This window comes from Gopherus flavomarginatus, chromosome 18 (genome assembly GCF_025201925.1).
Source record: "Gopherus flavomarginatus isolate rGopFla2 chromosome 18, rGopFla2.mat.asm, whole genome shotgun sequence".
Classification (NCBI taxonomy): domain Eukaryota; kingdom Metazoa; phylum Chordata; order Testudines; family Testudinidae; genus Gopherus; species Gopherus flavomarginatus.
The window spans coordinates 626,913-757,240 of NC_066634.1; the positions used below are offsets into that span (position 1 = coordinate 626,913).

The 130,328-nt window shown below is 66.3% G+C and overlaps 9 protein-coding genes, 1 long non-coding RNA gene, 2 other non-coding genes and 1 pseudogene across 29 annotated transcripts; 3 read left to right on the forward strand and 10 right to left on the reverse strand.

Moving 5' to 3' along the window:
* Positions 1–3,423: 3,423 nt before the first annotated feature.
* Positions 3,424–8,179, reverse strand: LOC127036996 (protein FAM50A). 4 transcript variants are annotated; one of them, XM_050928296.1, is made up of 14 exons: positions 8,111–8,179; positions 7,547–7,738; positions 7,265–7,349; positions 6,514–6,613; positions 6,030–6,175; positions 5,699–5,775; positions 5,334–5,400; positions 5,045–5,106; positions 4,894–4,970; positions 4,644–4,698; positions 4,022–4,070; positions 3,854–3,924; positions 3,635–3,765; positions 3,424–3,604 (listed from the first exon to the last, which is right to left on the reverse strand). In XM_050928296.1, exons 2-14 carry the CDS (start codon positions 7,655–7,657, stop codon positions 3,553–3,555), a joined length of 1,083 nt encoding a protein of 360 aa, XP_050784253.1. In that variant the 5' UTR covers positions 7,658–7,738; positions 8,111–8,179; the 3' UTR covers positions 3,424–3,552. The 4 variants fall into 4 exon arrangements, with proteins under 4 accessions (XP_050784253.1, XP_050784254.1, XP_050784255.1 ...); XM_050928297.1 differs by lacking the exon at positions 8,111–8,179 and having other exon boundaries at positions 3,424–3,588; positions 3,625–3,765; positions 7,547–7,842; XM_050928298.1 differs by lacking the exon at positions 8,111–8,179 and having other exon boundaries at positions 3,424–3,532; positions 3,655–3,765; positions 7,547–7,841.
* A 3,238-nt stretch (positions 8,180–11,417) lies between these two features.
* Positions 11,418–24,261, reverse strand: LOC127036994 (rab GDP dissociation inhibitor alpha-like). Its single transcript, XM_050928294.1, has 11 exons — positions 24,118–24,261; positions 20,882–20,989; positions 20,503–20,602; positions 20,238–20,372; positions 19,845–20,043; positions 19,285–19,416; positions 17,592–17,691; positions 17,018–17,189; positions 16,162–16,306; positions 15,680–15,734; positions 11,418–11,573 (listed from the first exon to the last, which is right to left on the reverse strand). Exons 1-11 carry the CDS (start codon positions 24,160–24,162, stop codon positions 11,421–11,423), a joined length of 1,344 nt encoding a protein of 447 aa, XP_050784251.1. The 5' UTR covers positions 24,163–24,261; the 3' UTR covers positions 11,418–11,420.
* A 539-nt stretch (positions 24,262–24,800) lies between these two features.
* LOC127036866 (V-type proton ATPase subunit S1-like) lies at positions 24,801–31,028 on the reverse strand. Its single transcript, XM_050928139.1, has 10 exons — positions 30,931–31,028; positions 30,607–30,733; positions 29,411–29,485; positions 28,973–29,166; positions 28,450–28,490; positions 28,044–28,129; positions 27,631–27,878; positions 26,333–26,380; positions 25,728–25,968; positions 24,801–25,558 (listed from the first exon to the last, which is right to left on the reverse strand). The coding sequence occupies exons 1-10, from the start codon at positions 31,026–31,028 to the stop codon at positions 25,349–25,351; spliced, it is 1,368 nt and encodes a 455-aa protein (XP_050784096.1). The 3' UTR covers positions 24,801–25,348.
* Positions 31,029–32,483: 1,455 nt separating this feature from the next.
* Positions 32,484–37,153, reverse strand: LOC127036356 (tafazzin-like). Of its 3 annotated transcripts, none has more exons than XM_050927145.1 (10): positions 37,000–37,153; positions 35,646–35,774; positions 35,341–35,386; positions 35,058–35,143; positions 33,824–33,904; positions 33,537–33,578; positions 33,399–33,461; positions 33,069–33,121; positions 32,771–32,848; positions 32,484–32,595 (listed from the first exon to the last, which is right to left on the reverse strand). In XM_050927145.1, the coding sequence occupies exons 1-10, from the start codon at positions 37,106–37,108 to the stop codon at positions 32,494–32,496; spliced, it is 789 nt and encodes a 262-aa protein (XP_050783102.1). In that variant the 5' UTR covers positions 37,109–37,153; the 3' UTR covers positions 32,484–32,493. The 3 variants fall into 3 exon arrangements, with proteins under 3 accessions (XP_050783102.1, XP_050783104.1, XP_050783103.1); XM_050927146.1 differs by having other exon boundaries at positions 32,485–32,595; positions 33,007–33,121; XM_050927147.1 differs by lacking the exon at positions 35,646–35,774.
* A 569-nt stretch (positions 37,154–37,722) lies between these two features.
* Positions 37,723–45,020, forward strand: DNASE1L1 (deoxyribonuclease 1 like 1). 4 transcript variants are annotated; one of them, XM_050927359.1, is made up of 9 exons: positions 37,723–37,801; positions 39,828–40,000; positions 40,201–40,289; positions 40,378–40,464; positions 41,050–41,162; positions 43,328–43,440; positions 43,570–43,727; positions 43,800–43,896; positions 44,346–45,020. In XM_050927359.1, exons 2-9 carry the CDS (start codon positions 39,860–39,862, stop codon positions 44,478–44,480), a joined length of 933 nt encoding a protein of 310 aa, XP_050783316.1. In that variant the 5' UTR covers positions 37,723–37,801; positions 39,828–39,859; the 3' UTR covers positions 44,481–45,020. The 4 variants fall into 4 exon arrangements, with proteins under 4 accessions (XP_050783316.1, XP_050783314.1, XP_050783317.1 ...); XM_050927357.1 differs by lacking the exon at positions 40,201–40,289 and having other exon boundaries at positions 37,729–37,801; XM_050927358.1 differs by lacking the exon at positions 37,723–37,801 and having other exon boundaries at positions 39,510–40,000.
* On the forward strand, positions 44,593–50,107 carry LOC127036461 (deoxyribonuclease gamma-like). Its single transcript, XM_050927407.1, has 7 exons — positions 44,593–44,681; positions 47,244–47,332; positions 47,475–47,561; positions 48,001–48,113; positions 49,242–49,399; positions 49,662–49,758; positions 49,934–50,107. The coding sequence occupies exons 3-7, from the start codon at positions 47,477–47,479 to the stop codon at positions 50,006–50,008; spliced, it is 528 nt and encodes a 175-aa protein (XP_050783364.1). The 5' UTR covers positions 44,593–44,681; positions 47,244–47,332; positions 47,475–47,476; the 3' UTR covers positions 50,009–50,107.
* A 67-nt stretch (positions 50,108–50,174) lies between these two features.
* Positions 50,175–52,297, reverse strand: RPL10 (ribosomal protein L10). 2 transcript variants are annotated; one of them, XM_050927402.1, is made up of 6 exons: positions 52,223–52,297; positions 52,065–52,123; positions 51,529–51,636; positions 51,275–51,413; positions 50,784–50,946; positions 50,175–50,389 (listed from the first exon to the last, which is right to left on the reverse strand). In XM_050927402.1, exons 1-6 carry the CDS (start codon positions 52,243–52,245, stop codon positions 50,234–50,236), a joined length of 648 nt encoding a protein of 215 aa, XP_050783359.1. In that variant the 5' UTR covers positions 52,246–52,297; the 3' UTR covers positions 50,175–50,233. The 2 variants fall into 2 exon arrangements, with proteins under 2 accessions (XP_050783359.1, XP_050783360.1); XM_050927403.1 differs by lacking the exon at positions 52,065–52,123 and having other exon boundaries at positions 52,223–52,286.
* Positions 50,502–50,628, reverse strand: LOC127037198 (small nucleolar RNA SNORA70). Its single transcript, XR_007770311.1, has one exon. It is a non-coding gene; the product is annotated as a small nucleolar RNA SNORA70 (small nucleolar RNA).
* On the reverse strand, positions 51,112–51,244 carry LOC127037197 (small nucleolar RNA SNORA70). The gene has a single exon (XR_007770310.1). It is a non-coding gene; the product is annotated as a small nucleolar RNA SNORA70 (small nucleolar RNA).
* An 8,454-nt stretch (positions 52,298–60,751) lies between the features above and the next one.
* Positions 60,752–100,243, reverse strand: FLNA (filamin A). Of its 2 annotated transcripts, XM_050927416.1 has the most exons (46): positions 99,868–100,243; positions 93,305–93,553; positions 92,751–92,848; positions 92,334–92,481; positions 91,944–92,062; positions 90,878–90,955; positions 90,483–90,645; positions 90,026–90,226; positions 89,163–89,300; positions 88,699–88,822; positions 88,305–88,441; positions 87,679–87,872; positions 87,310–87,423; positions 86,775–86,918; positions 84,292–84,415; positions 83,820–83,980; positions 82,773–82,863; positions 82,429–82,598; positions 81,780–81,897; positions 80,438–80,700; positions 78,933–79,530; positions 78,340–78,513; positions 78,092–78,254; positions 77,433–77,593; positions 76,991–77,161; positions 76,780–76,903; positions 76,347–76,503; positions 75,863–76,052; positions 75,655–75,678; positions 72,447–72,694; positions 72,040–72,142; positions 70,335–70,475; positions 70,105–70,233; positions 69,638–69,811; positions 69,348–69,509; positions 69,027–69,230; positions 66,935–67,087; positions 66,607–66,729; positions 66,257–66,523; positions 66,039–66,176; positions 65,797–65,912; positions 63,222–63,354; positions 62,544–62,720; positions 61,961–62,179; positions 61,576–61,779; positions 60,752–61,152 (listed from the first exon to the last, which is right to left on the reverse strand). In XM_050927416.1, the coding sequence occupies exons 1-46, from the start codon at positions 100,226–100,228 to the stop codon at positions 60,965–60,967; spliced, it is 7,836 nt and encodes a 2,611-aa protein (XP_050783373.1). In that variant the 5' UTR covers positions 100,229–100,243; the 3' UTR covers positions 60,752–60,964. The 2 variants fall into 2 exon arrangements, with proteins under 2 accessions (XP_050783373.1, XP_050783374.1); XM_050927417.1 differs by lacking the exon at positions 75,655–75,678.
* A 15,421-nt stretch (positions 100,244–115,664) lies between these two features.
* LOC127036435 (HAUS augmin-like complex subunit 7) lies at positions 115,665–122,451 on the reverse strand. 6 transcript variants are annotated; one of them, XM_050927363.1, is made up of 9 exons: positions 122,173–122,451; positions 121,503–121,618; positions 119,459–119,520; positions 118,767–118,876; positions 117,909–118,067; positions 116,923–117,098; positions 116,270–116,488; positions 115,940–116,042; positions 115,665–115,849 (listed from the first exon to the last, which is right to left on the reverse strand). In XM_050927363.1, the coding sequence occupies exons 3-9, from the start codon at positions 119,516–119,518 to the stop codon at positions 115,687–115,689; spliced, it is 990 nt and encodes a 329-aa protein (XP_050783320.1). In that variant the 5' UTR covers positions 119,519–119,520; positions 121,503–121,618; positions 122,173–122,451; the 3' UTR covers positions 115,665–115,686. The 6 variants fall into 6 exon arrangements, 5 of the variants coding, with proteins under 5 accessions (XP_050783320.1, XP_050783319.1, XP_050783321.1 ...); XR_007770095.1 differs by lacking the exons at positions 121,503–121,618; positions 122,173–122,451 and adding an exon at positions 120,264–120,323 and having other exon boundaries at positions 115,940–116,052; XM_050927362.1 differs by lacking the exons at positions 121,503–121,618; positions 122,173–122,451 and adding an exon at positions 120,264–120,323 and having other exon boundaries at positions 117,909–118,064.
* Positions 122,452–123,315: 864 nt separating this feature from the next.
* LOC127036492 (uncharacterized) lies at positions 123,316–124,161 on the forward strand. 3 transcript variants are annotated; one of them, XR_007770150.1, is made up of 3 exons: positions 123,316–123,477; positions 123,604–123,664; positions 124,045–124,161. It is a non-coding gene; the product is annotated as an uncharacterized LOC127036492 (long non-coding RNA). The 3 variants fall into 3 exon arrangements; XR_007770151.1 differs by lacking the exon at positions 124,045–124,161 and adding an exon at positions 123,744–123,915; XR_007770152.1 differs by lacking the exon at positions 124,045–124,161 and adding an exon at positions 123,787–123,915.
* Positions 124,162–127,299: 3,138 nt separating this feature from the next.
* Positions 127,300–130,328, reverse strand: part of LOC127036419 (dual specificity protein phosphatase 9-like) — a 9,839-nt pseudogene continuing 6,810 nt past the window's right edge.

Below are 130,328 nucleotides of genomic sequence, written 5' to 3' on the forward strand. Positions count from 1 at the left end.
TTTAAGCAATTGACCCTGTATTTGTCACCTTAATACAGAGAGACCATTTGTATGTATTTTTCTTTCTTTTTATATAAAGCTTTCTTTTAAGACCTGTTGGAGTTTTTCTTTAGTGAGGAACTCCAGGGAATTGGGTCTGCAGCTCACCAGGGAATTGGTGGGAGGAAGAAGTCAGGGGAAAACCTGTGTGTGTTAGATGTACTAGCCTGACTTTGCATTCACTCTGGGTGAGGGGGGAAGAGAGATTGACTCTTGGTAATTGTTCTCCAGGCTGGGAACGGGGAGGGTGGACTCCCTCTGTTTAGATTCACGGAGTTTGCTTCTATGTCTCTCTCCAGGAACACCTGGAGGGGGGAAGGGAAAAGGTTTATTCCCCTTTGTTGTGAGACTCAAGGGATTTGGGTCTTGGGGTCCCCAGGGAAGGTTTTTTGGGGGGGACCAGAGTGCCCCAAAACACTCTAATTTTTTGGGTGGTGGCAGCAGTACCAGGTCCAAGCTGGTAACTAAGCTTGGAGGTTTTCATGCTAACCCCCATATTTTGGACGCTAAGGTCCAAATCTGGGACTAGGTTACTGACACACGCACAGTTCACTATTGCCTCCCCCGGACAATAGCGTGTTGGGTGATAAGGGGGGGACACGCACAGTTCACTATTGCCTCCCCCAGACAATAGCGTGTTGGGTGATAAGGGGGGCACACGCTCAGTTCACTATTGCCCCCCCTGGACAATAGCGTGTTGGGTGATAAGGGGGGGACATGCACAGTTCACTGTTGCCCCCCCGGACAATAGCGTGTTGGGTGATTGGGGGGGGGAGACGCACAGTTCACTATTGCCCCCCCCGGACAATAGCGTGTTGGGTGATGGGGGGGGACACGCACAGTTCACTGTTGCTCCCCCCCCCCCCCCCCGCTTGGCCTCATGCTGGTTTCAGTGGACTCTAAGGGCAGTGCTGGGGGGGGGGTGTTCCTGACCTGACCCCCCCCCCCAGGAATTACGCTGCTGCAGAGACATGGGGGGCGGGGCCAGACCTGCCCCCCCCCCATCAGAGTGAACCTACCTAAGCCCCACCCCCCTTGCCACCTGGGGGGGGTCTCTGCACGAGGCTGCCCGAGCCGCGCATGCGCAGTGGGGAGCAGCACGGGGCGCTCCCATTGGCCGGCGCTGGGTGGGCGGGGCCGGGAGGCGGCCAATGGCGCGGCGCGGCGGGGGGATAAAGCCGAGGGCGGCCCCCGCGCGGGGAGCGGCGGCGGCTGCTGCCTCCGGAGCAGGGAGGAGGGGGCGGGGCTGCCGGGGCCCCAGGCGTCCGGGGCCGGAGTCCGGCGGGGCCGCTTCGCCGCCGCCTCTCGGGGGCAGCGCTGGAGGAGCGCGGTGTGATTGCAATGGGGGCAGCGCGGTGTATGGGGGGGGCAGGTTGAGGCAGCGCGGTGTATGGGGGGATTGCAATGGGGCAGCGCGGTGTATGGGGGGGAGGATTGGGGCAAAGCAGTGTATGGGGGCGGGCGGGCTGAGGCAGCGCGGTGTGTGCGGTGTATGGGGGGATTGCAATGGGGCAGCGTGGTGTATGGGGGGTGGGATTGCAATGGGGGGCAGGAGCGCAGTATTGTCAGGGCTGGTGCTACCATTTAGGCAGCCTAGGCAAATGGCCCTGTGCATGGGGGGGCGCCCGCAGGAATTGCAATGGGGTGTGACAGGAAATCAGGTTTTACTGCAGGGCACAGGCAAGTGATCACAGCCTGGCTTCAGCAAGGGCGAGTAGTGATCAATGGCTCCATGATGACATACCAGGTCAGAGCAAAGGTCCCTTTTATTTACTTATTCCCATAATACCTTTTCCTTATCCACTTTCTCCCCATCACTTAATCATCAGATTCTGACCAGAAGACAAGATACTTTTAAATTCAGGTGGAGGGAAGCTTGGGTTTGAGTTCTTTGGGCTTCTCTCAGACCCACTCAGAGAAGACCAGACATTACTAGAGGCTCTTTAATTGTTTTACTCTATTTGCATGTGTGGATCTGGGTACGGGGGGGGGGGGGTCTCTTTTTGGTGTCTGGTCTGTAAGCTATAAAACCCTGTAATAGTTACAGAGATAATTCTTTTAAAAAAAAAATATATTAATCTCTGTTTGCCTCTTTGTGGAAGAGAAGGGAAATGCTTTATTTCTCCTTGTTTTAAGAACCCAAATTATTCAAGGCAGGGGAAAATTGAAGCCAAATGGATGAAAGCAGATTTAAAAAAAAAAATGCTATGACAACTACACATCACTTCTGACATACATATGGAGGTGCAACCCCCTACCTAGAATCATAATCCAAGATCAATTGCCCAAATTAAACTATCCTATCATAAAAGTCTTTTGCCCCCACTACTTCCCTCTTCCATTCCTCGGATCATCCTAGTAGCATGTCTCTGGACCTTGAGTTCATCGTTCTTGAACATGGGACACCAGAACTGCAATTGGCGGCTCATAGTCATCCTGCTATTATTTATTAATCCCTAAGTGCATGACCTTGCACCTGTCCTCCACAAACTTTATTAGCACATTCTTTCACGTGCCAGTTCCTTTAAATGCCTAGGTTGTCCTTAACCTCCATTCCAGAACCTTTTACTATTGGTTTTGATTCCCTTAGCAAGGTCCAGTTCAATGTGGCTTTTAGCCTTCCTCACTTTATCCCTACATGTTCTGACCTCACCAAGCTGCTTTCTCCTAATCCCCTCTCTGAGTTGCTTGCTCATCCAGGTTGGCCTACAACTCCTGCCTATGGTTTTCGAGAAATCGAAAACCATAATCTGAGATCTACATTTGTTTATCCTTCCACTTCCATCTAGTTTGAACTGAATCAGCTCATGATCACTCAAACCAAGGTTATCCCCTACCACCATTTCTTCTACGAGGTCCTCACTGCTCACGAAAACCAAATCTATAAATGGCATCCCCTCTCATAGGTACTTCATATCCATATCCCAGTCAGATCCCAGCGGTCTGTAGCACACTCCAAGCACTATCTCAGGGGAAGCTCTAGTTGCTTTTTTACCCAGACAGACTCTGTCTTATCCATTCCATCGCTTCTTATTTCATTACAGTTAATCTCATCGTTGATGTACAAGGCTACTCCACCACCTTTGCCTTTCTTCCTGTCTTTTCTAAACAGCACATAGCCTTCAGTACCTGTACTCCAGTCATGACTACTATTCCACCAGGTTTCTGTTATCCCTATAATATCCGGTTTCACTTCCTGCTCCAGTTCCTCCATCTTGTGTTACCTAGGCTCCTTGCATTAGTGTACAGACATTTCTACTCCACTATTCCTCCTTGGATCAATTCTTTGGTCCACAAGCATATCCCCTCTCACTTTGTTTACTTCCCAAACGCATCACAATGGGCTCAAACATTCCCCCCAACACAAGACAATCACAGACAGGGTGAGCAGAGGAGAGTTTATTTCACCAGCAGGCTGAGAGATTTGTGGGGAGGAGGGGAGATTTGATGACCATCGGGTGCTCCACAGGCAGGAATCCATCTCTCATCGGATCTGGGAAGACAGAGAGAGAATTATGAGGGGAGCAGGCAGCACTGCTGGAGCTGGAGCTGGAGCCGCCGCTTCCTCCCATCTTCGCCAGGCACTAACCCACACTCAGCAGTTCCCCCACTCACTGTGTACTTGTCCCACTTCTTCTCAGGGTCGTAGGGCTCCCAGCGGCTGGCCGGGAAGATGTGCTTGTTCTTCTCGTACCAGCTGCGCAGGACGACCTTTCCAGCATGGGACTGGGGGGAGAGAGAGCTCAGTGGGGCCAGCCCTCCCCCACAGCACTGAGGACACAGGGCCTGGTCCCTCGCAGGGACACACACTCACCTCATCCTTCTCCACTGTGGCATCACTCAGGAGTCTCACGTCCTCATGAACATCAAAGTTGAAGAGCGGCCCTGGGGAGTTGGGGGGAGGTTAGTTCTGGCCAAATGTGACTAGACCCGCCCCGCCAGGAGTGAGGTTGGAGGCCATGGGGGAGGGGGTGTCACTCACCACTTTTGCCTCTTGCTTTAGTCACGATGAAGTCGTAGAAGCTGTGATGCTGGCAGAGGGGGAGGGGAAAAATTAAAATTCCACATCCCTTGCATGTTTGCTCTCACTACTCTGTGTGTGCCTCAGTTTCCCCAAGTGTTACTCAGCACAGTGACCACCCCCCCCCCCCCCGGCAGGCGTGACACTGACGGACCAGCTGTGCCAGCCAACACTCCGGAGCCTGGCCCCTGCAATGGGGTGGGGGTGGGGGGGAAATGTCAGTCTCCTGGTTTGGGGCTCAGGAGGGGGAGCCCTGGATTTCCCTCCTCTCCTCTCCCCTCCCCATTTCTGTGCTAACAAGCTAATAACCCCATCTGCCACACTCCAGCTGGGAGGGGAGAGGAACAGGCTCCCCGGGGTCCCCCCTTTTTTAACCCCCCACCCACTGCAGGGAGCTGACCATGCCAAGGGTGGACCCGGGAGGCACCAGAGCTGAGCAGGCTCCATTGAGCTGGGAGAGAGACTGACCCTTGGTGTCATGGCCACTGCACAGCTCCTGGGACGGGGAGTGGGGGATGCTGGGATACTGGGGTGGGGGTGGGACATGAGCGGGGGATGCTGGGAGCCCACGCCAGCCACTTACGTGGGGGATGATCAGATCCTCCTTGATGTACATGAGCTGCTCCACCCCTGCTGACCTGGGGGGGAGGGGGCAGTTCTTAGAATGGGGGGGAGAGAGACCCCGCCCCCGCCCCCATCCCCAGCTCCTTTGCCACGTCCCTGCCCCCAAGGCCAGCCTCAACCCACCTCCCCAGTATGCACCCCCGGCCCTGGCCCCCACCTCCCCAGTATGCACCCCCGGCCCTGGCCCTGGCCCTGGCCCCGGCCCCCACCTGAGTTCGCTGAAGTCCTTCCGCAGGATCTCGAGGGCTTTCTGCAGGAACTGCTGTATGGTGTTTCCCTTCTTCATCTGGGGAGAGGGGACCGTCAGGCTGGGCCGTCGCTCCCCCCACCCCCGAGCCTCCTCCACCCCCACACACTCACCTTGACCGTGCGCCGGTGGCCGGAGCCATCCCAGTAGCTGAAGGTGATTTCAATCTCCTCACCTGGCAGGGACGGGAGGCAGGCATGGGTCAATGGGGGAAGGGGACACCCCCCCAGATCCTGTCCAACCCCTTTGGCTACAACCTCCCTCCCCAATACCCCCTGACAGCTGGAATCCTCCCCCCTCGAACCCACTAATGGCTCCAACTCCCATCCCATCTCCCCACCAAGCCCAGCTGCTGGCATCCCCCCCAGGACCCAGTGGCAGGCAGTTCCCCAGGCCACGTACTCTTGATCTTCTCCTGCTTGGCCTCCCACTCCTGGCGCAGCTCCTCACGCAGGCGGTTCTCCTCCTCCTGTGGGTGGGGGGGGGGGGGAAACACGACACACACACACAGCTGAGTCGGGGAGGGCCTGACTCCCGGGTTACCTGGGGTCCCGGCTTGGGGGGAGGGCCCTTCCTTGCAATCCCGGCTGCGGGAGGGGAGGGGAGGGGAGGGGAGGGCAGGGCAGGGCAGGGGGATAGAGATCAGTCTATGATGTTCACCTCATGGTCCCAGCTGGGGGCAGGGAGGGGGCCGTACCTCGCAGTCTGAGAGGGGGCAGGGCAGTACCCCATGATCCCGGCTGGGGGGGAGGGAAGGGGGCGTGTACCTCGCGGTCCCGATCCGGCAGGAAGCTGGTGTCCACATCTGGATTCTTCCCCAGTTTGCGCTTCTTGGGGGGCAGCTCTGTGGGAAGAATGGGAATGAGAGACACCCTCCATCCAGTCCCCGCATGGACCCACTCCCAGGCTTCCCCAGCCCCACACTGCCCCTACTATTGACTGGCCCCTGCCCAAGGGCACCCCCGCCCCCCAGCTCCCTCACGGGCAACATCCCCGCCCCCCCCAATACACATCCCACCACCAGCCTGGCCCCACAGCTCCCCTACAGCCCAGCCTCCCCACCCCACCCTGGGCTCCTCCGCCAGCTCCCCCACTCACCCTCTTTCTCCAGCTCCGGCTCTTCCTCCTCCAGCTGCTCTTCATCCTCCTCCTCATCCTCCTCCTCGTCCAAGGTGAAGGACAGGCTGGAGATCTTCCGTTTCTGCTCCTGCTTACGCTCCCGCTCCCGCAGCCGTTCCAGCTTCCTGTGGAGGGCAGGCCCCACCGGGGGGGGGGAGGGGGGGTCACACTCGGCAGGGTGGTGGGATAGCACCCAGTGTGTGTGTGTGTGTGTGTGTGTGGGGGATCAGCATCCAATGACAGGGGTCAGTGCCCCACACACAGAGGGATCAGCCCCCCAACAGGGCCCCCAGACATGGGGACCCCACCTTGGAGAGAGGAGCAGAAGCCTGAGGAGCCACGTCCCCAGGAAATACCCCCTAAAAAGGGCCCCCTCCATCTAAGACGACACACAATGATACCCCCTGCAGATCCCCTCCCCAGGGGAGCCCGGCAGTCAGAGACACCCCCAAACCCCACTCACAGCTGCAGCTCCTTGGACTGCTCCTTCTTGGCCAGCTGCTTCTCCCGCTCCTTCACCAGCGCCTCCTGCTTGGCCTTCATGTCATTCAGGGTCACCAGACCTGGGGAAGAGGGGTGTGTCAGGACGCCTGGGTTCTCTCCCAGCACCGGAAAGGGAGCAGGAACTAGTGGCTGGAGCAAGAGGCGCTGGGAGCCAGGAGTTCTGGGTTCTCCCCCAGCTCTGGGAGGGGAGTGGGGGCTGGTGGGTGAGAGCAGGGGGGGCTGGGAGCCAGGACTCCTGGGTTCTCCCCCAGGTCTGGGAGGGGAGTGGGGGCTGCTGGGTGAGAGCAGGGGGGGCTGGGAGCCAGGACTCCTGGGTTCTCTCCCGGCTCTGGGAGGGGAGTGGGGGCTGGTGGGTTAGAGCAGGGGGGGCTGGGAGCCAGGACTCCTGGGTTCTCTCCCGGCTCTGGGAGGGGAGTGGGGGCTGGTGGGTTAGAGCAGGGGGGGCTGGGAGCCAGGACTCCTGGGTTCTCTCCCGGCTCTGGGAGGGGACTGGGGGCTGGTGGATTAGAGCAGGGGGGGCTGGGAGCCAGGACTCCTGGGTTCTCCCCCGGCTCCGGGAGGGGACTGGGGGCTGGTGGATTAGAGCAGGGGGGGCTGGGAGCCAGGACTCCTGAGTTCTCCCCCAGCTCCGGGAGGGGAGGGAGGATCTAGTTTTTTTTTGAGGGCAGGGGAGAGGAGCCCAGACTCCTGGGCCCCCTGCCCACACTCACCCACGGTGCTGGATTTCAGTTCTGCTTCCACTGCGTCGTAATGAGCTGAGAACTTCTTATCGATGTTCGACTTCATGATGTTCTCCTGCCGGGGGACTTGGGCGTGAGGAACTGAGGGGCCGCTCTGCCCAACCTGTCCTGCCTCCTCCCCCAGGACTCTGCATTTCCCCCGTCCTGCCCCCAGCTGCAGCCCCCCAGAGGATCTGTCCCCCCCCCCCCCCGCCTCAGCACTGCCCCGGTAGCTCTGCATGCTGCCGCCCCCAGCAACCCCGAGACCCCCACCTCCGCGATGCGCTGCCTCATCTGCTCCATGTGCTCCCGCTGCCGCTCCCGCTTCTTCATCAGCTGCAGGGCCCGACCGGCCTCGCTGGCCGCCCCCTTGTACTGCGCCATGGTCGGGGGCTGGGGGGGACCCTAGGAAGGGTCAGTGCAGGGGATCTCAGGGGAGTCAGGGGCCCTCTGCCTGGCTGGGCCCTGGATATGGGGAGCAAGGCAGGGGGGTCACTGGGGGTCCCAGGCGCTGGGGGGCGTCCGGGGGGTGGAGCTGGGGGGCAGAGCTGGGGGGTCCTGGGAGCAGAGTTCAGGGGGGTCTCCTGGGGGGGGAGTTCGGGGGGTCCCGGGGTGGAGCTGGGGGGTCCTGGGAGCAGAGCTGGGGGGGTCCCGGGGGTTCCAGGAGCTGGGGGGGGTCCCGGGAGCAGAGCTGGGGGGGGTTCCGGGCGCTGGGCGGGTCCCGGGGGGTTCCAGGAGCTGGGGGGTCGGGGAAGCCCTAGCGGGTGACGCGGGGCCCGACGGGGGTCCTGGGCGCTGGGGGTCACGTGGGGGTCCCAGCGACGTTCGCAGTCGAACCCGCAGACGCTCCGCAGCAACCAGCTGACGTGACGTCACCCACACGCGCCGTCCGCCGAGTGACGCGACGCAGCCGCTGCCTCGCCCCGCCCCGTTATGCAAATGAATGCGTGCGGGGCCGGAGCGAGCCGCAGAGGCTGCCGGGAGCGAGCGGTCACCGCAAGGCGGGGGCGGGGCTCCGCCAGGCTCCGCCCCTTTCAGACAGAAAATCAGGGCTGGAGGGGGTCACTACTCTCACCTAGCCCCCCCGTGAGCGAGCCTAGAACCCCCCGAGTCTAGAACCCCCCTTCTGAGCCAGCCTAGAACCCCTCCCCAGGAGCCAGCCCAGCCCCTCCCTGAGTCTAGAACCCCTCCCCCCACCTGAGCCACCCTAGAGCCCCCCCCCAGGAGCCAGCTTAGACCCCCCCTTATAAGCCAGCCCAGACCCTCCCTGAGTGAGTCTAGAACCCCCCTCCTGAGCCAGCCTAGACCCTCCCTGAGTCTAGAACCCCTCCCCCCACCTGAGCCACCCTAGAGCCCCCCCCCAGGAGCCAGCTTAGACCCCCCCTTGTAAGCCAGCCCAGACCCTCCCTGAGTGAGTCTAGAACCCCCCTCCTGAGCCAGCCTAGACCCTCCCCCACTGCAACTTGAGACCATTGCTCCTTGTTCTGTCATCTGCCACCGCTGAGAACAGCCGAGCTCCATCCTCTTTGGAACCCCCCTTCAGGTAGTTGAAAGCAGCTATCAAATCCCCCCTCGTTCTTCTCTTCCGCAGACTTAAACAATCCCGGTTCCCTCAGCCTCTCCTCAGAAGCCATGTGCTCCAGCCCCCTCATCATGTTTGTTGCCCTCCACTGGACTCTTTCCAATTTGTCCACATCCTTGTAGTGTGGGGTCCAAAACTGGACACAGTCTCCAGATGAGGCCTCACCAATGCTGAATAGAGGGGAATGATCACGTCCCTCGATCTGCTGGCAATGCCCCTACTTATACAGCCCAAAATGCCTAAGCCTTCTTGGCAACAAGGGCACACTGCTGACTCATATCCAGCTTCTCGTCCACTGTAACCCCCAGGTCCTTTTCTGCAGATCTGCTGCATAGCCACTCGGTCCCCAGCCTGTAGCGGTGCAGGGGATTCTTCCATCCTAAGTGCAGGACTCTGCACTTGTCCTTGTTGAACCTCGTCAGGTTTCTTTTGGCCCAGTCTTCTAATTTGTCTAGGTCCCTCTAGACCCTACCCCTACCCTCCAGCATATCTACCTCTCCCCCCATCTTAGTGTCATCTGTGAACTTGCTGAGGGTGCAGCCCACACCATCCTCCAGATCATTAATGAAGATGTTGAACAAACCCAGGCCCAGGACCGACCCTTGGGGCTCTCCGCTTGATACCGGTTGCCAACTGGACATGGAGCCGTTCATCACTGCCCGCTGAGCCCGATGATCTAGCCAGCTTTCTATCCACCTTATAGCCCATTCATCCAGCCCAGACTTCTTTAACTCGCCGGCAATACTGTGAGAGACCATATCAAAAGCTTTGCTAAAGTCAAGGAATAACACATCCACTGCTTTCCCCTCACCCACAGACCCAGTTATCTCCTCATAGAAGGCAGTTAGGTTAGTCAAGCACTTGTCCTTGGTGAATCCATGCTGACTATTCCTGATCACTTTCCTCTCCTCTAAGTGCTTCAGAATGGATTGAAGTGCCCCTGCCGCCCCAGCAACCTGGCGGAGAGTAATGGGGCTGTGGGTCCTGCCCCCCCTCCAGTTGCTCCCCCGTAGGTTACTGTCCACCCTGTGCCAGATATCAGCCCCCCGCCATGTACCAGCATCGCCCTCCTGAGCCAGGACCCCCACCCGATGCCAGGTATCAGCCATTCTCCCCATGTGCTAAGCCCCTCCGACCCAGATACACCCCCCCTCACGTGCCAGGTACCCCCCCATGTGCCACATCACCCCCCTGACCCAGGTATCCCCCCATGTGCCAGCATCACCCCTCCAACCCACATACACTCCCCCCCACGTGCCAGGTATCAGCCATTCCCCTCATGTGCCAGCATCACTCCCCCAACCCAGATACACCCTCCCCCACGTGCCAGGTATCAGCCATTCCCCCCATGTGCTACACCCCCCCCCCACGTGCCAGGTATCAGCCATTCCTCCCATGTGCCAGCATCACCCCCCCAACCCAGATACCCCCCCCCCACGTGCCAGGTGTCAGCCATTCCTCCCATGTGCCAGCATCACCCCCTCAACCCAGATACCCCCCCCACGTGCCAGGTATCAGCCATTCCCCCCATGTGCCAGCATCACCCCCCCAACCCAGATACCCCCCACATGCCAGGTATCAGCCATTGCCCCCATGTGCCAGCATCACCCCCCCAACCCAGATACACCCCCACCACGTGAAAAGTATCAGCCATTGCCCCCATGTGCCAGCATCACCCCCCCAACCCAGATACACCCCCACCACGTGCCAGGTAACCCCCATGTGCCATCACCCCCCCAACCCAGATACCCCCCCCCCCCACATGCCAGGTATCAGCCATTCTCCCCTTGTGCTACGCCTCTCCGACCCAGATACACACCCCCCTCACATGCCAGGTACCCCCCATGTGCTGAGTATCAGCCATTCCCCCCACGTGCCAGCATCACCCCCTCAACCCAAATACACCCCCCCCTCAACATGCCAGGTATCAGCCATCCCCCCCAGGAGGCAGGAGCATGGTTGACTAAAGTAACTTTATTGCCTGGACACAATTGAGCGGGGGGAGAGGGGGACATTGTTAAACAGTGACAGCATGGGGTCCAGGGGGGCACACCCCAGCCAGAGCCCCCTCCCAAACAGGGGCTGCAGTACCCCCCCAGCTCTTCTCCCCCTCTTGGCCCTGATCCAGTATTAATAACTTAAAATAAATTACAGTGAGCAGCAGGTGCTGGGGGGGAGAACTGCCCCCCCATGACATACACAAACCTGCCCCCCTACATGGCTAATGTGGGGGGCGGACATGGGACAGGGGAAACTGACCAGCTTTGGGGGAGTGGGGTGACCCCCCACCCATCTCCCCCGCCCCTCCCCGATGTGGGGGGGAAGTCTCCCAGGCCTTAGAAATGCCCTACAGAGCTTCCCCCGGGGGGGGGGGGTTGGGGTTGGGGTAGTGCCAGGCTTGGTCCCTGCTTGGGGCAGCAGCTGTGGGGTGGGGGGATTTGGGGGTGATGGGTCACAGCTGTTCCTGGTACTTTGGGAGGTACTGGATTGGTGCGTGTGTGTAGGGGGGGTTGGTCCCAGAGGATGGGGGGAAGAGTCACAGCTGGGCCAGGGGGAGGGGGGGTGTCACTGCTCATCCTCCCCGAAGACGTGGCTCTGGTGCCGTTTCATGCTCTCAAAGTCGAAGGCGGCGCCGACCATGCGCCGGTAAATGTCCTTGATGTCGTCACAGGTCGTCTCGAAGTGGGTGGTGGCGTCATACGACCGGGAGCAGAAAATCTGGGGTGGGGGAGAGGAGATGAACATGGTGTCGCCTGGGGTGGTGATGAGTTTGCACTCGCTCCCTTCCCTGCTCCCCCTGCCATCAGCTCCATGATACCCCCAGCCCATGGGACACCCCAGTGCAGCATGACAACCACCAGGTTGGGTCAAACCCAGGGTCCGTCCAGTCCAGTGTCCTGTCTGCTGACAGCGGCCAATGCCAGGTGCCCCAGAGGGAGTGAACCCAACAGGGAATCACCAAGTGACCCATTCCCAGCTCCTGGCGCACACAGGCTCGGGACACCATCCCTGCGTGCCCTGGCTAATAGCCACTGATGGGCCTGTCCTCCATGAACTTAGCTAGGTCCATTTTGAACCTGTTTCGGTCTTGGCCTTCACAACGTCCCCTGGCAGGGAGTTCCACAGGTTGGCTGTGCATTGCGAAAAATACTTCCTTGTGTTTGTGTTAAACCTGCTGCCTATTCATGTCATTTGGTGACCCCTAGTTCCTGTGTTAGGAGAGGTAGTAAACAACACTTATTTACTTTCTCCACACAGTCCTGATTTTATAGACCTCTGTCATATCCCCCCTTACTCCCCCCTTTTCCCATCTGAAGAGTCCCAGGTTTATTAATCTCCTTATACGGAAGCCATTCCAGACCCCGAACCATTTTGGATGCCCTTTTCTGAACCTTTCCAATGCCAGTATCTCTTTTCTGAGATGGGGTGACCACGTCTGCCTGCAGTATCAAGGTGTGGGTGGACCAGGGATTTAGACAGAGGCAACATGATACCTTCTGTCCTATTGTCTCTCCCTCTCCTAATCATTCCCAACACTCTGTTCACTTTTTTGGCTGCTGCTGCACATTGAGTGGACGTGTTCAGAGAACTCTCCACCGTGACCCCCTCCAGTAAAGCTAATTTAGCCCCCACCATTTTATATGTATAATTGGCATGGTGTTTTCCAACGTGCATCACTTTGCATTTACCAACATTGAATTTCATCTGCCATTTTGTTGCCCAATCACCCAGTTTTGTGAAGTATCAGAGGGTAGCCGTGTTAGTCTGGATCTGTAAAAGCAGCAAAGAATCCTGTGGCACCTTATAGACTAACAGAGGTTTTGGAGCATGAGCTTTCGTGGGTGAATACCCACTTCCTCAGATGCATGTAATGGAAATATCCAGGGGCAGGTATATATATGTGTGCTAGCAAGCAAGCTAGAGATAACGAGGTCAGTTCAATCAGGGAGGATGAGGCCCTGTTCTAGCAGTTGAGGTGTGAAAACCAAGAGAGGAGAAACTGGTTCTGTAATTGGCAAGCCATTCATAGTCTTTGTTCAATCCTGAGCTGATGGTGTCAAATTTGCAGATGAACTGAAGCTCAGCAGTTTCTCTTTGAAGTCTGCTCCTGAAGTTTTTTTGCTGCAGGATGGCCACCTTAAGGTCTGCTATAGTGTGGCCAGGGAGGTTGAAGTGCTCTCCTACAGGTTTTTGTATATTGCCATTCCTAATGTCTGATTTGTGTCCATTTATCCTTTTCCGTAGAGACTGTCCAGTTTGGCCGACGTACATAGCAGAGGGGCATTGCTGGCATATGATGGCGTATATTACATTGGTGGATGTGCAGGTGAATGAACCAGTGATGGTGTGGCTGATCTGGTTAGGTCCTGTGATGGTGTCGCTGGTGTAGATATGTGGGCAGAGCTGGCATCGAGGTTTGTTGCATGGATTGGTTCCTGAGCTAGAGTTATTATGGTGCGGTGTGCAGTTACTGGTGAGAATATGTTTCAGGTTGGCAGGTTGTGTGTGGGCGAGGACTGGCCTGCCACCCAAGGCCTGTGAAAGTGTGGGATCATTGTCCAGGATGGGTTGTAGATCCTTGATGATGCGTTGGAGGGGTTTTAGCTGGGGGCTGTATGTGATGGCCAGTGGAGTCCTGTTGGTTTCTCTCTTGGGTTTGTCTTGCAGTAGGAGGCTTCTGGGTACACGTCTGGCTCTGTTGATCTGTGTCCTTATTTCCTCGTGCGGGTATTGTATTCTACAGGCCACTTCCCTCAGATCCCACTGAGGAATACACTAAGAAACTGCAACATCTACTCAGGACACTCCCTACACTAACACTGGAACAAATCAACATACCCCTAGAGCCCCGACCAGGGTTATTCTATCTACTACCCAAGATCACAAACCCGGAAATCCTGGACGCCCCATCATCTCGGGCATTGGCACTCTCACTGAAGGACTGTCTGGATATGTGGACTCTCTGCTCAGACCCTATGCCACCAGCACTCCCAGCTATCTCCGTGACACCACTGATTTCCTGAGGAAACTACAATGCATTGGTGACCTCCCAGAAAACACCATCCTAGCCACCATGGATGTAGAGGCTCTCTACACAAACATCCCACACACAGATGGAATACAAGCTGTCAGGAACACTATCCCTGATGATGCCACAGCACAACTGGCTGCTGAGCTCTGTGCCTTTATACTTACACACAACTATTTCAAATTTGATGACAATATATATCTCCAGATCAGTGGCACTGCTATGGGCACCCGCATGGCCCCACAATATGCCAATATCTTCATGGCCGACCTGGAACAACGCTTCCTCAGCTCTCGTCCACTCACACCCCTTCTCTATCTACGCTACATTGATGACATCTTCATCATCTGGACCCATGGGAAGGAGACTCTGGAAAAATTCCACCATGATTTCAACAGCTTCCACCCCACCATCAACCTCAGCCTGGATCAATCTACACGGGAGGTCCACTTTCTTGACACCACGGTGCAAATAAGTGATGGTCACATTAACACCACCCTATATCGAAAACCCACCGACCGCTATGCCTACCTTCATGCCTCCAGCTTCCATCCCGGGCACATCACACGATCCATTGTCTACAGCCAAGCACTGAGGTACAACCGCATCTGCTCTGACCCCTCAGACAGAGACCAACACCTACAAAATCTCCACCAAGCATTCTCAAAACTACAATACCCACACGAGGAAATAAGGACACAGATCAACAGAGCCAGACGTGTACCCAGAAGCCTCCTACTGCAAGACAAACCCAAGAGAGAAACCAACAGGACTCCACTGGCCATCACATACAGCCCCCAGCTAAAACCCCTCCAACGCATCATCAAGGATCTACAACCCATCCTGGACAATGATCCCACACTTTCACAGGCCTTGGGTGGCAGGCCAATCCTTGCCCACAGACAACCTGCCAACCTGAAACATATTCTCACCAGTAACTGCACACCACACCATAATAACTCTAGCTCAGGAACCAATCCATGCAACAAACCTCGATGCCAGCTCTGCCCACATATCTACACCAGCGACACCATCACAGGACCTAACCAGATCAGCCACACCATCACTGGTTCATTCACCTGCACATCCACCAATGTAATATACGCCATCATATGCCAGCAATGCCCCTCTGCTATGTACATCGGCCAAACTGGACAGTCTCTACGGAAAAGGATAAATGGACACAAATCAGACATTAGGAATGGCAATATACAAAAACCTGTAGGAGAGCACTTCAACCTCCCTGGCCACACTATAGCAGACCTTAAGGTGGCCATCCTGCAGCAAAAAAACTTCAGGACCAGACTTCAAAGAGAAACTGCTGAGCTTCAGTTCATCTGCAAATTTGACACCATCAGCTCAGGATTGAACATAGACTGTGAATGGCTTGCCAATTACAGAACCAGTTTCTCCTCTCTTGGTTTTCACACCTCAACTGCTAGAACAGGGCCTCATCCTCCCTGATTGAACTGACCTCGTTATCTCTAGCTTGCTTGCTAGCACACATATATATACCTGCCCCTGGATATTTCCATTACATGCATCTGAGGAAGTGGGTATTCACCCACGAAAGCTCATGCTCCAAAACCTCTGTTAGTCTATAAGGTGCCACAGGATTCTTTCCAGTTTTGTGAGATCCCCTTGTAGCTCTTCGCCGTCGGAGTTTTGTATCATCTGCAAATTTTGCCACTCTCCCCTGCTGCCCCCCCCCAACAGCTCCTAGCAAGGGGGGAGGGAGATGGGACATCCCACAAGGGAGGGGGAGGGGACGGGAATTCCCTGCAGGGGCACTCACCTGGCTTTCTGTGCCATCATCCATGGGCTCGTACAAGTCACTGATGGCCACAAACCTGCCGGGAAAGAGGGGAGAGGGGGAGTCACAGCTCATCCCCCCCCCAGCTCCTCCCTCCCCCACTTTCCAGCTCACCTCGCAAAGCCGAATTTCCCTATCCCCCGCCTGGGGGCTCTGCACCTCAGGGAGCACCCTGGGCCCTCCTCAATCACCAATCGTGTGTTTGGTACAAAGCCGTGGGGCGGCGTGGGGCGAGTCCAGGTCTCCTGGGCGTTATCGTCCCGTGGGCCTGCACAGGGCCGTGACAGGGGCTGGGAGATGCCCACAGACACCTTTCCTGGCTGGCCCAGGGTGTGGGTTTGGGGGGCTGCACCCCAGGGACCCCGTCAGAACCCCAGAGGTTCCAGGCTCCCGAATTCCCTCCTTCCCCTATTCCCCCGCCAATTCCCAGCCCTTCATCCGGTTCCCTATCCCCCTGGCCTCACTTCTGGTCGATGGGCTCCAGAAGCTGCAGTGCCGGCTCCACCTCCCGCTCCGGCTCCGACGTCTCCACCGTGGTGCTGACAATGGCAATGAACTTCCTGGGCGCAGCCACGTTGTGGGCCCAGGAAACCAGACAGACGTAGATATCTGGGGTGTGTGTGGGGGAGGGAACGGGTGGTGAGGCTTCGTAGAAATCGTGGGTGTGCCTCAGTTTCCCCCAGAGGCTGCCCAGTTAACGAGGGACCAGGGAGATGAGGAAATGCAGTCAGGCGACATCCCCGCTGTTACCGAGTCACATGTACACACCTGTGGGGCCCTCAGTGTGCTGACCGGGCCCCCCCGCCAGCACTGTGTCCCACCCCTGTGGCTCAGCCCGCCCGTCCCAGCTCTGCCCCGCGTGATGCTTCAGGGGGTGGGAGGCTCCCAGGGACAGACCCAACCCCCCCCCGGCTCTGCCCCATGTGATGTCACAGGGGGTGGGAGACTCCCAGGGACAGACCCAACCCTGCCCCCCCAGCTCTGCCCCATGTGATGCCACAGGGGGTAGGAGGCTCCCAGGGACAGACCCAAACCCCCCCCCACCAGCTCTGCCCCGTGTGGTGCCACACGGGGTGGGGGGCTCCCAGGGACAGACCCAACCAACCCCCCCCCCCCCCGCTCTGCCCCATGTGATGCCACAGGGGGTAGGAGGCTCCCAGGGACAGACCCAGCCCTGCCCCCCCAGCTCTGCCCCGTGTGGTGCCACACGGGGTGGGGGGCTCCCAAGGACAGACCCAACCAACCCCCCCCCCCCCGCTCTGCCCCATGTGATGCCGCGGGGGGGGCTCCCAGGGACAGACCCCGCCCCCCGGCGCTGACCCGACTTGCGGCCCAGCTGGTTCTGGGGCAGGATGATCTGGCAGGAGCCGGCCTCGCTGGTCCCACGGATCGGGTGGCTCAGGATGCAGATGACACGGACGACGCGGCCGGCCCCGCGAACTCGCTCGGGCACGTAGCTGGGGTCGCAGATCAGCTGTTTGCACCGCGCCACCTGGGGGGACAGGAATTCAGCCCCCGCCCCAGGCCTGGGCCGAGAGAGAGCTGGGAACCCCCAGCCCAGCTCCCCCTCCACCCCGGGTATAGCGATCCCCCCCCAAGGGGTTCCCCAAAGCAGAGCCAGGAACCGGGCCAGGAGGGGACAGGCAACCCCTCCCCCCAGGGAGGAGAACTGGGGGCAGCCACTGGGGGTTGGGCTTGAGCCCCCATCCCCAGGGAAGAGGCGCCCCAAACCCAGCCCCTATGGGGCAAGCCAGGCCCCCGGTATCCCAGGCAGGGGACACTGATGGAGACCACAAGTCCCCCTTCAGATTTAACGGGGGACCTAGTGGGGAACCCCCCAAAATCAGTGTTTGTGTTGGGCCGGGGGTGTCTCCCCCCTGCCCCTCCCACTCACCTCCCCCTCCGATCTGACCCCCACGACCCGCCCGTTCTCCATGACAATCTCGTCCACGGGCTTGTTCAGCATGTAGGTGCCTCCATAAATCGCGCTGAGCCTGGGGGGCAGAGACCTTGGAGACCAGGTGCCGCCCCCCAATGGGTCCCGCCCGACGCCCCCCGAGCTCTCTGCCCCCCCACACCCCCCCATCGGGTCCTGCCCGGTATGCCCCCGAACTCTCTGCCCCCTCCATGCCCCCCCATTGGGTCCCGCCAGGCGCCCCCCGAGCTCTCTGCCCCCCCCACACCCGCACCAGGTCCCGCCAGACGCCCCTCGAGCTCTCTGCCTCCCCCCACGCCCCCACTGGGTCCTGCCAGACGCCCCCGAGCTCTCTGCCCCCCCACACCCCCCCATCGGGTCCCGCCAGACGCCCCCCGAGCTCTCTGCCCCCCCCACACCCCCCCACTGGGTCCCGCCCGACGCCCCCCGAACTCTCTGCCCCCTCCATGCCCCCCCACCGGGTCCCGCCAGGCACCACCCGAGCTCTCTGCCCCCCCCACACCCGCACCAGGTCCCGCCAGACGCCCCCCGAGCTCTCTGCCCCCCCACACCCCCCCATCGGGTCCTGCCCGGTATGCCCCTGAACTCTCTGCCCCCTCCATGCCCCCCCATCGGGTCCCGCCAGGCGCCCCCCGAGCTCTCTGCCCCCCCCACGCCCCCACCAGGTCCCGCCAGACGCCCCTCGAGCTCTCTGCCTCCCCCCACGCCCCCACTGGGTCCTGCCAGACGCCCCCCGAGCTCTCTGCCCCCCCCACGCCCCCACCAGGTCCCGCCAGAGGCCCCCCGAGCTCTGTGCCTCCCCCCACGCCCCCACCGGGTCCTGCCCGGTATGCCCCCGAACTCTCTGCCCCCTCCATGCCCCCCTCATCGGGTCCCGCCAGACGCCCCCCGAGCTCTCTGCCCCCACACAACCCCCATCGGGTCCCGCCCGGCACCCCCCCAAACTCTCTGCCTCCCCCACAACCATCGGGTCCCGCCAGACGCCCCCCGAGCTCTCTGCCCCCCCACAACCCCCATCGGGTCCCGCCAGACGCCCCTCGAGCTCTCTGCCCCCCCCCCACGCCCCCCATCGGGTCCCGCACGACGCCTCCCGAGCTCTCTGCCCCCCCCCACGCCCCCCATCGGGTCCCGCTCGACGCCCCCCGAGCTCTCTGCCCCCCCCACACCCCCCATCGGGTCCCGCTCGACGCCCCCCGAGCTCTCTGCCCCCCCACCAGGTCCTGCCAAACACCCCCGAGCTCTCTGCCCCCCCCACACCCCCCATCGGGTCCCGCTCGACGCCCCCCGAGCTATCTGCCCCCCCCACGCCCCCCATCGGGTCCCACCCGACGCCCCCGAGCTCTCTGCCCCCCCCACGCCCCCCATCGGGTCCAGCCCGACGCCCCCCGAGCTCTCTGCCCCCCCATGCCCCCCACCGGGTCCCGCCCGACGCCCCCCGAGCTCTCTGCCCCCACCACGCCACCCATCGGATCCCGCCCGACGCCCCCCGAGCTCTCTGCCCCCCCCACGCCCCCCACTGGGTCCCGCCCGACACCCCCCGAGCTCTCTGCCCCCACCACGCCACCCATCGGGTCCCGCCCGACGCCCCCCAAGCTCTCTGCCCCCCCCATGTCCCGCCCGACGCCCCCGAGCTCTCTGCCCCCCAACTCACCTGGCGAACCCCTGGGGCAGCTCCCCCAGCCCATAGAGCGGGTAGAGGTAGGGGCTCTTCCCATAGCGAGCGAGTGACGCGCTGTACAGTTTGATTCGGTTAATGGTCTCTAGGCAGGGCTGGTCCAGGTAACTGTGGGGAGAGACGAGCTGAGGGGGCCCAGGGCTGGGGCTGCGGGTCGGGAGTGAGGGGCACCAGCAGAGCTGGGGGGTGGGGGGAGTCTGGGGCAGGGCAAGAGGTTTCATATTCATATGAACAGTGCGATTGCCTCAGTTTCCCCACAAGCTGCATGGCTAACTAGGCGGGGTGGGGGGGTTGATCTTTGCAGAGACCCAGAGGTGCCCGACTGGCAAGGGCTGGGCCCCCCAGGAGACAATGGCCACGCCCCTTGCGTGGACGTTTGGGGCAACCCCTGGGGACCCGCTGGGGGTCAAAGCGCCGGGCGGAGCTTTAGAGCCAGGGCGAGGGGGGCATCCCCCTGCCCTGGGACTCGCTGCAGGTCCGTCACGCGGGGGGGGCTGGGCATGGCCCCCCAGGAGTGGCTCCGGAGCACGACTCACTCGTCGGTGCGGTGCAGGGCCAGCGCGTGGCCCGTGAAGTCCATCACGTCCTGCCCCAGCTCGAAGTGCTCGTACACGTCCCGCATGGGGGTCCCATGGGGGTCGACCCCCTCCAGCGTCTGGGGCTCGTTCTCGTCAAAATTGGCCACGAAGACGAGGAACTTCCAGAACTGGCGCTTCTCGAACGTTCCCATGAGATCTGCGGGGGGGAGGGGGGGCTCACTCCTCTCCTGGTGGATGGGGCCACGGGGGGGTCAGAGAGCAGGATCCCCTTGCAAGGGGGCACTAACTCAGCCCAGTCCTGGAGGGATGGACAGAAGGGGGTCCCCAGAGCAGTGGGGGGGTTCCCTTGCGGGGAGGGGCCCCTTGGGGGGGTAGTGGGGGGTCACTCACTGGACGCCAGGGCCTCGGTCTCGGTGGAGGGCACCTTGTGTACCTGCCCCCCCCTGTAGACGAAGCTCCCCTCCACCACCTTGAAGTCCAGGTACCGAGTCACCTCCGTGTACAGCAGCATCTTCACCAGCTGGCCTGGAGGCAGGGGGACCACGGTGAGGGGGGGGTAGAGCGACACCTCACCCCTCCCCCGGCCCCGCACGAGCTCCCCAGAACCCCAACTCCCCTCCCATCCGAGGCCCCCGCTCCCCTAGCCCCCCCTTACCGTTGGCCATGAGGAATTTGGGGATCAGGTCGACGTTCCAGTCCCGGCCGCGCCCCATGGACTCAGGGGGCCCCTCGGGGAGCCCGAAGCGTTTATACAGCTGGGAGGGAGGGGAGGGAGAGAGTTAGAGCCACCTGTCCCAGCCGCCTGCCCCCCACATCCTCCCCCTGGGGAACTCTCCCCCAGGCTCCTTCCTGATGAGTCCCCTGCACCCCCAAACCAGCCCCCACCTCAAAGCCCCCATGCCCCCCCAAAATAGACCCCATCTTGAACCAGTCCCCCATCAAACCCTCTTCCGCTGGGGCCCATCCCCCCAAATCAGCCCCCCTGAGACCCACTCCCCTCTGCCCCCCCATCACCCCAAGGCCCAGCCCCTCACCTCCTCCAGGGGGGTGATGGAGGAGCTCTCCCCGCCATAGTAGGGGTTCCGGTCCATGTGCAGAACCTTCTTCCCGTTCACCGACATGATCCCCGACAGGATGCATTCCTGGGGGGCAGGGGAGGGGTCAGTGCCAGAGCCGCCGGGGACCCCCACCTGGCCGGGGCGGTGGGGGGGAGCAGGGAATGGGGCTCTGGGCCTTTCCCTCTAGGGGGCAGGAGGCTGTGTGGGGCTGGAGGGAGTTGATGCAGCGGCAGGAGCTGGGATGTTGGAGGGGGACAAGGGTTACAGTTGGGGTGCAATGGCAGGAGTGGGACAGCCCAGCTGTAGCGGGTGCGCGGGGGGGGGGGGGGGTTAGTGACTGTCGAGGAAGCAGCTTTGGGGTGCAAAGGGAAGAGGCCTCCAGCTGCCAAGACCTGGGTGGGGGTGGTAAGGGGAGACTTCATGGCCCCGTTGGCCGGTGCAAGGGGCCAGCACATGGGGGGGGGGGGCTGCACCCTACTGTGCACTGCAGGGAAGGTGGGGGCTCTGTGATCCTGGAAGGGCTGACGCAGGGGGAGCTGGGGTGGGTCACTTCCCACCCCTCCCTTGGCAAAGATGCAGTGTGGGGATAAATGGAGGGAGTACCCCATTTGCAGGGTGTTGGGGGTCAGGGTGCACTGGGGGACAGGTGGGGGCTGAAGGATCGGTGATGGGTTAGGGAGGGAGAAGGGGGGGTGCACGGAGCAGGGAGCACAATGGGGGAGGTTCTGATAAGAATCTAGTGGGGTGCCTCGGCTGGGGTGCCTAGGGGAGCATAAGGAGGAGACGCAAAGGGGGACAGGGAGGTACTACCGTGGGGGGCTGAGGGACACTGGAGGGAGGGAGGAGGGAGCCACGGGGGGGAGCAGAGGTTGCAATGGGGGGGGTCTAGCAGGGTGCCTGGAGATGGGTGCAGCAGGGGAGCTGCAGTGGGGTACATTAGGGACTGCAATGGGGGGCTGTGCCAGAGCTGCCAAGGGGGATGTACAGGGCACACAGGAGGTTCAGTGGGGGGCTGCATTGGGGGGGTACAATAGGGTGGCTGCAGGGGGGGTCCTACTCCCCAGGGTGAAGGGGAGGTTGCATTGGGGGGCCGCAGAGGGGTCCCGCATCCCGGGGTGCAATGGGGGGTTGCACTGGGGGGGCCGCAAGGGGGTCCCACACCGCAGGGTGCAATGGGGGCTTGCAGTGGTGGGCCACAGGGGGGTCCCACACCCTGGGGTGCAAGGGGTGTGTGCACTGGTGGGTTGCATTGGGGGGGCCCCTCACCCCAGGGTGAAAGGGAGGGTGCATTGGGGGTCCCCTGCACCCTGGGGTGCATTGGGGGTGCACTGGGGGGCCACAGGGGGGGTCCCACACCCTGGGGTGCAAGGGGGGCACATTGGGGGGTTGCATCGGGAGGCCGCAGGGGAGTCCAGCATCCCAAGGTGCAATGGGGGGTTGCAATGGGAGTCCCACACCCCAGGGTGCAATGAGGGGATGCATCGGGGGGCCGCAGGGGGGCCCCACACCCCAGGGTGCAATGGGGGGTTGCAGGGCGGTCTGACATCCCGGGGTGCAATATGGGGGTTGCATTAGGGGGCTGCAGGGGGGTCCCGCACCCCAGGATCCAATGGGGGGTTGCAATGGTGGTCCCGCATCCCGGGGTGCAAGGCGGGGTTGCATTGGTGGGCTGCAGGGGGATCCCAAACCCCAGGGTGCAAGGGGGGGTTGCATTGAGGGGCTGCAGGGGGTACTGCACGCTGTGGTGCAATGGGAGGTTGCACTGGGGGTCCCCCACACCCCGGGGTGCAAGGGGGTGCATTGGGGGGTCGCGAGGGGTCCCATACCCGGGGTGTAATGGGGGGTTGCATTGGGAGTCCCCTGCACCCCGGGGTGGAAGGGGGGTGCATTGGGGGCTGCAGGGGGGTCCTGCACCCCAGGGTAGAAGGGGGTTGCAATGGGGGGTTGCATTGAGGGGCTACAGGGTAGTCCCACACCCCGGGGTGCAAGGGAGGGTTGCAATGGGGGGCCGCAAGGTGGTCCCGCAACCCAGGTTGCAAGGAAGGGTTGCAATGGGGTCCTGCCCCCCGGGTGCAAGGGGGTGTTGCAATGGGGGTCCTGCACCCTGGGGTGCAAGGGGGGCTTGCATTGGTGGGCTGCAGGGGGGTCCCACACCCTGGGGTGCAAGGGGGTGTATTGAGGGGCCACAGGGAGGTCTCATACCCCAGGGTGCAATGGGGGGGTTGGACTGGGAGTCCCCTATTTTGGAGTGGAAGGGGGTTCCAATGGGGGGGTTGCATTGGGGGGCCGCAGGGCGGTCCCGCACCCTGGGGTGTAAGGGGGGTTGCAAGGGGGTTTGCAATGGGGGTCCTGCCCCCCAGGGTGCAAGGGGGGGTTGCAATACGGGGGTTGCAAGGGGGGGTCCTGTAACCCAGGGTGCAAGGGGGGGTTGCAATGGCAGGGTTGCAATACGGGGGTTGCAATGGGGGTCCTGTCCCACGGGTGCAAGGGGGGGTTGCAATAAGGAGGTTGCAAGGGGGGGTCCTGCACCCCATGGTGCAAGGGGGGTTGCAATGGGGGAGTTGCAAGGAGGGGTCCTCCACCCCAGGGTGCAAGGGGGGGTTGCAATGGGGGTCCTGCCCCCCGCGTGCAAGGGGGGGGTTGCAATGGGGCGGTTGCAATGGGGGGGTCCTGCCCCCCGGGTGTAAGGGGGGGTTGCAATGGGGGTCCTGCCCCCCGTGTGCAAGGGGGGGTTGCAATGGGGCAATTGTAAGGGGGGGTCCTCCACCCCAGGGTGCAAGGGGGGGTTGCAATGGGGCGGTTGCAATGGGGGGGGTCCTGCCCCCCGGGTGTAAGGGGGGGGTTGCAATGGGGTCCTGTACCCAGGGTTCAAGGGGGGTTGCAATGGGGGTCCTGTACCCCGCGTGCAAGGGGGGGTTGCAATGGGGCGGTTGCAATGGGGGGGTCCTGCCCCCCAGGTGTAAGGGGGGGTTGCAATGGGAGGTCCTGTACCCCAGGGTCCAAGGGGGGGTTGCAATGGGGGGTCCTGTACCCCAGGGTCCAAGGGGGGGTTGCAATGGGGGGTCCTGTACCCCGCGTGCAAGGGCGGTTGCAATGGGGGGGTCCTGCCCCCCCGGTGTAAGGGGGGGTTGCAATGGGGGTCCTGTACCCCAGGGTGCAAGGAGCGGTTGCATTGCGGGGCCGCAGGGCCCCGCAGGGCCCCCCCGACTCACGCTCAGTCCGGTGCCCAGCACGATCACGTCGTAGGCCTCGTCCATGGCGGCAGGTCCGGAGCCGCCCGCCCCTCCCCCGACCCGCGCGGAGCCAGGCAGGGTCGCAGCGCCACCCGCACCCTATCCCTCCGCCTGGAAACGAGTTCCGGCACAGGCACTCGACACGCCCCGCCCCCCACCGGCGGGCAAGGCCCGGTCAGGGCTGTTCACCGCCACAGGTCGGAACCCTCCGCCCCGGAACAGAGCCGACATCCCAACCAAAGCGCCGTATCCCTCCGCCGGACAAAGCTGAGCCCGGCTCCACGGTGAAGCGAGCCCCCTGCCGCAGATCCTTCCGCCAGATAAATGAGTTCCCATCCTGCGCGAGGGCCCCGCCCCGAGCGCGTCTCCCTCCGCCACAGAATTAAGTAGCAGCTTCGTTTCCCTCCCAGGTCCCTCCGCCAGAGAAAGGAGTCCCAGAGCCCAGACAGAGGGACGGACACAGCAGCTGGGCCAGACACGATTTATTCAAGGGGGGGCCGGGGGCCCAATAAATAAGGGAGCAGCCCCCAGTGGGGGGGCGCCTGGGCAGGGAGCAGCAGGGTGGGCAGGTGGTGGGGGAGGGGATTCTGGACTCCCTCCCCCCAGCTGTGTGCCCCCCCCCCCCCCGCACTCTGCTCCGAGCAGCCCAAGGGGGGCGGAGGGGGCAGCCAGGCCCAGGGCTGGGTGTCAGCAGAGGGGGAAGAGAAGGGGGTACAGAGCCTGGGGGATCCCCGGCAGGAGGGGGGCAGCCAGGCCCAGGGCTGGGTGTCAGCGCAGGGGGAAGAGAAGGGGGTACAGAGCCTGGGGGATCCCTGCCGGGGGGGGGGGGCAGCCGGGCCCAGGGCTGGGTGTCAGCGGAGGGGGAAGAGAAGGGGGTACAGAGCCTGGGGGATCCCCGGCAGGAGGGGGGCAGCAGGGCCCAGGGCTGGGTATCGGGGGGAAGAGAAGGGGGTACAGAGCCTTGGGGATCCCCACCAGAGGGGGGCAGCCGGGCCCAGGGCTGGGTGTCAGCGCAGGGGGAAGAGAAGGGGGTACACAGCCTTGGGGATCCCCGGCAGGAGGGGGGCAGCAGGGCCCAGGGCTGGGTGTCGGAGGGGGAAGAGAAGGGGGTACAGAGCCTGGGGGATCCCCGCCAGAGGGGGCACAGCTGAGGCCCCAGTGCAGACCCAGGGTTTCCCAGCTGCAGGGGGGGGCAGGGCCCAGCCCCGCCCTACTCGCCCTGGGGCACAGCGATGGTGGCCCCCTTGGGGTCGTCGAACCGGTCCATGGTCTTGAGGGCCAGCAGCACGTGGAGGCCGCAGGCGAAGATGGCGCCGAGCAGCAGGGCCGTGAGCAGCCCCATCCAGGTGCCCGGTGCGAAGAACCCGGCGCAGTCGCTGGCGTAGGAGAACTGCAGGCCCAGCACATTGAACCCCTGCAGCTGGGGGGGGCAGGGGGTTAGATAAAGCTAGGGTCGCAGCCCCCCTCCCCACCCCTGGGCTCCCAGCCCCTTCCCCTGCTCCCGCCCCAGCCCCCCTCCCCATGGGCTCCCAAATCCCCTCCACCCAGCCCCCCTCAGTGCTCCCAGCCCCCTCCACCCCAGCCAGTACCTGCACATCCTGGAGCAGCACCCCCCAGCTGGGGCTGGGGCCGGGGCCGTGGGGCAGGAGGCCAGCCCCGAAGCCCGGCAGGCTGCTGAGGTAGGCGCAGCGCCAGGAGTAGTTGCTGGGGGCCGTCACCTGCGAGGCGTTGAACACAGTGGGGCTGGCCGAGGGGGTCACCAGCTCCAGGCGGCTCAGCTGGAACCAGTCCCGGCCGGAGACAGGAAACCGCCAGCTGGTCATGTGGAAGCTGGAGGGGTGGAGAGGGGAACAGCTCATCCAGACATGCCCCAGCCAGGCCCCCCAAAGCCACCTGAGGGCCAGACAGACCCCCCCAAACCCCCAAGGGCCAGCATAAGAACAAGCCACCCTGAGTCAGCCCAAAGGTCTGACAGTGGCCCACGCCGGGGGCCCCAGAGGGAATGAACAGAACCCACAATCACCAAATGATCCCCCCACCCCAGACACCATCAGCCTCCCCCCACTTACCCCCCTCCCCAGCCTCGGCCCCTTGCATGTCACCTCCCGACATATCCCAGCACCCCCCGACCCCCCAGGAGACACCACGTCTTTCCCAGGCCAAGCCAGCCCCCCCCCCCCCCCCAACAACTCACGTGGCTGTCAGAGGGGACCCCAGAACGTTGGCATACTTCAGCACCAGCCTGCATAGGGGGACAGAGACAGTGACCCCAGTGGTGCCCCACACTCCCGACCCCCAGCCCCCTGCCCCCCAGCCCTGCCGGCACCCCTCACTCCCGACCCCCAGCCCCTGCCCCCCAGCCCTGCCGGCGCCCCTCACTCCCGACCCCCAGCCCCTGCCCCCCAGCCCTGCCGGCGCCCCTCACTCCCGACCCCCAGCCCCTGCCCCCCAGCCCTGCCGGCGCCCCTCACTCCCGCCCCCCAGCCCCTGCCCCCCAGCCCTGCCGGCGCCCCTCACTCCCGACCCCCAGCCCCTGCCCCCAGCCCTGCCGGCGCCCCTCACTCCCATCCCCCAGCCCCTGCTCGCCCAGCCCCTCACTCCCATCCCCCAGCCCCTGCTCGCCCAGCCCCTCACTCCCGCCAGCCCAGCCCTGCCGGCGCCCCTCACTCCCGGCCCGCAGCCCCCGCCAGCCCAGCCCAGCCCTGCCGGCGCCCCTCACTCCCGGCCCGCAGCCCCCGCCAGCCCAGCCCAGCCCTGCCGGCGCCCCTCACTCCCGGCCCGCAGCCCCCGCCAGCCCAGCCCAGCCCTGCCGGCGCCCCTCACTCCCGGCCCGCAGCCCCCGCCAGCCCAGCCCAGCCCTGCCGGCGCCCCTCACTCCCGGCCCGCAGCCCCCGCCAGCCCAGCCCAGCCCTGCCGGCGCCCCTCACTTCCCGGCCCGCAGCCCCCGCCAGCCCAGCCCAGCCCTGCCGGCGCCCCTCACTCCCGGCCCGCAGGCCCCCGCCAGCCCAGCCCAGCCCTGCCGGCGCCCCTCACTCCCGGCCCGCAGCCCCCGCCAGCCCAGCCCAGCCCTGCCGGCGCCCCTCACTCCCGGCCCGCAGCCCCCGCCAGCCCAGCCCAGCCCTGCCGGCGCCCCTCACTCCCGGCCCGCAGCCCCCGCCAGCCCAGCCCTGCCGGCGCCCCTCACTCCCGGCCCGCAGCCCCCGCCAGCCCAGCCCTGCCGGCGCCCCTCACTCCCGGCCCGCAGCCCCCGCCAGCCCAGCCCTGCCGGCGCCCCTCACTCCCGGCCCGCAGCCCCCACCAGCCCAGCCCTGCCGGCGCCCCTCACTCCCGACCCCCAGCCCCCGCCAGCCCAGCCCTGCCGGCGCCCCTCACTCCCGACCCGCCCCCAGCCCTGCCAGTGCCCCTCATTCCCAACCCCTCCCCCAACTAGCCCACGCCTAGGCCCCCCCACCACTGCAGTGCCCCTCACTCCGAACACAGCCCCACTCTCACCGAGACTCGTTGGAGCTCCAGAACGAGCCGCTCACATCAACGGAGGCCTCGGCCCCAAATGTCTGGGGCGTCAGGTCGACCCACTTGCTGCCCTGGACCACAGAAAAGTTCTGGGCCCAGAAGAGGATCTGGGGCTCGCCCGTCAGGGGGTACCGCACCGGGGGGTGCTGCGCTGGTGCTGGGGTCGGCTTCTGCAGCAGCTGGCGGCCCACTCGCCCGGGGGCCACCCCAGAGACGTCCCGGAGAACCTGAGGAGAGAGCTGGGTGAGAATTGGGGGAACCCAGGGGGGTACCAGAGTATGACGCTGGGGGTCTGGTCAGTGTGGATGGGACATACCCTGGGAGGGGGATCAGCGGGGGGATGTTTCCATGAGGGGCACCTTGGCCGGGGGGGGCAGGGGGAAGAGACATACCCGTGAGGGGGCTCCAGCCGTCAGCAGCGCCGTGTACGGCACATCCTCCTCCTTCAGGGCGCTGAGCACCTGCCCGATGATCTCATCTGGGACAGACATGTCGGGGTTAACAGCCCAGCCCCACTGTGCCCCCCAGCTAACAAGCACTGACCCACCCTACCCCAGGGGCTGTGGAGGGGATGCTCTCCACACCAATCGGGGCACTTCGGGGGGAAATGGGGAGGACCCAGCACTGGGGGGAGGGGCCCTGGGTATGCAGGGAAGCTGGGAGATCCAGCCCATGGGGGGCAGGGGGACAGATCCAGCCCATGGGGGGCACCCTGGGTGCGAGGGGGGAGACCCAGCCATGGAGGGCAGAGGACCCAGGATCTGGGGGAGGGAAGGGGCCCTGGGGAGCCAGACTCACCATTGCTCATCAGCACCTCCTTGGGGGCCATGAGGCTGGAACTGAGATGAAAAGCAGCACATCAGGGGGTGAACCCGGAGCTGCGGCCACAGACCTGGGCAGCGCAGGGCAGCAGGCCAGGCCGGCGGGGGGGGGGGGGGGGGGGGGAGGAGAGGAGAACATGGGGCACGTACACAGCAGCGTGGGGCAGGTACACCAGCAGCAGGGCCGGCTGGGGGGGCACACGCGTGGAGCACATACCCAGCAGTGGGGGGCAGGCAGGGGGGCCACACGGGGGGCACATACCCGGCAGCAAGGCCAGCTGGGGGGGCGTGCGGGGGGCACGTACCCGGCAGTGGGGGGCAGGCGCACCAGCAGCAGGGCCGGCTGGGGGGGCACGTGGGGCGTGGGGCAGGCGGGGGGCTCGTACCCGGCGGTGGGGGGCAGGCGCAGCAGCAGCAGGGCTGGCTGGGGGGGCATGCGGGCTGGGGGGCAGGCGGGGGGCAGGCGCACCAGCAGCAGGGCTGGCTGCGGGGGCACGTACCCGGCAGCGGGGGGCAGGCGCACCAGCAGCAGGGCCGGCTGGCTGGCGTTGAGGCCCAGCTCCCGCAAGGCGCCCGGCTCCACGTTCAGGGGGCTCAGCCCCAGCGTCTCCTCCAGCAGCCCCAGGACCCCGGCAGCCGCCGCCCCCTGCACCGCCGGGAGCACCAGGGTTGAGGGGGCCCCCGCCAGGGCGCGCTGTGGGGGGAGAAGAGTTGGGACAGACACTCAACCCACAGCCCCCCCAGGGCCCCTCACCCCCGACCCCCTCAGAGCCAACCCACTACTGACCCACAGCCCCACCAGGGCTCCTTACCCCACCATGCAGATCCAGCCACCCCTCCACCTACAGCCCCCCCCGAGATCCCCTCACTTCTGACCCATGGCCCCTGCCACCTAGCCCCCTCCCAGCCCCACCAGGGCCCCCAGCCCCCTTGCTCACCTCCAGGCTGGGGAAGGCGCTGTCAGGCTTGTTGCCAAAGACCCCCCCATACGCTGTGAAATCCTCCAGGCTGAGCTGGGGGGGGCACAAGAGGGAGTTAAGGGGGGTTATTTGAGGCTCCCCCCCAGGCCCAGCTCCCTCCCCATAGGGTGGGGGCACACACAGAAGCTGCAATCTCAAAGGGAGCTCAGTCACTGATCACATGACGGGGGGGCTGGACTCACTTCCCCTTACAGAGCCCCCTGCCCCCCCCCCCCCAGTGACAGCTGAGTTCAGGGGCTGCCCCCTGCCAAGGCAATTGCCCCCATAGCCCCCAGGAAGCTGGGGACTCCAGACACCCCAGCAGTTGGTGGGCTCCCCCACAGCCCGCCAGCAACAGGTGGACGTACCCCAGCTGCTGCTTGGGGCCAGAACCCCCAGGCTGAGCCCCATGAGCACAGCGGGGTAAGGACATTGTGGGGGGACAGTGGTGTTCTGGGTTCACTGGGACAGGGAGACAGGAATCTTTGGGGGCCCAGAGGCCAGGCAGAAGGACCCCCCAGAGGCCAGAAGGGGGGGCGCCCTGGGACCATGTGGGGCTCAGTGTATTTCAGGGGGCCAGGTAAGGGGACCCCCAGAGTGGGACAGACTCGTAGGACTGGAAAGGACCTCGAGGGGCCGTCTAGGACTGAGTCTCACTAGCCCATCCCTGACAGGGAGACCCCCCCAGCGCTTTGCCCCCCCGAACAGGAACGTCCCCCAGTGCCACCCCCAGGCCTCTCTTCTCCCACTGAACAAGCTGGGGTCTGTTTCCTAGCCCTGGCTGAGCTCTCTGCTCCCCCCGTGGGGCCAGCCCTGCCGCCCAGGCAGAATTACAGCCCAGAACCAGGCCGGCTCCCCCTGCCCCCCCAGCGGAGCCTTGACTCCTCGTATTTCGCTTGGGATCCGCTGCCACCCACAAATCCTTTCCACAGGGCCGCGGGCCTGGGCCGGGGGGGGAGCCCGGCCGGCAGGGCCCCTCCAAGGGGGAGCCCGGCCGGCAGGGCCCCTCCAAGGGGGAGCCCGGCCGGCAGGGCCCCTCCAAGGGGGAGCCCGGCCGGCAGGGCCCCTCCAAGGGGGAGCCCGGCCGGCAGGGCCCCTCCAAGGACGGGGGGGGGGATCCAGAGGCTGGACGGCAGCAAGAGGGTGGGATGGGGGGGGCAGTCCCGGGGTCTCACCTGCTCCTGCAGGAAGAGCAGGACGTTGCGGGGGCCCCGATCCAGGGCGGGGCCGAGGAGCGACCTCAGCTGGGCCGCGCCGACCACGTGTCCCTCGAAGCTGTCGGCCAGGGGGGGCCAGAGCGCGCTGGGGGGCACAGGGGGATCAGAGGTGACAGCACCGCCCGGCCCGAGACCCCCGCCCCGGCCGCGCCCGAGACCCCCCCACTCCCCCCCCTCTATCCCCGCCACGGCCGTGACCCCCCCGCCCCGGCCGCGCCCGAGACCCCCCCGCTCTATCCCCGGCCCGAGACCCTCCCAGCTCCCCCCCGGCCCCGCCCCCACCTGTGGCCGGACCAGCCCAGCAGCGGGACCCGCCCGGCGCGCGCCGCCCCCAGCACCAGCCCCACCAGGACCAGCCGCGCCGCCGCCGCCGCCGCCATCTTGGGTTCTGTCCCCACTCGCGTCCGCCGCCAGGCCTTGGTCGCTACCGCTCCGCCAATCAGAGCGCGGGCCGCTCTGCCCCGCCAATCACAGAGTCGCCCCGCCCCTTCACCCCGCTCCGGCAACCACAGCGCCGGCCGCCCTGCTCCCCGCTCCGCCAATCACAGCGCCGGCCGCCCAGCCCCGCCAATCACAGCTCCCTTCGCCCTGCCCCCCCCCCCGCTCCACCAATCACAGAGCCGGCCGCCCAGCCCCGCCAATCACAGCTCCGTTCGCCCTGCCCCCCGCCCCGCCAATCACAGCGCGGGAACGGGGAGAGCCAGCCAATGGGGCGTGTTAGGGTTAGTTGGGGGTCAGGACCCAGCTCCCCCGTCGCAGGGGGACGAACTCCTGCCCACCCGGCGGGTGCCACACGCCGGGGCCGGGGCCAGCTCGCAGTCCCCAGCCCTGCTCCGGCCAGCACAGTGCCCAGCAGCTCTGCCGGCTTCTCCTCCTGCCCCGCCCCAGGGCGAGTGGCGGCCCCCCCGCGGCACCCCACCACCAGTGCCCGTCCCTGGATCAGCCTCCAAGCACTCACCAGAGCCAGGTCTCACCCCCAGCCTGGGAAGGGGCAGGAGGCCCGAGTCCCTCCCCATTAAGCCGGACAACGAGCTCCCCCACCCTCCAGCCCCCCCTGCACCCCCCAGCCCTGGGACAATCTCCACTCTGACATCAGGGTTAAAATCCTTTATTGGAAAAGTCCAGAGTAAAAAAAATTGGGGAGAAGGGCCTGGGTGCCAGGGACTGCAGGGAGTAGAAGGAGGGTGCTGGGGGGCCCCTATCCTGACTCATGTAAGTCACTCACTTTCTGCATGATTTAGGGGAGTTGAGCCAGCAGCCCACTTTGAACCCCATACATGTCAGGGGGAAGGGTTATTTTTCCCCCCAGGAGGAAACACCCCTTCCAATCCAGCCTGACCCAGCAGGACCCCCACAGCTTGGATGGGGTGTGGCCAGCAGCCCCTCAGGGGCTGACCCCCTTTGTAAGGCCTTCACCAGTAGGGTCCGGGGTGGCACAGGAAGAGTCCAGGGGGACAGGAGGCTCCAATGGTTTCCAGGGGTCCCCACATGTGGGCTGCTCAGCCAGACCCTGCCCCATGGCGGGTGAGGGGCAGCTGCAGCAATGGGGCAATCTCCTATCACAGGGGGCGGGGATGGACCGGTTGGCCAGCGAGGGGGGCAGGGAATGGGCCAGCCAGCTGGCACGTGAGGCAGAGATGTCAGGCAGGGATGTGCCGCCCTGACAGCGAGTGGGGCCGAGGTGGGGGGGAGGGAAATGGGCCATCCAGCTGGCATGTGGGGCAGAGGGGTCAGGCAGGGAGGTGCCAGCCTGACACGAGTGAGGAAGAGGGGAGCGACCGGCATGCATGTGGGGCGGAGCTGTGGGGCAGGGAGGCCAGCGCAGCGCCTCCCCCGGCCCCCAGGCTATCTCTGCCACTGGAATGTCTGATGCAGCCGCTCAGCCTGGCCCTTCAGCACCTGGATCTCGCCCTGGATGAAATCCGTCAGCACCTTGCGCATCTCCACCTGGGGGAGAACGGGGGGGGGGGGGTCAGGGCTCCCAGACACACCCCCACCCTGCCCCCCAGACACGCCTCCCACCCCCAAGACACTGCCCCCCAGACTCATCGGGTCTCCCCCAGCTGGTCACTGCCCCCTCCCCATGGGTCACTCCCTGCACCCCCATGGCCCCCCAGCTCACCGCTGACTTGTTCTCAGCCTGGAGACGCTCCAGCACGGGCCGGACGCTGAAGGGTTTCCCGATGAGAACGGTGATCCGCTGGGGGGAACACGAGGGTGAGTGGGGACTCTGCTGCTGCCCCTGCCTCCTCCCCCCAAACGCACCCCCCCAGCATGAAGAGCCACCCGACCCATGGCAGGGAGCCCCCAACCTCCAACACCCCCCACCCTGCCAGCTGATGTTTACATAGGGCCTACCCAGTGCAACGGACGGAAGGGCTCCACTCCGCACCCCCCCCAGCAGGCCGCCAAATACCCACCTGGCCGACACGGGGCACATATGGGGGGGTGTTGGGCAGCACATCATTCAGACCTGGGGGGTAGAATGTTAGAGATGTTAGGGGGACTCCAATACCCCCCACTCCTCCTGCAGGTTATCGACCCCCCCCCAGCCGCACGCTCCCCATGCCTCCCTCCCCCAGCTAACCACTGCTCCTCCCAGGCCCCCCATCCCCAACCAGCCACCACCCCTCTCAGCCCCACTCCCAGCTAACCGCCACCCGCAGCTAATGACCCCACCCTATCTCCCCTGCTAGCAGCCCCCTTCCCCTTGGCTGACAGGAGACTTGGGGGGCCCAGCAAAGCCTTACCAACGTGCCAGAGGGGCAGGATGACAGGGTGCTGCCGGCACTCGGCCAGGAGTCGCCCGATCCCTGGGGGGCAGAGAGAGGAGGGGTTAGAGAGGGCAGCCCCCCAGCCTTCCACCCCCCTTTCCCCCACGCACTCACCCCACTTGAAGCGCATGAATTCCTGGCTCATATTCACCTTGCCTGGGAGTGAGAAGAGAGAGGTGGGTTGGGGGACCCAAGGAGACCCCCTGATGGCCCCCCCCGTGTCTGGGCCCCTCTCAGGGCTCCTCCACCCCCCCATGACTGGCTGGGCCTGCTACTGTGCAGTGCCCCTTGCCCCTCCCCGGTACAGCAAAGTCCTCCCCCTCGCCCCCCACTACCTCCCATGCTGCTTCCCCCAAGGGGCTGTGCCCAGCTCCTCCCCCACGGCCCCTGCCCAGAGTTACCTTCGGGGAAGATGTGCACCCAGTCTCCGCGGTTCAGCTTCTCCAGGATGAAATCCATCCCCCTCTGATAGACGCCATCCCCTGGGGGGCAGTGCCATTAGCCCCTGGCCCTCAGGTCCCCCCAGCCGGCCCCCGCACCGGCCCCTGGGGGGCAGTGCCCTTAGCCCCTGGCCCTCAGGTCCCCCACAGCCGGCCCCCGCACCGGCCCCTGGGGGACAGTGCCATTAGCCCCTGGCCCTCAGGTCCACCTCAGCTGCCCCCTCAGCCAGTCCGCACACCCTGCGCCGGCCCCTGCCACAGCCTCCCCCTGTGTCCCTCCCAGCCGCTCCCCCTACCCTGCACCCCACAGCCCCCTCCCCCTGTGTCCCTCCCAGCCGCTCCCCCCACCCTGCGCCGGCCCCTGCCACAACCTCCCCCCGTCCCCCCCCAGCCGCTCCCCCCACCCTGCGCCAGCCCCTGCCACAGCCTCCCCCTGTGTCTCTCCCAGCCGCTCCCCCTACCCTGCACCCCACAGCCCCCTCCTCCCGTGTCCCTCCCAGCCGCTCCCCAAACCTTGCACCGGCCCCTGCCACAACCTCCCCCCTATCCCCCCCAGCCGCTCCCCCCACCCTGCGCCAGCCCCTGCCACAGCCTCCCCCCGTGTCCCCCCCAGCCACTCCCCCCACCCTGCGCCGGCCCCTGCCACAGCCCCCTCCCCGCGTCCCTCCCAGGCACTCCCCCCCCGTGCCCCACAGCCCCCTTCCCCTGTGTCCCTCCCAGCCGCTCACCCCCCGTGCCCCACAGCCCCCTTCCCCTGTGTCCCTCCCAGCCACTCCCCCCATGCCCCACAGCCCCCTTCCTGTGTCCCCCCCAGCCGCTCCCCCCACCCTGCGCCAGCCCCTGCCACAGCCTCCCCCCGTGTCCCTCCCAGCCGTTCCCCCCCGTGCCCCACAGCCCCCTCCCCGTGTCCTCCCCAGCCGCTCCCCCCACCCTGCGCCGGTCCCTGCCACAGCCCCCTCACCCCTGCATTTTCCCTCCAGCCTCTTCCCCTCCAACTCCTGCCCCTGGGTGCCTCAGTGTCCCATGTGACTCCAGTCCCCCCCAGCCCAGCCACCCCACCCGTATCCCCCTCTCCTCCCAGCCCAGTCCCCTTGTCTCCATGCTCCCCCACCCCCCTCTCCCACATCTATCTCCCAACTCCCCTGGCCTGGCCCCATGTGCCCCCCAGGCTAGCCCCCCCGCTTGCCAGCCTCACCTCGGCACACGGGGACGCACTGGCCCAGGCTGAAGAACCGTGAGTGCAGCTCTCGGGTGAAGCAGATGTCAGCGGCCGTGGGGGTCCTGAGAGGGGAGCAGATACCACACAAACTGCGGGGGACCACAATCCCCCCGCAGCACTGCTGGCCCCTCCCCCACTCCCAGAGGGCAGCAGGGTGGGAAACCCCTGTAGGCCCCGATGTAGTGGGGGAGGGCCCCTGCAGGGAGGTGATGGGGACGAATAAGGGGGAGGGGTTCCGCACATACAGACCCCCACTCACCAGCGCATCCTCTTCACGTTCCAGACGTGCCGAAGCTTCAATATACCTGGAAATTGGGGGCGAGGAGAACAATTACTGGGGGAATTTCAGCCAGACCCCCCCCAGGGAGATAACTGATGTGGGGGAGGGGTCTGTTCTCTCCCGGGGCTGCTCCAAGGGGAGCAGGAATAACACTGGGAACCTGCCCCCCTCCCCTGACAAAAGGGGCTCTGCCCCCCCCCATGCCTAACATGCAAAATCCCCCTCCCAGCCACTCTCCCCAGGGGCTCCCCCCAGAGATGGGGCCCCCTGCACCCAGCGCCTACCCCAGAGGTGGGGGTCATCCATGCAGGACTGGTGGTTGGACACGGTGATGAGGGGGGTGCCGGGCTGGCGCCGCTCCACCAGATCGTACAGAACCTCCTTGTTATGGACCCGCAGCTGGTTCATGTGCCCTGCGGGCAGTGGGGCAACTTAGATGTGGGGGGAGCAGCCAGGGGAGGCCTGTGCTGGGCTCCCCCACATCCCAGTGGCCTGGGTGCCTGGGGCACAGAAGCAGGACATTCGAGGGCAGAGGGGGAGCTCAGGGTGGGGGGGGCAGGGTGGGGGTGTGGTGAGAGGTGCAGGGCAGGGGGGACAGTGTGTGGGTCCAGGGGAGCCTGAGGTGGGGGGGGTGCGTGGTAGGGGGGAGCTCATGGTGGGGGGACAGTGCGTGGGTCGTGGGGGCAAGGGGGGGTGTGGTGAGAGGTGCAGGGCAGGGGGGACAGTGTGTGGGTCCAGGGGAGCCTGAGGTGGGGGGGTGTGTGGTAGGGGGGAGCTCAGGGTGGGGGGATAGTGCGTGGGTCGGGGGGGCAGGGTGGGGGTGTGGTGAGAGGTGCAGGGCAGGGGGGACAGTGTGTAGGTCCAGGGGAGCCTGAGGTGGGGGGGTGCGTGGTAGGGGGGAGCTCAGGGCAGGGAGGCTGCAGGACAGGGGTGGGGCAGGGGGTGCAAGGCAGGGGGGCCTGAGGTGGAGGAGGTGCAGGACAGAGAGGGGAGCTCAGGATGGGGGGTCAGTGTGTGGGTTATGGGGAGCCTGGGGTGGGAGGGTGCAGGATAGGGGGGAGCTTGGGGGGGGATTCGGAGGGTTAGTGTGTGGGTCTAGGGGGGTCAGTGTGCGGGTCAGGTGGGCTCGGGGGGCTTGGTGTGTGGGTCGGGGGGCTCGGTGTGTGGGTCTGGGAGGGCTCAGGGGGGTCACTGTGCGATTCTAGAGGGCTCGGGGAGGTCAGCATGCAGGTCCGGGGGGCGCTTGGGGGGCTCGTTGGCGTGCGGTTTGGAGGGGGCTCGGGGAGGTTGCTGTGCGGGTTGGGAGGGGCTCGGGGGGGTCAGTGTGTGGGTCCGGGGGGTCGGTGTGCGGTTCAGGGGGCTTGGGGGGGTTGCTGTGTGGGTTGGGAGGGGCTGGGGGGGTCGGTGTGGGTCGGAGGGGTCAGTGTGTGGGTCCGGGGGGTCGGTGTGCGGCTCAGGGGGGTGGTCAGCGTGCGGGTGGGGAGGGTCGGTGTGGGTCGGAGGGGTCAGTGTGTGGGTCCAGGGGGTCGGTGTGTGGTTCGGGGGGGTGGTCAGCGTGTGGGCTGGGAGGGTCGGAGGGGTCAGTGTGTGGGTCCGGGGGAGTCGCTGTGCGGGTCCGGGGGGGGGCCCGGGACTCACTTGTCCAGAAGCAGCTGTAGGTGCCCACCAGGCCGGTGACCAGGTGACTGGCCAGGGTCCAGGGCAGCCGTGGGGCCGGTGGGAAGGGCCAAGGTACCTCCAGGGGCATCGTCCCCCCCCTGCGGGGACACGCTGGGTCACAAGGGGACTGCCCCGCCCCGCCCCCATCGCCCCGCCCCCTTTCACCGCCCCGCCCCCTTCCACCGCATCGCCCCTCCCCCTGACCGCATCGCCCCGCCCCTTCCACCGCATCACCCCTCCCCATCGCCCCGCCCCTTCCACCGCATCACCCCTCCCCATCGCCCCTCCCCCTGACCGCATCACCCCTCCCCATCGCCCCGCCCCCTGACCGCATCACCCCTCCCCATCGCCCCGCCCCCTTTACCACATCGCCTCCATCGCCCCGCCCCCTGACCACATCGCCCCTCCCCATCGCCCCGCCCCCTTTACCACATCGCCTCCATCGCCCCGCCCCCTGACCACATCGCCCCTCCCCCGACCGCATCACCCCTCCCCATCGCCCCGCCCCCTTTACCACATCACCCTCATCGCCCCGCCCCCTGACCGCATCACCCCTACCCATCGCCCCGCCCCCTTTCACCGCATCGCCCCCTGCCCCCGCCTGCCCCTCCCCCATCGCCCGCGGCTGCGAAGCGCCCCCGCCTCCTCCCTGCTTTCGCGAACACAGCCGGCCACGGGCGGCCCTTCCGGCCGTAAAGCGCGCCCGGCCCGGCCGCAAATGCAGGTGTCGCACAGCGCCGCGACGAGGCTCGGAGGATTCGGAGCATACGAGATGCGATGGGTAGAGCGGCCAAGTTCCGGGTTCGGGACACAGAGCGGCAGCACGGCCTGGAGGACACATGTCCCTTAGCATGTCAGCCTGTGCTGGTGTTACCGTGTTACCCCCTAGAGCAGCGCATGTTTGACACATGTCCCTTAGCATGTCAGCCTGTGCTGGTGTTACCGTGTTACCCCCTAGAGCAGCGCATGTTTGACACATGTCCCTTAGCATGTCAGCACGTGTGCTGGTGTTACCGTGTTACCCCATAGAGCAGCGCATGTTTGACACATGTCCCTTAGCATGTCAGCACGTGTGCTGGTGTTACCGTGTTACCCCCTAGAGCAGCGCATGTTTGACACATGTCCTATAGCATGTCAGCACGTGTGCTGGTGTTACCGTGTTACCCCCTAGAGCAGCGCATGTTTGACACATGTCCTATAGCATGTCAGCCTGTGCTGGTATTACCGTGTTACCCCCTAGAGCAGCGCATGTTTGACACATGTCCTATAGCATGTCAGCACGTGTGCTGGTGTTACCGTGTTACCCCATAGAGCAGCGCATGTTTGACACATGTCCCTTAGCATGTCAGCCTGTGCTGGTGTTACCTCGTAGAGCAGCGCATGTTTGACACATGTCCCTTAGCATGTCAGCCTGTGCTGGTGTTACCGTGTTACCCCGTAGAGCAGCGCATGTTTGACACATGTCCTATAGCATGTCAGCCTGTGCTGGTATTACCGTGTTACCCCATAGAGCAGCGCATGTTTGACACATGTCCCTTAGCATGTCAGCGCGTGTGCAGGGACATGGGAGTGCCTGTCTGTCAGCCTGTGCTGGTGTTACCGTGTTACCCCATAGAGCAGCGCATGTTTGACACATGTCCTATAGCATGTCAGCCTGTGCTGGTGTTACCGTGTTACCCCATAGAGCAGCGCTTGTTTGACACATGTCCCTTAGCATGTCAGCGGGTGTTTGACACATGTCCCTTAGCGTGTCAGCCTGTGCTGGTGTTACTGTGTTACCCCATAGAGCAGCGCAGGGGGCTCTGTGCCGGCGAGGCCCTACAGGCCCGTCCTGTGGGTACCTGCAGCGGGGCAGGGACCTCGACACCTACTCTCCCCTGCGGGGTGGGGGCTGGCGAGGAGGGGGAAGTGAAACCCTGGGAGAGCTGGGGCCCATGGGCGGAGCAGCCAGTGGAGCCAGAGGAGGGTGAGGCTGGGCTCCCTGGCTGGGATGGGGGTCAGATCTGGGCCCCGCTCTGCTGGGCTGGTGGCAGGGGGTGGGATTTGGTCCTCTGCAGAGCTCGCCTCAGGTTGCTGCCTGGGCAGGGTGCCAAATTGCAAAGCCACCGCCCCCCGTCCTGGGTCTCCCAGGCTCTCCCCACTTCCTGCCCCAGGCTCCCGCACACACTTCCTGTCCCATCACCCTCCCTGGCTCCTTTTCCCTGCCCCAGGCCCCCCAGGCTCTCCCCCCTGACCTGAGGAGGGGGAGAATCAGCTGGGGAAGGGCTGGGACAGATGGGGGGGTTGGCATAGGCAGGACTGACCAATGGGAACCAGAGTTTTCATGTCTCCCTTCAGCTCTGCACGGGGCGGGGGGAGGGAATCTTGGGCTCACACTGACCTGGGCGGGGAGCAGAGCTCTCTGGGGGAGGGGGAAGACAAGAGGGGAGATTTTAGGGGGAGCCTCTCGGGGTGGAGCACGGTGGGCAGGGAGGGGAGCTGTCTGGTGTGGGGGGCTCTCTGGAGAGGGGTGACAGGGAGCAGGGGGACTCGGGAAGCAGAGGGTTGTGTGGGGCTCTGTGGGGTGGGAGCGGGGACAGGGCTTTGGGCACAGGGTGAGGGGTTGTGATGGACAGAGCCAGATGCAGCCCGTGGGTGGTGGTGGGTTTTTTTTTGCTATATTTAGCCCCCCAGGAAGCCCCATCTAGATTTAATGCCAACCGGGGAGTGCCCACCGCCGCCCCACCCCCCACCCCCACCCCGTTCCATCTGTCTGTCCCCACAACCTTCCACCTGGCTATGTCCGTCCATCTGTCCCTCTCTTGCAGGGTTTGCCCAGGACTGAGCCGCTCCCCCCACCATGGGGCTGCCCCTCCGCACCCTGCTGCTCCTGCTCCTCCTGTGCCCGGCGGGTGCCCCCTTCCGGATCTGCGCCTTCAACCTGCAGCGCTTCGCCAGCCCCAAAGCCGCCACAGCCGCCGTCATGGACACGCTGGTCAAGGTGAGTCGGGGAGCAAGGCGGGAGTGGGGAGTCAGAGGGGTGCACAGGGAGGTTGGGGGGAGCCGCTGACAGGCACATGGAGGAGTGGGGGGAGGGGGAGAGACAGGGAGGCCACCAGGGATAGGGACAGAGGAGAGGCAGGTGGTGGTGGGGTGTGATTTGCATATGGAGATGTATGCTAATGATCCCCACCTGCACAGATTGTCTCTCGCTGTGACATTGCGGTGCTGCAAGAGGTGATGGATGCCAAGGGCCAGGCCGTGCCTGCGCTGATCAGCGCCCTGCACAGGTGGGTTAGGTGGGGGCAGGGGCATAGGTGGGGCTGGATGGAGAGTCACCGCTGGGATCCCCCTCACCCTGTCCCCTCCTGCCCCCAGGTCTGCAGGCCCTGACTCCTACACAGCCCTGGGCAGCCCGCTGCTGGGAGCCAGGAATTACCAGGAGCGCTACGTCTTCGTGTACCGGTGAGTGCGGCCTGGGGCAATGTGACGCCCTCAGCCTGGCCTGTCACCAGCCGAATGCACTTAGCTCAGACGTGGCGCCAGCGAGCTGCCGTTCGACAGGCTGCCAGGGCCTGGCCCACGGCACGTTGGGGTTACGCTGCCTTGTTTCACCGCGTTCAGCTGGGTTCCTGTCCCACAGATGCCCGGAAGGCTGGTCTGGGATTCAGACCACGGGCTGAGAGGGCGTGGGGGGCACAGGCCGGGGGAGCAGAATCGCTCCGGTCCCCCCATGACCTGCGGCCACCGTGGAACAAAGCCGGGCACATCACTTCGTGAGAAGCCGTTTTCCTTCCAGCTCCTGCAGGTTTCAGGGCATTGGGTTCACTGGCTGAATCGGAGAGGCTGCCCGTGCGGTCCGACTCCAGCCCCTACCACACGCAGCGTGATCAAAGCACAGGTGAAAGGACACGAACCGGCGACTTGGAACCGCGCTGCGGCCAACGTCTGCCGTAGAAAAATCAATGAGTAAAATCAAGCCGCCGGGGTGGAGGGATCCAGCACACGCTCCCCCGCAGCCCCCGGCTCTAACCCTGCCCTTACCTGCAGGTCCGGCCGCACCCAGGTCCTCGACTCCTACGTGTACCTGGACGAGAACCCCGACAGACCGGATGCCTTCGCCCGCGAACCCTTTGTTGTGCACTTCAGCCTGCCCAGCAAAGGTGAGTGTGTGCCAGGACACCTGGGTTCTGCTGGGAGGAGAGTGGGGTCCGGAGGCAGGGGCTGGGAGCCAGGACACCTGGGTTCTGCTGGGAGGGGAGTGGGGTCCGGGGAGAGGGGCTGGGAGCCAGGACACCTGGGTTCTGCTGGGAGGGGAGTGGGGTCCAGGGGCAGGGGCTGGGAGCCAGGACACCTGGGTTCTGCTGGGAGGGGAGTGAGGTCCGGGGAGAGGGGCTGGGAGCCAGGACACCTGGGTTCCGCTGGGAGGGGAGTGGGGTCCAGGGGCAGGGGCTGGGAGCCAGGACACCTGGGTTCCGCTGGGAGGGGAGTGCGGTCCGGGGAGAGGGGCTGGGAGCCAGGACACCTGGGTTCTGCTGGGAGTGGAGTGGGGTCCAGGGGCAGGGGCTGGGAGCCAGGACACCTGGGTTCCGCTGGGAGGGGAGTGGGGTCCAGGTGCCGGGAGCCAGGTGTGACGAACTGGGAATGTTCTTATTGTTTTCTTTGAATGCTGAGTGGGGAGTGTTGGGCTGGGAAGGTTGCAGGGGAGTTTGGCTGGGACTGGCTGCATTGGGGATGGGAGGCTGGAGGGAGTTTCAGTTTGGAGCTGGCTGGAAGAATGGAGGGGAGCCCAGATGGGGCCCTGGCCTCCCTTTCCCCCACCCCCCCAAGATGGACCTAACTGAGGGGGGTCCTGTTGTCTGTACCTGCAAGACCTGTCTTGGACTGTGTTCCTGTCATCTAATAAACCTTCTGCGTCACCGGCTGGCTGAGAGTCCCAGTGAATTGCCGGGAGCCGGGGGTGCAGGGCCCGGACTCCCCCACACTCCGTGACACCCGGTGAATCGCAGGAATGGGGGTGCAGGGCCCTGACTCCCCCACACTCCGTGACACCCGGTGAATCGCAGGTAGTGGGGGTGCAGGGCCCTGACTCCCCCACACTCCCTGACACCCGGTGAATGGCAGGAAGTGGGGGTGCAGGGCCCTGACTCCCCCACGCTCCGTGACACCCGGTGAATCGCAGGAAGTGGGGGTGCAGGGCCCTGACTCCCCCACGCTCCGTGACACCCGGTGAATCGCAGGAATGGGGGTGCAGGGCCCTGACTCCCCCACACTCCGTGACACCCGGTGAATGGCAGGAATGGGGGGTGCAGGGCCCTGACTCCCCCACACTCCGTGACACCCGGTGAATCGCAGGTAGTGGGGGTGCAGGGCCCCGACTCCCCCACACTCCGTGACACCCGGTGAATCGCAGGAAGTGGGGGTGCAGGGCCCTGACTCCCCCACACTCCGTGGCACCCGGTGAATTGCAGGGAGCCGGGGGTGCAGGGCCCCGACTCCCCCACACTCCGTGACACCCGGTGAATGGCAGGAAGTGGGGGTGCAGGGCCCTGACTCCCCCACACTCCATGACACCCGGTGAATGGCAGGAATGGGGGTGCAGGGCCCTGACTCCCCCACACTCCGTGACACCCGGTGAATCGCAGGAATGGGGGTGCAGGGCCCTGACTCCCCCACACTTCGTGACACCCGGTGAATCGCAGGAATGGGGGGTGCAGGGCCCTGACTCCCCCACACTCCGTGACACCCGGTGAATGGCAGGAATGGGGGGTGCAGGGCCCTGACTCCCCCACACTCCGTGACACCCGGTGAATCGCAGGTAGTGGGGGTGCAGGGCCCCGACTCCCCCACACTCCGTGACACCCGGTGAATCGCAGGAAGTGGGGGTGCAGGGCCCTGACTCCCCCACACTCCGTGGCACCCGGTGAATCGCAGGGAGCCGGGGGTGCAGGGCCCCGACTCCCCCACACTCCGTGACACCCGGTGAATGGCAGGAAGTGGGGGTGCAGGGCCCTGACTCCCCCACACTCCGTGACACCCGGTGAATCGCAGGAATGGGGGTGCAGGGCCCTGACTCCCCCACACTCCATGACACCCGGTGAATCGCAGGAATGGGGGTGCAGGGCCCCGACTCCCCCACACTCCGTGATACCCGGTGAATCGCCGGGAGCCGGGGGTGCAGGGCCCCGACTCCCCCACACTCGGTGACACCAGGTCCCCTGGGTTCTGCTGGGAGAGGAGTGGGGTCTAGGGGGAGGGGCTGGGAGCCAGGATACCTGAGTTCTCTACCCTGTAGTTACTCTTCTTTCTCTGTATCCCCCCCCCCCAGTCCTCCCCACCCTGGTGCTTGTCCCCCAGCACACCGTGCCCAAGAAGGCCGAGGCGGAGATCGATGCACTCTACGATGTCTTCCTGGATGTCCAGGCCCGTTGGGGGACGGAGGTGAGGAGGGGGCCAGTCTGGGGCACTGGCAATACCGTGAGATTGGAACCCAGGAGTCCTGGGGCTCCAAGCCCCCACCACCCCCATAGAACCCAGGTGTCCTGATGCTTTCTCCCCCCATCCCCCCAGGACATCATGTTCCTGGGGGACTTTAACGCCGACTGCGGTTACGTGGCCAAGAAGCGCTGGGGCCAGATCCAGCTGCGGCGCGAGCCTGGCTTCCACTGGCTAATCGGAGACACCGCCGACACCACTGTGCGGAACAGCACACGCTGCGCCTATGACAGGTGGGCCCGGGGTGGCGGGGGCTGCTCTAGAGATGCCGGGAGCTGTAACCTCCTTCCCTCCTTCCCCTGCAGGATTGTGGTGCATGGGGAGCGCTGCCTGGGGCTGGTGGTGCCCGGCTCAGCCCAGCCCTTTGACTTCCCTGCCATGTTCGGGCTCACGAAGACCGAGGTAATGCCCGCAGCTCCTGTCTGCGCAGGGACCCAGTCGAGGCGCAGGGTGGGGGTCAGAGCAGAGCTGTGAGAAAACCTGCCCTGGCGTGAGACGCACCCACTCACCCCCGGCTGGCAGTGCAGATGGGGGGGGGGTGTCTCTGCTGTGCGGGGGGCAGACGGGATGAGCCCCCAGGTCCCTTTGTCTGACAGCACAAAGCTCATGGCAAAGCTGTCCGGCGTGTGGCGGCCGGGCTGGGCTGGGCTGGGCTGGGCTGGGCTGGCAGGTGAGTCAGACTCAGTCTGTGACCCGGCCCCCCAGGCCAGCCGGCTGGAGGGGAACCGTGGGCAGGTGGGGCAGTGGCCTGGGGGGAATGCCAGCAGCACGGTGTAGATAGAGCCAGGGATCTCTAGCAAACCCTGCAGACTCCCTGCACCCCCGACACGTCTCCTTGTCCCCTGCCCCAGGCGCTGAAGGTCAGTGACCATTACCCGGTGGAGGTGCTGCTGGAACTGAACGCAGCCCCGAGGGGGCACTGCCCAGCCGGCCCAGCACTGCTGCCCCTGGCCATGCTGCTGGCCAGGCTGGGGGGCTGGCTCTGACCTCCCTGCTCAGCGCTGCCGGGTGCACAGACCGAGGGGGACGCTTGACCGAGGGGCTGGAGTCTAAACCCACCTGCAGGACTCTCCGATCAGCAAAGGCCTTTACTCAGATGCCTGGGTTCCCCCCGGAAGATACAGAAACCTCTCATCTCACACCTGACAAACTCACTGCAGCAAATACAGGGCTGGCAGCCTTCCCAGGTGCGAGGCCAGGGGAGGTTACGGACCAGCTGGAGTCCATCCCCCCAGGTCCTGGGCCTGGCTGCCTGGAGTGTTCGGCTGGAGGGGGCTGGCCTACACACCCCTGGGTGGGGGGCAGGTTCAAACCCTGCCGGAGGGGGTGGGTTGTTTTTTTTAAGTGACAGAGCAACTAAGCTCCTCCATAAAAACAAGGAGGAGTCCAGTGGCACCTTAAAGACTAACATTTATCTGGGCATCAGCTTTTGTGGGTAAAAACCCCACTTCTTCAGAGGCATCGTTGTTTTTGTGGCTACACACTGACACCGCTACCCCGATACTAAACCCCTCCATGAACTTCCAGACGTCCTGTGGTTCCTGTTTAAACGGGGGGGGGGGGTGTGTTGTGTTCCTGGTGCTGCTGCTGCCCCATGGGGGTGGGGAGCCAGGACAGAAATGAAGCACATGCCGGGGGGCGAGGGGAGACGCCTGCAGGGAGACAAGACGGGTCAGTCTGCGTGTCCCACCCCCAGCATTGCCCCTCGGACGGGGGGAGGCCACCCCGGACTGATCCTGACCCACACCTGCCTTTATACCCCACTGTCCTGTGCCATTGGCTGCCACCCGCCCCACACACCCAGTGCTGGCCAATGGGGGCCTCTGCCCTGTGCCCCACTGGGTATGTGCCACTCCATGCAGAGGCCACCAGGTAGCAGCAGGGAGCTATTAGGGGTGGGGCTGAGCTGGAACCACTCTGCCCTGCCCCCTCAGAGCTGAGAGGCGGAGCCTGGACTGGACAGAACCCAGGCGTCCGGGCTCCCAGCCCTCTCCTCCCTTGCATGCTGACACCCTCCCCCCAGGTGCTCACTTCCTGCCCAGACACCCCGGTGATGGGCTCCATCCAGACCCGGCCCAACTCCCGCCAGCTCCAGAGCAGGACACATGGCAGATGCTCCATCCCCCGGCTCAGAGACACCCCAAGAAGGGGGCTGGTCCTGGCTCTGGCCCCACCCAGCTCACAGCTGCCAGGGACTTACCGAACCTGTTACACTTCTGGCCTCCACCACATGCAGTGGCAGCGAGTTCCACAGGTTAACTGTGTGGCGGGGAAGAAAATCCACCCACCGGTTTGTCTGAAGCCTCCTGCGCGCTCATACCATTGGCTTAGCCCCCGTGCTCGTTACGGGAAGGGCTGTGTAACACGTCCCTAGTCACTGTCTTCCCCCCCCCCCTCCGCATGGCTGTACGCCCGCTAGCCTAGGTCCCCGTCCCCACTCACCCCTTTTCCTCGCTGACCAGACCCAGCCTTTTGCCTCACTCCTGCTGGCCTATCCCCCCGCTCTGCCCACGCACCTGGTTTGGTGTAAGCATGGGGATTCCTGCCGGCTCAGTGCCAGGAGTCACTGCACCCAATGCTGCGACGACGGTTATTTGGGTGCATCGTGGCAGGCCCCCAGCAGCACCAAGTGCTGCCCAAATCCAGAACACAGCACTGGGGCTGCCAGCCTGAGGGGGAGCGAGCCAGCATCAATTCATTAACACAGGTTCCAGGTGAGCGACAAGCGCACCCCAGGAGAACCCCCCAGGCATCCGTGGATCCCTCACGCGTGCTGAGAAGCAGCCACCTCTGGAGTGGGGGAGGGGGCAGGGGCCAGGTATATAGGGGATCCCCCCCCCCCCAGCTGGTGCCGTTTAACCCTTTGGTGCCTGCCTGGCCAGCAGGTTTCCTGTCACTTTCGCCCTCAGGGCAGAACAAACAAAACCCCATGGCCCACTCGCCCTTCCGGGTTTTGTCCTGTTGGCACCACCCCAAGGCCAGGGGTGGGTGGGGGGCTGGCTAGGGCTGAGGGCACCTTGTAGCAAGCAGCTAGCAAGACCCAGGGCCAACTGGGGCCTAGTCAGAGGGGGCTGGAGAACCCCAGCCCAGCCAGCTGGCAGCGGGTCCTCCCCTCACCCCACAAAGCACCTGGGGGACAGCCCAGGTCCGCCTCCCTCCCAGGCTTGGGAAGGGGGCAGGGCCAGGCAACAGGACTCCTGGGTTCTCTCCCCAGCTCTAGGAGGTTAGTGGTGGCTCGTGGGTCAGAGCAGGGGGGCTGGAAGCCAGGACTCCTGGGTTCTCTCCCCATCTCTGGGAGGTTACAGCAGCGAGCTGGGGGAGTGGGTGGGGGGGGTCAGGAGCCAGGACTCCTGGGTTCTGTGTGGGGCCCAGCCCAGGCTGTTCTCTCCCCTGCACGTGCTGGGCTCAGCCGGACAAAGGGCCCCGTGCCCCAGCTGCTGACTCAGCAGCGTGCGAGCAGCCATGGGCAGGGCCACCCCAGCCTGGGCACAGACCCACCAGGCCTCATCCCCACCTGGCTGCTGCTCCCTGTGGCCCCACAATGCGCCCCCTGGCCCTGCTGCTGCTCGGGCTACGCCTGGCAGGCGCCAGCTTCAAGATCTGCGCCTTCAACACGCACGGCTTCGGGGAGGCCAAGTCGGGTGACGCCCGGGTGATGGGCGCAGTGGTGCAGGTAACCGGCTCAGGGAGCGTGGGGGGCAGCTGGGATGGCACCCAGCTGTCCCCACTGAGTGGGCATCTCTTGGCAGATCCTGGTGCGCTGTGACATTGCTGCCTTGCAGGAGGTGCGGGATGCAACGGGGAACGCTGTGCAGGCCCTGCTGTGGGAGCTGAACAGGTACTGGGCCAGCCAGGACCCCTGGGTTCCTGCCCCACAGGTGGGAGGGGAGGGGGTTTGGGAACCAGGACTCCTGGGTTCCATCCCCCCCAGGAGAGGGCAGCATGAACACCCTGATGTTCCCCACTCTCTCCCGGGGCAGGTATGACCCATCCCACAGCTACGCCCAGCTGGGCAGCCGGAGACTCGGCCGTGGGACCTACAAAGAGCAGATCGTCTTCGTGTATCGGTAACTCTGCCCCCCACGAAGCCAGTCAGTCCCCCCCTGTGGGGCCAGATCCAAGCCAGTGCCCCTTAGGGGGGAAAGCCCCATGCCTCATTCCCCACCCTGGGGCCGCCCTGACCCCACTGTGCTCTCCCACAGGGCGGACCTGGTGACGGTCACAGACTGGTACCAGTTTGGGGAGGCTGGACACTTTGCCCGGGGGCCCTTTGCCGCCCGCTTCCATGCGCCCAGCACAGGTGGGTCCCCTCCTCCCTGACACCATCCACCTGTTCCTCCCCACATCCCCATTTCCCTCTCCAGCTTTGTAATGCCCCTGTGACCCCCCGGCAGCACCCCTCTTCCCCTGTGCTGAGCTGGGGGACAGTGCCCCCTGGCTGGGGCAGCACCGGCAGCGGCCCTGAGGGAGGGTACCCCTCACTTACAGCTCCCCACCCACCCCCAGCCATCAGGGACTTTGTGCTGCTCTCGCATCATGCCAGCCCCCGGAACGCACCCCACGAGATCCATCAGCTCCACCGGGTCTGCCAGGAACTGAGCCAGCGCTGGGGAACCCAGGTATGGGGGAAACAACAGAACCCAGGCAGAAGGGAAGGAGAGAGAGAGAGAATGGGGGTGGCGGCAGCACCATGGGGAGGGAAGGGGACCCAGGCATCCAGGACAGTCCCCTTGCGCGCCCCAGACCATGGGGGGGAGGGGGTGAATGGGATCAGGACCCAGGTGCCCAGGAGGGAAGGAGAGAACGGGGGTGGTGGCAGCACCATGGGGAGGGAAGGGGACCCAGGCATCCAGGACAGTCCCCTTGCAGGCCCCAGACCATGGCGGGGAGGGGGTGAATGGGATCAGGACCCAGGTGCCCAGGAGGGAAGGAGAGAACGGGGGTGGTGGCAGCACCATGGGGAGGGAAGGGGACCCAGGTGTCCGGGACCATTCAGTTACAGGCCCTAGCCCCCTGGGGGGTGGGGGTGAAGGGGGATCAGGACCCACGTGACCAGGAGGGAAGGAGAGAACGGGGGTGGTGGCAGCACCATGGGGAGGGAAGGGGACCCAGGTGTCCGGGACCATTCAGTTACAGGCCCTAGCCCCCTGGGGGGTGGGGGTGAAGGGGGATCAGGACCCAGGTGCCCAGGAGGGAAGGAGAGAACAGGGGTGGTGGCAGCACCATGGGGAGGGAAGGGGACCCAGGTGTCCGGGACCATTCAGTTACAGGCCCTAGCCCCCTGGGGGGTGGGGGTGAAGGGGGATCAGGACCCAGGTGCCCAGGAGGGAAGGAGAGAACAGGGGTGGTGGCAGCACCATGGGGAGGGAAGGGGACCCAGGTGTCCGGGACCATTCACTTACAGGCCCTAGCCCCCTGGGGGGTGGGGGTGAAGGGGGATCAGGACCCAGGTGCCCAGGAGGGAAGGAGAGAACGAGGGTGGTGGCAGCACCATGGGGAGGGAAGGGGACCCAGGTGTCCGGGACCATTCAGTTACAGGCCCTAGCCCCCTGGGGGGTGGGGGTGAAGGGGGATCAGGACCCAGGTGACCAGGAGGGAAGGAGAGAACGGGGGTGGTGGCAGCACCATGGGGTGGGAAGGGGACCCAGGCATCCAGGACAGTCCCCTTGTATCACCCAGACCCGGGGGGGGGGTGAAGGTGAACAGGACTCAGGTGAGCGGGTGCCATCTTGCTCTGTCCCCACCAGAACGTGATGGTGCTGGGGGACTTAAACGCAGGGGGGTCCTATGTTCCCCCCAGCACTTGGGGGTCCATCCAGCTGCGCTGGGATCCCCGCTTCCACTGGCTGATTGGGGATGGTGTCGATACCACAGTGCGAGCCCGGACCCACTGTGCCTATGACAGGTACCGGGTGCAGCCCAGGGGTGTGGGGGGGGACTAGCTGCCCCAAGCAGATGGGGTCCCTGCTTGGCAGGGAGGAAACAGAAACCCCCCAGCAGAGATTATCAGTTATCCCCTGGGGGAAAGGAGCAGGGGTGGAGGGAGGCTGCCTCTCTCCCCCTGCAGCCCCCAGCCTTGGGGCTGCTCTGACAGGTGGGAGCTACAGAGCTGGGGGAAGGGGCAGGTTAAGGGACCACTCCCCCCTCACCCCCTCTCTGCCCCCCAGGATCGTGGTTCAGGGGGACGAGCTGCTCAGAGCCGTGGTGCCCGGCTCGGCCAAAGCGTACAACTTCGCCAGGAGCCTGGGGCTGTCAGAAGAGGAGGTGAGGGGGACCCTGCTGCCCCGGCCACAGGGGGGAGGAAGGGAGCAGAACTGGGGAACCCCCTCCCCGGGGGTGTCACGCTCCCTCCGAGAGCAGCCAGAACCCAGACAAATGGGTAGGCCCAGGACTCCTCGGTTCTCTTCCAGCTCGGTGCAATGTAACCCTCCCCTCACAGGCCCTGCAGGTCAGCGACCATTACCCCGTGGAGGTGAACCTGCGCCTGGCCAGCCGGACCCCACAGGAGCTGTGAGAGGACCTGCCTCCAGCCCCATCCAGCGGGGGGCTCAAGCTGCCCCCCAGAAGCCCCCAAGCCGTAGCATCAGAGTTCAGTTACTCAGCCTCCCCCCCAGGGAAGTGGGGGGGCTGTGGCTCTGGGATCCCCCCAGCTCTGACCCACAGCACACACAGGCGAGCACTGGAGGCCAATGCTTTATTCGTGCAGCAGGGCGGCGGGGATGGGGGGCAGCTGGGGGGCTCAGGCAGCATGCAATGCTCGCCACTTGTCCAGGGGCCCCCGGCTGGGGATGTATTTTACACCACAGCCGTCCGGCAGCAGCCGCTTCTCAGCCACCATGTCCTCGAACTCGTCCGCGTTGAACTTGGTGAAGCCCCATTTCTTGGAGATGTGGATCTGGGGGGGGTGGGGACAGCGGTTAGGGGGGTGCTGGCTACACAGGAGATCTTCCCCAGACACTGGCTGTGTCCCCGCGGTCCCTTAGGGTGTCACCCCCCACCTCTGATGCCCATGTCCCCGCGGTCCCTTAGGGTGCTCTATACTGAGCACGTACACAACCGGGGGGGGGTGCTGTGCGCAGCCATTGCACACCAGGCCCCCACGGCAGGCAGGCCAGTCGGCTTAACTGGCTGCGCCCCCCTCCCCATCACCCCCGAACCAGCCAGTCCCTGCCCCGGGGCCAATCTGAGCTAGTACCCAGGGGAGGGGAAAGGCCCCAGCTCTGTTCCTGCCCCCGCAGCCTCTAAAGGAAGCACAACCCCCATGATTGGGGGAGCCCCCCCCCCGTTACCTTCTGGCGCCCAGGGAACTTGAACTTGGCCCTGCGCAGGGCCTCCACCACATGCTCCTTGTTCTGGGCCTTGGTGCGGATGGACATGATGACCTGGCCGATGTGCACCCGAGCCACGGTGCCCTGGGGCTTGCCGAAGGCGCCACGCATTCCCGTCTGCAGCCTGCCAGGACCCATGGGACATGAGCCAGGGTCCATGATGGGCATCACCCCCACTTCCCCTGCCTTCCGCCATGCCCCAAACACCCCCTGTGCCCACAGGGCATCACACTCTGCTCCACACGCCCATGTCCCAGCCCCCCAGGGGGTCACCCCCCACATCCACTGCCCATGTCCCCGCGGTCCCTTAGGGCACTCCGTACACGACACGGAGCACGTACACAACCAGGGGGGGTGCTGTGCGCAGCCATTGCACACCGGGCCCCCACGGCAGGCGGGCCGGTCGGCTTAGTGGGCTGCGGGGACCCTGCCTACCCCCCAGGACCCCCCACCTGTCAGCGCCGGCGCAGGACAGCATCTTGTTGATGCGGATGACGTGGAAGGGGTGCAGGCGCACGCGGATGTGGAAGCCGTCCTTCCCACAGCTCTTCACCATGTACTTGTTGGCACAGATCCGGGCGGCCTCCAGTGCTGCGGGGTGGGGGGCGACACAGTGAGCTCGGGGCGGGAATAAGGACCCCCCCCCCAGGCAAACACAGCCCCGAACAAGCCCCCAGCTCCCGGCCAAGGCCCCAGCCCCCCTGACCTTCGGAGGAGAGCTGCTCATATTCATCCGACACCATGTGGCCGCAGAGGGGGAACTCGTCCACCTTGGCCTTCTTCCGGCCCAGGTCGAAGATGCGGATTTTGGCATCTGGGGGGTGAGATGGGTGGGAGGTGGCCCCCCATGAGCCAGAGCAGACCCTGGGGTCTCACCCCCGGCCCTTCCTGGACCTGGCCTGGCCCCTTCCCTGGGGGAGCAGGGAGGGGGTGTCCAAGCTGGCAGAGAGCCCCCAACCCACAGTAAGGGGGCCCTACAGGACCCCCAGATCTTTACTGCAACAATTTCCTGTAGGACCTGCACAGCCCCCAGCCCCTGCCCCCCACGGCCCCCCCCAACCTCCGCACAGCCCCCAGCCCCCGCCCCCCACGGCCCCCCCCAACCCCCGCACAGCCCCCAGCCCCCGCCCCCCCCGGGCCCCGCACAGCCCCCAGCCCCCACGGCCCCCCACAACCCCCGCCCCCCAGGGCCCCGCCCCTGGCCCCTGGCCCCGCCCCCCCACGCCCCGCGGGGAGACTCACCCGGGACGCCCCTGCAGAAGCGGGACTTGGGGTAGGGTTTGTTCTTGCAGTACCGGTAGCTGGGGGGAGACAGGGCGGTGAGAGGGGCCCAGACCCCCGCAGCCCCCCCGGGACACCCCCCGCCTGGGGGCCGAACCCCCCCAGCCCCCCCCACTCACCAGCGCGCGGGGCGGCGGCCCATGGCGGCTCCGGGGCAGGATCTGGAGAGACGCAGAGACCGGATCAGAGACCGCCGGGGGAGGGGGGGAGCCGGGCTCGGGGCCGCGCCGCCCGGGGGGGAGGGGGGGAGCCGGGCTCGGGGCCGCGCCGCCCGGGGGGGGAGGGGGAGGGGGGGAGCCGGGCTCGGGGCCGCGCCGCCCGGGGGGGAGGGGGGGTGCCGGGCTCGGGGCCGCGCCGCCGGGGGGGGGAGGGGGCCCCACTAGCAGGTCCCGGCCCAGCCGCGCGCTCACCTCGCCGTGCGGCAAAGAGAGCGGAGTCGCGCCTGCGCGCAGCATTTGTACCCCGGCCCCGACCGCCGCTCTAGCCCCGCTTCCGGCGTAGAGCGGCGGCGCCGGCCAATGGCCGCGGGCACTCGCCCTCCAGCGCATGCGCCTTCTTGCCCGGCCCCGGCTCCGCTCTAGCAATAGCTTCCGGCATAGAGAGGCTAGCGCATGCGCATCCCGGACACCTGGCTTCACCGTGCGTGTCGGCGCGCACGCGCACTGTTCCCACGCCGCCGCCATTTTAGAGACCTACTAGGCGGGCCTACGGTTGCTGAGCATGCGTATTGAGGACGAGGCGTGTCCATCGAGGCCCCGCTAGCCCGTCCTATAGCCCCGCCCACTTCCCCTGTTATGTAAATATCTCGACGCTGATAGGACATAACGGCGGTGCCACGTGCAGACGAGCAATACGTACAATTGTCTCTAATTTGCCTCTATCTAATTTGAATATAATTGTAGTGTGAGGCTAATTTGCATAACTAAGTAATATGCATATTTTATTGCATTGCTGGAGCTGGTTTGCAGAGCGCCCTGGAATTTGCATATTTGCAGGAAGCGTCCCCCTAAACTGTATCACTGCAGCTAATTTGCATGTCGTTAATCGGCCTCATTTGCATAGTGGCAACTAAGCTTTTGTAAACTGCGAGTGTCACTGCCTGGCTTCACCTTATTTGCATGTATAATTAATTCATCCCGATTAACAGTTGGCCTGTTTGCAACTTATTTGCATATCTAAATATTTGCATATTAGCAATCCCCACCCCAACCCCTGCGCCGACCCCGCCCGGGTAGTCCCCAACCTGCTCCCTGGGGCTGGCCAGGGAGTCCCCAGCCCCCCAACCAGGGGGCTGCCTTGAGGGTCCCCAACCCCCATCCCGGGGGCTGCCTTGAGGGTCCCCAACCCGCATCCCGGGGGCTGCCCAGGGGGTCCCCAGCTGAGCCCCCCGGAGACTTTCACGCACTCACAGTGGGTCTGTGTATCTATGTAGGGGACCCCACTCTGCCTGGGCCCCTCCTGCTGCTCTGATCCCCCCGCTGCCCATATCCCTCCGCCTGCCCCACCAGCTCCCTAAGGGCCCCTGTGGGGTGGGGGGCTGGGTTCAGGACAGGGCACGGTACCCTGGTGCCAAACGCAGTGGCTGCCCAGTGCCCATGGGGTGAAGAGCCCAGGAACTGGAAATGGCCACCCTGAGCCCCCCCTCTCCAGCCCTGAGCCCCCCTGCTTCCCAGCTGGGCGTCTGCTACCCCTGACCCCAACCCTGCCTCTGTCCATTGGCTTCTCTCAGGGTAACTGGGGTGTGGAGGGGTGGGGGGAGGGACATGAGGCGGGGGAACATGGGGTGTGGGGGGGCAGGGAGAGGGACACAGATGGGGGGAACATGGGGTGTGGGGGGGCAGGGGGAGGGACACGGAGCAGGGGTAACACGAGATGTGTGTGGGGTAGGGGGAGGGACATGAGGCGGGGGAACACAGTATGTGGGGCAGAGTGGGGGAACATGGGGTGTGGGCGGGGCAGGGATACAGGGAGGGGGAGCAGGGGGTGTGGGCAGGGCAGAGGGGGGAGAACATGAGGTGTGTGGGACAGAAGGGAGGGGGGAACATGGGGTGTGTGGGGCAGAGGGGGGAACATAAGGTGGGGGGCAGGGGGAGGGACACAGGGCAGGGGGAACACAGGGTGTGGGGGCAGGGGAGGGACATGAGGTGGGGGGAACATGGTCTGTGTGTGTGTGGGACACGGGTGGGGGGAACATGGGGAGTGGGGGTGGAGGGGAGGGAGGAACACGGGGTGTGTATGAGGTGGGGGGTGATGAAGTGGGGGGGTCTCTGGGTTCAGTCACTGGGTTGTAGGCAGGGGGGATGAGACTCCATGTCCCTGGGGGTTGCTGGTTTAATGAGGGGAGAGGGAAGCTGGGAGCCCGGCTGGCTGGCAGCAGGGGGGGTCGGGACTGGACAGGGGGAGCAGGCAGAGCCCCCCTGGCTGCAGGGGGACTGGGATGTGCTGGGCTGACGGAGGACAGGCCGAGGGCCAGAGAGTTTCCTGGGCTGGATAAACCCTCCTGTGTTACACTGGCTGAGAGTCGCTCCAGGCTAGTGAACACGGGGGGGTGGGGAGGCCCCCGGGGCCCAGAGCAAGGGGACTCCCTGGGGGGACCCACAGCAGAGACAGATGTGCTGAGGCTCAGAGAGGTGCAGCTCCAGGCGGTAGAGGGGCCTGATCCCCAAGAAGGGCTGGTACTCTGAAGGGGATTCCCCCCATGGGGCCAGGAGTGGGCCCCACCTGGGCGTCCGTGACAGGGGGAACATGAGGTGTGTGGGGCGGAGGGGAGGGGGAACACAGAGTGTGTGTGGGGCAGGGGGAGGGACACAGGGCGGGGGAAACACGGTGTGTGTGGGGCAGAGAGGGGGAACATGGGGTGTGTGGGAGGGGCAGGGGGAGGGACATGGGGCGGGGGTAACAGGGTGTGTGAGGCAGAGGGGGGAACATGGGGTGTGGGGGGCAGGGGGAACACAGGGTGTGTGGGGCAGAGAGGGGGAACATGGGGTGTGTGGGAGGGGCAAGGGGAGGGACATGGGGCGGGGGAACACAGGGTGTGGGCGGGCCAGGGACACAGGAAGGGGGGAACAGGGGGTGTGGGAACACAGGGTGTGTGGGGCAGAGTGGGGAGAACATGAGGTGAGGGGCAGGGGGAGGGACATGGGGCGGGGGAACACAGGGTGTGTGGGGCAGAGAGGGGGAACATGGGGTGTGTGGGAGGGGCAGGGGGAGGGACATGGGGCGGGGGTAACAGGGTGTGTGAGGCAGAGGGGGGAACATGGGGTGTGGGGGGCAGGGGGAACACAGGGTGTGTGGGGCAGAGAGGGGGAACATGGGGTGTGTGGGAGGGGCAGGGGGAGGGACATGGGGCGGGGGAACACAGGGTATGGGTGGGGCAGTGACACAGGAAGGGGGGAACAGGTGGTGTGGGAACACAGGGGGTGTGGGGCAGAGTGGGGAGAACACGAGGTGTGGGGGGGCAGGGGGAGGGACGTGGGGCGGGGGTAACAGGGTGTGGGGGGGCAGGGGGAACACAGGGTGTGTGAGGCAGAGAGGGTGTCATAAACAGATAGCTAAGGGTTAATGTCTCTTTCACCTGAAGCACCTGACCAGAGGACCAATCAGGAAACCGGATTTTTTCAACTTTGGGTGGAGGGAATTGAGTGTCTAAGGTCTTTGTTTTCTGGCTGCCTGCTTTCTCTGAGCTTTGGAGAAGTAGTTTCTTTTTTCTAGTCTTCTGTTTCCAAGTGTAAGGACAAAGAGATCAGATAGTAAGTTATATGGTTTCTTTTCTTTGGTATTTGCATGAATATAAGTGCTGGAGTGCTTAGATTTGTATTCTTTTTGAATAAGGCTGTTTATTCAATATTCTTTTAAGCAATTGACCCTGTGTTGTATCATCTAATACAGAGAGAACATTTGTACTTATTTTTCTTTCTTTTTATATAAAGCTTTCTTTTAAGACCTGTTGGAGTTTTTCTTTACTTCAGGGAAATTGAGTCTGTACTCACCAGGGAATTGGTGGGAGGAAGAAATCAAGGGGAGATTTGTGTGTTGGATCGCTAGCCTGATTTTGCATTCCCTCTGGGGGAATAGGAAAGTACTTTTTGTTTCCAGGATTGGGAACAGAGAGGGAGATTCACTCTGTTTGGGTTCACAGAGCTTGTGTCTGTGTATCTCTCCAGGAGCACCTGGAGGGGGGAAGGGAAAAAGGATTATTTCCCTTGGTTGTGAGACTCAAGGGATTTGGGTCTTGGGGTCCCCAGGGAAGGTTTTTCAGGGGGACCAGAGTGCCCCAAAACACTCTAATTTTTTGGGTGGTGGCAGCAAGTACCAGGTCCAAGCTGGTAACTAAGCTTGGAGGTTTTCATGCTAACCCCCATATCTTGGACGCTAAGGTCCAAATCTGGGACTAAGGTTGTGGGGGGGCAGGGGGAACACAGGGTGTGTGAGGCAGAGAGGGGAACATGGGGTGTGTGGGAGGGGCAGGGGGAGGGACATGGGGCGGGGGAACACAGGGTGTGGGCGGGCCAGGGACACAGGAAGGGGGGAACAGGGGGTGTGGGAACACAGGGGGTGTGGGGCAGAGTGGGGAGAACATGAGGTGAGGGGCAGGGGGAGGGACATGGGGCGGGGGAACACAGGGTGTGTGGGGCAGAGAGGGGGAACATGGGGTGTGTGGGAGGGACATGGGGCGGGGGAACACAGGGTATGGGTGGGGCAGGGACACAGGAAGGGGGGAACAGGGGGTGTGGGAACACAGGGTGTGTGGGGCAGAGTGGGGAGAACACGAGGTGTGGGGGGGCAGGGGGAGGGACATGGGGCGGGGGAACACAGGGTGTGTGGGGCAGAGGGGGAACATGGGGTGTGTGGGAGGGGGAGGGACATGGGGCGGGGGAACACAGGGTGTGGGCGGGGCAGGGACACAGGAAGGGGGGAACAGGTGGTGTGGGAACACAGGGGGTGTGGGGCAGAGTGGGGAGAACACGAGGTGTGGGGGGCAGGGGGAGGGACGTGGGGCGGGGGTAACAGGGTGTGGGGGGGCAGGGGGAACACAGGGTGTGTGGGGCAGAGAGGGGGAACATGGGGTGTGTGGGAGGGGCAGGGGGAGGGACATGGGGTGGGGGAACACAGGGTGTGGGTGGGGCAGGGACACAGGAAGGGGGGAACAGGTGGTGTGGGAACACAGGGGGTGTGGGGCAGAGTGGGGAGAACACGAGGTGTGAGGGGGCAGGGGGAGGGACGTGGGGCGGGGGTAACAGGGTGTGAGGGGGCAGGGGGAACACAGGGTGTGTGAGGCAGAGAGGGGAACAGGGGGTGTGGGAACACAGGGGGTGTGGGGCAGAGTGGGGAGAACACGAGGTGTGGGGGGGCAGGGGGAGGGACGTGGGGCGGGGGAATACAGGAAGGGGGGAACAGGGGGTGTGGGAACACAGGGGGTGTGGGGCAGAGTGGGGAGAACACGAGGTGTGGGGGGGCAGGGGGAGGGACGTGGGGCGGGGGAACACAGGGTGTGTGAGGCAGAGGGGGGAACATGGGGTGTGGGGGGCAGGGGGAACACAGGGTGTGTGGGGCAGAGAGGGGGAACATGGGGTGTGTGGGAGGGGCAGGGGGAGGGACGTGGGGCGGGGGAACACAGGGTGTGTGAGGCAGAGGGGGGAATATGGGGTGTGGGGGGCAGGGGGAACACAGGGTGTGTGGGGCAGAGTGGGGAGAACACGAGGTGTGGGGGGTCCTGGGGAGGGACATGGGGCAGGGGAACACAGGGTGTGTGGGGCAGAGAGGGGGAACATGGGGTGTGTGGGAGGGGCAGGGGGAGGGACATGGGGCGGGGGAACACAGGGTGTGGGCGGGGCAGGGACACAGGAAGGGGGAACAGGGGGCAGGGGGAACACAGGGGGTGTGGGGCAGAGTGGGGAGAACACGAGGTGTGGGGGGGCAGGGGGAGGGACATGGGGCGGGGGAACACAGGGTGTGTGGGGCAGAGGGGGAACATGGGGTGTGTGGGAGGGGCAGGGGGAGGGACATGGGGTGTGGGAACACAGAGGGTGTGGGGCAGAGTGGGGAGAACACAAGGTGTGGGGGGGCAGGGGGAGGGACGTGGGAACACAGGGTGTGTGGGGCAGAGGGGGGAACATGGGGTGTGTGGGAGGGGGCAGAATATGACAAAGCTCCTGGGCCTAGGCTGGCAACAACTGCCCAGCTCAGCAGCAGCCGCACCCCCCACCCTGTGTGCCCAGCTGGTCCCCGTCCCCCCCGCCCCCGAGTGCTCAGAGCCAGGGTGGGGCCGGGCAAGCCCCCCCCCCATTCTGCCACCAAACCGGGGCCATCAGGGAGTTGGGACGTTTAAGCCACCAGCAGCTTCCCCTCACCCCCATCTCAAAGCCCCCCATTCTCAGGACCCCCAGCCGGAGCAGGGGCCCCCCGGGGCGCAGCCCTGTCCCCGACCTGCCCAGCCGGGCTCTGAATATGGTGTTGGTGCCTCAGTGTCCCCTGTGCAGTTCTTAAGTATCCAGGTCGGGGGATGGAGGTGGGGGGTTCCTGCAGAGCAAAGGGCCAGTGCACCGAAATGCCCAACACTCTGTCTCCTGGCAACTGATGGCCTGGGCCCCCCCCCTGCAAAGGTGCCAGCTGAAGGTGTTGGAGACAAAGGGGTCAGGAGACCCCCTGGCCCGGGAAAGGGGCTGAGCAGAGAGGAGGGGCTGGAGGGGGTCAGTCTGGAGCTGGCTGGGGACAAGGAGTGAAGTGCACATGTGGGGGGTCTGGCTCACTGCCCCCCAGAATGGACCCAGCCGAGGGGTCCGGTTCGCTGTACCTACAAGCTCTGTGTTAGACCCTGTTCCTGCCATCGAATAAACCTCTGTGTTACTGGCTGGCTGAGAGCCACGTCTGACTGCGCAGTGGGGGGGCAGGACCCTGTGGCCCCCGCAGGACCCCGCTGGGGCGGACTCGCTGTGAGAAGCGCACGGAGGGGCACATGCTGAATGCTCCAAGGAGAGACCCAGGATGGTAGAAGCTGGCGAAGCTGCTCGCCCTGGGGACAGTCTGCTCCGAGAGAGGGGGCTCCCCAGAGTCCTGCCTGGCTTGGTGGGGAGCAGCTCCAGAGCATCGCCCGGGGACTCCATGACAGTCACTGAACCCCCGGCCTGGCCATGGCTTTGGCTGATTCATGGCCCCCCGGATAGGTGCAGCGGGAGGGGCCGGCTCGGCTGCAATTCAGGAGCCAGGGGGGAGCAGCTGGCAGCCTCCAATTCACAGGTCAGCCGGGTACATCGTCCCCACGCGCCAGGGCTGGGCCCATGTGCCCCACTGGGCCCCCTGCAGATCTCAGGGGTGCGGGGATGGCAGGTATGCTGGGGGGTCAGTTATAATACAGCCCCCCGCCCACAGCAGGGCGGTTCCGCCCACGGAGTGACCCCTTTGCAACCAGTGCAAACCCCAGACACGCCAGCAGGAGTCTCTGGTGGACAAGGCACAGGCTGGCACAACGCTACAGCACCCTCAGGGCTACGGGTTGGGAGTGAGGGGCACCAGCAGAGCGGGAGGGGGGGGGAGCTTAGTGCTGGATTAGCAGGGGCTGTGGGTCGGGAGTGAGGGGCACCGGCAGGGCTGGAGGGGGCGGGGGGGGGCTCAGTGCTGGGTGAGCAGGGGCTGCAGGTCGGGAGTGAGGGGCACCAGCAGGGCTGGGCTAGCAGGGGCTGCGGGTCAGGAGTGAGGGGCACCGGCAGGGCTGGGGGGGCCCAGGACAGGCTAGCAGGGGCTGCGGGTCAGGAGTGAGGGGCACCAGCAGGGCAGGGCTGGGCTGGGCTGGCAGGGGCTGCGGGTCAGGAGTGAGGGGCACCGGCAGGGCTGGGGGGGCCCAGGACAGGCTAGCAGGGGCTGCGGGTCAGGAGTGAGGGGCACCAGCAGGGCAGGGCTGGGCTGGGCTGGCAGGGGCTGCGGGTCGGGAGTGAGGGGCACCGGCAGGGCTGGGCTAGCAGGGGCTGCGGGTCGGGAGTGAGGGGCACCGGCAGGGCTGAGGGTCAGGGCTGGGCTGGCAGGGGCTGCGGGTCGGGAGTGAGGGGCACCGGCAGGGCTGGGGGGCAGCGAATACTAGATCCGGGGGGCAGGCCCAGCCTCACTGTGCCCCAGCCAGGGCTGTGGAGGAAGTGGCCGGCCCGTGGCTGCCAGCCTCATGTGCCAGGCTCTGCTGGGACATGCCCTCCCCTGGCAGCAGGTCTGAGCCTCAGGGGTTGGCGCCAGCTTGGAGGGGGGGCTGCCCCACCCCTCCCCACACAGCGCCAGATGAAGGAGCTGGGCAGCTGCAGTGGAAGGAAGGGGCCGGCCATGGGGCCAACGTGCCCCCCCATCTCTCTGCTGTGCCCGTCCTCGGTGGGCCCCGCCCTGTGGATCCGCCTGCCCCTGGCAACCCCGCGCTCCGAGCCCCGGCTTGCGGTTTCCTTTGGGCGGAGGTGGCAGCCGCTCTGCGCCAGCGGTGGGGCTGGGTACCGGGCTGGGGGAGGGGCTGGGCAGCAGCTAGGCTGGGTGAAAGCTGCGGTGGGGCAGGGGGGGCCGAGAGCTGCCGGCTGGGGCCGGTGGGACTCCCTGCCCCTGGCCGAGGGAGACGCCCGGGATCCGTGCCCCAAGTCCCCGTCAGCCCCCCCTCGACGGACGGACAGACGGGCGGCAGCTGAAGCAGAACAACACTTTACTGCCCGTCCCTGGGGGGCGGGGGGCAGCGTGCACAGAAACATTCACCAACAATGAAGAACCCGGAGGGGGTGGCAGGGGAGGGGGCTGGTTAACTGGGCGAAGCGGCGAAGGCAGCGGCCCCCCAGGCATAGGGGGGGGGGGCGAGGCCAGCAGGCAGCTGGGACCCAGGCGTCCAGGTCGGGGGGTGGGGGCTACGGCACAGAGACGTGGAAGGGGCTGTTGGGCACGTGCTGGTCGCCCCATTTCACCACCAGGACGTAGTCGCCCTTTTCCTTCAGCAGGTAGCAGACACTGTAGAGCCGGTTCCCCAGGTGCTTCACCAGGATCTCCTCGCACGGCGTGCGAGGGCCGTGCACGCCCACCAGCAGCATGTTGTTCCCTAGGGGGGACACGGGGGTCAGGGTCAGGGGAGCCCAGCCTGGGAGCCTCACCTGCCTAATCCCCCTCAGCCCCCAGCTCCACCCTCCTCCCAGCCAGCCCCCCAACTACACAGACCCTGCAGCTGGGCTGGTTCTGGGGGGTCCAATCAGTAAGGGGGGAGGGCACAAAGGGCTCTGTATGAGCAGGCTCAGATCCACCCCCTATGGCACAACTGGGGCCACCCCACAGTCCCACTGCAGCCACCCCCAGACCCCTTCACCCAGCCAAGCTGTTCCTGCCTCGTGTCTCTGGGGCAAAAACAGCAGCACCGGGTGGTGGTGGTGGTGGTGGGGGAGCCGCCCTCACACCCCCCCGACATACCCTATACCCTCCCACCACCTCAGCCCCACAGACCTGGCCCAGCCCCCACCGCCCCCCACACCTGCTTTACTGCAGTCCACCGTGAAGGAGTTCTTCTGGCCCACGAAGCCCTTGCTCAGCCCAAGACCCTTGGCCACCACCTTGCTGGCGTCCGAGGCGAACTTGGGGGGCATCCCCTGCAGCACGGCCACCTCCGCCCGCCCGGCTGAGTCCACGAAGACAGAGGACGTCTCATGCAGGCTGTGGCTGCTCACCAGGCGGGAGCCTGTGGGAGAGAAGATCAGGGTGATTGGGGCCGGGGAGAGAGGGGGGGGACTCCCCCACCCCTGGCACCAGGGCAGCCGATGCTGTCTGAGTGTGCAGAGAGCCTGAGCCCATTGCTCGGGGAGAAGTGAACCTCCCACTGTGGGAGGGGCTTGCAAAAGGTCCGCCCCCAGGGCCCACACCTGTGATCTTGGCCTTGAAGGGGCTGCCGGTGATGTGGTAAGGGCCGCCATACTTGATGGAGATCAGGTAGCTGCCGGGCACCATGGGCGTGTAGGTCACTTTGTAGCCCTCGGCGCACTCCTGGCAGTCCATCTGCACCTTGGAGGGGCCGTCAATGGTCACGGCCAGGGCCCCGGGGCCCGCGTTGGTCGTGTTCACCACGAACTCCGCCGGGCTGCCTGCAAGTGTCACATGTGTCAATACCAGCGCCCCTCACTCCCGACCCACAGCACCCCCCGGCCCGGCCATTGCCCCTCACTCCCGACCCGCAGCCCCCCCAGGCCCTGCCGGTGCTTCTATCTCCCAACCCGCAGCCCTCAGCGGTGGTGCCCCTCACTCCCGACCCACAGCCCCCCCCAGGCCCTGCCGGTGCCTCTATCTCTTGACCTGCAGCCCCCACCGGTGGTGCCCCTCACTCCCGACCCACAGCCCCCCCAAGCCCTGCCAGTGCCTCTATCTCCCAACCCGGAGCCCCCACCGGTGGTGCCCCTCACTCCCGGTCCAGCCATGGCCCCTCCCTCCCTCCCGAGCCGCAGCCCCTACCGGTGGTGCCCCTCTCCAGGCCCGCGCCGTACGCAGACACCAGGCCCGGGTCGCCAGCCTGGCCCGGCTCCCCAACGCGGATCTTGAAGGGGCTGCCGGGGATGTGGGTGCTGTTGAACTTGACGTCAATGGAGTAGACGCCGTTCTCCCGTGGGATGAAGCGCACGGCGTATTTATCTGGGGGGAGGGGTGGCATTAGGGGGAGCATTGGGGTCCTGCCCCCCAGCACCCCTGGGGCAGGAGCAGCAGCTTGTTCAGTGGGGAGGGGCCGGCAATTAAAGGGGGTGGGGAGGGGGCTGGGAGCCCAGACTCCTGAGTTCTCTCTCCGGCTCTGGGAGGGGAGTGGGGACTGGTGGTCAGAGCAGGGGGGGCTGGGAGCCCGGACTCCTGAGTTCTCTCTCCGGCTCTGGGAGGGGAGTGGGGACTGGTGGTCAGAGCAGGGGCGGCTGGAAGCCCGGACTCCTGAGTTCTCTCCCCAACTCTGGGAGGGGAGTGGGGGCTGGTGGGTCAGAGCAGGGGGGCTGGAAGCCCGGACTCCTGAGTTCTCTCTCCGGCTCTGGGAGGGGAGTAGGGGCTGGTGGTTAGAGCAGGGGAGGCTGGCAGCCAGGACTCCTGGGTTCTCTACCCCCTGCCTGCCCCAGCCGAGGGTCCAGGCCTCGCTCCAGGAGGCGGCCTCACCTTCGTCGATCTCGGTGACATGACATTCCTCCAGCGCGCCCGAGGGGCTGTGCACCTTGGCGTCCAGCGCCCCCTTGGCGCCATTCAGGCTGACTGCAAAGGAAGCTGGTTGGTTGGCCTTGAGGCCTGACTCCTGGAAGCACAGCAGAGCGTTAGCGGGGCCGGGGGGGCAGGGTGGGGCAGGGAGAGACCAAGGGGTCACCTCAGCCCAGCTGTGTCACTTACCTTCCTGGGTCCGGCTGCTTAAAGAGGGAGAGCTGGGAACACAGACTGGCACTGGGCTGGGGCCCGGGCCTGAGGGGCAGCCTCAGGCTATGGGGGCAGAGGGAGCAGAGTCCCAGCAGGGTGGGGGGAAGCTCTCTCTCTTTAAGCAGCACCTGGCCTGGGCGTTGTCGGGGTCTGTTAAGAGCCTTTAAAAGAGACACAAGAGAAAACCGCGGCGCCCCGGGGCGATTTGGGGGCACCCTGCTGTCCTGGGCCGGCACAGGATCCCGCCCCCCCCCCCCCGGCGGCTGCGCTACCCCCCCCAGCCCTCGAGCACACGGCCCCTTCAACCCCACGGCCCCCAGCTTCCTCTTGATGCCAGAGGGGGGCAGACAGGTTACAGCCCCAGCTGGGGCCTCCGCTCCCTCCCTATGCCCCCCACACACACTGTGGGGCGAGGGGGTTACACGGGCAGTGACACGGGAGTGGGCAGCACGTCTGGGGAGGGAAGCTCCATCCCGAGGAGCCTGTGGTCACAGGAGCTCACTGTGAGCTCCTCACCCACAGAGAGGTTGGGGGACCCCAAAGGAGGTGTCGGGGGGGCTGTTTTACCAGGGAAGAAGATCAAAGGCCTGACCTGCTGTATTGAGAGGTCGAGCAGCCGGGGGTCCTGAGGGGCAAGACGAGCTGCCGGGGGTGTGACATTACTGATATACTCTGGGACCATATAGAACATGGTTGAACCAAGGTCTGGCACTGAATCTTGCATAAAGGGGGTGAGCTGCAGTGTCTAGGCCAGGTTGCGGGGTGCTGGGTAGGATTGTGCTGCCCGGGTGCACGTGTCATTTTGTAGTGGAAGTTGTGAGTATCGGCTCTGTCCTGTCTGTGCTTCACACTCGGGCTGTGCCTCGGGGTGACACCCCAGACGAGTTGGGGTCAGCTCGGCCTGGCCAGCTTGGGAGCCCGTTACGGCCCATCAGCTGCAACTGACCCATGGCGAGGAGGCAGATCCGCCTTGTGACTCAGCCAAGTGCAGGGCCTGGCCCAGGTGACCCCAGGCTCCACGTTGCTGTAATTTTCCACAGTGAGAACAAAGAGGTTCTTACACCTGGAAAAGCCTAGAAAAGGCCGAGGCCTCGTCTCCACCTGGTCCTCAATCCTGCCCCTGAGCTCTGGGGACTTTGCTACGAACTGAAGCTCTGAACAAAGGACTCAACGACCCGTCCCAGCGGGGCATGTTCCAGGGACAGGATCTGAACCTGCAGGCTCCTCCGTCATGGCTACAAGCCTGACCCAAGGACTCTGCCATCACTGGATAGAACTGATTCCATGTCACCCATCTGGATCTTTTCCCTTTTATGACTAAACCTTTCGATTTTAGAGGGTTGGCACCAGCGGGATTGGGGGTAAGATCTGATGTGTGTATTGACCTGGGTCTGGGGCCTGATTCTTTGGGATCGAGAGAACCTTGGTCCTTTACTGGGGTGTTGGGTTTCATACCCATCCATCCCCTGCCGAGTGGCGCAGGTGGGGGCACTGGGAGACTGGAGTGTCTGAGGGAATCGTGTGTGTGACTCGTGGTTAGCCGGGGTGGGGGTGAGACCAAAGTCCTCTGGGTCTGGCTGGTCGGTGCCTTAGAGGTGGAAAACCCCAGCCTAGGGCTGTAATTGCCCTGTTTAAGCAATTGGTCCTGAATTGGCACCTCAGTTGGGTCCCGCCAGAACCGCATCGTCACAGGGGGGCCCCATGGGACAGGGCAAGCTGCCAGGGGGCCTCAAGGTGCCCCGGGGGGCAGGGCCCTGCCAGCACAGGCTGGGCTGGAGATGGGAATTTGGGTTCCACACCTGGCCCTTCGGCGCGGCTGGAGTCTCCGTCCCTGGGACAGGAGCTGACAGCTGCTCTCGGGCTGGTCATGCAAGGGGGGCATGGCTGTGGGGCGAGGGGGGCATGGTCAGATACATTCCCATCTGCACCATGGGGCGGAGGGAGTGGGGGTGGGGGGGGCAGACAATCCTGTGGTGACAAGACCCACTGAGCCCCCTCTGCGGAGTGACAGCACCCCCCATGGGAACAGCCAGCAGCACCCCTCCCTGCATGCGCTGGGGCAGTGGCCCCAGGCTGTGGGTCAGGCCCCTACCAATCAGACAGGAGTGGGTCCAGCCAGCCAAATTCACCCCCAGCTTGATGGGACCTGCCCCTGTGATCAAACAGGACAGCCGGGGGGCCTGCTAGCTCCGTGAATGCTGAGGATAGCGGTGCGGCTGGGGGGCTGCCCCCCAGGCAGTAGCAACAGGTCACCCCCCAGCAGCCGCCCCCAGGCCCGTGCCGGCAGCAGGAGGGCGGGGGCCCAACGGTTTCTCTGGTGCCTCACCTGAAGGCTGGTAACAGTCAGGCGCCGGGCGTCATGGCAGGGGGCTGCCGCCGGCACCACGAAGGGGCTTTCAGGAATGTGCTCCTCGTTGAACTTCACCGACACCTCGTAGTCACCTGGGGGGAGAGGGGGGTTAGCACCGCCCAGCCCCACTGCCAGCCCTCCTCATAGTCAACTGGGGGGTTCTCTGCCCCTAGGTCGACATCAGGGCTGGCCCAGCTGCCCCGCAGGCCCCCCCGTACCGGGCTCCTGGACGATGTAGGCCACGCCGCAGGACCCGTCTTTCCTGTCCTCGAAGGCGATCTCAGCCTTGCTGGGCCCCTCGACGGCGATGGAGAGACCCCCGGCGCCTGCCTCCCGCGTCCAGATGCTGAACTCGGCTGCGGGAGGGAGACGCTGTTACCCAGGCTTCTGGGCAGGCCCCTGGACCCCTCCCCACCAGCCTCCAGCACCCGCTTACCTGGCACGCCAGCCTCGGCCCGCTCCAGGCCAGGGCCCCCCGCCCGCACCTTGTGGGCGCCGCCCTCACCCAGTGGCCCGACGGTGAACTGGAAGGGGCTGCCGGGAACGTGCTGCCCCTTGTACTTGACACTGACCGAGTGCACCCCCGTCTCGGCAGGCACGAAGCGGACGCAATAGGTGCTGTTCTCTGCCTCCAGCACCTCAGCCGCCAGCCGCTGCCCCGAGGGGCCCGTCACCTGGGCCGTCATGTCCGTCAGGCTGATCTCTGGGGGGAGAGAGGGGTCAGAAGCCCCATACGCCCCCGGACCCACCAGCTCCCCAAACACAAGCCCCCCTGTCCCCGCTCACCTGGGATCTTGAGGCTGAGGTCGCAGGCGCTGCCCACGTTGGCCACAGGGGGGGCACGGCGGCGTCGGGTGATGCTCTCCTTCACCCGTCCCTCGCCTGTCACCTTCACCGAGAAGGGGCTCCCTGGGGAGAGAGGGAGGGGTCAGGCAGGGCCACAGACAGCCAGCGCCCCACGGCATTTCCTGGGGTCACCCATGCCCCCCACAGGGCCTAACACCCCCTGTACCACACAGCCTTGCAGCTGGACCCCCCGGGGTCGCTCTGACCACGTATCGCTGGGGAAGGTGGCCTGGCCCATCGGGGCAGAGCTCCACGCTGGGCCCCCCACCTGGCACATGCTGGTCAGCAAATTTGATGGAGATGATGTAGTTGCCAGGCTCCGTGGGGCAGTAGGTGACGCGGCAAGTCCCGTCCTCCAGGTCTTCTGTGTTGATGTCCACCTTGCTGGGGCCCTCGATGGACAAGCTGAGCCCGCCATAGCCTGGGGGCACAGGAGGGAGTGGAGGGGGGCTACAGGCCATCACGCATCCCCCCCTCGCAGAGAACCCAGGAGTCCTGGCTCCAAGCCCCCTGCTCTCACCCACCAGATCCCCCTCCCCTCCCCGAGCAAGGAGAGAACATAATAACGGCCCTACTGGGCCAGACCAAAGGTCCATCTTGCCCAGTATCCTGCCTACCGACAGCCAATGCCAGGTGCCCCAGAGGGAATGAACAGAACAGGGAATCAAGTGACCCATCCCCTGTTGCCCATTCCCAGCTCCTGGCAAACAGAGGCTCAGGACACCATTCCTGCTCGTCCTGGCTAATAGCCATTGATGGACCTATCCTCCATGACCTTCTCTAGTTCTTTTTTGAGCCCTGTTATAGTCTTGGCCTTCACAACATCCCCTGGTGAGGAGTTCCACAGGTTGGCTGTGCGTTGTGAGAAGAAATACTTCCTTTGTTTGTTTTAAACCTGCTGCCTATTCATGTCATTTGGTGACCTCTAGTTCTTGTGTTAGGAGAAGTAGTAAACAACACTTACTGTCTCTACCCCAGTCATGATTTTATAGACCTCTGTCATGTCCCCCCCTTAGTCATCTTGTTTCTAAGCTGAAAAGTCCCATGTTTATTAAATCTCCCCTCATACGGAAGCCGTTCAATACCCCTAATAATTGTTGTTGCCCTTTTCTGAACCTTTTCCAATTCCAATATCTCTTTTTTGAGATGGGGCGACCACATCTGCACACAGTATTCAAGATGTGGGTGGACCAGGGATTTATAGAGACACAACATGATATTTTCTGTCCTATTCGCTCTCCCTTTCTTATTTATTCCCAACGTCCTGTTTGCTTTTTTGCCTGCTGGTGCTCATTGAGTGGATGTGTTCAGAGAACTCCACAAGGACTCCAAGATCTTTCTTAAGTGGTAACAGCTCATGTAGACCCCATCATTTTATATGTATAGTTGGGATGGTGTTTTCCCATGTGCATGACTTTGCATTTATCAACACTGAATTTCATCTGCCATTTTGTTGCCCTGTCACCCAGTTTTTGTAGCTCTTCGCAGGCTGCCTGGGACTCAACTGTCTTGAGTAGTTTTGTATCATCTGCAAATTTTGCCATTTCACTGTTTACCCCTTTTTCCAGATCGTTTATGAACATGTGGAATAGGACTGGGCCCAGTACAGACCCCTGGGGGACACCACCATTTACCTTTCTCCGTTCTGAAAACTGACCAGTTTCCTGTCTTTTAACCAGTTACCGATCCATGAAAGGACCTTCCTTCATATCCCGTGGCAGCTTATTATGCGTAAGAGCCTTTGAGGAGGGACCTTGTCAAAGGTTTCTGGAAATCTAAGTACACTATGTCCACTGGATCCCCCTTGTCCACATGCTTGTTGACCCCCTCAAAGAACTCTAGTAGATTGGGGAGGCGTGATTTCCCTTTTCTAAAACCATGTTGACTTTTCTTCAACAAATTCTGTTCATCTGACTGTCTGACAATATTGTTCTCTACTATAGTTTCAACGAATTTGCCCAGTACTGAAGTCAGGCTTACAGGCCTGTAATTGCCAGGATCACCTTTGGAGCCCTTTTTAAAAATTGGCATCACCTTAGCTATCCTCCAGTCACCTGGTACAGAAGCTGATTTATATGATAAGTTACAAACCACAGTTAGTAGTTCTGCAATTTCACATTTGAGTGCCCTCAGAACTCTTGGGGGAATCCCATCTGGCCCTGGTGACTTACTGCTGTTTAATTGATCAATTTGTTCCAAAACCTCCTCTAATGACACCTCAGTCTGGGACAGTTCCTCAGAGCTGTCAGCTAAAAAGAACCCAGGAGTCCTGGCCCCCCCCCCCCCCCCCCCGTTCTAACCCATCAGACCCCGCTCCCCTCCCAGAGCTGGGAGAGAACCCAGGCATCCTGCGGCCGCACCTGCATCCCGGGTGTCGATGAGAAACTCAGCCGGCTCGAAGGTGCGCCCCTCGCTGAGGCCAGGCCCCGAGACACGGACCCGGCTGGCGTCACCAATCTCTGACTGGCTGATGGTCACCGTGATGGGGCTGTTGGGAACATGTTGCCCGTTCCGCTTGATGTTCACCAGGTGCTCGCCCACCTCCTTGGGCACGAACGAGATGCCTGGGGGAAGTCGGTAGTGAGGGGCACCGGCAGGGCTAGGCTAGCAGGGGCTGCGGGTCGGGAGTGAGGGGCATTGGCAGAGCTGGGGGGCACTGGCCCAGGAGGAAGGGGACTCACCCACGTGGCCGTTGCGCAGGCGCTTAAGCTGGCAGGGCTCCTCGCGCCCCGACGGGGGGGTGACAGTCGCTGTCAACTGGCTCAGATCTGTCTCTGCGATGTCCAGGGGGATGTCGGCCGAGGACCCGACCTTCAGCTGGGACATTCGCAGCGTGTCGTCGCCTGGGGGTGGGGGTGGGGTGCATGAGCCGAGGGGACCCCCAGCCCCTCTGTCCACCCTCCCTCCAACTCCAGCCCCCAAGCCCCTCCCGGGGGAGCAGCCCCCAGCCCCCGCCAGGGACCCCGCTGACCGGTGATGCGGGAGGTGAAGGGGCTGCCTGCGATGTGCTTCTCGTTGTATTTCACCACGATGCTGTAGTCGCCGGGCAGCACAGGCAGGTAGGAGACGCTGCAGGTGCCGTCCTGGTTGTCAGTGCAGCTGATCTCGGCCTTGGAGGGGCCCTCAACCGCGAGGGACAGCCCACCTGAGGGGAGAGGGATCAGCATGGCCGCGAGCCCCTACAAGGCCCAGCTCCCGCCCCCAACCTGGCACCCTCAGGGGAACTGACAGGTCAGGACCTCCCAGCCCCCCCACTCTAACCACCAGACCTCCCCTGCCCCCCGAGCTGGGGAGAGAACCCAGGCGTCCTGGCTCCCAGCCCCCCGGCTCTAACCGCCAGACTCCACTCCCCTCCTGGTTTCTCCCCAGCCCCCTCCCCCCACTCTAACCGCCAGACCCCCCCCATCCCCTCGAGCCAGGGAGGGAACCCAGGCGCACCTTCGCCGGCGTCCTTGGTGTTGACAGTGAAGGTGGCCGGCTTGTTGACTACGCCGTGGATCAGCCCCGGGCCGTAGGCCGTGACGTGCCCGCTGTTGACGTAGTCCACGTAGAACTGCAGGGGGCTGCCTGGGGGGCACAGGGGGGGTGTCAGAGCCTGCATCGGCCCTTCCCCCCAGCCACGGCCCCCCCACTGCTCTGAGGCACCTGGGACGCGTCCCCCACAGCACCTGGGATGTGCAGGCTGTCACAGCGGATGTCCATCTCGTGCAGCCCGGCCTCGGTGGGCGCGTATCTCACTGTCACCGTCCCGTCCTTGTTGTCCGTGATGTCAGGCTTGGCCACCTTTCCTGAGGGCATCCGGACCTCACCTGGGGGCAAAGCATGTGTGTGGGGGGGGTCAGTCCTGGCCCCTGGCTGCCCCCTTGCCCCAAGGGGGGACATGGCCCCTCTGGCCTGGTTATATGGGGCTTGAGCCCGGCGCGCGCATGTGTGTGTGCATGTGCACATGTGAGATCCCCTCCCCTTGCAACGCAGCCCCACTGAAGACGGGATGTGACACCCCAATATTCACCCACCATGGAATTCGGATGTTTTGTGCACAGTGCGCCTGGGGAGGGGTCGTTCTAAACGTCTTGATCTGTGACAGCCCGTTGGATCATGTGTGTGTGGGTCGGTGTGGGGGTTACTGAAATGTGTATGGGGGGGGGGTTGTGTGTTACTGAAATGTTTGTGTGTGCAGGGGGTGTGGTTGTGGGGGTGTTACTGAAATGTGGAGGTGTGGGGGATATTCACATGTGGGGGTGTTACTGAAATGTGGAGGGGGGTTCAACCTCCCAACAAGCAGCCTTTCAGGCAGGACAGTAAAGGCCAAACACCGCCCGTGGCTCGCTGAGGAGACGGGCACACGGCCCAGGTCACCCCAGGGACTGGGGCCGATAGAAACCCCTACGAGACAGCCCTGCCCCATGTGAAGTGTGGGGAGAAGATAGAAAAGGGGGGGGGAGTGCTGGGCCCCCCCAGGCGAAGGGGTTTTTGTCTTGGGCATGAAAAGCTGGGAAAGCCACAAGAACCAGCCGGGCTGTTTATTGCTTGGGGGGGGGGGGGGAAACCAGCCAGGCTGTTTATTGCTTGGGGGGGGGGGGGGGACACCAGCCAGGCTGTTTATTGCTTGGGGGGGGGGGGGGGGGGGGACCAGCCAGGCTGTTTATTGCTGGGGGGGGGGGGAACTGGCCGGTTTCCAGCTCCTCTAGTGAGGGGGTTATGCTCACTTTGGGGGGTTGTTTATTCGCTGGCTGGGCTGTTTCCATCTGCTGCTCTCCCCTAGTGTCACTCCTGACCCCCGTTCAGGCTGGTCTGTGTAAGGCAGGTGGGAATCGGACCCACCTGGGGGCAGAAAGCTGGGCAGGTCCCTCTCCACGTCGTGGGGGGGGGGGGGGGGAGAGAAACGTCCTGAGCTCACGCTGGGCTGTTCCTGGGGCAGTGCCCGACGGGCCCAGCTGGGCAGGTCCTTAGCCGAGCTCCCCAGGCTGAGCTGGTCTCAGTGTGTGCGTGAAGCCGCAGCTGGGGGGTCCCTACCTGTGTCTGCAGGAGAAAGAGCGAGCTTGGGAATGAGATGGAGCCCAGGCTGGTGGGTCAGGGGGCTAAGTGGCGCCCCGGGGGGAACCTGTCACACAGGAAGCCAGGCCAGAGGGACCCATGGGGTGATCCTGGGGGGCAGGGGACAACCAGGCCAGAGGAGAAGGGATTACTAGGCCGGACGCCAGGGTTGATGGGCCCAAAGGGCTGCTCTGGCTACATTAGGATCTCTTCTGTTCTAGGGGACTCCGGGGCGGGGTGGGAGGACCAGCTGCTGGCGAGGGGGACAGAGTCTGTTCCATGTCAAATGCCGCCTCCAGGGGACGCAGCCCCATGGCATCTGCCCCCCAGACTTACCCGTGATCTCCCCCTTCTTGATGGTGAACGGAATGACCAGGTCAAACGGCCGCAGCCCGGCCACATCCAGGCCGTTGACACCCATCAGGGGGCGGTCTGTGGCCTGCGAAAGACCCCAAGACACCCCCCAGACAGAGCAGTGAGCGGGGGCTGCTGTACAGAGAGAGCTGGGGAGGCCTCCAGATGCTACATGGGCCCTGGAACAGGCCGGAGGGGGGCTCCCACGGCGCCCAGCCGGGAGGATGCGTCCGGCCAGAGTCCTGTGTGTGAGCGAGCTTTGTGTCTGGGGAGATAGGCTGTGTTGTCATTACTTCATGACCTGCACGGAGCGTCCTGCATCACGGCGCTGGGCTGCGACACCAGAACAGGGAGGGAGGGGGCAGATCCCGGCCCCCCTGTGCACTCACCAGGACCTGGAAGGGGCTGTTGGGGATGTGCTCGCCCCCGAAGCGGACGCAGATGACATATTTCCCGGGCTGGGGGGCTGTGTAGAAAATGTCAAAGGTGCCATCCTCATTCTCCACCACGTCCACATCCACCTCGGAGCCGTCAGGCGTGCAGACCGTGCAGGTCACCTTCCCTTTGCCCGCTGCCTTGGTGTCCACCGTGATCACCGTCTCCTCCCCAATCTGGATGGTGGGGCCGATTCCGGCGCCTGAGGGGTGGGAGGGGGGGATTGAGAATCTGACCAAGCCACCCCCCTCCCCACCCACCACCCCCTCATGCAACTGCAGCAGCCGGGAAAGGAAATCCCCAGTCTGCCCCCAACTTCACCCCCAGCTGGAACCGGGCCCCACGATCAGGGTGCCCCCCGCGCCAGGCGCTGCACAGAACCTCCAGGAGCTGGGGGGGTCCCCAGCCCTACAGATGCCCCCACCAAGCGAGGCTGGGAGCGGCACGGATCCCCGAACAGCCTTGGGGGGCCCCCAAGGGGTGCAGCACAGAGCCAGCTGCGATCGGGGTCCCCGTCAGGCCACATGCTGCACAGATCTCCTGTCCGGCCCCCATCCAGGTTCACAGCCCCCTTCCCATCCCTGGCAGCGCCCAGCGCAATGGGGCCCCAACCCCAGGCCAGACCTGGCTCATCCCACTGCTCCCCCCACCACCCCCCTCCAAACAGCTGAGAACTGGCCAACTTGTGTCATGCGGCCCTCAGGGCGGAGAGCGTTAAACTGCCCATTAAAGCCCCAGCAGCAAAGCAAAGCAGCCCCCCACCCACCCCCCAGGCCCACCCAACCCCTCCCCTGGCAAGCAACCTGACAGTGCGAGGGCCTGAGGCTTCAATGCCTTCGGGGGCTGGCAATCCCCATTCCCCCCCACCGTGATTCAGGCGGGTCTGCCCGGGGGTGGGGAGCCCACAGAACCTCGCTCAGAGCCGGGGTTTGGTTCCAGCTGAACTTTGAGTGGACAGAAGTTTGGTTTGGGCTCAAAAACTAACATTTCGAAGCAAAGCTGAGAGCTGCCCTGGCCCCTCGCGCCTGACAGGGAAGAGTGTGTGTGTGTCCCCCCCTCCCCCCCCGAGACGCAGCCCCTCGCGCCTGATGGGGAAGAGTATCTGTGTGTCCCCCCCCCCGAGACGCAGCCCCTCGCGCCTGACGGGGAAGAGTATGTGTGTGTGTGTCCCCCTCCCCCCCCCGCGACGCGGCCCCTCGCGCCTGACAGGGGAGAGAGAGAGTGTGTGTGTGTGTGTCCCCGCGGCACGGCCCCTCGCGCCTGACGGGGAAGAGTGTGTGTGTGTGTGTGTGTGTGTGTGTGTGTGTGTGTCCCCCCACGACGCGGCCCCTCGCGCCTGACGGGGAAGAGTATGTGTCGTCCCCCCCCCCCCCACGACGCGGCCCCTCGCGCCTGACGGGGAAGAGTGTGTGTCGTCCGTCCGTCCCCCCCCCACGACGCGGCCCCTCGCGCCTGACAGGGAAGAGTGTGTGTGTGTGTGTGTGTGTGTGTGTGTGTGTGTGTCCCCACCCCCCACGACGCGGCCCCTCGCGCCTGACAGGGAAGAGAGTTTATGTGTGTGCGCCCCCCGCCCGCGACGCGGCCCCTCGCGCCTGACAGGGAAGAGAGTGTGTGTGTGTGTGTGTGTGTGTGTGTGTGTGTGTGTGTGTGTGTGTGTGTCCCCGCGACGCGGCCCCTCGCGCGTGACAGGGAAGAGTGTGTGTGCCCCCGCCCCGCGATGCGGCCCCTCGCGCCTGACGGGGAAGAGTGTGTGTGTCGTCCCCCCCCCCCCACGACGCGGCCCCTCGCGCCTGACAGGGAAGAGTGTGTGTGTGTGTGTGTGTGTGTGTGTGTGTGTGTGTGTGTGTGTCCCCACCCCCCACGACGCGGCCCCTCGCGCCTGACAGGGAAGAGTGTGTGTGTCGTCCCCCCCCCCCCCCCCAACGACGCGGCCCCTCGCGCCTGACAGGGAAGAGTGTGTGTGTCGTCCCCCCCCCCCCCCAACGACGCGGCCCCTCACGCCTGACAGGGAAGAGCCCCCGCCCCCCTCGACACATGAGGTTTGGGAGCTCTGAGCCCAGGGGCCTGGGGGGAACCCCGAAGCGGGCGGCTCGAGTCAGGGTTTGGTTCACAGTTGAGTGGGGCACTGTCTGCTGGAGAACTGGGTCAAACTTTCGCTCCAGCTCGGCAAATGGAGGCTGCTCCTGGGCTCACCAGAAAGCCACCCAGTCAGAACTCAAAACAGCCTCGAATTTCATCTTCCAGCCAGAGAAAGCCACCGGGAGCCTCCCGGCCAGTCAGCTGGAGGCTCATTCTCCCGTGAAATGCCCATCTGGAGACAGGTCTGACTCAGTTTCCCGGTGGAGAAAAATCAATCTGTGCCTTTGAATGGTCGGCTCCTGGAGCGTGTTGGTAAGTCAAGAACTTCGGTTCACAGCTCCGCGGACACTTTGGAACCCGGGTGGGCGCTAGCAGTCCCGTTTCCAGGCCTCCGCGTGGGACAGCAGGTAAGGGAACCTCTTGGCTGCTCAGAGCCATGAGGAGACACCCGGCGAGGGCGGCTCAGTTGAACCCGCATGACCACAGAGATGAGTCAGACTCTTGTTCTGCCTTGAGGCAGGATCTCAGCCCGCAGATGGGCCGGGGTGTGTGGGGGAAACAGAAAACCCCAGCGCTGAGTCAAAGGAGCTGATTTCCTCTGCAGACATGATTTTCAGCCCCGTCCTGCGGGGTGGGGAGGGAATCAGTGGTTGAGGGAGCTGCATTTTCCGGTGAAAACAGAAGTTTTCAGCCAAGCCAGAGAGGTCTGAATGCACCTCGAGGCAGTGGCTGGAAGGGAGAAGAAGCCGCTTCGCACCACAAGGGGTCAGAGGCCGCTCCAGCCTGGAAGCAGGGCCCTGCTCTGCTTGTCTGAATCTCTGAGGGGTGCCCTGGAGCTGTGCGAGGGCCCCTCCTGAAGCTCAGCTCCAGCGTCCCAGATCCCGGCTTCGGGGTGTCCCCCGGGCCCCCTTCTCCCGCAGGAGCCCCCTTGCCCTGGGGCGCAGGGTGAGACGGCCAGCGTGCGCAGGGCCCCCGTGGTGCTGCTGCCAGGAGAGGGGGGTCACCCATCCCTCCCTCCCGAAGCCATGCAGCCCCGGGCCACGCGGCCATGCAGGGAGGGGGTGGGTGCAGCGGCTGGCTTACCTAGCCCGTGACCTCCGATCGACACTACGGTGACGGGGCAGAGAAGCGAGGAAAGGTCAAGTGAGACACAGATCACACCCCTGGCAGCCCCCCGCCCCCCTCCCGCAGTGGTGGGCCCCAGAGGTGGCTGCCGAAGCAGGTGATGTGTGCCAGCGTGAGGGTGGCGCAGCCCCCCTGCCCACCCCGTGCCGGCCCCCGCGGTGCTCACCGGTGACGGTGCACTTGCTGGCGTCGCCGGTGGGCAGGGCACGGATGCGGTAGGGGGAGTAGGGGATCTCATCCCCGCCGTATTTGATGAGGATGGTATAGCGGCCCGTCGTGTCCGGCACGTAGGAGACCGTGTAGGTGCCATCCTGGTTGTCCCGGATCGTGGCCTTCTTGGGCTTCCCCTCGGGGTCCTGGGGGCATCAGGGGGATAAAGACAGAACAGATTCCCCCCTCCCACCCTCCGGCAGCCCCCTCCCACCCTGCTCCCCGTGATCTGCACGGCCGGCAGCCCCTCGCTGGCGTCCTGGGGGCGTCGGGGAGTGGAATAAACAGAGAACAGACCCCCCGCCCACGCACCCTCCGGCAGCCCCCTCCCACCCCGCTCCCCGTGATCTGCACGGCCGGCAGACCCTTGCTGGCATCCTGAACAGAGAACAGAGCCCCCGCCCACGCACCCTCCGGCAGCCCCTTCCCACCCCGCTCACCGTGATCTGCACGGCCAGCAGCCCCTCGCCAGCGTCCTTGGCGTCAATGGTGAACTCCACAGGCAGGCTGGCAGGGACCCCGGTGGTGTTGAGCCCGGGGCCGCTGGCCTTCACTTTGCTGGCGTCGTGCGTGGGCAGAACCTTCACCTTGAAGGGGCTGGAGGAGGTGGGGGGGGGGGTTCAGTGGCGGCCAGGCAGAGGCCGCGCCCCACTGCTCCCCCCTGGAGTGGGGCGAGGTCTCCGTGGGATGGCCACCCGTGCCCACACCTGGCTCCCTACACCCAGACCGGCCTGGGCACCCGTGTCTCAACTCCCAGCCCCTTTCCTGGGCTTGGTGCCCTGGCCTCACCCCCTACTGATCCCACACGTCCCACATCCCCCAACAGCACAGGGCCCATCTGGCTGCACTCAGCCCCCTCGCCAGCCCCGCTACCTGCGCGGCACTTCTTGGTCTCCGTAGTGCACGGCGATGCTGTATGGCCCCTCGCGGCTGGGGACGTAGCTCACCGTCTGGGTGCCGTCACTGTTGTCCACCACCTCCACCGGCTCCACCACGCCTGGGGGAGGGAGATGCCGGGGATCAGAAGGTGTGGGCTGGGCCTCAGTTTCCCCTTTTCTTCCCCCCAGCAGCAGCAGGCACTCACCTTTGGGGCCCTGCACCTTGACCTGCAGGGGGGCCACGCCCGCCTGGCTGGTGTCAACAGAGAAGGTCTGGGGCACGCTGGCCCGTACGACGCCTGGCGTCAGTCCTGGCCCCGAGCACAGCACCTTGGACGAGTCCACCACATCGTGCACCGGCACCTGGAAGGGGCTCCCTGCCGGGGGGGGGGGAGGGGGGAAAGAGAAGGGGAAACTGAGGCCCTGTGCCCCCAGCCCTGCCCCCGCAGCACCACCAGCCCCACACGACACCTGCCTGCAGGGCACCCACAGCCCAGGTCCTGTCCTCTTACCCAGACCCACCGCGGGCCAGTCCCCACTGAAACAGACTGAGCTTTGCCCCGTTACCCAACCCTCAGTGCCCCATGGCCCAGCCCCACGCCCCTTTACCTGCCTCCTCCAGCCCAGCCCCACACCCTGCCCCCATACCTGGCACCTGGTGCCCGCCGTAGGTGACGTTCAGGCTGTAGGTGCCGGGTTCGTAGGGGACGTATTCCACCGAGCAGCTGCCGTCCTTGTTATCGGTGCAGGACATCTTGGCTTCAGAGGGGCCCTCCACGGCCAGGCCCAGGCCCCCAGTGCCAGCACCCCTGGGTGGGGAACGAGAGAGAAGCACAATGGGGCTCAGCCACTCAGGGCAGAGAACCCGAGCCGGGACCTCTGAGCGGTGCCATGGCCCCCCTTCCCCTTCCGCGTCCCCCTCGAGCCAGGACCCCAGAGCGGTGCCATGGCCCCCCTTCCCCCTCCGCGTCCCCCTCGAGCCAGGACCCCAGAGCGATTCCAATGCCCCCCTCCTCGCCCCGAGCGGTACCAACGCCCTTCTCCCCCCCGTGGTCCCCCCGAGCAAGGACCCCAGAGTGATGCCAACACCACCCTCCACCCTGCTACCCAGGACCCCCGAGCAATGCCAACACCCCCATCCCCCCGTGCCCCCCCCCAGAGTGGTGCCAACAACCCCCTCCCTGGCCCCCCAGAGCCAGGACCCCCAAGCAGTGCCAATGCCCCCCATCCCACCACAGCAGAGACCCCCGAGCAGTGCCAATCCCCCCTCCCTCCCCCGAGCGGTGCCAACGCCCCCCAGCCCTCACCTGGTCTCCACGGTGAAGCGATTGGGCTGGTTGGTGGTGCCGCTCTGGAGGCCTGGGCCGTGCACTCGGACCCGGGTGGGGTCACAGCCCTCGGTGACGGGCACCTGGAAGGGGCTATTGGGCACGGGGCTCCCGTCGTAGGTCACATCAACTGAGTGGACGCCTGCCAGGGGGTGGGGAAAAGGGAGGTCAGGGGGGCGGGGCTCCGCCCCCCCCAGCCCCCTCCCACACCCTAGCCCCCGGCTCACCCTCCTCGTAGGGAGTGTACTCCACACGGTAGGTGCCATCGCCAAGGTTCTGCACAAGGGCCTCGGTCAGGTTCCCTGAGGGGTTCGACACCCGGGTCTTCACGTGGGGCCCCCCGGCCGCGCCCAGCGCCCGGGCATCCACACAGAACTCAGTCGTGGCCTCCCGGAACACGCCTGAACCAGGGGGCGGGTCAGGCCGCGGGCCAGCCTGCCCCCCGGGAGTTAACCCTGCCCCCCAAGCTGCCGGGCCCCCCCCTTCCTCAGCCCCGGCGGGTCTTTGCCCCCCACCCATCACGCCCACCCCCATGCATCTGTCCCCCCAGCCCCCTACCAGCTCCCTGAGCCTGTCAGACTGTCACCCCCCCGGCCCAGCCCCATGCCCCTTGGCTACCCCCACAGCACCCCCTGCCTTCAGCTGACCATCCACGCCAGGCCCATCCCCCTGCAGCCTCCGTCCCCAGCCCCCTGCACCCCCCATCCCCTGTGCCCCTCGTCCCCATCCCCTGCTCCCCGCTGACTGTCACCGTCCACGCTGAGCCTGTCTCCATGCACACCCCATCCCCCAGTGCCCCCTATCCCCAGCCCCTGCTCACCGTCACCATCCACGCCGGGCCCGTAGACCTTGACCCCGGAGGTGTCGAGGGCCGGCTCCACCTGCAGTGTGCTGGGGAAGTGGGGCACGGGCTGCCCGCCGTACTTGATAGTGATGGTGTAGGTGCCGGAGCAGAGTGGGGTGTAGGCGATGGTGTAGGTCCCGTCACCGTTGTCCTGCACCCGCACCTCGGCCTGCGCGCCCCCCTCCGAGATGATCTCGATGGTGAGCTCGGCGCTGCCGGCCCGTGAACAGTCCACGTGGAACTGGCCCGTCTGGCCGGCCGTGGCCCGCTCCAGCCCCGGCCCCGAGCAGGTCACCTTGGAGGGGTCGAAGCGGGGCTGGATGGCCGCCCGGAAGGGGGAGCCGGGCACGTGGGCGCCCGCAAACAGGATGTTGATGTTGTATTCGCCTGGCTCCGTCGGCAGGTAGGAGACGGAGCAGGTGCCGTCCCCATTGTCCAGGCACTCAATTTTGGCCTCGCAGGGACCCTCCACCGTCAGCCCCAGGCCCCCCGTGCCAGCCCCCTTCGTGTCAATGGTGAAGGGGGCGGGCGAGCCAGCCTGGCCGCCCTTCAGACCTGGCCCATAAGCCTTCACCTGCGGGGAGAGAGCGGGGTGAGGGCCCTGAGCTCACCAGTACCCACCCGCCCCCTTCACCGAGGCCCCGCCCCTCGCCAGGTACCCATCTGCCTGAACCCCGCCCACCTCGCCAAGGCCCCGCCCCTCCCCGGGTACCCATCCGCCCTAGCACAGGGCCCCTCCCCGGGTACCTGTCCACCCAAGCACCGGCCCCCACCCACCTCGCCAAGCCCCGCCCCTCCCCGGGTACCCGTCCACCCAAGCACCGGCCCCTGCCCGCCTCGCCAAGGCCCCGCCCCTCCCCGGGTACCCGTCCACCCAAGCACCGGCCCCCGCCCGCCTCGCCAAGCCCCGCCCCTCCCCGGGTACCCGTCCGCCCTAGCACAGGGCCCCGCCCGCCTCGCCAATGCCCCGCCCCTCCCCGGGTACCAGTCCGCCCTAGCACCGGCCCCCGCCCGCCTCGCCAAGGCCCCACCCCTCCCCGGGTACCCGTCCGCCCGAGCACCGCCCCCCGCCCGCCTCGCCAAGGCCCCGCCTGTCCCCTCCCCAGGTACCCATCCGCCCAAGCACCAGCCCCTGCCCGCCTCGCCAAGGCCCCACCCTTCTCCGGGTACCCATCTGCCCAAGCACCGCCCCCCCACCCGCCTTGCCAAGGCCCCGCCCCTCCCCGGGTACCCGTCCGCCCGAGCACCGCCCCCCCACCCGGCTCGCCAAGGCCCCACCTGCCTCGCTAAGGTCACATCCCACGCCCATCTCACCAGGTAACCGCCTGCACTAGCATGGACCCCCAACCACTTCCCCCCAGCCTCTCTCTTTGGGCAAGGGAAGGACTCTAGCCCCTCAGCAAATGGGCCTGGGGGGTCCCACCTCCCAGGTCCCCCCTGGCAGGGCTGCCCATGGGGGGGAGGTCGCAGGGAACACCCACCTTGGAGGGGTTGGTGGGGGGCATCGCCTCTATGGGGAAGGGGCTGCCGGGCACGGGGGCTCCGTCATAGGTCACCTGCACCTCGTAGGGCCCCTCCTCGCGCGGGATGAATTTCACCACGTTGTTGTCGGGGCTCAGGCCTGGCTCTACCTTGCAGGGCACTGGCTTGCCCGCCGGCCCCGTGATCTGAGCGGCCACCTTGCCCTGCCCGCCGGCCCCCTTGGACTTGACTGTGAACTCCTGGTCCTTGCCCGCCTCAACCTCTGCACAGAGGGGGAGAGCCATGAGCCTGGACCCAGGCACGTCCGCCAGCCCCCACCCCACGGCCGGGCCCCATCTGCTCCACCACGGACCCCCACCCTGCCTGCTGTCAGATGTTGCCCCTCCATATAGGAGCCAGGTTTTCCCAGTCCCCCTGTGACAAAGTGGGGGGTTTCTTGGTTTTTCTGTGTTTTCCTGTGGGTCGCATGCAGAGGGGGTAGGACTCAGTGTCCCTGGGTGTTACTGGTTTAACGAGGGGAGGGGAGGGGAGAGGGAATTTGTTGGGGGACAGGACCAGAGAGGGAACTTGGGACCCCGGCCGATGGCCTGGAGGATGGAGACCCCAGTGACTGGTGACCTGGATGCCCAGCTCAGGAGTCGCAGCTGGTTCTGGCCAATGGGGGACAATGGGCTGTGGGGAGAGGACCCCGGTGACCTGACCAGCCGGCTCTGGCCAGAGGGGGGCTGAGAGGAGAGGAGACCCAGGCCTTCTGGTTTTACGAGCTTGTTTACCTGGAGAGAAGACAGAGGCCCAGCTGGGAAGCAGGGGGGCTCTGGGCTGGTGGGGGAGCAGGAAGAGCCCCCTTGGCTGCCGGGGGACTGGGATGTGCTGGGCTGAGGGAGGCCAGGCCTGAGGCCCTGAGAGGTTCCTGTGCTGGATTCAACTCTCAATAAACCCTCCTGTTTTATGCTGGCTGAGAGTCACTCTGGGCTAGAGAACAGGGGGCATCAACCCCTTCGGGGGTGAGGAGGCCCAAGGGGTCCAGAGCGAGGGGACTCCCTGGGGGGGCCCACAGCAGAGACAGACATGCTAAGATTCAGAGAGGTGCGGCTCCAGGAGATGGGGGGGCCTGATCCTGAGAGAGAGTGGCCCCCTGAGAAGGGCTGTCGCACTGGAAGGGGCACCCCCCACGGACCACATGGGGCCAGGAGTGCGCACGCTCTGTGAGTCCATGACACCACCCACCAGCATCGCGCTCGCCCCCAGGCATGGGGCAGGCTCAACCCCCAGCTCCTCAAGTGCTGGGTGTGTCCCCTTAGCTGGGTCAGGAGGCCCCGCCCTCCCCACTCAGGTACGCACTGTCAGCCAGGCCGGTGATCCTGATCTTGCTGAGGTCCAGGCTGGGGGCCACGCCCACGCTGAAGGGACTTTTGAGGATGTGGTCTCCGCCGTAGGTCACGGCCACGCCCAGGGTACCCTGTGTGACGAAGCGGGAAGGTTTGTATCCTTTTGTGTGCATGCCTCAGTTTCTCCATGTTACTCAAGTCTCTCGGTGGTGGGACAAAGGTGTGTGACTGTCGCAGCAGCCCCTAGAGCGCAGGTGTGACTGCGACAGGCACAGACCACGGCTGGCCACTGATGGCCAGGGCATCCCTTCCGTGCTATGTTGGCTGCAAGCCCCTGCAGGCTAGAGATGAGGGGGCACAGCGGGTCCCTCACCCCCAAAGGGAGCAGAGACCAGAGCGAGGGGACTCCCTGAGGGGGCCAATGGCAGAGCCAGGCTGCTAAAGACTTAGACAGGTGCAGCACGAGGTGCCGGCGGGGCCAAGAGTTTAACCCCCAAGAGAGTGCAGCCCTGAGAAGGGCCCGTCACACTGAAGGGGGCTCCTCCCAGGGGCCGTACAGAGCCCAGCCCCAGGCCCAGGCCTAGGAGGACTTGCGGGAGGGGCCCCTCAGAGAGCCACGCCCTGCCGGCTCGGGGGGCTGGAGCCAGGGCTCCCCTTCATACCTGCTGCACAGGGGTGTATTTCACTGTGTGGGTCCCGTCGTGGTTGTCGATCACCTCCGAGTCCCGCACTGCCTCGCCCTTGGCTGGGCCGGTGAACTGCACGTCCAGCGGCGCCCGGCCCCCTGCCTTGGCATTCACCGTGAAGTGGGTGGGTTTGCCCAGCTCCACACCTGCCAGGGAGAGCCCATGGGGGTCAGGGGGTGTCCTTGCCCCTCTTCCCCCTCCATCCCCCCCCACTGCCTGCGCTCCCCCTTTCCCCTCCATCCCCCCATGCTGCCTCATCCCCCACACCAAGTCAGAATTTTCTCCCTTGCCCAGACCAGACCCCTCCCCTCCAAACTCACCGGTCCGGTTCAGCCCAGGCCCTTCGGCCTTGACCTTGCTGGCGTCGTGAGATGGGTCCACCTTGATGCGGATGGGGCTGGTGGGGGTCGCCTAAGGAGGTAGCAGGGAGTCAGAGAACCGTGAACCCCCTCCCACCACTCTGAGCAGGACAGCTCCCCTCTGCAATGAGCCCCACCACCCCCTCCAAGGCCCCCCAAGCCCAGGAAGTGGGGAGCTCCCAGCACTCCCAGGGCAGAGTGTGACGAAGTGGGGTTTTATTCATCTTATTATGTTGCATGTGAGTCTCTGTCCTACACTAATAAGGTGTGTGCCTCAGTTTCCCCATGTACTGCACCAAAGCTTCGGTGGTGGGAATTTGGTGCAGGTGAGGCTGCCCAGCTGTTTGCAGGTATGTAACTGGAGACCCCGGAGGGGGGTGTGACTAAGTGACACCTTTTGCCAGGAAGCAGGACAAAGAGGAGGAGAAGCAACAGATGTGTTGGAGGTCGGTTGCTGGAAGCTAGGCAGTCTACCTGGGGGACTGGAAGAGAGGGGCCCCCATGTGTCTGGCCCCGGACTCCCAAGATGGGCTTGGCTGAAAGTCACCAATTTCTGTTATACACTGTGTTCCTGCCAACGAATACACCGCTCTGTTCTACGGGCTGGCTGAGCGCCATGTCGGGGGGGGGGGCAGGGCCCTCTGGCAGCCCCAGGACCCCGCCCGGGGAATTGCTGGGGAAAGCGCGCGGTGGGGCAGGAGATGCTGAATGCTCCGAGGTCAGAGCGAGAGAGGAGGCTCCCCCAGAGTCCTGGCTGGTTTCGACTTGGGAAGTTCCAGAGCATCGCCCGGGGACTCTGACAGAGAGCCTGCCCCATAGGGGCGAGCAATGAAAAACAGCAAGATGGTGCCCCGGCACCTCCACCCGATTATCTCCCCCCTCACATTGCGCCCATCCCACCCCTTGCTCCCCCCAAGGCCATTCCCCCAAAATATGGGCAGGATGTGATGAGCGGAAAGCACCAGCATTTTGGTGCCCCCCCTTCCCCCTGCTTTCACCCTGGCAGACCTGGTCGGCGAAGAGCACCATGATGGTGTAGGTGCCGGGCCCGCGGGGCGTGTAGCGCACAGTGAACGTGTCATTGTCGTTGCGGATGATGTCGAAGTCGATGTCGGCCTCAGCCGGCCCCACCACGCCTGGGGCGCACTTGATCCCAATGCTCACATCACCTGGGCGGCGGGGGACCCAGCAGAGCCATCAGTTCCCCACAGAGCCCCCCTACCCTGCCCCCCTCTGCCATGCCCAGGTGACCCTCAAATCGCCAACCCACCCCCCACAAGTCCCCCTGTGTGGGGGGAGCGGGGAGACCCGTTAGACCGCCCCCACGGCTCCCGCCCTGCAGCCTGCCCCCAACCCCCACCCATCAGCCCCTTAGCTCACCCCCACAAAAACCCTCCTGGCTCTCACCCTGCAGCCTGGCCCCAGGAACCCAGCTCCCCTCCAGCGGCCCCCAGCCCCCCAAGCCCTGCTCGGCTCTCACCCTGCCCAGCCTCGGCACAGTCCACGGTGAAGTAGGTGGGTTCATGGGCCTTGAGCCCCGTCTTGGCCACGCCGGGGCCGTACACCTTCACCTTATGGGGGTGGCTGCCAGCCCCCACATTCACCTGGGGGGAAGGGACAGGTCAGATGGCCCCAGGTGAAGAGCTCAGGGGGGTACCCAGCACCCCGACAGGAAATGGGTCCCAGAAGGCCCCAGCTACAGGGTTCGGGGCAGGAGGGTGCTTGGCATTATAATGCCTATTGCTGCTGTAATACACACAATCCTCCCCACCCCACCCCACCATTGCATTGCCCCCCACCCACTCCCAGAGCCAGGGAGAGAACCCAGGCGTCCTGGCTCCCAGCCCCCACTCCCCTCCTAGAGCTGGGGAGAGAACCCAGGCATCCTGGCTCCCAGCCCCCCCACTCTAACCCACCAGCCCCCACTCCCCTCCCAGAACCGGGGAGAACCCAGGAGTCCTGGCTCCCAGCCCCCACTCCCCTCCCAGGGCTGGGGAGAGAACCCAGGCGTCCTGGCTCCCAGCCCCCCCACTCTAACCCATCAGCCCCCACTCCCCTTCCAGGGCTGGGGAGAGAACCCAGGCGTCCTGGCTCCCAGCCCCCCCACTCTAACCCACCAGCCCCCACTCCCCTCCCAGAGCCGGGGAGAACCCAGGCGTCTGGGCAATCCCAGGGTCTCAGTGGGGTGGGAGGCAGACAATGGGGGCGTTATTTCAGGGAGTCACTCCCACCCCCAGGGCCCAGCCTCCGGTGCATTATGGCCCAGAGGCTTCCTGCCTGCCAAGGCCTGGGATCACTAGGCCCAGCCTGTTACCATAGGTAATCCCCCAGTGCAGTATGGGACACGTGCTTCTGGGACCCCCTGTATCCTCCCAGCCCACTGCATTATGGGACAAAATCCCTGGAAAGTGAAGGCCTGGTCTGGAGTCACTAGGCCCAAGCTGTTGCTATGGGCAACCCCCACCCCGGCCCCAGTGCATCCTGGGACAGAGGATCACTACACAGCCAAGGCCTGGGATTGCTACACCCAGGTAGGTCCCCTCCCCCGCCCAGCCCCAGGGCATTGTGGGACATGCACCCGCCAGCGAGCCCCAGGGCATTGTGGGACACGCGCCTACCGCTCCCAGGGCATTGTGGGAAATGCCCCCGCCCAGCCCCAGGGCATTGTGTGACACGCGCCTACCGCTCCCAGGGCATTGTGGGACATGCCCCCGCCCAGCCCCAGGGCATTGTGGGAAATGCCCCCGCCCAGCCCCAGGGCATTGTGGGACACACGCCTGCCGCTCCCAGGGCATTGTGGGAAATGCCCCCGCCCAGCCCCAGGGCATTGTGGGACACGCACCCGCCGCCGTCCAGCCCCAGGGCATTGTGGGACACGCACCCGCCGCCGTCCAGCCCCAGGGCATTGTGGGACACGCACCCGCCGCCGTCCAGCCCCAGGGCATTGTGGGACACGCACCCGCCACCGAGCCCCAGGGCATTGTGGGACACGCACCCGCCACCGAGCCCCAGGGCATTGTGGGACATGCACCCGCCACCGAGCCCCAGGGCATTGTGGGACACGCGCCTGCCGCTCCCAGGGCATTGTGGGACACGCGCCCGCCCAGCCCCAGGGCATTGTGGGACATGCACCCGCCACCGAGCCCCAGGGCATTGTGGGACACGCACCCGCCACCGAGCCCCAGGGCATTGTGGGACATGCACCCGCCACCGAGCCCCAGGGCATTGTGGGACACGCGCCTGCCGCTCCCAGGGCATTGTGGGACACGCGCCCGCCCAGCCCCAGGGCATTGTGGGACATGCACCCGCCACCGAGCCCCAGGGCATTGTGGGACACGCGCCTGCCGCTCCCAGGGCATTGTGGGAAATGCCCCCGCCCAGCCTCAGGGCATTGTGTGACACGCACCCACCGCCGCCCAGCCCCAGGGCATTGTGGGACACGCACCCACCACCAAGCCCCAGGGCATTGTGGGACACGCACCCGCCGCTCCCAGGGCATTGTGGGACACGCACACACACACACACCCCCCGCCGCCCAGCCCCAGGGCATTGTGTGACACGCACCCACCGCCGCCCAGCCCCAGGGCATTGTGGGACATGCACCCGCCACCGAGCCCCAGGGCATTGTGGGACATGCACCCGCCCCCCCCCACCCCCCAGCCCCAGGGCATTGTGGGACACGTGCCTGCCGCTCCCAGGGCATTGTGGGACATGCACCCCCCTCCCGCCGCCCAGCCCCAGGGCATTGTGTGCCACGCACCCACCGCCGCCCAGCCCCAGGGCATTGTGGGACACGCGCCTGCCGCTCCCAGGGCATTGTGGGACATGCACTCCCCCCGCCACCCAGCCCCAGGCCATTGTGGGACACACGCCTGCCCGCCCCCACCGCCCAGCCCCAGGGCATTCTGGGACATGTGTCCGCTGCCCAGCCCCCAGCAGAGGGCCCCCCCACAGGGCACTCACGCGGTAGGGGCTGTTGGGGATGTTGACGCCCCCCCAGGACACCATGGCCGTGTGTTTCACCGGCTTCTTGGGTACATAGGAGCAGCTGTAGGTGCCGTTGCCGTTGTCCTTCACCGCCACGTCCACTGAGCTGCCCTCCGCATCCTGGGGGCAGAGCGGGTCAGCCGCCAGCCGGCCCCCAGCCCTCCCTCCTCCTCCCCGGGGGGGGCAGAGCGGGTCAGTCGCCAGCCGGCCCCCAGCCCTCCCTCCTCCTCCCTGGGGGGGCAGAGCGGGTCAGCCGCCAGCCGGCCCCCAGCCCTCCCTCCTCCTCTCCAGTGGGGGGCAGAGCGGGTCAGCCGCCAGCCGGCCCCCAGCTCCCCACCCTCGGGTGCCCTCCGCATCTTGGGGGCAGAGTGGGGTCAAGCCCCCAGTTCCCCACTTGGCACCTCCACCAGAATGAACCTGCCCCCCCCTTTCTGTACACAGACATGCTGACCTGCTCCGTCCCATGCCCCCCAGCCTGGGCCACCCCCATCTGGCACCCCCCTCTCCTCACCTGCACCTGGACCTTGAGAGGGGCCTTCCCGCTGTTCTTGGCATCCACTGTGAACTCTGCTGGTTTGTTGATGGCGACACCCGTCTTCTCCAGCCCAGGCCCGTGGGCTTTCACCTGCGAGGGAGGGGACGCAGGTGAGAGGGGACCCTGCCCTCATGTCAGCCCCACTCCCAGCCCTGGACCTCGCTCCCCTTCCTGAGCTGAGGAGAGAACCCAGGAGTCCTAGCTCCCAGCCCCACCCCCCATCCAATCCACCAGCCCCCAGTCCCCTCCCTGAGCCAGAGAGAACCCAGGAGTCTGGGCTCCCAGCCCCACCCCCTGCTCCCCTCCCTGAGCCGGGCGCCCACCCCCAGCCCTGGCAGGCGGTACCTTCTCAGGGTGCAAGTCGCGGGGGGCGGGGCGGATCTCTGCCATGAAAGGGCTGTGGCGAATGTCGGCCCCGTTGCACAGGACGTGCACGGCGTAGTCGCCCGGCTCCTGGGGCCAGTAGCGCACGTCGCAGGAACCGTCACCCCGGTCGTCACACTCGATCCTGGCCTGGGACGGGCCCTCCACTGAGAACCCTGGGGGGGTAGGGGCGTGGAGGGTTGAGACCAGGGCTCTCGACCCCTCCACCGCCCCCCACGCCCAGGCCTCCAGCTCCGCACCCCCAGGAGGAGACCAGCCCCCCCCAGCCCCTAGCTCCATGGAGGTGGGGTCCCGGGTAGGGCAAGGGCTGGGACCCCACCATCTCACGCCCCACCCCAAGGTGGGGACCCCAGCAGCATCCAAAGCCCTAACACCCCAATTGAGATCCGGGGGCCCTGCCAGGAGCAAGCAGCCCCCCAGACCCAGACTGGAGCCCCCTTGCAGCCTCCCCAGCATTTCCCAGACCCCCTCAGCCTTACTTCCTGGGTGGGACCAAGATTGGGGAATCCAGCTCCTCCCAACTGACTCACCCCCCAGCTCCCTCCACCCCCTAGCTCCATGCACCCCCCATCCAGCTCCCTCCTCACCCAGTGTGCCCACGTCGTCCCCGATGGCCTCCACCACGAAGTCAGCCGACTTGCCGCACACGCCGCCCTCCAGCCCTGGCCCCCAGGCCCGGACCTTCTGGCTGCCGCACTCGGGGCCAACCTTCACCTCAAACGGGCTGTGGGGGTGCGGCAGGAGAAGAGCAGGTCACAACGGGGTCCCCATGGCACCACATCCCCCATGTGTCCCTCCTCCCAGGGCATCTCACACACACACACACACACACACACACACACACACACACAGCCTGCATTGGGGCATCGCCCAGGTCCCCACCCAGCACCAGGGCATCCCGTCCCCAGCCATCTCAGCATGCACCAGGCCCCATAGGTACCCAGCCCACTGTGCCCCCCCAGCAGCCCACAGGGCGCTCACCTGCGTGGCACCTGCTGCCCCCCCCAGGTGATGGTGACCGTGTAGTTCCCGGGCAGGGTGGGGAAATACTCGAAGGCAAAAACCCCATCGCCCAGATCCTTCTGCTTCACACTCTCCAGCCCCTCTGTGGGGAGACGGGATCAGTATGGGGCAGCCCTCCACAGCCCCCCCACCCTCCATGGGGCAGCCCCTCCTGCCACAGGCCCCCCAGATCCTTCTGCTTCATGCTCTCCAGCCCCTCTGTGGGGAGATGGGGTCAGTGTGGGGCAGTCCCCCAGAGCCCCCCCCATGGGGCAGCCCCTCCTGCCACAGGCCCCCCAGATCCTTCTGCTTCACGCTCTCCTGCCCCTCTGTGGGGAGACGGGATCAGTGTGGGGCAGCCCCCCAGAGCCCCCCCATGGGGCAGCCCTGCAATTGCTGCCTGCACGCCCCAGCCACTCCCCCAGCAGGGGGGGTCCACTCACTTGGGCCCTTGACCGTGACCTTGAGCTCCCCACTGCCAGCGCCTTTCGTGTAGACCTTGAAATCCGCCGGCTCCTTCACCCGGAGCCCCTTGGGCTGCAGCCCTCGCCCTGTGGCCCGGCAGGCGCTGGGGCTACAGGCTGCAGGGGAGGGGAGACAGACCGTGAGAGGGACCCAGGCGTCCAGGTGCCTCCCACCCCCACCAGGCACTGGGGTTTCAGTCTCAAAAGAGAGAGGAACCGGGGCTCCCGCTCCCCAGTGACGCACAGCAGGGGGGAGAAAGAGCGAGAAGGACCCAGGTGTCCGGATGCACCCCACCCCCACCAGGCATTGGAGTTATTTGCTAGGCAGTGAGAAAGGGGACCCAGGCATCCGGGGCCACACCCCCGCCACCCAAATGCAGGCTCTCTGGGCCACAGCACGGCTCCCAGGGGAAGGGGGCACCCACCCGCAGCCCTCCTCCCGCCCCCAAGATCACACAGTACCATTAGCCCCGGGCCGGCCTGGCGCCAGGGTGAGGGGCACCAGCCGAGGTTCCGGGACGGCAGCTCATCGAGAGACAGACAGACAGAGAGAGAGCTAGGACAGCTGGGAGCACAGCAGAGAGAGGAGAGAGAGGGGGGTTACCAGGGGGGCAGACAGAGCAGGGACCCCCCCATGCCCCTTGAGGGAGACCCCCATGCCAGGGGGCAGAGAGAGAGAGAGAGAGAGAGAGAGAGCGTGAGAACCCCCCATATCCTTGGGGAACCCCCGAGATGCCCTGGGGGCCCCATGCTGGGGGGAAGAGAGACAGACAGCGGAGACCCCCGCAGATATGGGGCTTTGTGGGAGACCCGCGCTGGCCAGCCCGGCCCCCCGTGCTTACCCTGCCCCACAGCGACGGTGTAGGGGCTGCGGGGGATGGGTGTGCCCCCGAAGGTCACGTGGACGGTGTAGGTGCCCTCAGAGCCTGGGCGGTAGGTGCACCGGAAGGTGCTGTCGCCCTTGTCCTCCAGCTGCTGCTCCACCGTCCCCTTCCGCCCGCTGGGGTCCAGCACCGTCACCTCCACCTCACCGGCTCCCGCGCCTGGGGGGGGGGGGGGAGAGGGGTCAGCCCCAGCCCGGCCCAGCCCCCTCACCTCCACCTCACCCACACCCCTTCACCCGCTGGGGTCCAGCACCGTCATCTCCACCTCGCTGGCTCCCACGCCTGGGGGGGAAGAGGGGTCAGCCCCGGCCCCCCATGGGATCCCCAAGCCCCCTCACCTCCACCTCACCCGCCCCCGCACCTGGGAGGAGAGGGGTCAGCCCCGGCCCGGCCCCCCTTGGGACCCCACACTCACCGGCCGTAAAGACCTCGAAGGAGGTGACCTTGTTGGCAATGTTGCCCGTGGGCTCCAGGCCGGGCCCCTGGGCCGTCACCCGCCCGGCATCGCCCAACGATTTCCCCACCGTCACCTCGAACGGGCTCTTCGCAATGTGCTGCCCTGCGAACAGCACCGTCACCTGGGGACAGCAGGGTTATAGCGGGAGCCGGACGCCAGGGGGCTGGCAGTAGGAGTGGGGGGGGCTGGGAGCCAGGACTCCTGGGTTCTCTCCTGGCTCTGGGAGGGGAGTGGGGGCTGGTGGGTTAGAGCAGGGGGGCTGGGAGCCAGGACTCCTGGGTTCTCTCCCCAGGACTGGGAGGGCTCTGAGACCTGGTGACTAGATTGGAGAGGGGGGAACAAGGGATTCTCACCTTGTGGACCCCCGTCACTTTGGGAATGTATGAGACAGAGAAAGTTCGGTTCTTGTCATTGTTCGCGATGACCTTGGCCTATGGAGAGAAACTGCATTAGATTGAGAGCCCCCCTGCCAGTGCCCCTCACTCCCAACCCGCAGCCCCTGCTAGCCCTGCCCTGGGCTCCCCCCGAGCTCTGCTGGTGCCCCTCACTCCTGACCCGCAGCCCCTGCTAGCCCAGCCCTGGGCTCCCCCCCAGCTGGTGCCCCTCCCTGCCAGCCCTGCCCCCCCAGCCCTGCTGGTGCCCCTCACTCCCAACCCGCAGCCCCTGCCAGCCCTGCCCCCCCCAGCACTTCCAGTGCCCCTCACTCCCGACCCACAGCCCCTGCCAGCCCTGCCCCCCCAGCCCTGCTGGTGCCCCTCACTCCCAACCCGCAGCCCCTGCCAGCCCTGCCCCCCCCCAGCACTTCCAGTGCCCCTCACTCCCGACCCACAGCCCCTGCCAGCCCTGCCCCCCCACCAGCCCTGCTGGTGCCCCTCACTCCCGACCCGCAGCCCCTGCCAGCCCTGCCCCCTGCCCAGCCCTGCCGGTGCCCCTCACTCCCGACCTGCAGCCCCTGCCCCCCCCCCCAGCCCTGCTGGTGCCCCTCACTCCTGACCCGCAGCCCCTGCCAGCCCTGCCCCCCCCAGCCCTGCTGGTGCCCCTCACTCCCGACCCGCAGCCCCTGCCAGCCCTGGCCCCCCCCAGCTCTGCAGGTGCCCCTCACTCCCGACCCGCAGCCCCTGCCAGCCCTGGCCCCTGCCCAGCCCTGCCGGTGCCCCTCACTCCCGACCCGCAGCCCCTGCCAGCCCAGCCCTGCCCCCCCCCAGCTCTGCAGGTGCCCCTCACTCCCGACCCGCAGCCCCTGCCAGCCCTGCCCCCTGCCCAGCCCTGCTGGTGCCCCTCACTCCCGACCCGCAGCCCCTGCCAGCCCAGCCCTGCCGGTGCCCCTCACTCCCGACCCGCAGCCCCTGCCAGCCCAGCCCTGCCGGTGCCCCTCACTCCCGACCCGCAGCCCCTGCCAGCCCAGACCTGGGCTCCCACCTCTTCTCTGTGCCCAGCTGGGTCCTCCACGTAGACCAGGACGTCGCCCTGGCCAGCGCTGATGGTCTCCACGGTGAACTCCGCCTTTCTCTTCACCATGTTCCCCGTGGCCTCAATACCTGGGGGCGGAGTCAGCCCGGGATGGGGCGGAGTCAGCCCCCCACCCCGGCACACACAGAGGGCAATGGTGATGCAGTCATGGGGTGAGGAGGGGCAGGGGACTGGAGAGCCCCAATGAGGGAGGGGCCTGGCCCCCCAAGTCAGTCTCTGCCCCAGGAGCAGAAGGAGCAGGGAGGGTCAACCCAGAAGTGTCCCCCCAGAGGGGGAAGAGGGAGAGGCTGGCCTATGGGGGGGCTACCCCACCGGTCTGGGCTGGCCTCCAGGACTCACCGGGGCCGTAAGCTCGCGCCTTCTTGGGGTTCAGCTTGGGGCGCAGGGGGGCACCCGGCTTGAGCTTGGCCTTGGGGAACTGGGACAGGTAGGTCATGACCGAGTGCTCGTCCACATTGGGATCCACGATCTCCTCCGGGGTGATGACCTGCCATGGGGACGGGGGTCAGACCTGCCACCGTGCCCCCCAGCCTGCCCCACATCCCCTGGACACTGCTCCCCCAGCATCCTCCCGGCCTGCCCGACATCCCCTGGACACTGCTCCCCCAGCCCCCCAGCATACCCCCACCCCCCTGGCCTGCCTCACATACCCTGGACATCGCTCCCCCCCCTCCAGCTCCCCCAGCACCCCCCAGACACCTGCAACCCTAGCTCCAGGAACGCCCCCAGTCCCTCAGGACAGCACCGGCCCCACACCTGGGGGATGCCGAGCCAGTCGTCAGCCTGCTGCATGGCCTCACGGGCGTTGTTGATGGGTTTGCTGGCATCCCAGGAGTCCCAGTCGGGGCAGAGACCTGGGGGAGCAGGGGGGTTAGTGGCACATGGAGTTCCCCCCATCCCCCATTGGGGGCCCTGCTGGCCGCCTCCCCTGGGGGGGGCCAGGGCTGCACTGTGGCCATGGCAGGAGCACAACTGAGGGGGCTGATCTTCCCTCGATCTCACTTCCCTGCCCCCACGAGCCTCCCGATGGCCTGATGCCATCCGCCACAATACCTTGGAGCCAGAAACAATGGCACCATGGGGCACTGCACCCCCTGCCCCTCTCCCCTGTGGCCCCACGTCCCCTGCCCCCAGCCCCCACCCCTGGTGCTCTGCACCCCCAGGCCCCTCCCCCAGTACCCCGCGCCCCCCTCCCTGGGGCACTGCACCCCCTGCCCACTCCCCCAGTACCCCACATCTCCTGCCCCCAGCCCCCCTTCCCCGAGGCCCCACAGCCCCCTCCCCCGGGGTCCCAGGCCCCGCCCCCTCACCCGGGGCACAGCTGTCCACCAGGGCCCCCAGGGCCCGCCCGCTCTGCCAGTCCTTGCTGAAGTTGGTGATGGGCAGCTCGGGCAGCTTGTTCTGGATCCAGCCCAGCAGCCGCTGCTTCGGCGTCTGCTTCTTGGTCTCCTCGTCGTCCTCCTCGTCCCACATGGGCATGGAGATGGAGTAGTGCAGGATGAGCGTCCAGATCAGCCCCAGGATCAGCTTCAGGTTCCCATCCACGATGGCCTTGCTGTCTGCGGGGAGACAGGGGGTCAGCACGGGGGGCCGGGCGCCAGCATCCCACTCCCCCTCGTCCCCCTGCACCGAGCATCCCTCTCAGCCCCCACCCCCGTACCCAGGAAAACACATTAATGGTTTCTTCCGGAGGGCTGTGGGTCAGGAGTGGGGGGCACCCATGGAGCTAGGGGGAGCCCAGGGCTGGGCAGGCTAGGGCTGCAGGTCAGGAGTGAGGGGCACCGGCAGGGCTGGTGGGGCTGGGCTCGGCTGGCAGGGGCTGCAGGTCGGGAGTGAGGGGCACCCATGGAGCTAGGGGGAGCCCAGGGCTGGGCTGGCAGGGGCTGCGGGTTGGGAGTGAGGGGCACCGGCAGGGCTAGGGGGAGCCCAGGGCTGGGCTGGCTGGTGCTGCGGGTCGGGAGTGAGGGGCATTGGCAGGGCTGTGGGGGGGCAGGGCTCAGCTAGCAGGGGCTGCGAGTCAGAAGTGAGGGGCATCGGCAGAGCTGGGGGGTAGGGGCAGGGCTGGGGGTCGGGAGTGAGGGGCTCCAGCAGGGCTGGGGAGGAGCAGGACCAGGCTGGCAGGGGCTGCGGGTCGGGAGTGAGGGGCACCGGCAGAGCTGGGGGGTAGGGGCAGGGCTGGGGCTGCGCGTCGGGAGTGAGGGGCACCGGCAGAGCTGGGGGGGAGCAGGACCAGGCTGGCAGGGGCTGTGGGTCAGGAGTGAGGGGCACCGGCAGAGCTGGGGGGTAGGGGCAGGGCTGGGGCTGCGCGTTGGGAGTGAGGGGCACCGGCAGAGCTGGGGGGGAGCAGGACCAGGCTGGCAGGGGCTGCGGGTCGGGAGTGAGGGGCTCCAGCAGGGCTGGGGAGGAGCAGGACCAGGCTGGCAGGGGCTGCGGGTCGGGAGTGAGGGGCTCCAGCAGGGCTGGGGGGGAGCAGGACCAGGCTGGCAGGGGCTGCGGGTCAGGAGTGAGGGGCACCGGCAGAGCTGGGGGGGAGCAGGACCAGGCTGGCAGGGGCTGTGGGTCAGGAGTGAGGGGCACCGGCAGAGCTAGGGGGTAGGGGCAGGGCTGGGGCTGCGCGTCGGGAGTGAGGGGCACCGGCAGAGCTGGGGGGGAGCAGGACCAGGCTGGCAGGGGCTGCGCGTCGGGAGTGAGGGGCACCGGCAGAGCTGGGGGGGAGCAGGACCAGGCTGGCAGGGGCTGCGGGTCAGGAGTGAGGGGCACCGGCAGAGCTGGGGGGTAGGGGCAGGGCTGGGGCTGCGCGTCGGGAGTGAGGGGCACCGGCGGAGCTGGGGGGGAGCAGGACCAGGCTGGCAGGGGCTGCGGGTCAGGAGTGAGGGGCATCGGCAGAGCTGGGGGGGAGCAGGACCAGGCTGGCAGGGGCTGGGGGTCGGGAGTGAGGGGCACCGGCAGAGCTGGGGGGGAGCAGGACCAGGCTGGCAGGGGCTGTGGGTCAGGAGTGAGGGGCACCGGCAGAGCTGGGGGGTAGGGGCAGGGCTGGGGCTGCGCGTCGGGAGTGAGGGGCACCAGCGGAGCTGGGGAGGAGCAGGACCAGGCTGGCTGGGGCTGCGCGTTGGGAGTGAGGGGCACCGGCAGAGCTGGGGGGGAGCAGGACCAGGCTGGCAGGGGCTGCGGGTCAGGAGTGAGGGGCACCGGCAGAGCTAGGGGGTAGGGGCAGGGCTGGGGCTGCGCGTCGGGAGTGAGGGGCACCGGCAGAGCTGGGGGGGGAGCAGGACCAGGCTGGCAGGGGCTGCGGGTCAGGAGTGAGGGGCACCGGCAGAGCTAGGGGGTAGGGGCAGGGCTGGGGCTGCGCGTCGGGAGTGAGGGGCACCGGCAGAGCTGGGGGGGAGCAGGACCAGGCTGGCAGGGGCTGCGGGTCAGGAGTGAGGGGCACCGGCAGAGCTAGGGGGTAGGGGCAGGGCTGGGGCTGCGCGTCGGGAGTGAGGGGCACCGGCAGAGCTGGGGGGGAGCAGGACCAGGCTGGCAGGGGCTGCGGGTCAGGAGTGAGGGGCACCGGCAGAGCTGGGGGGGAGCAGGACCAGGCTGGCAGGGGCTGCGGGTCAGGAGTGAGGGGCACCGGCAGAGCTGGGGGGTAGGGGCAGGGCTGGGGGTCGGGAGTGAGGGGCACCGGCAGAGCTGGGGGGTAGGGGCAGGGCTGGGGGTCGGGAGTGAGGGGCACCGGCAGAGCTGGGGGGTAGGGGCAGGGCTGGGGGTCGGGAGTGAGGGGCACCGGCAGAGCTGGGGGGGAGCAGGACCAGGCTGGCAGGGGCTGTGGGTCGGGAGTGAGGGGCACCGGGGGTCCAGCCATGACCCTTCCATCAGGGGATCCACCCGGCCCCAGAAGAAGACTGTTTCCCAGGCTGCCCCATGTCCATTCATTGCAGACCCCTCCCCCACCCTGCGGCGGGGCTGGCTTGGGGCCCGGATTGAGGGGGAGGGGAACTGGCGGGAGGGGGGGGCGCTGAGACCACAGAGACAGAGCCCAGCCTGACTCACTCTGGGGACAGGAGCCAGGGCCCAGGAGCAGGGGCTGCAGGTCGGGACTGAGGGGCACCAGCACCACCCCCTCTCCATGTGTCCCAGCCCCCTGCTCCGACCCACAAGCCCCCACTCCCTTCCCAGAGCTGGGAGAAAACCCAGGTGTCCGGGCTCCCAGCCCCCCCTGCTGTAACCACCAGCCCCCACTCCCCTCACAGAGCAGGGGACAGAACCCAGGTGTCCAGGCTCCCAGCCCCCCCTGCTCTAACCACCAGGCCCCACTCCCCTCACAGAGCAGGGGAGAGAACCCAGGCGTCCGGGCTCCCAGCCCCTTGTAAGCCCCTGAGCAGAGCACTGCACAGAGGAATGGTCACCCCCCAACACCCCCAAACTGTCTGTGCCCATCCCCTGGGGGGCTGGGCAGGGGGACCCCAGCCCATCTCCATGCCATGGGGGATCCCCCTGCACCCGCAGGGCACACGGTACGTGAACAGGGTCAGTGTCAGCCCACTGGGATCCCCCAGTGCCCTGTCCCTCAGGGTGGGGAGTCCCGGCCCAGCCAGGCCAGCACGCGGGGGGGTCTTGCCAGGATCTCCCCCTCATTTTAGCGGATGACCCACCCCTCCCTCTATTCCCGGAGGCGCCGCCCGACACTCCAACATTTTTTAGCCTTATATGGAGCGGCCGCCAGACACCGACTCCTCCCGATGGATCCTGCATCCCCCCCAGCACCAGGGGAGGGGGGCCCAGGCCCCGCCCAGCCCAGGCCCTGAATGAGAGCAGGGAGCTCCCAGCCTGGGACAGTTACTCCTACTCCAGGCGGGACCAGCCTGGCCCTGGGCCCCCCAACCCCGCCGGTGCCCCTCACTCCCGACCCGCAGCCCCCGCCAGCCTGGCCCTGGGCCCCCCAACCCCGCCGGTGCCCCTCACTCCCGACCCGCAGCCCCCGCCAGCCTGGCCCTGGGCCCCCCAACCCCGCCGGTGCCCCTCACTCCCGACCCGCAGCCCCCGCCAGCCTGGCCCTGGGCCCCCCCAACCCCGCCGGTGCCCCTCACTCCTGACCCGCAGCCCCCGCCAGCCTGGCCCTGGGCCCCCCAACCCCGCCGGTGCCCCTCACTCCCGACCCGCAGCCCCCGCCAGCCTGGCCCTGGGCCCCCCAACCCCGCCGGTGCCCCTCACTCCCGACCCGCAGCCCCCACCAGCCTGGCCCTGGGCCCCTCAACCCCGCCAGGGCCCCTCACTCCCGACCCGCAGCCCCCGCCAGCCTGGCCCTGGGCCCCTCAACCCCGCCGGTGCCCCTCACTCCCGACCCGCAGCCCCCGCCAGCCTGGCCCTGGGCCCCTCAACCCCGCCGGTGCCCCTCACTCCCGACCTGCAGCCCCTGCCCCCCAGCCCTACCGGTGCCCCTCACTCCTGACCCGCAGCCCCTGCCAGCCTGGCCCTGGGCCCCCCAACCCCGCTGGTGCCCCTCACTCCCGACCCGCAGCCCCCGCCAGCCTGGCCCCACTGGTGCCCCTCACTCCCGACCCGCAACCCCCACCAGTCTGGCCCTGGGCCCCCCAACCCCGCCGGTGCCCCTCACTCCCGACCCGCAGGCCCTGCCAGTCTGGCCCTGGGCCCCCTAACCTCTCCCGGTGCCCCTCACTCCCAACCCACAGGCCCCGCCAGCCTGGCCCCGCTGGTGCCCTTCACTCCCGACCCGCAGGCCCCGCCAGCCTGGCCCTGGGCCCCCCAACCCCGCCGGTGCCCCTCACTCCCGACCCACAGGCCCGGCCAGCCTGGCCCTGGGCCCTCCAACCCCGCCGGTGCCCCTCCCGACCCACAGGCCCCGCCAGCCTGACCCCGCTGGTGCCCCTCACTCCCGAACTGCAGGCTCCGCCAGCCTGGCCCTGGGCCCCCCAACCCCGCCAGTGCCCCTCACTCCCGACCTGCAGCCCCCGCTAGCCTAGCCCTGCTGGTGCCCCTCACTCCCGACCCGCAGCCCCCGCCAGCCTGGCCCTGGGCCCCCCAACCCTACCGGTGCCCCTCACTCCCGACCTGCAGCCCCCGCTAGCCTGGCCAGTGCCCCACACTCCCAACCCGCAGCCCCTGCTAGCTCGGTCCTGGGCCCCCCAACCCTACCAGTGCCCCTCACTCCCAACCCACAGCCCCTGCTAGCCTGGCCCTGGGCTCCCCCTAGCTCTGTCGGTGCCCCTCACTCCTGACCTGCAGCCCCTGCTAGCCCAGCCCTGGGCCCCCCAGCTCTGCCGGTGCCCCTCAATTCCCCACAGGAGCCTTTAGAGACCGATGACCCCGATGGGTGTCCCTTACAGTGTCCAGATAGGTCTTACCCCAAGTCTCCAGCAGTACATGGCCATGCCCCCCTTCTGCACAGACTCCCCCACACACACCTAGCCAGCACCTTGGAGGGAGCTTTAATTCCCAGTCAGCCCCCCCAGCCAGGCCCAGGCCGCATTCCACTGTGGGCCCCGCATTCCCCAGGCCCTAACCACCTTCTGGTGCCCACAGCTCCTCTGAGCTGCCGGAGAAGGGGGCCTGATGAGGCGACCCCCACATCCTCCCAGCCCCCTTCCTTCCGCTGGGCTCTGGCCCGGGTGAACAGCACAATCCTGGGATGAGAAACAGACCCGCCCCCCCCCCCCCGGCCTTTGTTACAGGCTGCATAACGGAGACTCCCCTCCCCCAGGCCGCAGTGCCCCTCACTCCCGACCCGCAGCCCCTGCCAGCCCAGCCCTGACCCCCAGCTCTGCCGGTGCCCCTCACTCCCGACCCGCAGCCCCTGCCAGCCCTGCCCTGACCCCCAGCTCTGCCGGTGCCCCTCACTCCCGACCCGCAGCCCCTGCCAGCCTGGCCTGTGCCCCCTCCCAGCCCCGCTGGTGCCCCTCACTCCCGACCCGCAGCCCCCTGCCAGCCCAGCCCTGGACTCCCCGGCCCTCGTCGTGCTGGGACCATCCAGTGAGAAGCGAATTGGTCTTGTGGGTTGCGGGGGGGGGGGCAGCTGCACATCTTTACTCCCGGGGGGCTGCCCCACGCCGGGGTCACAGGGGATGCATCTACACCCCCAACTGCTTCCTGCCCCATCTCAGAGCCCCAACCCCGAGCTCCGTGGGGAGACGGTCCAGGGAGTCCCCCCGTCACATGGTGAGGAGGGGGGAAGCGTCCCAGGGGAGTTTGGGGGGCTGAGCTTGGGATGGACCCCCCCAGGAATCGTTCCCTTTTCCTGCTCTTCCCCCAGCCCCACAGGGAGCCAGGCCGCTGAGCCCCCAGATAGCCCCACCCCACAGCTTCCCCTGTCACCACCACCGCTAGGAGCCTAAGTCAGCAGCAGCCCCTGTGGGGGGCTCCCTGCCCCACCCCCCAGCCACAGACCCGCTCCCTCAGCTCGCCCCCCATGCACAGACCTAGAGCTCCCCACTTCGGGTGCCCCATTCCGACACCCACCAAAACTCCGCTCGTGTCGCCAAGATCCTCACCAGGGGCCAAGCCCATGCCCCCATTCATCCCCCGCTGCCACCGCATCTTCCCCCGAGGGACCCCCATCTCTCCCTGCTCCCTGGGACCCCCCCGGAGCCCCCTAGCACCGCCATTCCCTCACAGGGACCCCCGGGCACCCCGGAGCCCCCCAGAGCCGCCATTCCCCCCGGAGCCCCCCTAGCACCGCCATTCCCTCACAGGGACCCCCGGGCACCCCGGAGCCCCCTCAGAGCCGCCATTCCCCCCTAGGGACCCCCCGGAGCCCCCCTAGCACCGCCATTCCCTCACAGGGACCCCCGGGCACCCCGGAGCCCCCCAGAGCCGCCATTCCCCCCGGAGCCCCCCCAGAGCCGCCATTCCCCCCGGCGCCCCCCCCCCGGCTCACCGATGGAGACCAGCTTGATGTTCTCGCGCTCCAGGAACTCCAGCGCCACCGACACGTTCTCCAGCTGCATCTGCCGGAAGGTGGGGCGCTGGTTGTACTTGCGCCCCAGTTTCTTCTGGCTCAGCACCTCGAGCAGCGCGATGAGCCGCAGCCCGTCGGCCAGGTCCGCCTGCAGGTTGGCGATGCGCTTCTGGACGCACTTCAGGTGCTCGTTGCACCAGCGGGTGAAGGTGTTTTGCTGGATTTTCTTCCAGGGCGCGTCCTCCGCCAGGTCCTTCTCCGTGGCCGGCATCTCGCCCGCAGCCACCGCCTCGCCCGCAGCCGCGCCGGCCTGGGGCAGCCGCGCCTGGGAGCCGCTCATTATAACGGCGGGGCGGAGCCGAGCCGGGCCGAGCTGGGGAGGAGCCGGGGGCGTGAGCGGGGGGCGGGGAGACCGCTGGGGGGGCGCGGGGAGATCCCCCCTCCCCTGGGAGCGGGGCGCGGGGAGACCGCTGGGGGTGCTGGGGGGGGCGCCGGGAGATCCCCCCTCCCCTTGGAGCGGGGCGCGGGGAGATCCCCCCCTCCCCTGGGAGTGGGGCGCGGGGAGACCGCTGGGGGTGCTGGGGGGGGCGCGGGGAGATCACCCCTCCCCTGGGAGCGGGGCGCGGGGAGACCCCTGGGGGCGCTGGGGGGGGCGCGGGGAGATCCTCCTCCCCTGGGAGCGAGGGGCGGGGAGACCGCTGGGGGTGCTCGGGGGGGGGCGCCGGGAGATCCCCCCTCCCCTTGGAGCGGGGCGCGGGGAGACCCCTGGGGGCGCTGGGGGCGGCGCGGGGAGATCCTCCTCCCCTGGGAGCGGGGGGCGGGGAGATCTCTGGGGGCGCGGGGAGATCCTCCTCCCCTGGGAGCGGTGCGCGGGGCGACCCGTGGGGGCGCTGGGGGGGCGCGGGGAGGTCCTCCTCCCCGGGAAGCGGGGCGCGGGGCGACCCGTGGGGGCGCTGGGGGGGCGAGGGAGATCCCCTTCCCCTGGGAGCGGGGGGTGGGGAGACCCCTGGGGGCGCTGGGGGGAGCGCGGGGAGATCCCCCCTCCCCTGGGATCGGGGCGCACGGAAAGGGGGACGCGGGGGGCGCAGCACAGAGGCTGGGCTCCACCAGGGCCGCGCGGAGGTGGGGGCTCGGTGCTCCCCCCTCCCCGGGCTGCGGCAGCAGCACCCAGACAGACACTGACCCAGACAGACGTTGACTCACGTCCACACACTGACAGGGTCACACCCGTGACAACCCCGCGGGAGCGGGGGGGGAGGGAAGAGGAGGGGGGCCGGGGGCACCAGTGACTTGGGACCCCGCGCTGGAGGGGGAGGGGTGCTGGGGACCCAGGAGATCGGCCGTGGGGGAGGGGAATTTCTCCCCCTCCCCCAGGTCCTCCAGGCGCCAGAGCCGGGCGGGCTCCCACACGCCAGCCCGCTGCATTCCTGGGCTGGGAGGGGAGCTGGCGGCGCCGGTCCCGCACGGCCCCCCCCCCCGGCTGTGCCCCCTCCCCGATCCCCTGGGTCCCTGCCCATCCCCTGGGTCCCTGCCCCTCGGCCCCGCCCCCGCCGATCGCCTGGGTCCCTGCCCTTCACCCCCTTATCTCCTGGGTCCCCGCCCCTCGTCCCCCCCATTCCTGGGTCCCTGCCCATCACCTGGGTCCCCGCCCCTCGTCCCCCCCCCCATTCCTGGGTCCCTGCCCATCACCTGGGTCCCTGCCCCTCACTGCTCCATCACCTGGGTCCCTGCCCCTCGGCCCCGCCCCCGCCGATCGCCTGGGTCTCTGCCCCTCACCTGGGTCCCTGCCCTTCACCCCCTTATCTCCTGGGTCCCTGCCCCTCGTCCCCCCCATTCCTGGGTTCCTGCCCATCACCCAGGTCCCTGCCCCTCACAGCTCCATCACCTGGGTCCCTGCCCCTTGTCCCGCCCCCGATCGCCTGGGTCCCTGCCCTTCGCCCCCCCCACCGCCCGATTGCCTGGGTCCCTGCCTATCACCCAGGTCCCTGCCCCTCACCCCCATCATCTAGGTCCCTGCCCCTTGTCCCCCCCAATCACCTGGGCCCCTGCCCCTTGCCCCCTCATCAGCTGGGTCCCTCACCCCACCCCACACCCCCAATCGCTTGGGTCCCTGCCCCTCCCCCCCCCCGATCGCCTGGGTCCCTGCCCATCACCCCACCCCCCGATTGCCGGGGTCCCTGTCCCTCACCCTGCTTATCACCTGGGCCCCCTGTCCCTCAATCCCCAATCACCTGGGTCCCTGCCCCTCACCCCACATCGCCTGGGTCCCCTGCCTCTTCCACCCCTCCCCCCATCGCCTGGGTCACCTCCCTTCACCCTGGGGCCTGCCTGTAACCTCCCCACCCCCGAATGAAAACTCAGGGCTCCATGACACCCCCTGTGGGAGAACCCAGCCTGGGGGCAGAGCTGGGGGGAGGGTAGGAGGGATCCCCAGTCACTGCAGAGCCCAGGAGGTACTGAGATTTGGGGGGCTGACCAGACAGTGTGCTCTTGAGGCCCATGGGCTGCAAACAGGGCCCAGTTTGGGGGTGACTGCCCTGCCCCCCCACTAGGGCTGGGCGGTTAACCCTGCACGCGCCTGACCCGTGACTCAGAACCGCTTTGGGAGAAGCAACCACAACGGCTGCACAGAAAGAGGGGGGCCCCACCCAGGCTTCCGGACACAGCCAGCCATCGCCTGGCCCCCCACGCCCCATGGGTTGTGCAACATCGCGGCCCAGAAGGCAGCTGCTCAAGAGTGGGGGGCACCAGCAGAGCTGGGGGGCAGGGGGCTGCGGGTCGGGAGTGAGGGGCACCGGCAGGGCTGGGGGGCAGGGGGCTGCGGGTCGGGAGTGAGGGGCACCGGCAGGGCTGGGGGGCAGGGGGCTGCGGGTCGGGAGTGAGGGGCACCGGCAGGGCTGGGGGGCAGGGGCCTGCGGGTCGGGAGCGAGGGGCACCGGCAGGGCTGGGGGGCAGGGGGCTGCGGGTCGGGAGTGAGGGGCACCGGCAGGGCTGGGGTGGCTTTGGGTATTGGGGCCCCGCCCGACCACACCCTAAGTCACGGTGGAGAATCAGGTCGACACGCCCCCTGGTGCCCAAAATCCGTATGGCTGAGCCTGTGTGCATGTGAGCAGCGTCTCCTCCCGGCCACCGTCCGGCCACCAATACCCCCCCACTACCCCCCCTGCCCCCCCGCACCCCATCTCTCTACCAGCTGCCTGCTCCATCCCCCCTGACCTAGCCCCACCCCCTCTGCCTACCTACCTACCCCCACCCCTGCAGCTACCCCTACCCCCACCCCCTCAGCTACCCCCACCCCCTCCACCTACCTACCCCCACCCCCCGCAGCTACCCCCACTCCCTCCAGCTACCTACCCCCACCCCCCACCTACCTACCCCCACCCCTGCAGCTGCCCTACCCCCCACCTACCTACCCCCACCCCTGCAGCTACCCTACCCCCCACCTACCTACCCCCACCCCTGCAGCTACCCCTACCCCCCACCTACCTACCCCCACCCCTGCAGCTACCCCTACCCCCCCACCTACCTACCCCCACCCCCTCCAGCTACCCCCAGCTACCTACCCCCACCCCCTGCCTACCTACCTACCCCTACGCCTCCAGCTACCCCTACCCCCCACCTACCTACCTACCCCCCAACTACCTACCCCTACGCCCCCACCTACCTACCCCCACCCCCTCCAGCTACCCCCACCCCCTCCACCTACCTACCTGCAGCCACCCCCTGCAGCCACCCCTACCCCCACCTACCTCCCTACCCCCACCCCCTCCAGCTACCCCCACCCCTTCCAGCTACCTACCCCCACCCCCTGCCTACCTACCTACCCCCATCCCTCCAGCTACCCCTACCCCCCACCTACCTACCTACCCCCACCACTGCAGCTACCCCTACCCCCCACCTACCTACCCCCACCCCTCCAGCTACCCCTACCCCCCACCTACCTACCCCCACCCCCTACCTACCTACCTACCCCCAGCCCTCCAGCTACCCCTACCCTCCACCTACCCATCCCCACCCCCTCCAGCTACCCCCACCCCCTCCACCTACCTACTCCCACCCCCTGCCTACTTACCTATCCCCACCCCTCCAGCTACCCCTACCCCCCCACCTACCTACCCCCACCCTCTCCAGCTACACCCACACCCTCCACCTACCTACCCCCACCCCCTGCCTACCTACTTACCCCCACCCCTCCAGCTACCCCTACCCCCCCACCTACCTACCCCACCCCCTCCAGCTACACCCACACCCTCCACCTACCTACCCCCACCCCCTGCCTACCTACTTACCCCCACCCCTCCAGCTACCCCTACCCCCCACCTACCTACATACCCCCACCCACTACCTACCTACCTATCCCCACCCTCTTCAGCTACCCCTACCCCCCACCTACCTATCCCCACCCCCTCCAGCTACCCCCACCTACCTACCCCCACCCCCTCCACTTACGTACCTACCTACCCCCACCCCCTCCAGCTACCCCCAGACCCATCTGCCTACCTACTTACCCCTGCTCCCTCCAGCTACCCCCACCCCCTCCACCTAGCTGCCTACCCCCACCCCCTACCTACCTACCCCCACCCCCTCCACCTTTCCCCACCCCCTCTGCCCACCTACCCCCACTCCCTCCAGCTACCCCCACCTGCCCTCCACCTACCTACCTACCCCCACCCCCTCCAGCTACACCCACCCCCTCCACCTACGTACCTACCTACCCCCACCCCCTCCAGCTACACCCACTCCCTCCACCTACCTACCCCCACCCACCTACCTACCTATCCCCACCCCCTCCAGCTACCCCTACCCCCACCTACCTACCCCCACCCCCTCCACCTACATACCTATCTACCCCACCCCCTCCAGCTACACCCACCCCCTCCACCTACCTATCCCCACCCCCTCCAGCTACCCCACCCCCTCCACCTACCTACCCCCACCCCCTACCTACCTACCCCCACCCCTCCAGCTACACCCACCACCTCCACCTACCTACTTACCCCCACCCCCTCTGCCTACCTACCTATCCCCACCCCCTCCAGCTACCCCCACCCCCTACCTACCTACCCCCACCCCTCCAGCTACACCCACCACCTCCACCTACCTACTTACCCCCACCCCCTCTGCCTACCTACCTATCCCCCACCTACCTACCCCCACCCCCTCTAGCTACCCCTACCCCCACCTACCTACCCCCACCCCCTCCAGCTACACCCACCCCCTCCACCTACCTTCCTATCCCCACCCCTCTACCTACCTATCTACCCCCACCCCCTCCAGCTACCCCACCCCCTCCAGCTACCTACCCCCACCTCCTCCAGCTACCCCCATCCCCTCCATCTACCTACCCCCACCCCCTCCACCTATCTACGCCCACCCCCCCAGCTACCCCACCCCCTCCATCTACCTACCCCCACCTCTTCCAGCTACCCCCACCCCCTCCACCTATCTATGCCCACCCCCTCCAGCTACCCCCACCCCCTCCACCTACCTACGTACTCCCACCCCCTCCATGTATCTTCACCCCCTCCACCTACCTACCTACCCCCACCTCCTCCAGCTACCCCCACCCCCTCCACCTACCTACGTACTCCCACCCCCTCCATGTATCTTCACCCCCTCCACCTACCTACCTACCCCCACCTCCTCCAGCTACCCCCACCCCCTCCACCTACTATGTACTCCCACCCCCTCCACGTATCCTCACCCCCTCCAGCTACCCCCACCCCCTCCAACTACCTACCTATCCCCACCCCCCTCTGCCTACCTACCTACGCCCACCCACTCCACCTACCTACCTATCCCCACTCCCCCTTCAGCTATCCATCCACCAACCCACCCATCCTCTATCCCCCCACACCTCATCTATCTATCTATCTCTCTGTCCCCACACACTCCTCTATCTATCTATCCCCAGCCACCCCCATCCATTTATCTATCTGTCTGCAGATACAGCCCCCGCCCCCTCCTCTCGTTCCCACTTGATGCAAACCCAAGTTCCTGGGCTCTACACTGGGGAGAAGCTCTGCTCAGGGCTGCCCCAGGGCTCTGACTAGTTGATCTAATGGGGCGTTCAGCTTCCCCCGCCCCATTACAGGGAACAGGGGTGGGCACTGAGGGGAGGGGTGCAGGCTCCAACCCTGATGCTGTGGGGCAGGGGGAGGACAGAGAGCTGGACTCCCCAGCTGGGGCAGGATGCTGTAAAGGGTGGGGAGGGCAGGCCCTGACCTCTCTGGTCTGGGGTCTGGCTGAGTCCAGAGCTCAGGCCCCACAGGATTCAGGGTCTGGCATCCTAAAGGGGCAGGGACAGGCCTAGCAAATGGAAAGAGGCAAGGAAACTGCCCCCAGCCCCAGCCTTGCCGGAGCCCCTCACTCCTGACCCACAGCCCCTGCCAGCCTGGGCTCTGTGGAGCTGGGAAAGGATTATCTCTGTGAAATGTGTCCCGAGTAGCTCAGTGCCAACAAATGGGCCTGCAGTGCTGTGATTCAGCCACCAAGCGGCGCCACCCCAACCCACTCCCCTCCCCGCCCACTCCCGACCTCCCACGCAAACTCCCAGCGCAGGGACCTGGCTTCATATTTTCCCCTTATTTGGAGAGTTCAGTTTCCCTGGGATTTTTAAATAACAAGACAAAAGTGTCCACCCCGTCCCCAGGGCCAGGCTAGCAGGGTTGCGGGTTGGGAGTGAGGGGCACCAGCGGGGCTGGGGGGGGCAGGCCTGAGCTAGCAGGGCTGCGGGTCGGGAGTGAGGGGCACCAGCGGGGCTGGAGGGAGCCCAGGGCTGGGCTGGCTGGGGCTGCGGGTCAGGAGTGAGGGGCACTGCTGGGGCTGGGGGGGCAGGGCTGGGCTAGCAGGGGCCGTGGGTCAGGAGTGAGGGGCACTGCTGGGGCTGGGGGCGCAGGGCTGGGCTAGCAGGGGCTGCGGGTCGGGAGTGAGGGGCACCGGCGGGGCTGTCAGGGCAGGGCTGGGCTAGCAGGGGCTGCGGGTCGGGAGTGAGGGGCACCGGCAGGGCTGGGGGGGCGCAGGGCTGGGCTAGCAGGGGCTGCGGGTCGGGAGTGAGGGGCACCGGTGGGGCTGTCAGGGGCAGGGCTGGGCTAGCAGGGGCTGCGGGTCGGGAGTGAGGGGCACTGGCGGGGCTGTGGGGGGCAGGGCTGGGCTAGCAGGGGCTGCGGGTCGGGAGTGAGGGGCACCGGCAGGGCTGGGGGTCTGCACTCTATAATTTATATTTGGGGTGAGCTGGGGGCAGAGGAGCAGCCAGGCAGGGGGTCCTGTTGTGTGTGGGGGGAGAGGGGTGGTTCCCCAAGCTGTTGTGGGAGCATTGGGGGTGGGTTCCATGTCTCAGATGGGGTTAAAGGTATCTGGGGAGCCCCCCAGGCCCAGGGGTTTGATGTGGGCTGAGCCCCCTCCCATCCCATCCATCCCGCTGGCCTGGGCCTGAGGCAGCAGCTGCAGCTTCAAACAGCCTGAGTTACTGACCCCCCAACCCGTCCATCTGTCCAACCATCCTTCCGTCTGTCCGTCCATCCCCTCACCGGTCCGTCTGTCCGTCCATCCTTACGTCTGTCCGTCCACCCCCCCACCGGTCCGTCTGTCCGTCCATCCTTCCGTCTGTCCGTCCATCCCCTCACCGGTCCGTCTGTCCGTCCATCCTTCCGTCTGTCCGTCCACCCCCCCACCGGTCCGTCTGTCCGTCCATCCTTCCGTCTGTCCGTCCATCCCCCCACCGGTCCGTCTGTCCGTCCATCCTTCCGTCTGTCCGTCCATCCCCTCACCAGTCCGTCTGTCCAACCATCCTTCCGTCTGTCCAACCATCCCCCCACCCGTCTGTCTGTCCATCCCCCCACCGGTCCGTCTGTCCAACCATCCTTCCGTCTGTCCGTCCATCCCCCCACCGGTCCGTCTGTCCAACCATTATTCCGTCTGTCCGTCCTATCTCCCTGTCTGTCCATCCCCGCACCGGTCCGTCTGTCCAACCATCTTTCCGTCTGTCTGTCCATCCCCCCACCAGTTCGTCTGTCCAACCATCCTTCCGTCTGTCTGTCCATCCCCCCATCCATCCGTCTGTCCAACCATCCTTCCATCTGTCCATCCATCTCCCTGTCTGTCCATCCCCCCACCAGTCCGTCTGTCCAACCATCCTTCCGTCTGTCTGTCCATCTTCCCACTCGTCCATCTGTCCATCATCCATCTACCCGTCCATCTCCCTGTCCATCCATCCCCCCACCCATCTGTCCACCCCCCCACCCGTCCATCTCTCTGTCCATCCATCCCCCCATCCATCCAACATCCATCTCCCTGCCTGTCTGTCCACCCCCCCACCCATCTGTTCATCCTCCCACCCGTCCATCTGTCCACCCCCCCACCCATCCATCTCCCTGTCCATCCATCCCCCACCCGTCTGTCCACCCCCCACCCGTCCATCTCTCTGTCCATCCATCCCCCCATCCATCCATCTGTCCATCATCCATCTCCCTGCCTGTCTGTCCATCCCCCCACCCATCTGTTCATCCCCCGACCCGTCCATCTCCCTGTCCATCCCCCCACCCGTCCGTCTGTCCATCCCCCCCCGTCCATCTCCCTGTCCGTCCATCCCCCAACCCGTCCGTCTGTCCCCCCACCTGTCCATCTCTCTGTCCGTCCATCCCCCCACCCGTCCACCTCCCTGTCTGTCCATTTACGCACCCGTCCATCTGTCCATCCATCCATCCATCTACCCGTCCGTCTGTCCATCCCACCAGTCCTCTGTCCATCGCCCCCACCCATCCATCTCCCCATCTCCCCATCTGTCCAACCATCCTTTCGTCTGTCCATCCATCCCCCCACCCATCCTCTGTCCATCCCCCCACCCGTCCGTGCATCCCTCTACCTGTCTGTCTACCCACCCATCCGCCCACCCGTCCATCTGTCTGTCCGTCCCTCCCTCCCTCTCTGCTCTCCCCAGCTTGGCACTGGCCAGGTCCCTGGGTCGACCCCCCCTGCACCCTAACCCTGAGGAAGACCCCCCCCTGCACCCTCCCCCACTGACACCAGCTTTCTGCCCCCCCCCCCAGCAGCAAGAAACGAGTCACCCGGGGAGACGGAGCAGGACCCCAAAGCCCTGCCCTCACCCCCTGGCACGGCCCCCCCCGCAGCTCCCCGTCCCTGCCCCCAAACACTGGTTCCCACCCCCCCCCGTCCCCCAGCGTGTCCCTTCCCCCCAGTCTGCGGTCCAGGCCCTGCCCCCACCATGGGTGTCGCCTCCCATCCCGGGGACCCCGACCCGGCACCGACCGCCCAGGCCCCGCTCACCTCGCAGGGCCGGTCCGTGGCCGGAGCAGAACTGGGGCAAACCGCGCCCGGCCGGGGAAGGAGCCGCTGGGGCGGGGGGGGGGGGTGCCTGGCGAAACGCCTTAATTGGTAAAAGCGCCGAGAGCCGTGGGGGGGTCGGTGTCAACGAGCCGGGATGGAGGGAGAGAGACCCGCCCCCCCCGCGTCCCATCCCAGCCCCCCTCCCGTCCCGGCCCCATCCCGCCCCTTCCCCCACCATCCCGTCCCCCCCCGCATCCCATCCCAGCCCCCCCGCGTCCTGGCCCCATCCAGCCTCCGTCCCGCCCCCACCCCACGTCCCGGCCCCATCCCGCCCCTTCCCCCACCATCCCGGCCCGCCCCCCCGCGTCCCATCCCAGCCCCCCCGCGTCCTGGCCCCATCCCAGCCTCCGTCCCGGCCCCATCCCGCCCCTTCCCCCACCATCCCGTCCCGCCCCCCCCCCACGTCCCATCCCAGCCCCCCCGCGTCCTGGCCCCCTCCCGCCCCTTCCCCCCCCATCCCGTTCCCCCCCCCGCGTCCCATTCCAGCGCCCCCCCGTCCTCCCCCCCCGCGTCCGGGTCCCATCCCGCCCTTTCCCCCGCCATCCCGTCCCGCCCCCCCTCATCCCATCCCAGCCCCTGTCCCGCCCCCCCCATCGCCCACGGATGAGATCAGCGCCTGGCTGCATCCCTGGGGTGGGAGACGGGACCTTTCCCGTCTAGGGGGTGCTGGAGGGGGTCACTGCCCTCAGTGGGGTGGATGGGGGTTGAATGGGCGGGGGGGTTGTTATGGGGGAGAGGGGGTGGGGAGGCTGGTGGTTGAATGGGCGGGGAGGGTTTGTTATGGGGGACAGGACTGCAGGGCTGGGGGGCTGGCACAGGGCTGGGGGTGGATGGGGGGGCTTGTTATGGGGGGACAGGACTGCAGGGCTGGGTGAATTGGGGTTGAATGGGTGGGGAGGGCTTGTTAGGAGGGGACAGGACTGCTAGGGTGGGGGGGCTGGCACAGGGGTGAGGGGCTTGTTATGGGGGACAGGACTGCAGGTGTGAGGAGCTGGCACAGGGCTGGGGCTGGATGGGGGGCTTGTTATGGGGGACAGGCCTGCAGGGGTGGGGGGCTGGCACAGGGCTGGGGGTGGATGGGGGGGCTTGTTATGGGGGGACAGGACTGCAGGGCTGGGGGGCTGGCACAGGGCTGGGTGAATGGGGGTTGAATGGGTGGGGAGGGCTTGTTATGGGGGGACAGGACTACAGGGGTGGGGGGCTGGCACAGGGCTGGGGGTGGATGGGCTTGTTATGGGGGACAGGACTGCAGGGGTGGGGGGTTGGCACAGGGCTGGGGGGCTTGTTATGGGGGGACAAGACTGCGGGGGGGGCTGGCACAGGGCTGAAGATGGATGGGGGGTGGTTATGGGGGGACAGGACTGCAGGGTGGGGGTCTGGGGGTGGATGGGGGGTTGTTATGGGGGGGACAGGACTGCAGGGGTGGGGGGCTGGCACAGGGCTGGGGATGGATGGGGGGTGGTTATGGGGGGACAGGACTGCAGGGTGGGGGGCTGGCACCGGGGCTGGGGGTGGATGGGCTTGTTATGGGGGACAGGACTGCAGGGCTGGGGGGCTGGCACATGACTGGGGGTGGATGGGCTTGTTATGGAGGACAGGACTGCAGGGCTGGGGGGCTGGCACAGGGCTGGGGGTGGATGGGGGGTTGTTATGGGGGACAGGACTGCAGGGCTGGGGGGCTGGCACATGACTTGGGGGTGGATGGGCTTGTTATGAGGGACAGGACTGCAGGGGTGGGGGACTGGCACAGGGCTGGGGGTGGATGGGGGGGACAGGACTGCAGGGCTGGGGGGCTGGCACATGACTGGGAGTGGATGGGGGGTTGTTATGGGGGACAGGACTGCAGGGCTGGGGGGCTGGCACAGGGCTGGGTGTGGATGGGGGGTTGTTATGGGGGGACAGGACTGCAGGGCTGGGGGGCTGGCACATGACTGGGGTGGATGGGCTTGTTATGGGGGACAGGACTGCAGGGCTGGGGGGCTGGCACAGGGCTGGGTGTGGATGGGGGTTGTTATGGGGGGACAGGACTGCAGGGCTGGGGGGCTGGCACATGACTGGGGGTGGATGGGCTTGTTATGGGGGACAGGACTGCAGGGCTGGGGGGCTGGCACAGGGCTGGGGTGGATGGGGGGTGGTTATGGGGGGACAGGACTGCAGGGCTGGCCCAGGAGGGGGGGCTGGCCCTCCAGCGGTGGGGCAGGAAATGAGGCGGCAGAGGGGAAAGCAGCCTGCGGTTGATAAGGGGGGCCCGGGTCATGCTTGCGGGCCCCAGATAAAACCGGGGCTGTGGGGGAAGGAACCCACCCCATGGCCTGGCCCTGAGCCAGCCCCCAGGGCAGCACAAGGTCTTCATTGGCGACTGTCTGGTCTTTCGGGGGGACATGCCTGAGGGTTGGTGTCGGGTCTCTTGGGGCCCCACGGCTGAGCTGGGGGCCGGGGTCTTTTCTCCCAGCCCCGCCTAGGCAGGGCAGGGGAGGGACCCTCCAGGGACCCCCAGCTCCTGCCCGGCTGGTTCCAGGGCTCGCAAGCCAGCGGGTTCGCTTGTTTTCTGTTGAAGGAAAGGAGCAAAAAGAGGCTGCGGGGGCCTGGGAGGAGACACGGGGGGGACATGTTTCACCTTGCCCCCCCCTCGTGCCAGAGAGTTCACTTTGCACCAGCACACGTGCCAGGCTAGGGGTCAGCGGGTCAGAGGTCGGGGGGATGTGCCAACCCTCAGGCATGTCCCCCCAAAAGACCTGACAGTCGCCAATGAAGACCTTGTGCTGCCCTGGGGGCTGGCTCAGGGCCAGGCCATGGGGTGGGTTCCTTCCCCCACAGCCCCGGTTTTATCTGGGGCCCGCAAGCATGACCCGGCGGGGTGGGGATGTCAGCGCTCCCTGGTGGAGGGAGGGGATGGGAGATGCTGGGGGGGTGTCCCTGTGTGTGTGTGCGCAGCACACGCGTGTTCCTTGGGGTCGGTGCATACGGCCCTGCTTCCTGTGCACCCATGTTCCTCAGCACATGTGATGCGGGGACCCACTCTGCAGGGCAAGTTTGAGGGCCAGTGTCTCAGTGCGTGCGGGGGGGCTTACAAGTGCACTGACCCCCCCCCAGCTCAGGGCCCCCCTTAAACACAGCAACTCCCCCCTGCTCACCAAACCAAGGTGCAGAAATGAACCGTCAGGGTCACGCCTATGTCCAGACCCAGGCACGCTCTGACATGCAGCCCCACAGCCAACATCTTCACACCCTGCTCGAGCCCCAGCCAGGGGGCACCGGCCCCGATCTGGCCCCACAGCGGGGACTGGCTGGCTCAGGGGGGCAGGGAATGGGGCAGGGGCCTGTCCCCTCTGGGGGGCACCAGCCCCAATCCGGCTTCAGGGCAGGGACTGCCTGGCTTGGGGGAGCAGTGAGTGGGTCGTGGGGCCTGTCCCCTCTATGGTGCGCCGTCCCCAATCCAGCCCCACAGCGGGGACTGGCTGGCTGACAGAATGGGGCTGGACCCCAACCCAGGGGCCGAGGCTCTGTCTTGGCGTTGGCCCCCTTCCAGATGTGGTCACAGAGAGCTGGGGGGCGGGGAGCAACCCTCCCTCCGCTCCCCACATTCCCTCCCTCCAGCCCCATTACCTCAGCCCCTCAGGAATCCCGGCCCCAGAGGAGGTGGAAGGATCCTTGAGACACATCAGCTGGGGCGGGGAACTGGAGTTAACAGGCCAGAGCCTGGATGCCTGGGTCCTCCCCCGACTCGGGGACGGGAGTGGGGGCTTGGTGGTTACAGCAGGGGGGCTGGGAGCCAAGACTCATGGGATCTCTCCCCAGCTCTGGGAAGGGAGTGGGGCCTGCTGGTTACAGCATGGGTGTGGGGAGCCCCAGGACTCCTGGGTTCTCTGCCCAGCTCAGGAAGGGTGGCTGGTGGTTAAGAGCAGGGGGGTGGAGGACCCCCAGGACTCCTGGGTTCTCTCCCAGGCCTGTGCTCTTGCACTCAGGGCCCCGCTGTGGGGAGCGAGGCAGAAGCTGTGAAGCCGCCCCCCGGGCTCACTGGGGAAGTGAGAAACCCGGCAGGGTGGGGCTGGCCCTGGCCCCTCGTGTGGTTTGGGCTCCTCCCAGGAAGCCTCTCCCACCAAGGCCTGGGCAGTGAACGCGGCTCCCACCCTCTGCTGGGGGCACTAACCCCTCGCTGTGGAGTCCAGAGTGGAAGGGTGGGAGCCAGGTCTCCTGCGTTCTCTTTCCAGGGGCCTCTGGGAGGGGTGTGGGGGGGTCCCCGTGCCTCAGTTTCCCAGCATGGGGATCTGGCTCAGTGATCCTACCCAGCTCCCCCCCCTTCCCTCCCATGGCAGAGGAATTCGGCCCAGAGCTGAGTCATGGTGGCTCCCTGTAAACACGGCCCCAAGCTGGAGCCACTTCCTTATAGGGCAGAGTTTCTAGCCCCCACCAGCGCCCTGCTCCCTCCCTGTGCCAGAAATAGAACCCAGGCATCCGGGCTCCCAACCACCAGGCCACTCCCCTCCCAGAGCCGGGGCAGAACCCAGGCGTCCGGGCTCTCAGCCCCTGCCACCCCTATGCTCTGATCACCAGCCTCCTCCCCTCCCAGAGCCGGGGCAGAACCCAGGCGTCCGGGCTCTCAGCCCCTGCCACCCCTATGCTCTGATCACCAGCCCTCTCCCCTCCCAGAGCCGGGGCAGAACCCAGGCGTCCGGGCTCTCAGCCCCTGCCACCCCTATGCTCTGATCACCAGCCTCCTCCCCTCCCAGAGCCGGGGCAGAACCCAGGCGTCCGGGCTCTCAGCCCCTGCCACCCCTATGCTCTGATCACCAGCCTCCTCCCCTCCCAGAGCCGGGGCAGAACCCAGGCGTCCGGGCTCTCAGCCCCTGCCACCCCCAATGCTCTGATCACCAGCCTCCTCCCCTCCCAGAGCAGGGGCAGAACCCAGGCGTCCGGGCTCTCAGCCCCTGCCACCCCAATGCTCTGATCACCAGCCTCCTCCCCTCCCAGAGCAGGGGCAGAACCCAGGCGTCCGGGCTCTCAGCCCCTGCCACCCCTATGCTCTGATCACCAGCCTCCTCCCCTCCCAGAGCCAAGGCAGAACCCAGGCGTCCGGGCTCTCAGCCCCTATGCTCTGATCACCAGCCTCCTCCCCTCCCAGAGCAGGGGCAGAACCCAGGCGTCCGGGCTCTCAGCCCCTGCCACCCCTATGCTCTGATCACCAGCCTCCTCCCCTCCCAGAGCCGGGGCAGAACCCAGGCGTCCGGGCTCTCAGCCCCTGCCACCCCTATGCTCTGATCACCAGCCTCCTCCCCTCCCAGAGCAGGGGCAGAACCCAGGCGTCCGGGCTCTCAGCCCCTGCCACCCCTATGCTCTGATCACCAGCCTCCTCCCCTCCCAGAGCAGGGGCAGAACCCAGGCGTCCGGGCTCTCAGCCCCTGCCACCCCAATGCTCTGATCACCAGCCTCCTCCCCTCCTAGAGCCAAGGCAGAACCCAGGTATCCGGGCTCTCAGCCCCTATGCTCTGATCACCAGCCTCCTCCCCTCCCAGAGCCGGGGCAGAACCCAGGTATCCGGGCTCTCAGCCCCTATGCTCTGATCACCAGCCTCCTCCCCTCCCAGAGCCGGGGCAGAACCCAGGTATCCGGGCTCTCAGCCCCTATGCTCTGATCACCAGCCTCCTCCCCTCCCAGAGCCGGGGCAGAACCCAGGCGTCCGGGCTCTCAGCCCCTGCCACCCCTATGCTCTGATCACCAGCCTCCTCCCCTCCCAGAGCAGGGGCAGAACCCAGGCATCCGGGCTCTCAGCCCCTATGCTCTGATCACCAGCCTCCTCCCCTCCTAGAGCCGGGGCAGAACCCAGGCGTCCGGGCTCTCAGCCCCTATGCTCTGCTCACCAGCCTCCTCCCCTCCCAGAGCCGGGGCAGAACCCAGGCGTCCGGGCTCTCAGCCCCTATGCTCTGATCACCAGCCTCCTCCCCTCCCAGAGCCGGAGCAGAACCCAGGCGTCCGGCTGCTTACGCAGGCTCCCTGCCGCTCAGCGCCCCCTAGTGTCCGAACTGGGGCTGGGACTTGAGGGGGCCCTGCCTATGTGGGGCGAGGGCGCTGTGGTCTCTGGCTCCCCCTGCTGGTCAGACACAGACATGCAGGGATCTCGAGGCAGGGCGGGGGGCGGGGGGCAGGAGCAGAACTGCAGGACACCTGGGTTCCCTACCTGGCCAGCTGCCGCCATCTCCTCCCTGGGCCCTGCCTCAGTTTCCCTGGCTGGGAAAGGGGAACAATGATTTGTCAGAGTGAGCTCCTTGGCAGGGTCCCCATGGGGGAGGCCCCCAATCTTGGTCAAGGGGAAGGAACCATGCACGGGGGGGCCAAACCTCAGTTAGGGGGTGCAGGCTCCACAAGGGGAGGGGGCGATCTCAGTTGGGGGGGAGGGTCTGCGTGGGGGGGAAATCAGGGATAATTAGCACCAGTTAATAATTAATTACTCTTTTATTATCCCAGGAATAGTGGGACAGCAGCTCCCTTGTGGGATGGGGGCCCTGGAGCTCCCCACCCTTCTCCCCTTCCCCAGCCCAGTCCTGGGGTCACCCCGGCAGCCCACCGGCAGCGGCCAGGCGGGCCTGGTAGCGCCGACGCAGCTCCTCCATCCTCGCAGCTGGAACAGAAACAATTCACATCAGTTCAGCAGCTGCCCCCAAACCCCGGCCGGACGCCTGGGTTCTCTGCCTGCTCTGGGGCAACTTACGCAGTGTCACTGGGGGGCTGGTGCCTTGCTCGCCGCGTCTCCGCTCCACCGTCTGCACCACCTGCTCTGAGGTGTCGCTCAGCTGGGCCAGCGCCCGCAGCTCCTGGGGGAAGCTTTGGGGGGTGAGACCCTGGCACCATGGACCCTCCCCTTCCACCCCAGGGACTTCGCAGCCCCCCACCCCACCCCTTCTAGGACCCTGCTGGGGGGGCTGTCATTAAGGGCCCCACACCCATCTGGAGGGGGACCCATAGAGACCACGCCCCTTCTGTAGCTCCACCCCTCCCCATATTGCTCAGGCAAAGGGCCCATCCCCAGCCCCCTCAGTACCTGGGTGCAGAGGGTGAGGGCCTGGTGCAGGTGCTGGGCCAGGGGACCACAGGGGCTGAGCCGTGGGGCGGGGCCACGGACGCAGTGTTCCCGCAGCTCTGTCTCGTACACTTGCCTGAAGGCCGCCATCAGCTGGTGTGAGTCGCAGGCTGCCAGCGCCAGGGTCTGCAGGGCAGTGCCAGGGGCCAGGGGCTCCGTGTCCCCCCGCAGGGAGGAGCTCTGTGGGGAACGGGGTCAGTCTGGGTGCCCCAAAGGGCTCCCTTGCCCAGCAGAGAACCCAGGAGTCCTGGCTCCAGCCCCCCTGCTCTGACCCCCCAGCCCCCACTCCCCTCCCAGAGCTGGGAGAGAACCCAGGAGTCCTGGCTCCCAGCCCCCCTGCTCTGACCCACCAGCCCCCACTCCCCTCCCAGAGCTGGGAGAGAACCCAGGAGTCCTGGCTCCCAGCCCCCCCAGCTCTGACAGAGCCAGGGAGAGAACCCAGGAGTCCTGGCTCCCAGCCCCCCTTGCTCTAACCACCAGCCCCCACTCCCCTCTCAGAGCCAGGAGAGAACCCAGGAGTCCTGGGTCCCAGCCCCCCTGCTCTGACCCCCCAGCCCCCACTCCTCTGACAGAGCCAGGGAGAGAGCCCAGGAGTCCTGGTGCTGAGTCCCTACCCAGAGTGCACAGGGATCTAACTCTGTTCCCGGATGTACGGTTCCCCCAGAAGTCTCGGCTTCCCCCCAGCAAGCACACCTCTGCGCTCAGCCGCTCCAGTGCGGCGTTTGCCTCCTCCAGGGTGCTGGAGAGCTCAGCCAGCGTCTTCCCACTGGATCTCCCTGACAGCCGGCTCCTTCGGAGAAACGGGGTGGTTACAGCACGCAGTGGGGAGCCCGGACGCTTGGGTTTTCTTCCTGGCTCTGGGAGGGGAGTGGGGGCTGGTGGGTTAGAGCAGGGGGCTGGGAGCCAGGACTCCTGGGTTCTCTCCCCGGCTGTGGGGGGGCTGGGAGCCTGGACTGCTGGGTTCTCTCCCGGCTCTGGGAGGGGAGTGGGGGCTGGTGGGTTAGAGGGGGGGCTGGGAGCCAGGACTCCTGGGTTCTCTCCCGGCTCTGGGAGGGGGGTGGGGGCTGCTGGTTAGAGGGGGGGGCTGGGAGCCAGGACTCCCGGGTTCTCTCCCCAGCTCTGGGAGGGGAGTGGGGGCTGGTGGGTTAGAGGGGGGGCTGGGAGCCAGGACTCCTGGGTTCTCTCCCGGCTCTGGGAGGGGGGTGGGGGCTGCTGGTTAGAGCAGGGGGGGCTGGGAGCCAGGACTCCTGGGTTCTCTCCCCAGCTCTGGGAGGGGAGTGGGGGCTGGTGGGTTAGAGCAGGGGGCTGGGAGCCAGGATTCCTGGGTTCTCTCCCCGGCTCTGGGAGGGGAGTGGGGGCTGGTGGGTTAGAGCAGGGGGGCTGGGAGCCAGGACTCCTGGGTTCTCTCCCCGGCTCTGGGAGGGGAGTGGGGGCTGGTGGGTTAGAGGGGGGGCTGGGAGCCCGGACTCCTGGGTTCTCCCCCAGCTCTGGGAGAGGAACTGGCAGAGTTAGCAGAGAGAAAATCTCCATGGAGCAGGATGGGGGCAGGGCCCAGCCTTGGCTGGGGGGGGTCTGTGAAGGGGACAAACCCCCAACAAACCTCATGTGCGGGGCCAGCTCCTCCAGCAGCAGCGGCTTGATGTCGGCGGTGCAGGGGGGCAGGGTGGGGGCCAGCAAGGCCGGCAAACTGGGGCTGGAGAAGACCTCGCGAAGGAACTCCTCGTTCTTCCTCGCGGCCCCCCGGAGCGACTCCTCCCTGCTGCAGGGACAGGCAGGGTCAGCCAGGACTCCTGGGTTCCCTCCCTGGCTCGGGGCTGGGGGGTCAGAGCAGGGGGGCTGGGAGCCAGGACTCCTGGGTTCCCTCCCTGGCTCGGGGCTGGGGGGTCAGAGCAGGGGGGCTGGGAGCCAGGACTCCTGGGTTCTCTCCCCGGCTCGGGGCTGGGGGGTCAGAGCAGGGGGGCTGGGAGCCAGGACTCCTGGGTTCTCTCCCCGGCTCGGGGCTGGGGGGTCAGAGCAGGAGGGCTGGGAGCCAGGACTCCTGGGTTCTCTCCCTGGCTCGGGGCTGGGGGGTCAGAGCAGGGGGGCTGGGAGCCAGGACTCCTGGGTTCCCTCCCTGGCTCGGGGCTGGGGGGTCAGAGCAGGGGGGCTGGGAGCCAGGACTCCTGGGTTCCCTCCCTGGCTCGGGGCTGGGGGGTCAGAGCAGGGCAGGGCTGGGAGCCAGGACTCCTGGGTTCCCTCCCTGGCTCGGGGCTGGGGGGTCAGAGCAGGGGGGCTGGGAGCCAGGACTCCTGGGTTCCCTCCCCAGCTCTGGGAGGGAAGTGGGGGCTTGTAAGCTGGAGCACCCCTAGTGCTCCCCTGCAGCACAGCGCCCCCTAGCGCCCAGCACTGCCTGGCAGAGGAGAGGCCCCCACCCCCCGCAGACACCTCCCAGAGCTTGCAGCGGGCAGGCCTCCTGGACCTGGAGGTGGTCGAGTCCCCGGTGTCCGTCCCAGTGATGGCGTCCAGGTACCGAATCACATCCAGCAGCTGCTCCATGAACCGGAGCTGCCGCTCGGCACTGGCCTCCCCCTGCAGAGAGATGGTGGTGAGAGCGCCCCCTGCAGATCGCTGTTACGCCACCCCCTCCCCTCCCAGAGCCGGAAGAGAACCCAGGAATCTGGGCTCCCAGCCCCCTCCCCTCCCAGAGCCGGGGGAGAGAACCCAGGAGTCCTGGCTCCCAGCCCCCCTGCTCTAGCCCACCAGCCCCCTCCCTTCCCAGAGCCGGAAGAGAACCCAGGCATCCGGGCTCCCAGCCCCCCTCCCCTCCCAGAGCCTGGGAGAGAACCCAGGCATCAGGGCTCCCAGCCCCCCTCCCCCCCTCAACGCCGGGGAGAACCCAGGCGTCCGGGCTCCCAGCCCCCCTCCCCCCCCCGAGCCGCAGAGAACCCAGGCGTCAGAGCTCCCAGCCCCCCTCCCCCCCTCAACGCCGGGGAGAACCCAGGCGTCCGGGCTCCCAGCCCCCCTCCCCCCTCCGAGCCGCAGAGAACCCAGGCATCCGGGCTCCCAGCCCCCCCCCGAGCCGCAGAGAACCCAGGCGTCCGGGCTCCCAGCCCCCCTCCCCCCCCGAGCCGCAGAGAACCCAGGCATCCCGATTATCCTAAACTCCAACACCTCAATGAGATCAAGCTCGTCTGATCGACACAGCAGCAGGTCGGAGCCCAGTTTGGCCATTTCTGTCAGGAGAGAACAGAGCCAGTGAAACCCTCACGCTGGGATGCGCCTGCCCCTGGGCTGGGGCCTGGTGGTAAAATCCAGAGCAGGGGGCTGGAAGCCAGGACTCCTGGGTTCTCTCCCGGCTCTGGGAGGCAAGTGGGGGCTGGTGGTTAGAGCAGGGGGGGCCTGGAAGCCAGGACTCCTGGGTTCTCCCCTGGCTCAGGGAGGGGAGTGGGGGCTGGTGGTTAGAGCAGGGGGGGCTGAGAGCCAGGACTCCTGGGTTCTCTCCTGGCTATGGGAGGCAAGTGGGGGCTGGTGGTTAGAGCAGGGGGGGCTGGAAGCCAGGACTCCTGGTTCTCTCCCAGCTCGGGGAGGGGAGGGGGAGCTGGTGGTTAGAGCAGGGGGGCTGGGAGCCAGGACTCCTGGATTCTCTCCCGGCTCTGGGAGGCAAGTGGGGGCTGGTGGTTAGAGCAGGGGAGTTGGGAGCCAGGACTCCTGGGTTCTCTCCTGGCTCTGGGAGGGGAGTGGGGGCTGGTGGGTTAGAGCGGGGGGGGCTGGGAGCCAGGACTCCTGGGTTCTCTCCCGGCTTGGGGAGGGGCGGGGGGGCTGGTGGGTTAAAGCAGGGGGGCTAGAAGCCCGAACTCTTGGGCTCTTTCCCAGCTCTGGTAGAGGAGTGGAGCCTCTGGGGGCTTGGTGGGGAGTCAGCCCCCATACGTGGGAAGCTCTGGGGCTCCCCAAACCTTCCCCATTGAGCTGGACACACCTTGAGTTTTCTCCTCCATCTGCGACTCCCGTGAGAGTGGCGAATTGCTCTTGGAGGGGGGGGGGTTCGCTCTAGGGGGCGGGGGAGAAAGCGTCACTGCAGGAGCCAGGCTGATGTGCCCAACTCTGGGGAATTCACGCCCTGGGGAGCTAAGGTGGGCAGTGCAGGGCCATAAATGGGTCCTGGGGGGGGCTAAGGGGGGTGACTGGGGGGCACTGGGGTGGGGTCCCGGGTCCTAGGCGCTGGGGAGGTCCCAGGGGGGCGCTTTGGGGGGTCCCAGGTACCGGGTGCTGGGGGGGTCACCAGGGCGGTCCCGGGCGCTGGCAGGGTCCGGGGGGGCAGTAGGGGGTCCCACGTACCGGGCGCTGGGCGGGGGTGCTAGGGGGGTTCTGGGTACCGGGCACTAGGGGGGTCCCGGAGGGGCACTAGGGGGTCCCAGATACTGGGTGCTGGGGGGGGCCGCTAGGGGGGTTCTGGGTCCCGGATGCTGGGGGGTTCAGGGTACCGGACGCTGGGGGGGGGCACTAGGGGGGTTCCGGGTACCGGACGCTGGGGGTTCTGGGTACTGGGCGCTAGGGGGGTCCTGGTACCGGGTGCTAGGGGGGGCACTAGGGGGGGGGTCACGGAGGGGTGCTAGGGGGGTTCCAGGTACCAGTTGCTAGGGGGGTTCCGGGTACCGGGCGCTAGGGGTGTTCGGGGTACTGGGCGCTAGGGGGGTCCCGGGTACCAGGTGCTAGGGGGGGGCGCTGGGGGGGTCACGGAGGGGTGCTAGGGGGGTTCCAGGTACCGGTTGCTAGGGGGGTTCCAGGTACCGGGCGCTGGGGGGGGGTGCTAGGGGGTCTCAGGTACCGGGCGCTGGGGACGTCCCAGGTACCGGGCGTTGGGGGGGGACTAGGGGGGTTCCGGGTACCGGGCGCTGGGGAGGTCCCAGGTACCGGGCGCTGGGGGGGGGGGCGCTAGGGGGGTTCCGGGTACCGGGCGCTGGGGGGGGCGCTAGGGGGGTCCCGGGTACCGGGCGCTGGGGGGGGGGGCGCTAGGGGGGTCCCGGGTACCGGGCGCTGGGGGGGCGCGCTAGGGGGGTCCCGGGTACTGGGGTCTGGGGGGGGCGCTAGGGGGGTTCCGGGTACCGGGCGCTGGGGGGGGCGCTAGGGGGGTTCCGGGTACCGGGCGCTGGGGGGGCGCGCTAGGGGGGTTCCGGGTACTGGGCTCTGGGGGGGGCGCTAGGGGGGTTCCGGGTACCGGGCGCAGAGCCAGGCCAGCAGCTCCAGGCGCTGGGCCGAGGGGGCGCAGAGGAGCCCCAGGGCCGCCCCGGGCTCGGGCAGGAAAACTCCGTCCAGCAGGGGGCAGCGCAGCTCCTAGGGGGACACAGCGGGTCAGATGGCTCCCCCCCACCACGGCACAATGGCTCCGCCCGCCTGCTCCCCCGCGTGTGATCCTCCCGCCCAGCACCTCCGACAACCCTCCTCGGCACAATGGTCTCACCCATGTGCGATGGTCCCGCCCGGCACCCCCCTCCCCCTCCGGGTGCGATGGTCCCGCCCGGCAGCCCCCCTCCCCCGGGAGGTTTGATGGTCCCGCCCGGCAGCAACCCCCTCCCCCTCCGGGTGCGATGGTCCCGCCCGGCAGCCCCCCTCCCCCGGGAGGTTTGATGGTCCCGCCCGGCAGCAACCCCCTCCCCCTCCGGGTGCGATGGTCCCGCCCGGCAGCAATCCTCTCCCCCTTCGGGTGCGATGGTCCCGCCCGGCAGCAATCCTCTCCCCCTCCGGGTGCGATGGTCCCGCCCGGCAGCCCCCCTCCCCCGGGAGGTTTGATGGTCCCGCCCGGCAGCAACCCCCTCCCCCTCCGGGTGCGATGGTCCCGCCCGGCAGCAACCCCCTCCCCCTTCGGGTGCGATGGTCCCGCTCAGTACCTTCAGTTGCTCATACACCGAGGCGGCCGCGGCCTCCGCCATCTTTCCTGCAGCCCGCGTAGCGCTGAGCCCCGCTCCAATTGGCCAGCGCAGGTGCCACTCACACTGACCTGCAGCGCTCATTGGCTGATGGCCTCACAGAAGCCACGCCCCTTTTCTATCCCTCTCCGCAATACAGAGTGGCGGGGCTGGTCCGGGTAAAGGGCGGAGCCGAGTTAGGGTTATCGGGGCGGGGCCAGGTAAGGGGGCGGGGCCAGGTAAGGGTTATCGGGGCGGAGCCAGGTCAGGGGGCGGTGCCGGGTTAGGGTTATCGGAGCGGGGCTAGGTAAGGGGGCGGGGCCAGGTTAGAGTTATTGGGGCGGAGCCTGGTAAGGGGGCGGGGCCGATCGGGGCGGGGCCGGGTTAGGGTTATTGGGGCGGAGCCGGGTAAGGGCCGGGTAATAGGGCAGGACTGGTTATCAGGGCGGGGCCAAGTAAGGGGGCGGGGCCGGGTTAGGGTTATCGGAGCGGGGCTAGGTAAGGGGGCGGGGCCAGGTTAGGGTTATCAGGGCGGAGCCGGGTAAAGGGACACCCCTGGGTTAGGGTTAGTGGGGCGGAGCCGGGTCAGGGGGCGGGGCCGGGTTAGGGTTATCGGGGCGGGGCCGGGTCAGGGGGCGGGGCCGGGTTAGGGTTACCGGGGCGGGGCCGGGTAAAGGGACACCCCTGGGTTAGGGTTATCGGGGCGGGGCCGGGTCAGGGGGCGGGGCCGGGTTAGGGTTATCGGGGCGGGGCCGGGTCAGGGGGCGGGGCCGGGTTAGGGTTACCGGGGCGGGGCCGGGTCAGGGGGCGGGGCCGGGTTAGGGTTATCGGAGCGGGGCTAGGTAAGGGGGCGGGGCCAGGTTAGGGTTATCAGGGCGGAGCCGGGTAAAGGGACACCCCTGGGTTAGGGTTAGTGGGGCGGAGCCGGGTAAGGGGGCGGGGCCGATCGGGGCGGGGCTGGGTAAGGGTTATCGGGGCGGGGCCAGGTAAGGGGGCGGGGCCAGGTAAGGGTTATCGGGGCGGTGCCGGGTCAGGGGGCGGGGCCAGGTTAGGGTTACCGGGGCGGGGCCGGGTCAGGGGGCGGGGCCAGGTTAGGGTTACCAGGGCGGGGCCGGGTCAGGGGGCGGGGCCGGGTTAGGGTTACCGGGGCGGGGCCGGGTCAGGGGGCGGGGCCGGGTTAGGGTTACCGGGGCGGGGCCGGGTCAGGGGGCGGGGCCGGGTTAGGGTTATCAGGGCGGAGCCGGGTAAAGGGACACCCCTGGGTTAGGGTTAGTGGGGCGGAGCCGGGTAAGGGGGCGGGGCCGATCGGGGCGGGGCTGGGTAAGGGTTATCGGGGCGGGGCCAGGTAAGGGGGCGGGGCCAGGTAAGGGTTATCGGGGCGGTGCCGGGTTAGGGTTATCGGAGCGGGGCTAGGTAAGGGGGCGGGGCCAGGTTAGGGTTATTGGGGAGGAGCCGGGTAAGGGGGCGGGGCCGGGTTAGGGTTATTGGGGCAGGGCCGGGTAACAGGGCAGGACTGGTTATCAGGGCGGGGCCAAGTAAGGGGGAGGGGCCAGGTTAGGGTTATCAGGGCGGGGCCAGGTAAGGGGGCGGGGCCAGGTTAGGGTTATCGGGGCGGGGCCGGGTAAAGGGACACCCCTGGGTTAGGGTTATCGGGGCGGGGCCGGGTCAGGGGGCGGGGCCGGGTTAGGGTTACCGGGGCAGAGCCGGGTAAAGGGACACCCCTGGGTTAGGGTTATCGGGGCGGGGCCGGGTCAGGGGGCGGGGCCAGGTTAGGGTTACCGGGGCGGGGCCGGGTCAGGGGGCGGGGCCGGGTTAGGGTTATCGGAGCGGGGCTAGGTAAGGGGGCGGGGCCAGGTTAGGGTTATCAGGGCGGAGCCGGGTAAAGGGACACCCCTGGGTTAGGGTTAGTGGGGCGGAGCCGGGTAAGGGGGCGGGGCCGATCGGGGCGGGGCTGGGTAAGGGTTATCGGGGCGGGGCCAGGTAAGGGTTATTGGGGCGGGGCCGGGTAACGGGGCGAGGCCGGGTTAGGGTTATTGGGGCAGGGCCGGGTAACAGGGCAGGACTGGTTATCAGGGCGGGGCCAAGTAAGGGGGCGGGGCCAGGTTAGGGTTATCAGGGCAGGGCCGGGTAAGGGGGTGAGGCCGGGTTAGGGTTATCCAAGTGGAGCCAGTAAAGGGGCAGGGCTGGGTAAGGGGGCGGGTCTGGTTAATGGGGTGGGGCCGGGTTAGGGTTATCGGGGTGGGGTAAGGGGGCGGGGCCGGGTGAAAGAGTGGGGCCAAGTTAGGGTTATCAGGGCAGGGCCGGGTTAAGGTTATCAGGGCAGGGCAAGGGGGCGGGGGCAGGTGAAGGGGGGGCTGGGTTAGGGTTATCAGGGCGGGGCTGGGTAAGGTGGTAGGGCCGGTTTATGGGGTGGGGTCGGGTTAAGGTTGTCAGGGCGGGGTGAAGGGGCGGGGCCGGGGTAGGGTTAGCAGGGCAGGGCAGGGCCAGGTGAAGGGGCGGGGCCGGATTAAGGTTAGGGGTGGCGTTATTAGCAGGGCGCAGAAGCCGCAGCATGGGGGGGGGCTGCACCAGGCAGCTCTTGCGGTTAGCCCCTCCCCCCTCTGGCCGGGGGCAGGGGGTCCATGGGCTCAGAGGAAGCAGCGTTTCCTCTGCTCACAAAGGCAGGAAGCCGGAGGCGCTGCAGGAGGGGGGCACTGGGGGGGCCTGTGGCTCTTCCAGGCTGGATGGGAAGTCAGGGGAGATTTGGCCTGGGAAGAGCGCCCCCCACCAAGCCCCCCAGTGCCCAGCCCTGCCCGCCAGGGGAGAGCTCCCCCTGCCCCCCCGTTGAGCCCCCAAACCGGAGCCCCCCAGCACCCTGCCCTGCCCCCCAGGAGAGAGCAGCCCCCACTCCGCCGACGAGCACCCCCTGCCAAATACCTCTCTCCAGCGCCCCTCGCCCGGTGCCCCCCAGCGCCCAGCCCTGACTCCTGGCAAATCTCACAGTTCTGCTCCCCCAGCTCCGGACGCAGCTGGCTGCACAGGGGAAGGGCAGCTGCAGGAGGGATGGGGATGGGGGGGCTGCTCAGGGAGGGGGGAAAGGCCTGATACAGGCTCCCGGCCCCCGCGCAGGCTCCAGGGACTGAGCGCAGCCCCCCAGCTTGATCCCCACCGCAGCCAAGGTGCAGCAAGAAACGCCCTGACCTCTGCTAGGGGAAAAGTGAGGTTCTGACCCACCAGCCCCACTCTGCTCCCGGAGCCGGGAGAGAACCCAGGCAGTCCTGGCTCCCAGCCCCCCTGCTGTAACCACCAGCCCCCACTGCCCTCCCAAAGCTGGGGATAGAACCCAGGAGTCCTGTGCTGAGGAGAAGAATCCCCCGCTGGAAAACACTGCAGAAGCAGGGGGTTAAAGTCCAGCTTTATTGTCCCTGCTGGTTCCCAGCCCTGCCCTCCCCCCCTTCACAGTCCCTGAACACCCCAACAACGGCACATCTGCTGCACAAGGTGGGGGGAAGAGTTAGAACAGTGAAAAAACAACACCCCCCCCCCACAGGCCCAAGCATCAGCTAGTGAGGATCAGTGTGACCGTCTGGCACTTGGACACACACACAGGCATGGCACATCCCCTCCAGCAGGGACATGCCAGGGTTCCTCTCCTCCAGCAGCGACACGCACGTGGGGACACCCATGGGACAGCTCCTCCAGCAGGGATGGACAGACGGACACCGTTCTTTCCTGGCTCCCAGGTCTCTGCTGCAAACCCACTGCAACACAATCTGGTTTTCGGCTGGGAACCCTACCGAGAACTAGTTCTAGAGTTGCCAAGTAGCCCCAGTTCCAATCCAGTTGTTCAAAACTCATAAGCACGTGGTTGGATGTGGTCCAGGTCAGCGTTCAGTCTCGGGGTGACATTCCAGCGCAGGCATTGCGGTGAGGTCTGATGGGGAAGTGTCCTGATTCAACTTCTGGAGCTGCAAGTTCTAGACTCCAGTAGCGTAGCCTAACTGGCTCTAGAACCAAAAGATACCAGCAAGGCAGGCGAGTGGGCTCTGGATCGTTGTTCTAGGGCCCCAGGTTCCAGACCTGGCACTGGAGATCACTTGACCCACTTCGAGATCTGCCGGTTCTAGACTCTGGCATGATTATTACTCTCATGATGGCTCTAGAACCAACGGTCCAAACAAGATGGGCATTCTCTATCTTTGTTGTATAGCCAGGTTCCAAATCTGGCCCACATGGCTTTTAAAGGATAATGCTCAAGCAATAAGGTTCTAGATAGAGTGGATCACCAATCCTGGCTACGGGTCCCAGACCTGGCACTGGAGAATCCTGAACGTGCTTCGAGGGCTGCAGGTTGTAGGTTCCACCATAGTAGATTGGTAGCTTTAGAACCAAAAGGTCTCAACAAGGCAGGTAAATGTTGGCTCTGGATCCTGGTTCCAGAACTGCTGTTCCAGACCTGGCACTGGCTAATGGGGATTCCTTCACCCACATCTAGAGCTGCAGGATCTAGATTGTGGAATGGTAGCTCAGTGTCTTATAACTCTCACTGTTGCTTTAGATCAAAAGAAGGCAGTTAATATAAGCCCTCTGTCTTTGTTTTAGAGATGCATATTCCAGACCTGGTTCTGTAGATTCCTTAATCCACTTCTAGAACTGCAGGTTCTAGACTCCACCTTGGTGGTTTCTAACTCTTATTATGGCTCTAGAACTACTGGCTCAAACAAGGCAGACAATTGTTGGTTCCACATCCTGGTTCCAGAGCTTCAGGTTCCAGATCTGGCATATGGTTTTGAAATGGTAGTTCTGGTGCAATCAGATTCTAGGTGCAGCTGATCTCCCCCATTCTAGAGGCCCAGATTTCAGACATGGCATTAGCAGTCAAGATTTCTTAATCTGCCTCTATAGCTGCACGTTCTATGCTCTAGCACAATCGTTTACTGGCTTAATATTCTCCTAATTGAACCTCTAGAACCAAATGTCCAAACAAGATAGTTGATGCAGGTTCCAGGTTCACGTTCTGATGGTTCTACAATGGCTCTGGGGCACAGCTGAATTCTAGAGGTCCAGGTTCCAGACCTGGCATGGCATTCAAGCTCTCATCTGTAGAGCGAAGAGTTCTAGGCTCCAGCATGACCTCACTGGGTTTTATTTTCCTTGTGGTTCCGGAACCAAAAGTGCAAACAAGGAAGTTAATTGCGGCTTCTGGGTTCCTATTCCAGAGCTGCAGGTTCCAGACCTGGCTCCAGAGCACAGATCCCAGAAAAGGCAGGTCTAGATTCATCCCTGCAGGTTCTAGCGTCCTGCCAAGGCCTAGGTTAGCCACACATCCCCTGGTAACCCCGCCGACGCCTAGATTAGCCATGGGGCTCATGGGGGATGACAGGGGCTACGTGGGGTAACGCTGGAAGCTGCCATCCTCTTCCTCACATTCGGAGGGCGGTGGCATGAAGAAGCAGCCTGGGGAGGATGTGGGCGTCTGGCCGTGCCCGTCAGGGGCTCCGGGGGTCGCTGGCGATCCCTTGGCCAGCCCCAGTTCCCTCTCAAAGTCCAGCAGCTGCCCCATGAAGTTGAAGTTGGGCGAGATGTCGGCCTTCTTGCGCTTGACCAGGTCGTAGGCGTCGTTGAGCGACAGGCTGAGGCGCTGCATGAGGTAGGCCACTGTCACTGTCACCGTCACGAGCGGCTCACACCCGCCAGGCAGTGAACAAGGATGCCGCAGTTCTGGGACACGGCCTCGTCTGGGGAGGGGGAGAGCCGAGGCAGAGGGGGGTTACGGGGGCGTCGGCATTGTCGGCACCCTCTCTGGGAGGGGGGATGCTAAGGTACGGATGTTGTTAGCAGCCCCTTGAAGTCAGAGAACTGCATAGATTAGCTCCGCGGGGTTCTCCAGTCCCTGCGGGAGGATGAGGGCAAGGGATGGACCACGATCAGTGAGATGGAGAGGGGGCTCATGGGCTGGGCTGGGAACGGAGGAAGGGGGATGGAACGGACCACGGTCACTGATCCATAGGGAGTCGGGGGACTGGAGATGGGAAGGACATACAGGGACAGGGCAGGACCATCCACGGTCAATGAGCCATGGGGGCAGTGGACGGGACGGACCACGGTCTCGGAGGTCTGGGGGCATGGGGAACAAGGAGAGGATGGATGGACCACAGCCAATGCGATGCAGACAGGGCTGATGGGATTGCAAGGAACCAAAGTCAATGAGCTGAGGGGAACATGGTGAAGGGTTGGGAGGGGGCAGAGAGGGTGCACTGGGGGTGGGGGTACAGGAGGGGGCAGTGTGGGGGCTTCGTGGGGCCAGCAGGGCTCCCAGGCATGGGGCGGCAGAGAGGGTGCACTGGGGGTGGGGGTACAGGAGGGGGCGATGTGGGGCGCCATGGGGCTGGCAGTGCTCCCAGGCACGGGGCGGCAGAGAGGGTGCACTGGGACTGGGGGTACAGGAGGGGGCGCCGTGGGGCTGGCAGGGCTCCCAGGCACTGGGTAGCAGGGAGGGTGCACTGGGACTGGGGGTATAGGAGGGGCGCCGTGGGGCGCCGTGGGGCCGGCAGGGCTCCCAGGCACTAGGTAGCAGGGAGGGTACACTGGGACTGGGGGTACAGGAGGGGCGCTGTGGGGTGCCGTGGGGCTGGCAGGGCTCCCAGGCACTGGGTAGCAGAGAGGGTGCACTGGGACTGGGGGTTCAGGAGGGGCGCTGTGGGGCCAGCAGGGCTCCCAGGCACTGGGTAGTAGGAAGGGTGCACTGGGACTGGGGGTACAGGAGGGGCGCTGTGGGGCACCATGGGGCCGGCAGGGCTCCCAGGCACTGGGTAGCAGGGAGGGTGCACTGGGACTGGGGGTACAGGAGAGGGCGCCGTGGGGCACCGTGGGACCGGCAGGGCTCCCAGGCACGGGGCGGCAGAGAGGGTGCACTGGCGCCGTGGGGCCGGCAGGGCTCCCAGGCACGGGGCGGCAGAGAGGGTGCACTGGCGCCGTGGGGCCGGCAGGGCTCCCAGGCACGGGGCGGCAGAGAGGGTGCACTGGGACTGGGGGTACAGGAGGGGGCGCCGTGGGGCCGGCAGGGCTCCCAGACACTGGGTAGCAGGGAGGGTGCACTGGCGCTGTGGGGCACTGGGTAGCACAGAGGGTTCACTGGCGCTGTGGGGCGCCGTGGGGCGCCGGCACTCACCGATGAAGGCGATGGCCTCCGGGAAGAAGCAGGCCAGGTTCTGGCTCCAGTGGTCCGAGATGGGGATCTGCTTGTAGCGGAAGCCGCCCTGCTCCTCGAAGAGGTTGGGCAGGTTGGGGGTGACGTTCAGGACGTAGCGGATGCCCAGCTGGGCCAGCGTCTCCATGTTGGCCGAGTCGCGGGCGCTGCCCAGGTAGAGGTGAGGCAGGATCTGCACCGGGTAGGACGGGGGGCTGGCTGCCTCCGAGTCCAGGCCCCTGCTGCTCAGGGGTCCCGAGTCCCCGTCTGAGCCCAGGCTCAGCCCCCCCAGCCCCACCACTGGGGTCCCCGCAGGAGCGGGGCAGCTGCTGGCGCTGGGCACCTCCAGGCTGCTCTCGCAGTGATCTGGCCACTCGGACTGGAACTTGGAGAAGCCGCCTGCGGGCGGAGCAGGTGTGTTAGTATTGGTGATATTCTAGCAGGGCCTGGGGCGGGGCCCTCACCCCCCCTCTCCCGACTGGGATCTGGGCCCCATCGCACCGGAGAAACTGAGGCACAGCCAGACCCTCCCCCCAGCCACTCTTGGGGCAGGGGCAGTGCTGGGCCTGTCTCTGTGCTCTGCAGGGCGCGTGGGCGGGGGCAGCAGGGCACGGCCGCGGCACCGACCTTGCAGGTAATACGCCGTGCAGCCTTCCTCCCGCAACCTGCGCAGCAGCGCGGCCAGCACCGACTCCTCGCCGTCCCGGCCGGGGCACGGCAGCGTGGCCAGCACCGACTCCTCGCCGTCCCGGCCGGGGCGCGGCAGTGTGGCCAGCACTGACTCCTCGCCGTCCCGACCGGGGCGCGGCAGCGTGGCCAGCACCGACTCCTCGCCGTCCCATCCGGGGCACGGCAGCGTGGCGGTGGCCTCGTCGTACAGCAGGACGGCGCCCGGCGCGGGCGGGAGCAGTGCCCGCACCGACATCTTCCCCTTGCGCAGCCGCCGCAGCAGCAGCCCTGGCAGGGCCAC

What these genes read in the sequence shown, in the direction of transcription:
- LOC127036996 (XM_050928296.1), bottom strand. Translation starts at nt 7,657, where the DNA reads ATGGCGCAGTACAAGGGGGCGGCCAGCGAGGCCGGTCGGGCCCTGCAG. An exon ending in GCCGGAGCTGGAGAAAGAGG is followed by an intron (nt 5,776 to 6,029) that starts GTGAGTGGGGGA and finishes TTCTTCCCACAG; the next exon opens with AGCTGCCCCCCAAGAAGCGC. An exon ending in CAAGCAGGAGAAGATCAAGA is followed by an intron (nt 5,107 to 5,333) that starts GTACGTGGCCTG and finishes CGTCCCTGCCAG; the next exon opens with GTGAGGAGATTGAAATCACC.
- LOC127036994 (XM_050928294.1), bottom strand. Translation starts at nt 24,162, where the DNA reads ATGGACGAGGCCTACGACGTGATCGTGCTGGGCACCGGACTGAGC. An exon ending in CCAGCTGGGCCGCAAGTCGG is followed by an intron (nt 16,307 to 17,017) that starts GTCAGCGCCGGG and finishes CACACACCCCAG; the next exon opens with ATATCTACGTCTGTCTGGTT. An exon ending in ATGATGGCACAGAAAGCCAG is followed by an intron (nt 11,574 to 15,679) that starts GTGAGTGCCCCT and finishes CCCCCACCCCAG; the next exon opens with ATTTTCTGCTCCCGGTCGTA.
- LOC127036866 (XM_050928139.1), bottom strand. Translation starts at nt 31,028, where the DNA reads ATGGCGGCGGCGGCGGCGGCGCGGCTGGTCCTGGTGGGGCTGGTGCTG. An exon ending in TGGAGCTCCAACGAGTCTCG is followed by an intron (nt 26,381 to 27,630) that starts GTGAGAGTGGGG and finishes CCCCCTATGCAG; the next exon opens with GCTGGTGCTGAAGTATGCCA. An exon ending in GGGTCCCCTCTGACAGCCAC is followed by an intron (nt 25,969 to 26,332) that starts GTGAGTTGTTGG and finishes CCACCCCTCCAG; the next exon opens with CTTCCACATGACCAGCTGGC.
- LOC127036356 (XM_050927145.1), bottom strand. Translation starts at nt 37,108, where the DNA reads ATGCCCCTGGAGGTACCTTGGCCCTTCCCACCGGCCCCACGGCTGCCC. An exon ending in GTGCGTCCCCGTGTGCCGAG is followed by an intron (nt 33,905 to 35,057) that starts GTGAGGCTGGCA and finishes ACTGCCCCCCAG; the next exon opens with GGGATGGCGTCTATCAGAGG. An exon ending in GGTGCACATCTTCCCCGAAG is followed by an intron (nt 33,579 to 33,823) that starts GTAACTCTGGGC and finishes TCTCACTCCCAG; the next exon opens with GCAAGGTGAATATGAGCCAG.
- DNASE1L1 (XM_050927357.1), top strand. Translation starts at nt 37,739, where the DNA reads ATGCAGGTGTCGCACAGCGCCGCGACGAGGCTCGGAGGATTCGGAGCA. An exon ending in AGGCCCGTTGGGGGACGGAG is followed by an intron (nt 43,441 to 43,569) that starts GTGAGGAGGGGG and finishes CCATCCCCCCAG; the next exon opens with GACATCATGTTCCTGGGGGA. An exon ending in ACACGCTGCGCCTATGACAG is followed by an intron (nt 43,728 to 43,799) that starts GTGGGCCCGGGG and finishes CTTCCCCTGCAG; the next exon opens with GATTGTGGTGCATGGGGAGC.
- LOC127036461 (XM_050927407.1), top strand. Translation starts at nt 47,477, where the DNA reads ATGACCCATCCCACAGCTACGCCCAGCTGGGCAGCCGGAGACTCGGCC. An exon ending in GCCAGCGCTGGGGAACCCAG is followed by an intron (nt 48,114 to 49,241) that starts GTATGGGGGAAA and finishes TGTCCCCACCAG; the next exon opens with AACGTGATGGTGCTGGGGGA. An exon ending in TGGGGCTGTCAGAAGAGGAG is followed by an intron (nt 49,759 to 49,933) that starts GTGAGGGGGACC and finishes CTCCCCTCACAG; the next exon opens with GCCCTGCAGGTCAGCGACCA.
- RPL10 (XM_050927402.1), bottom strand. Translation starts at nt 52,245, where the DNA reads ATGGGCCGCCGCCCCGCGCGCTG. An exon ending in GGCCGCCGCCCCGCGCGCTG is followed by an intron (nt 52,124 to 52,222) that starts GTGAGTGGGGGG and finishes GTCTCCCCCCAG; the next exon opens with CTACCGGTACTGCAAGAACA. An exon ending in AGTTCCCTGGGCGCCAGAAG is followed by an intron (nt 50,390 to 50,783) that starts GTAACGGGGGGG and finishes CACCCCCCCCAG; the next exon opens with ATCCACATCTCCAAGAAATG.
- FLNA (XM_050927416.1), bottom strand. Translation starts at nt 100,228, where the DNA reads ATGAGCGGCTCCCAGGCGCGGCTGCCCCAGGCCGGCGCGGCTGCGGGC. An exon ending in GCCTGGGCTGAACCGGACCG is followed by an intron (nt 82,599 to 82,772) that starts GTGAGTTTGGAG and finishes TCTCCCTGGCAG; the next exon opens with GTGTGGAGCTGGGCAAACCC. An exon ending in TGCTGGCCGTGCAGATCACG is followed by an intron (nt 76,053 to 76,346) that starts GTGAGCGGGGTG and finishes TGATGCCCCCAG; the next exon opens with GACCCCGAGGGGAAGCCCAA.
- LOC127036435 (XM_050927361.1), bottom strand. An exon ending in GGGGACTCGACCACCTCCAG is followed by an intron (nt 118,068 to 118,766) that starts GTCCAGGAGGCC and finishes CTGTCCCTGCAG; the next exon opens with CAGGGAGGAGTCGCTCCGGG. An exon ending in GAGCTGGCCCCGCACATGAG is followed by an intron (nt 117,099 to 117,908) that starts GTTTGTTGGGGG and finishes GTTTCTCCGAAG; the next exon opens with GAGCCGGCTGTCAGGGAGAT.